This window comes from Arvicanthis niloticus, chromosome X (assembly GCF_011762505.2).
Source record: "Arvicanthis niloticus isolate mArvNil1 chromosome X, mArvNil1.pat.X, whole genome shotgun sequence".
Lineage (NCBI taxonomy): Eukaryota > Metazoa > Chordata > Mammalia > Rodentia > Muridae > Arvicanthis > Arvicanthis niloticus.
In genome coordinates, this window is record NC_047679.1 from 15580022 (window position 1) to 15714281 (window position 134260).

Here is a 134260-nt window from a genome sequence, read left to right on the forward strand (position 1 = left end):
AGACAAGGACTTTCTAGAAATAACTCCTAGAGAACAGGAAATAACTCCCCAAGATTGACAGATGGGATTGTATAAAATTAAAAAGTTTCTGCGCAGCAAAGGAGACCATCAGCAGGGACAGCCCACAGAATGACAACCTTTGCTAAGTATATATCTGACAGTGCATGTAAGAAATTCTCAAAAAAAATAATGAAAAGATTTTTGAAGAAATAGCACTTGGCAATATTGTTTTTAATGTTCATCATCCTTAGCCAACAGGGTTTCAAAATAGCCCCTTAAAACTGCTTTGAGAATCCATCTTATCCCAGTCAGAATGGCCATCACTAGGAAAATGAAGAAGAGATGCTGGTGAGGATGTGGGGAAAGAGAAACCATTAGGCACTGCTGTTCCAGAGGTCCAGAGTTTGGTTCCCGGCACCTATATCACAACCTGTAACCCCAGCTCCAAGGAATTTGATGTGTTCTGGCATCACAGGCATGCCCCACACATGTGGTGTTCACTCTCACACATATAAACCTTTAAAAAGTACAACTATCATACAAAACGACTATACTAATTCTTGAATATATACTTGAAGGAATCCAAGTCAGCAGAGCACAGGGGGAGCTGCACATTCATGTTTGTTGCTATACTGTTTACAAAAGACAAGCTAATGAACCAACCAAGATATCCATCAACAGGTGAATAATGTGTATGTGTATGCATGTATATATACATATGAGTGTGCACATGTGTACATGTGTATAATGTCAAAATGAAAACTAATGTTTTACACATGAATTTTCAAAGTTATGTTAGAAGGAAGAGAAATGGCTCAGCAGTTAAGATCACTTTGCTTTTGAAGAGGACCCAAGTTCAGCTCCCAGAAACCACATGGTGGCTCACAACCAACCATCTATAATTTCAATCCATGGGATCTGACATCTTTTCTGGCCTCTGTGGGCACCAAACCATGCACGTGTGTTGCAACCGGCTCTGCTCTACCTGGCTTGAGACAAAAGACTTAAAAAGCCTAGTTAGTTACTATATTGCGGCCTGCTCCGCTTTGCCTGGCTTCAAACTGCCACTCCCGTCTTCCGGTCAGGGTCTAGAGGGAGAGAGAGTGAGGATAAGGAGAAAAGATGCAAGGAATGGAGACAAGACAGAGGTTCTGATCAAGTCTCAAGTCTTTTTTATTGAAGGGAAATCTAGGGTATTTATACACTTTTGCCATACCCCTTGTAGGCGTGTGGATATGACATAAGCCTTGGAGGCGTGGCTAGCATGTGAATAGCTGCTTTCTAGCTGCTTTCTGCTAAAAGTCCCAACAGGATGATACGCTACCAAGGGATCCCCCAGAAATATCCTTCATCACACACTCTTTATTTTAAATTTTTTAACTTTGGATTCTGAAGGAAAATCCGCTGCAGATAGATTCTGGCAGGTCACCCTTTTTAATTATTTTTTTCAAAAGGGAAGGCTGGGAAAACTTACAGAAACTATGCCTGTCCTAGGTTGGAACAAAGGACCCCAGCCTCCCTTTCCCATCCTTGGATACTCAACAGCCATTGGTTGAGCTCCTGTCTTAGGATGGTGAGGCCTCCCTTCTTTTAGGGGCAAGGGTCTCAATATGTTCTCTTACCCGTCATTGACTATCCGGCTTAGGGCGAAAGTTAGGGGTTAATCCTCATCAGTCTTGATGACAGAGGTTTCAGAGTCCCCTACTTCCAGCCTATAATAATGGACCTGTATGGGTTTCATTTGAATAGCATCTATCTGTTGCCGTACAAAAGCCATCAGTCTGTTGAACAGCATAAAACTGAGACAAGAGACTTAATGCCTAAATAGTCAGTATAACAGCAACACTCTTTTTAAAGGGCAACACACAGAAATACAGAACTGATCATAGCTTTGATCTTAACAAAACAAGTAAGGAAATTCCCTGTCCCTGCTCAGTCAATCTCAAACCCCAAAAACAACTATAACAACTGTGGTAGTGGGTTTAAACAATGTACCCCACTAAATCATAAGTCAGAGAATCAAGAGTCCAATAGAGCCACCCTGGAGATTCAGGTGGTGATGTCTCTTCAGCATTGAGAACTTCCCAGGTCAGGTTTGCTTGTTGATCTGTTCCAGTTTGAAAGCAATTGTGAAGCATCTTCATGTTTCCTTCATATTTTCTGGAAAGAAAAAATAGCTTCTCAGGGGCTTTCTCTTCCCTGGATTTGTTATTATTGTCTATTTGTTTAATCAGTCTCTCTGGCAGCCAGTGTGCGGCATCTGCAGTTTGGGAATATATGCAAACAGAAGCTCTTCCCCAGATAAGCACTGGATCTGGCCCATTCCAGGTTCCAGTTAATGGGTCTTTCCAGAGGACTGTTGCAAAATTCTTTTTGGTATCAGGATGCCAAAATCCTCTTTTAGGATTTTTATATTTGTGATTAGTAAGGAACAATGGAAGTAACAATTGTTGAGCTATCCTCCTTCCTGTAGGAATAGTGACTATATTCTGAATTGCCTGGGCCATTACCTTAATCTCACCTTGATAATCATTGTCTATAACTCCAGGAAAAATTTGTAGTCCCTGCATAGTAGCACTGCTTCTTCCCACTATCAGGCCAAACACATTTGGATAGAGTGATCCAAACACTCCAGTGGGTAAGGCCTGAGGTCCCATTTCTGGGGTTAATACTGTGTGGGTGGCAGAACTGAGGTCCAGTCCTGCGCTTCCTGGTGTTGTTTGACTAAGTTCAGAAAGGGATTGGTGTTTGCTGGTATGACACTGACTGCTCCATAAGCCTGTTTTGGACCTACATTCACTAGCCCAATGCCTTCCACGTTTGCAACGTGGGCAGAGCCCAGGCTGTTTGCTGGGCTGTCTCTGGGTCAACTCATTTTCTGCTTTGCAATCTCTTGCAAGGTGTCTAGGCTTGCCACATTTAAAACATGCCTTTCAGTCTCTACTTGCCAAAAAATTTCTTACTGATTGTCCTTGCATAGCTAAGCCCTGTTAGTAGGAGGGACCTATGTCAGAACAGAGTCTGATATACCCTGTAAGATCTGTCTTTTTCCTGTAGGGTCTAATGGCCGCTTGGCAGGCAGAATTGGCATTTTCATATGCAAGTTGTTTCACATAGTCTATACCTGCCTCTGCATTACCAAAAATCCTCCCTGCTGTTGTCATTAATCAATGAGCAAAGTCAGAAAATCATTCATCAGGCCCTTGCCTGACTGTTGTTAAAGATGCACCAGGGTCTCCCTTTACCGGGAGTTTACGCCAAGCCTTCATGGCTGCATTTTGAATTTGAGCATATAAACCTGGATCATATTGCATCTGGTTATCACTAGAAGCAAATTGCCCTTCTCCTACTAAGGCATCAAAGGACTACCATTGCCTGCCTGAATGTTTCTCCTAGCTGTCTCTTTACAATTCTCATGATACTCTGATTTCCAAATAAGATAGTCTCCACCACTAAGAACTGCTCTCACTAACATATTCCAATCACTAGGAGTCAGCCACTCCTCTGTGGCAGACTCTAAAATTGCAAGAATAAAGGGAGCAGTGGCACCGTATTGAGATACGGCATTTTTTAATTCTTTAATAATTTGAAAATTAAACCTTGTGTGATGTCTCCAAGCAACCCCTTGAGCGTCTCTGGTCTCTGATACAGGGAAAGCCTTAGCATCTCCCTCCTTTGGCTGATCTGTAGCTGAACTAAGGCTAGAGGATAGGGACTGCCTTTGGACACTGGGTAGAGGAACATGAAAATCCGGGGAATTTTCGCAGTTGGCCTCTTGAGACCTCTTCCCTGTCCTTAATTTTTGTAGCTGATTAATTAAGTCTTGATACTCTTTTTCTAACTCTATTTGTTGTTTAAGAATAGAAACTTTATCCTGTAACTCCTTTCTGGGATCTACAACCACTGTCTCCACAATGGGAGCCTCTGGAAATGGAAGTGCACTGGGAGAGCGCCTTTCATGGTCATAATTATTTAACTGCCTCTTCTTCTAGGTCGGCACAATCTGGCTCTGACAAATTGTCATCAACCTTTGGTTGTTTTTTTGGATTCTAATTTCGGATATATACATTTCTTTTTATTTTGAACCTGAAAGACAGCATTTAAACAGTGAAACAAAAGCAGGTAATTAACACATGTGAGCAGCAAACAACAAAACAAGAACAGAGAGTTAAGTTCAGGCTGACTTATTTCTTGCCTCATTTTCATTATACCTTTCTCGACGCAGCAGATTCCTGCGGCAATCAGCAGATCCTTCTGACGTCCTAACTGGGTCTCTAGTTCCTAATGTCCTAACGTTCTCCTAACGTCCTTCACTGGGGTCTCTGGTTCCCTCTGCGCCACATTAGGCGCCAAAAATGTTGCAACCGGCTCCCCTCTACCTGGCTTGAGACAAAAGACTTAACAAGCCTGCATAGTTACTATGTTGCAGCCTGCTCTGCTCTGCCTGGCTTCAAACTGCCACTCTGGTCTTCAGGTCAGGGTCTAGAGAGAGAGAGAGTGAGGATAAGGAGAAAAGACGCAAGGAATGGAGACAAGACAGAGGTTCTGATCAAGTCTCTGATCAAGTCTCTTTATTTGAAGGGAAATCCAGGGTATTTATACACTTTTGCCACACCCCTTGTAGGTGCGTGGATATGACATAGGCCTTGGAGGCGTGGCTAGCATGTGGATAGCTGCTTCCTAGCCACTTTCTGCTAGGTCGGCTCCCAACACACGTGGTACACAGACACACATGCAGGCAAAGTAATATTTTTTAATGTACATTAAAAGAACAAAGAAGTTTAGCAGTTTCTTAGAATGTTAATTATATGCTTACCATACATTGCAGCAATCCAACTCTAGGTAGTAATGCCAAAGAAATGAAAACAGTCTCACACAAGGTTTTATAGCAGCTTTATTCACAACTTCCTCCTCAACTGTAAAGAATATCATCCAACTTGGGGTTGAATAAGCAGTAAGACATCCACACAATAGCATATGAAACAGAAGTCAAAACTATTGATATATCCAGTGATATGGATCTCGAATCTATAATTTATAACACATTATTCTCAAAAGTTACATACTATTAAATTCCACTTACAACTCTTTTCAAAAGACAAGCCATTAAGTGAAAGCACAAGTCAGTCACTGTCAGAGAGAGAACAAGATTTGACTATAAAATACCAGGAATGGTGAAGGGAGGCTAATAGAATTCTTCTGTCCTATGTTAACGATTACTCATCTTTATCCATTTATCAGAGCTTATACAACTGCATCTAACTTGAATGTAAGGTTTAAAAGGAAAAAGCTAAAAGCTTAATGCCATAAAATAAGTCCCTGTGTGACTTACAACATTCATACTAAGGAACAGGAAAAAGGTCTGTGCCTGCTAGGATCTAAGGATGGGGGCAGGACTATACTACAAGGGGACACAGTAAGTTTGGGGACAAAGTCACAAAAATTCTCTATCTTGATTATGGTGGCAGGCCACCCCTGTTAAAAGGTGTCCAAACTTACAGAACTTAAAATCATAATGGATGAAATTTATTGTATAAAAATGATTGTTTAAGGGAAGAGTAAACACCCAAGAAATTGTTTTAAAAATAAAGAAATAGCTAGGCATGATACACCTGCAATCCCAGCACTTGGGAAGCTAATCAGGGGGCTAAAAAGTTCAGGACCACACTGGGTTATATGGGGAAGACCCTCTCTGTGTGCATGCACACGCTACCCCCCACCTTGAGATACACTCAAGTTAGAATATCTAGAGTCCCACATTATTTTGTTTTGCTCTGCAGCCCAGGCTAGACTCAGCTTCACAGCCACCTCCCGCTTCAGCATCCTGATTGCTCAGAGTATTGGCATGAGCCACCCACCTGGTTTTAGTTCTATTTTAGTATGACATGATTATATTCCCAAGAATCTAGATGCTTTTATTTCTAATACATTATTGTCTATCAAAACTTGAGATCAGTGAATTAAGTTAGACATCACTTAAAGAGATTTACAAAGCATAATTTTTCATAAAATACTACCATTGTTTTAAAAACAGAATAGAGAAAATATATTTTAAACACATGCCAACAGAAAACACCAGAGTGGTGCTCCTTTGTTGAGAAGACAAAATAATTCAAACCAAAAGGCTAGCATAAGATCTGAATTAGACTCAAGGTTTAAACCTAGCACAGTACCACTTCATGTTGACATGAGCACATTCTGTCAGCTTTCTGAGCCTTATCCCCCTCCTGAAGGTTAAAGGCGGTAACTGGATTCTCAGAGTTTAGTAGTTTGTGCTCATGCCTAGCTGTCCAGAAACCAGGTATGGTCTACATTTCCTGAACATACTGCAGCCAATGGCTTCCCAACTTACTATGATAGGTATATCCCTTCTAGACTCTTCATCCTCTACCTTATTCCCAGACACTTCCAGAGACAGAAGACTCACCACTGTCCTCTACTCCTACACTACCCAGATGAGGACCTACCTATTGATTTGGATAATACATAGGCAAGACCCTTGGCACTGAGATCTTGTAGGGTGATAAAAACAAAGAGGCTCACTCATGCAGGGAGAACCACACCTCGGCCGCCACTGCCACCATCACCAGGTTTCTCAGCAGTCTAGCCTTTAGAGCATTTACCTGTCCGAGAGGTTAACCCTTTTCAGCCTAACTCACAGGGTAGGACACAGGAATTTAGAGTGCAAGGTACACTGTCCACAATTAGACTCTGCTTATTTGCTTTTTTAATAATTACAAATTCTTTTTGTTGTTTTATTGTTCGCTTTTTGAGGCAAGGTTTCTCTATGCAGCCCTGGCTGTCCTGGAACTTCCTCAGTAGAGCAGGCTGGCCTCAAACTCATGAGATTCACCTACCTCTGCCTCAAGAGTGCTAGGATTAAAGGTATATGCCCAGCTGGACTCTTTGTTTTGGGATGTTTTGTTGAAAAGGGGTCTTGCCAGATAGTTCAGGCTGGCCCATAAATATAGTCCTCCTAGCTCCAGTCTCCTAAGTGTCAGGGTATGTTGCCACCATGCCAAGAGTCTACTGATTTTATTTACCTTGTAAAACACAGTGGGAGTCGGGAATGCTGGCAAAAGCCTGTAATCCCAGTACTTGGGAGGCTGAGTAAGCAGACTCCCCAATGATAATGATGGATGGTGATGATGGTAATACTATAGCTTGGTACTAGAATGGTTGTCTAACATGTGTGAGGACCTATTAGGTTCAATTCCTGGCACCACGAAAACAAACACAAAGTCATTCCCAAAGACAGGAAGGATTAAGTAGAGGGTACTGGGGTTTGGCAGCTCCAGACTTTTGATAAGAATGGAGGGCACTATAGCAGAAGATACATGATATGGAGGTGTTCTAGTATGTAAGTACATCAGGGAGAATGGAAAGGCATCTGAATTCTCCCATCCCACAGGAAGCAGTACTTGCAGTATGAGGGGAAGGTCAGCTGCTCAGTCACCAGCACAGTCATCGGAGTTGCCAGAGAGGTCAAGCATAGACATCATGGAGTCAGACAACTTAGTGGCGATTTTATCTGTAAATGGAGAAATACAGGCATCTTTGGGTATCTGGCTTAGCCAACAGGCCTGCCACAGCTAGCTTATCACTAACTTGGCCCATACCAACCTCCCAACTGGCTCAGTTACACATCTAATCATTCAACAAAACAGATGGGCCATTAAACTTGTCACCTCACAGGGAGATCCATTCACCTATAAGTGATTACCCCAGCAGAGTTTCTTTCTCATGGTTTCAGACTCGAAGGATTCCAAGTATTTTTGTGTCTTCTCAGTACTAAACTAGTAGCTCTCTTCTACCGTGTGAACTTAGCACTGCTCCATTCCCCCAACCCACCCCTAAACAATCGCTCACAGTAAAGGACTGCACACTAGTACTAGCTTTGAACTTGAATGCTTACCACTCACAGTCTCATCTTCAAGATCCACTTGTTCCTCTGGGTTCCCTGAGATTTCTCCAGGAACCCTCTGCTGATCAGTCCTATCTCCAAGCTGGGCTAAGCTCCCTAGAAGTGCTTTTGTGTGTGTGCCCTCAGGGCGATTGTTCTACACTGCCACTGTTTGTTTTGTCTCCTCTCTACTCTCTAACAAGACTTGGAGTTTAAGGGCAAGTCACCTTTGGATTCCCAGGACTCACTGTAGAGCCAGAACAAGACAGCTATAAAATATGGCCTAGCTAAAAAGAACAGATGACAGAGTCAACCAACACTACCTACATTTTTCTATTGTAACCACGGATACTGAGGCATGAGAGTACCTACTTTTATTAATGCACTGAAAACTGTTTTGTTACTGCTCAGTAACCATGGAAGATAACAAAGCCATAGCTTTACTACAAATACTGTAGTAGCTTCATACAATTTACATACAACTTCCTGCATAACAAGATTCCTTACCATACCCAATATAATACAAATACTATGAAACAGGTGCTATATTGTCATTCAAGAAATAATGACAAGGAACATAGCCTGTACCCATTTAACTTTAAAACTGTATTTAGGCAGGTGTAGTGACACATGCCTTTAATCCTAGCACTCAGGAGGCAGAGGCAGGCAGATCTCTGTGAATTTGAGGCCAGCTTGATCTACACAGTGAGTTCTAGGACAGCCAAGGCTACATAGTTAGACCCTGTCTTGAAAAAAATTATTTTTATGTATATGTATGTGAACCACATGCTAAGTGTCTGCAGAGGTCAGAAGAAGAGTTGGATGTCCTAAAACTCGAGTTACAGATACTTTTGAGTCATGTGTGGGTACTAGTAACCAAACCTGAGTCCTCTGCAAGAACAACAAGTGCTCTTAACAATGGAGCCATTTTTCCAGCCCCTAAGAGATGTAATTTCTTCCAAATGTTTTATATTTCTGCTTAATTGAATCTGTAGTATAGAAGCCACAGATATGGAGATTACTATAAGTAACCTGAAACCCTCAAGCGGTCAACTACGCAAAGGACTGCAATGAATGCAAAGAGATGAAATTCTTTTGTATAGTGATGTGGAAATATTCCTAAGATACAAGATGGAGAAACTATGAAACAAAACCTGTATGCTCAGTGCCAAGCATTTGTGTGGAAAAGAAAACTCAGAGTGTATGACTTCTCCACATATCTGCTTAAGGGCAAGCTGCCTATGACAAAAAGCCTTAAGAGAATTTATCTTAAGGGTTTTGGAAGCACTGCCTATTTATAGAGTACAAATGATAGTATGCATTCTACCTAACAGACAGGAAGCTCCCAAGAAATGTGGAACCATGATACACAGACAAGGTCAGTGGTTCTACAAGTGTAGGCTCCAAAGTTCTGACTTAACAAACACTTCAGGTAACACTGATGCAAGCTAAAACTCTGAGAACCACTTGTCAGTCCGTGAGTTTCCTAACCCCATCTCTCCAACTCTTCCATGGAGATAGACATATGGAGATGCTAATTCAAAAGTCCTTAGTCCTAGCCCCAATCAGCCCCAAGTTTCCAGAATACAGGAATGGTCAGGTACCCCTACCTGAACGCTTCTGCAATTTTTTCTTATTCTTCAAGGCGGATGCCAGAGCTTGGCCTTGTTGAAGTGGATCTGTCTCCAGGATCCTCTGCAACATCGGGCGGCGGTCCACAGAGGTGACCTCTATTACATGGTTATTTTGGGGGCAATGGTGGTCCACATTGCGTTTAGGCCACCCCATCTGATTACGGTTTGGTTTGGTACAATATCCAGTGGTATTTCCAATCTGGGAAGAAAAATAATAATGGTAGGGTCTTGATCTCTAAACACTCCTACAGAGAAACCAAATATAGGGATAGGTAAGAAGGAATCTGGAGCCAATTATGGCTCCACCATATTCTAACTGATGCATAGTGAGCCCATTCGCCTCAGTTTGTTCATCTGTACAACAAGGTGACCAATGGATAGCTTGCAAGGCTTTTTGTTGCTTTTCAAGACAGTTTCTCTGCTTAACAGCCCTGATTGTCCTGGAACTCACTCTGTAGACTGGCCTTGAACTCACAGAGACAAGCCTGCCTCTGCCTCTGGCGTGCTGGAAAGGCTTAAAGGTGTATGCCACCACCACCTTGGCTACAAGGCTTTTACAAGAATTTGAAAGAGGAAAGGAAGCAGTGATGGTTTACACCTGTAATCTTAGTAGTCGAGAGGCTGAGGCAGGATTGACATAAGCATAAGGCCAGCCTGGAATAGATGGATGAGTTCTAGGTTAGCCTGAGCTACAGAGACTGCCTCCCCCAAAACAACAGAAAAAAAGTATTTACTTGATTAGTGACAACTGACAGTATAATGATACTTTGTTGAAGTAACCCTTCTAGGCCTTACTCAGGTAGGACTTTTAACACCTCCTTTGGGCCCAGCTATATGGGACAAACCTGGGAACAAAGAAATGTTAGACTTACTTCCACCTTCGGTAAAAAACTAGGCTAAACCTAACCCAAAGCATTTTGTCTACCCATCGGGCAGTCTGAAGGGATCTGTGTGGTGGGTTTATGTGAGTAGTAAAAGCAAATATTAACAGAGCATTTCCTATGTATCATGTACCAATCTGACATAAATATACACACACCTAAGGAAGTACACAGTCACATAAACATGATTCAGGCAACAATGGGTCACATATGTGACAGTGGCATCTTAGTTTATGGAAGTGCACTCTACATTATTTCCACAATGAAGATCCTGTCAAGGCAGGCAGGCAGGGTAGCATACTTGTACAGTATTTCTTGGGAGTTGTGTAATGGAGAGGTCTGTTGAGGGCCTTGGATAGAATCTGGAACTTGTAGCACAAAAATGGGAGACTACTGTCAGTTTCTAAGAAATATACTACATCCAGGGGTTTATAGCTCAGTGAAAAATATTATTTTGGAAGGAAGCCTTAAATAGACAGGTTTGTAGATTCTTTTAGGCATGGGAAACTTCTAGCACTACATGAAGATAGGAATTGTGTGATCCCTGCCACTACACACGTTCACACCTTACCTTCTACAACATACTGATTAGAGGTGAGTTTCCTCCCTGGCCAACCTAAACCCCTTTCTTTCCAAATGACAATTCTCATTCACTGGCATGGCAACAAGAGATGTTTGTTAAATATTTCCAGATATTATGTCACCATGAAAAATAAGAGGTCTTGAAGTAATCACTAAAAAAAATTGTAAGTGAACTAAGTAGAGAACAATGGGAAAAGCCTCCTCTATTTTAATTAAAATAGTTACTTGGGGCTGGATGTGGCTCAGTAGTAGAAGGCTTGCCTAGTATATAAGAGACCCTGGGTTCAATCCCCAGCACTGACAATAAAATTTATCTCAGCCTGGCATACAGCACACACACCTTTAATCCCAGCAGGTAGTGGCAGGTAGATATCTCTGTGAGTCTGAGGCCAACCTGGTCTACATAGTAAGTTCCAGAACAGCTAGGTCTACCCTGTCTCAAATTTAAAAAAATGGTTATTTCAAACTGGTGTGCGTGCGTATGTGCGTGCATGCGTGTGCGCGCGCGTGCGTGTGTGTGTGTATGAGTAAATGTGTGTAAATAAATACAAGATAGGTCTGAAAGGACATCCCAAAGTCTGATAATAGTGACTGTCTCCAAAGAGGGAACAGAGTGAGTGGGGGACAGAAATAAGAGACTTCATTGTGCAGCCTTCAGTCCATTCTCAATTTTAAGTAATAAGCATATGTTACCCAGTTAAGATGTTTTATTTCAATACGTAAAACTAGAGAGATTTGACCCAGAAATGAAAACAGGCAACCATTAATGCTTTTCTGTTCCCTTAAGGGTCAAATCAAACTTAAGGTATGCATCCTGTGCTGAGACTCCAGATTCATCGTTTTCAACCTCTACTCCAGTCACCTAGTTGCACTAGCAACTCCCTCCAAATACCACCTCTTTGAGCCCTGTTATGAGCCCAGAGAACTCAGCCTTCAAGATGGAGCTTAAGGGTTCCCTGACCAACAACTAAGAAGTAGTACAGTTTAGGGCAGGCACTTAAATACAGGCTTTTCTCATATTATTATTGCCCACCCATAATCACTCCCTCTATGTGTCTGAAATGAAAACTTTGGAGGAGCAGAGATGGGTGACTAAAAAAAAAAGATGTTGGAAAAACTCAGAGTGGCCCAGCAATGGAGGAACACACCTTTTGCAGAGAAAAAGAGAGGTGGATCTCTGTGAATCTGAGAACAGCCTGGTCTACATCAAAGCTGTTACACAGAGAAACCCTGTCTTGAAAAAGAAAATAACAACAACAGAACAGAATCACATGGTGCCGTGCAGGTGTTGCATAGCAAGCCATGGAAAGGTATTTAAGCAGGGGAACTGACAGGTTCAGACTAGAACCACAGAATAGCCAGGCATGATGATGCATACCTGTAATCTCAGCACTGAGGAGTTGGGAGGCAGGAGGATCAGGTGTTCAAAGCCAGTCTTGGCTACATGAGACCTGTCTCAAACAGCAACAAAAGAAACCATGGAGGGCATGTCTGGGTAAGTTGAGGCCTAGAAGCATACTCTAGGATTATAGGAATCATAGAGATGAGAAATTCTGACCATGTCTCAAGAAATACGGTAAGGAATAGCTATAGGATTTGGTGACTAACAGTGTATGGGATTCTGAATACTAGTCAATGGAAAGAGTCATCTGCTGACTGAATAACTGGGTGAGTAAGGTGGTGATGCCTGTGCTATGGACTGGAACCAGGGCTGGGAAATCTTGCTTGAAAGAGCTCCTTAGACATGTCACTGTCTGACCACAAAACACCAGGTCAAGCATCTACAAGTCTATAGGAAATATGTGAGCAACTCGTACCGACACCCCTAGGGAGATACACAGAAGAAACTGACTCCTTCCCAGAACCCTGTGCATGAGATAGCTGCCATGAATATGTGCAGAGATACCTTATACACGATAGATTTATTTTCAATAGCATCTGCTATTTTCACCAGTGGAGAATGGAGCCACCTGACCTCCATTTCTTTTGGGTCCATGTCACCCAACAGCTCATCGGATTCTCCCACGGCTAAGCCTGTAACACAAACACCACTGTTAGAATACTGGTTCCTCCTTGCTGGTAGCCCTCTGGTTAGGTCTCAGCAGAAAGGACGTGAGGGTGCCACCAGAGGCGTGAGGGTAGGTGAGGTTGTTTCTGCCTAGAGGTTACATAACAATTATTTAAAAGCATGACTAGTAAATCCAGGTGGTGCATACCTGTAATCTCAGCACTCAGGAGGGTAAAGCAGGAGGATCATGTGTTCAAGACCAGCCTGGGCTATATATAGGAAGACCCTATCTCAAAATAAAAACAAAACAAAGGCATGAATATTATAGGACACTTGCCTGCTGGAAGTTAGCCTTAAAGCTTCAGCTTGCTCATGTGAGAAACGGGAATTCCACAACTCTTATTCATAGGATTAAGAGAAAAACAGGCAGAAGGCATCTCCTGTACTCTGGCTAAAATGTGATAAAGACAGCCAGAAGGATTCCTTCCTAGAACCAGGCCTCTGTCCTCTTGCCCCTTGCCTAGAAGTGGCTTCTAGTACAACCCTCAGCCATCCCTATCGCATTGTGCCATACCACCCTCAGATCTCACCTCTACCAACTTTATCCCACCTACTTTACTGAATGTCTTCATTCCTGCTCCCTCTTCAAGATGGCACACTAGGACCAACTCCTTCAAATACTTTTTACCTATAACCTCTTTCCCACCCTCATCTTCTCTCTACAGTGATGACATTCCTCTTGCCCTTAAAAATCCAGGCTCAAGCACCAGCATTAAAACATAATTTCAAATCCCTCTCAACTGCCTGCCCACTTGACAGAATCAGAAATTAAAATTCAGCAAGCAGGCTAGTTTGACTCAAGCCACACATGGAATAAACTAGAAAGCAGGCAAGTTTTCTTGTCCTCATTTGTAATCCAGGATTTAGAGCACCCACAGAAGGAAATGACCAGCCTTCAACAGAAATAGGACTGCAGGTCAAAGAGTGCTTTCTCAACTGTTCCCAAACGTGTAACCAGAGAGTCCTGGGCAGAGTAGAGAATGAAGTAGGAGCCACGGGTGATGTGTCTATACAAATATAAAGATAAAGAAATAGGGGATATGTTCTGTGGGTGGTGTGGTAAGGTATGAGGGAAGGGGATGCCTCAGTGGGCCCATGCCAGAGGCATTCCTTCCCCATGAGGGACCAGCCACAGCCACATGACAGTATAGTATATTCAGGGCATGGGAAGGGAAGTTAAGAGGGTAATAGAGGCAGAGAGAGGTCATGAGCATGTGGAGAGAGTGGGAAGGGAAGAGAGAAAGGAGAAGGGGAGATGGGACAGAGGGAGATCAAGAAGGCAAGAGAGAAAGAGCAGGAGATCAAGAGAGAGAGGAGGGGGCAGGCAGCCCCTTTATAGTGGGCCAGGCCTACCAGGCTATTGCCAGGTAACTGTGGGGGTGGGGTTTAGACAGAATGCTAACAACAGGCATAGGCTAGGACTACAAATAGTAGTGTCTAAGAGCAGAAACCTATTCACCAGTTCTTGGGAAGTCACATCTCCACATCCCCCAGATAGCATCCACAGAGCACAGATGTACTACGCGCCAGGCTCTACTGTTGCATGCACTTTCCTCTTTTCTAGTGCTGAAGGTCCAAACAGGGCCTTGTGAATCCCAAGCATGAACTAGCCCACTGGCCCTCATTTACAAATTAGGTAAATCTACACAATACCTTTCTGGAACAGGTGCTACTAATCTTATTTTACAAATGGTATCACAGAGACAGGGTGAAGTGAACAGACTTGCTCAATATCATACAACTAATGAGAAACAAAATTTAAATGTATTTAAATGCATGTACTCCACACTTATAACCACCTCACTACTCTGCTGAGGAATTTAAGACAACAGAACAGGAGAGCTACCATCGTCTGTGTACCTTTCAGATGACTCTTTTTAACACGAGGTCTCACTATGAAGCTCTGGCTAGCTTGGAACTCACAGGGATGAGTTCTCTGCCACTGCCTCTCAGGTAGTGAGATTAAAAGGTATGTTTCACCACATCCAGTAAATAGAATCTTTTTTCACTAGGATATCTTACTAACCAATGGAGGTTAAAAACAAACAAACAAACAAAATCTAAGAAAGCTGAGAAGACCGTAGAGCAGCCAGGTACAGTGGCATAGACTCATAAGCCTGATGGGAGAGAATTATCTAAAGTCCAAAGTCAGCGTGGGCTGTACAGTGAGCACTAGGTCACTTAAAGCTACATACATAGTAAAACCCTGTCTAAAATGCCTACAACGCCTGTGAGTATAGCTCAGTTGTGGAGAACTTTAATAGTATACACAAGGCCCTAAGTTTGATCCTCAATATCATTTTTTCAAGCCTGGGGCAATAGGGGGGAGAATAGAGCGAAGGACCACTTAGTTGTTTGATTCAGTTGTTTGGCTGCAATTACAGGCCCATGTAAACATACACAACCATTTTTGAGCCTTTAATCCCAGCAGATGGGAGGCAGAGATAGTTTATGGCCAGCCTGGTCTACATACTGAGTCATAGGCCAGCCAAGAACTACATAGTGAGACTTGTCTCAAAAATCACACACACACACACACACACACACACACACACACACACGAGCTTTTTAAAGGGATGTTTCAACCCAAAAGAACTGGAGCCTCACTTTGAAAGAACCTAAAAGGGTTCCAGTTAGTCAGCCAATCTCCCAAAAGTTCACCACAACCACCACCCCTACCCATACCCTCACAGCCCAAACTAGAATTTTTTCCGTTGCAGGACAATGAATAAATCTCAATACCAAACCCCAAGTAGCCCTAGGGAAGGGGAGATCAAATGTGTGCTCTGACATTGGGTCTGGGCTCTATTAGGACAAAACAGGTACCCCACCCATCCACACTTACATTCCATGGTGTCTTCATTGGCGTGCTCAGTGTCTTCTATGTCAAAGACCTCAGTCATCTCCTTAACAATCTCAGCACTCAGATGGGTGGGCAGAGTATGAGTAGGCGGTGGTGGTGTATAGAAGCTGATCTTCCCACTGTGTTGGGAGATAAGGAGGGGTTGCTGGTGATGTCACTGAGAACAAATAACTTACCAAAAGAGGACGCAGGACAAGAAAGTCCAGACAACAGCATCTCAACAATGTGTTGAACTGCTGAATAACCACTAGGCACAGAATGCTGACCAAGGCATGACCAGTTCTTTGGCTGTTTCCTACCTTGGGACCCAGGAAATCAGGCTGTCCTACTAGCATCAATAACCACCACCTCCTACTCAAGCCCTTCCTCACCTCACCCAGTCAGCCAGCACAGCTTTGGCAGCCTGTTCTTGACTATATACACCTCCCTTCTTCTTCTTTCCCAAGCGATGGGCCACTGCAGTCAGAAAGTGCTCAGTCGTCTGGAATCCAGATACGCCATAATAGTTGGAAATCTAGCAAAATGAAGAAGAAAAGCCATGAGGAGGAGTGAAGGACCTGTGAAGTAGTAGGATAGGGCACGCATCCACTGAGGACCCTGCTCTATACCTCCTCCAGGTTGCAGCGCTGAAGGATGGTCTCCACTGGGGTCACAGGGTCTGCCAGCTTCTGCACATGGATGCAATTACGCAGGATGGTGCCCACCTCTGAATTGGGTCCTGGGACAATGCCTGGTGCATCCAGCAGCCTGATAAACTTGTCTAGGTAGACCTCCTGCATGAATCTAGAGAGAAAAGCAAGGCCCAGCTGTACATGATATCAAGTCACAAATATTGGGTCTAGGGGGAGGGAGAGTTGGAGGGAGATCAAAGAGGGGAGGGTATATAAGTCTGAGGTGAAGTAGAAAGATGTAGGGCCAGGGAGGGGGAATCTGAGGTGCTGTTACAGACCCAGGGCTAATTCTAAATTTACTCTCTTATACTGGGGACTTACCTGCAGGATCTCAGACAAGTTTCTAACTCTCTGAGTCTCTGCTGCTTCATCTAAGCAACAGAGCTATTTGTAGTTGTTAGGAGGGACCCAGCAAGACACCTGGGATGAGCCAGGTAAGTGAGGGATATTAGTAGGATTCCTAAACCCAGGGTATGAATCAGAGGATAGTCCACAATTAGGAAATGGGGCAGGGGCTGAAGGCATGTGAACCAGGATGGGATGATAATGTCAAGGCTTTCTGAAGTGGAGCAGTGAGCAGATCTTACTTTGTGACACCAGGAACAGCCCCCACACTACAGGCACGGCTGCGCTTCAGGCTATTGATCAGACTGCTTTTCCCCACATTGGGAAGGCCTGCAAAGTAGAAGCGGAATACTCAGGGCACAAAGTGTTTAAGAACAGGCATGGCAGAGGCAGTAACCAGGCCATGGATGAGCCCAAGTACACTCCGGTCTTCCCGCCCCAGACCCTGGCCAAGCCTCTAAAGGTCTTTCTAGTTCTATTTCATCAGCATTCTAGGCATACATGGCCCTCTCTCTAGATGTACAGTCACCTCCCACCACAACCAGCCCGGAGGGGCCCTCCACATGAGGCCTCACAGACATGACCTAACAGAAGGTGGATAGCAAGTGTTGAAACAGACCCACCTGTTCCAACTTGTAATTCCCTGGGAGAAGGGACTACTTTTGCCAGATGCCCCCCTCTCCGCACAGCTGTCTTCGCCTGTGGAATCTTTGTATCTGAGCACCCGTGCAGCACTTTCAGTCTGGGGCTGTCTTTGTTAGTCTCTGCCTCACTGGATATCATCCGCACTGTTCTCTAAGGGTACTGAAGTTTACCAGTATGCGCTACTCTCTTACATGTATGCCCAGGAAGATCTGTGGTAGGCACTTAGAAGTCTATACATCTCTATGTGTCTCCAGGTCCTCTTCATTTCAAATGTGAGCACTTTTCCCTTGTGTTGGACCTCTCAATAAGTCTACTGCTCTCACAGCTGTTTCTGAGGTTATCTAAAATGTTCTTTCTCATTCTGGACACTATCTTTTCTGATTCTCTCCACTCCATCCATTCCACTTCTGATCACATGGCCACTCTGTTCCTTCTCTCTGGAGTTTGTCTATAGATGTGTCCCCATTCGTGTTTCATTATGGCCTTGTTTTTTCTTTGTGTGCCTCCCTAACTATGTCTTTAATTCTCACTATGCAAACATTTCTGTCTTATCACAGGCATCTCTGTTTGCTTCTCCACGATTCTAGGTTGTATCAGAGAGTTACAGTGGATCTGGGCACATGTGGTATCCCTGTGGTTTCATTTGCTTTGGGTCAGCAGACAGTATTAGTGTGGCAGAACTTGGTCTACATGTTTTGCCTGAGTCTGTATGTGCCTGCAGATGTGTCCCTTAGGGGCCTGTACATGACACCATGCATGGGCATTTATGTGTTCTTCAAAATCTGTACGTGTGTGTAGACCTATGTTGTATGTTCCTGTGTCTGTATCTATTTCTTTCTTTCAAACTATCTACATTCCTGTATGTTCTTTTTTTGCACATGCATATCTACACAAGTACATACCCCAAGTGTCTCTTCTTCACCAACCCCTCTACGTATGTCTGTACACACTTTATGTATCTCCTGTTATTTTTAACACTGGGAACTGAACCCAGGGTGTCACAGATACTAGGGAAGTCCTCCACCACTGAGCAATACTCCAAGCTCTTTTACTTTTTTATGAAACAAGGTCTCACTAAGTTCTCTAAGGCTGGCCTTGAACTCAAACTTTTGGCCTTCTAAAGCAGCTAACACACAGGTCTGGGTCAGCAAGCCTGGACACATAATAGTTTTTAATGTCCCTTTTAGCATTTCTTTGGGGTGATATCTCCTTCATTCTCATTATGACTTCAACTTAAACTTGTCTTTTTCATTATCCACCAACTTCACAATCTGACCTTCTTGTTCTTTCTCGTCTTCTGTTGCCTATTCAAGAGTGGTGTGTCGGGCATTGGTGGCGCATGCCTTTAATCCCAGCACTTGGGAGGCAGAGGCAGGTGGATTTCTGAGTTTGAGACCAGCCTGGTCTACAGAGTGAGTTCCAGGACAGCCAGGGCTACACAGAGAAACCCTGTCTCAAAAAAGAGTGTGGTATATAGTTACAGTCTGTATGGTTCTCTTCAGTGTCTCAGGCTGAGACACTGCCCCTTTCTGATGATCTGTCTCTCCCTGCCTCTCAATTTTCCCACTCCCTTTCATCTCCTCCTACTTGGAGTACTTGGGTTTCAGAAAGACACAGGCTTAAGCCACAGCTCCGCCTTGTTTCCTTTTGTGGATCTCACTGTCTGGAAGAGGCAGGTGGATCACGCTTCCCTCCCACAGTTCTGACAGCCTGTAGTGTTTAGTACCAAGTATTTGGTTCTAACAGTGTTGAATCAGAATATGCCTTCCCAATATCCCACTAGCCAAATTGCAAATGCATAACCACTCTGGAACTCTTCCTGTCTTCCCCAAAGAAGCTTGACAAAATTCCAAACCCTTTCCCTCAGTGAAGTCACTGCCCAAGGAAGGAGCCTGGGCCCTGTGCCTAATTTACCCAGCCTTACCTACAACACCCACACGAATGTGGCCACGCACTTCCCCCAGGCGACAGTAGTTCCCCAGGACCCTCATGAGGTTTTCAGCTCCAAAGCAGGCTTTGCTTCTCAACAGTGCCTCAGAGGCCTGGTCCACTGGAACTGTACAGCGAGTCTGAAAATGGGGAATATTACAAAAATGTACATCAAGGAAGGAGGTGGAATCTGAGCTCAAATTTCCAGCCTGCAGTGGAATACTCAGAACCACCCTGGGATTGCTAAGCTTAGTTGCTCCTGCCCAGCTCTTCTTGGTTTCCAGTTGCTGTTGTCTGTATGTCTCCAACTTCCTCTGTCCCTGCTTCTAACTCAACATGCATGGCTTCTGACTCCCACAGCAGAGGCGTAAAGACATCCCGGCTTGAGGCAAAACAGGTTTCATTTCTCCCTCTCTCACAGGTCTATGAGGAAAAGTCTATTTTCCTTCCTGGGGCCTTAGTGTCTCATATGCACAGATGACCTCTCAAAGGTAAGGGGCTCAAAGCTCCCTTGACCCTTCACACAGGACAAGGCCATCCCAACTACTTTTAGTTTTGATGGTGGGGGAGCAGGGAACCACAAAACTGTAAGTGAGACAGCTTATATTGGCAAGAGTGTAGGAAAAGAGGTTCTCTTCACATACCCATCAACCAAAGTGGGAGGAGGATTAATTGGCTATCATAAAGAATAATTTGTCAGTGTCTAAGAAAGTATCAAAAGTGTAAGTCCAGTAAATGACCCAGTCACACAATTAGCCAGTACTTAGCCCACATTAACACCTGTCCATATTCCAAGGAGACACATGCTAGTGGATTAATAAAAATACTACTTAAATAATAATAAAAATTGAAAAATAGGGTCTCAATGGTAGAATATCAGAGCAAGATGCTCTGAGATCCATTCCCAACACTGCAAAAAAAAGAATAGTGCAAAACTGAAAAGCCTGGCCCCAGGAGCCAATTTACCTCCCCAGAAACAACCAATGCTACTATAATACTTTAATGTTTCACAAGTATTTCTATATTGATATCAATAGGAAGGTAGTATGCCTTGTTTGGAGTTTTGTTTTGTGTTTCTTTGTTTTTTAAGACAAGCTTTCTCTGTGTAGTCCTGGCTGACCCGTAACTTGCTCTGTACACCTTGCTAGCCTCAAACTCAGAGATCTACCTGACTCAGCCTCCAGATAGCTGGGATTAAAGGCATGAGCCACAACAACCTGGCTTTGGTGTGATATTTTTCAAGATTTATTTATTTATTAAAATTGTGATTGTGGCATACATCTTTAATCCCAGCACTCAGGATGCAGAGAAGAATCCTTAACTTTAAGGTCAGCCTGGTATAGCGAGTTCCAGGACAGCCAAGGCTACACAAGGACACCTGCCTCAGAAAAATAAAATAAAACAGAAAAGATTTATTATTTTTATGTTTATGAGCATTTTGCATGTATATATATCTGTGTGCCACATGCATGCCTATTATCGTCAAAAGAACTGGAACTGGAGTTACAGATGGTTGTGAGCACCATGTGGATGCTGGGTACTGAACCTGGGTCCTATGGAAGAACAGAGAGAACTCTTAACTACTGAGCCATCATCTCTCCAACCTCCTATGCCTTGTTTTAAGTGGGGGATGGATATTCTTTGAAGAGTTAAGAAGTAGTTAACTCTATTTTCCAGATCTCCTATAGATAGCATGCATTATTACATCCTCACAGGTGGAAAAAAGCATGCTTTCTGAAGGGCAAAAACACAAGAAGTTGAAATAAAAATTAACAAGTCACCCACTAGAGAAAATACCTCAAAGTTGGAAGCTCAATCCGAATCTTAACACCTACAACCATGGCCCCAAACCACAATGAAAGAGGCTAGACACCCTATCTCAAAGCTTACCAAGTTTTTAACCTGATGATGCTGGGTGCTGGCCTTGAAAGCCACAGTTGGCAGTTCATTGCGAAGGTATTCCAGCCACTTTTCCACAATCTCCTTGGGAACCAGGTCTTAGAAAATAAGAAACAGCCACAACTTGTAAGATGGTTACTTCAATGGCTTTCCCCAAGCCACACACCCATGTCTAGATCCACCTTCTACTAACGGATTTCTCTTCTTGCCCTAACCGACCCTGCCTAGTCCCCAGGATGGAATTACAAAGGACAATCTGATCCACAGGCCCAGTTGGCCATCCCTGAAATTTATTCTCTTTAAGAAAATATGTAGCCGGGCGATGGTGGCGCACGCCTTTAGTCCCAGCACTTGGGAGGCAGAGGCAGGCAGATTTCTGAGTTTGAGGCCAGCCTGGTCTACAGAGTGAGTTCCAGGACAGCCAGGGCTACACAGAGAAACCCTGTCTCGAAAAACAAAAAAAAAAAAAAAAAAAAAGAAGAAGATTTTGTCCCAGCCACCCCATTTCATGTCCAGGTGCACAAATATTTCATTCCCATTTCCTTTCCCAATCATTCTAGGCCAGACTAAGTGTCAAGAAAAGCCATTATCCAGAATGGCTATGATTTGGGACAAGTGGATTATACACCAAGCTCTGCATTCATTCTCACAGCAAAGCTATGAGACTGAGATGTCCATGGCCCTCTTTACTGTTTGAGAAATACAAGTTCTCGTGAGTGATGTGACCTGTCTGATATCCCAAAGAAAGTATCAACAGTATGATAAGACTAAACCTTCAATGAGTCCCAAGCCATGTGCTTGCCCCAATCTTTGAGTTCTAGTCTATGGGGACAGGTCTCTAAGAATGACCAGCCATTGAACTAGCTCAAAATTGCAAGGAAAGGGAGCTAAAAGGCAGACAGTTCCGACTCCATCCCCCCCAACCCTTGTTATATTCTGTGTATGTCTGGATGATATTTCTGGCTTTGGAAATTTGAACAATTCCTAGTATGAATGACTATTCTGGATGCCACTGAGTGTCTGGGTCTCAGAACCTAATGTGAACTAGCCTTAGCTTAACCTTTCCCTCCCTTACCCAATCCTTCCAAAACCCACCTATCTTATTCAAGACCAAGACCAGCTTCTTGTTGCCTTCTGCCCGAAGGACAGTCTCCTCCATCTGGAAACAACGGCAGCCCAATGGGTCTCTGGCATCTAGGACTTCCAAAATCACATCAGAGTACTCTACCACCTGCAGGACAGAGAATACAGGGGAAGAAGGTTGAGAATAGATGGGGTCATAGTCTCCATCTCAGGAAAAACACAGGAAGAAGAAATGGAAATAAACTGGGTCCTCACCAAAGGGCTTTAAGAAATGGATACTTGTTATACAACTCAAACATGTAATCCCAGCACTTGAAGAAGCAGGAGGATTGCAAGGAGTTCGACGACAGGTTGGGATCTAGTGAGTTCTAGGTTAGCCTAGGCTAAAGAATAAGATCTTATCTAAAAACAAAACAAAGAAAAAGGGAAAATGGATCCTCCTACCTTCCTGAATTCCTTGTAATAGGCCTTCCTTGTGGCCTCATCATCCAACTGAGGAAACATATTTAATTCCTGCAAAACTTCTTCCTGAAAAAGAAGAGAGAGAATAGCCTAGGGGAAACAGGGTCAAGTAGGGAGGGAGAAGAGAAGCGAAGATAAGGAAGGAGGGAGGATGCAACAGAACAAGGCTTCTGAAAACCATAGGAAGCTTGAGGATGCAGGCGAGTCCCTGACCACCTGAAAGCAGCACTGACTGCGCCAACCGGACGGCTCAGCTACTAAAGGCACTCACTGTGAAGTCTGATGATCTGAATTCAATCCCTGGCACCACAGTGAAAAGATAGAACTGACTCCATGTGAGCACCAGGCAGAAGCCTGCTTGGTCACAAGGGGGTTAGGTGGGAAACAATTAGAAAGTATGAAAAAATAATGCATGAGGGACATGGGACCAGGAAAGAAATCCTTTACTGCAAGCCATGGAGGGCCTGGGAGCTGCAAGTGCACGTTGTGTTTGCAAGATGACACATGCCAGAAAGGGAAAGACACCCACAAGGAGGGTGAGCCACTCCTTTGTCTCTCAATCCTCCCTTCCTATGCTCCCTCCTGCCACATCCCCTAGATATGCCTCTCCTGCTCCCTAGTCCCACTGCCATTCCATCTTTAGGCTCAAACTCAGGAAAGACATTCTCCACATCTGTGGGCATATCTGCTGCAAACGGCCCCCTCCCTCCCTCTTCCCTTACCTCTCTCTACCAGTTGTTTTCCTTCTCTGCACTCATCCCTTTCCTCTCCTGGCCTTTTTCCTCTCCTTTTTCTCTTTTTCCCTTCCTTGAGACAAAGTGTTACTATGTAGCTATTTCTTCCTTTATAGCAGAACAACAAATCCACTCCAATCCCAGCAACAACAACTGTTCTCTTACCTTTTGTTCAAACTCCTGCTGACGTTTCAGGACATCCTGACAATAGCTCTCCATGGTCCTGTATCTCTGTCTCTCTTGCTCCCGGGCAACCTGCTGCTTCTCCCTCATCTCCTCGACCTAACAAACAAGCACATACTGTGACTAGATCTGAGTAGGTCTGTAGGACATAGGAGGGAAGAAGTAGGGAGAGAGGGAAAAGGTCAGATAGGAGAGCAAAAATATTCAGGAAAAATGTAGAGACTAAGGGAAGGCGAGTGGCAGAGAAAAATTAAGAGCAGGGTGTAGTGGCACACAACTCAAATCCAGCAACTTGAAAGGTTGAGGCAGGAGAATTGCCATCATTAGATCAAGGCCAGCCAGGACCACATAGTGACTTCTAGGCTACCAGGCCAGACAACATACATAGCAAAACCCTATATCATTCAAGCGAGTCTAAAAATTAAAAGGGGGCGGAGGCTAGCAAGGTGGCTCCATGAGTACAAAGGCTTGCCATTCAAGCCTGACAATCTAAGTTCAATCCCTGGAATCTATACTGGAAGGAGAGAAGCAATTGCCATAGGTTGTACTCTGACCTCTACATATGGACCATGGCATGTTCAAGCTTGCATTTGCCCCCTCCCACCACCACCTCCACCACAAATTAAAAAAACAGTATGTTTTAAAAATTACTAAAAGTGCCGAGTGACTGTGGTGCACACCTTTAATCCCAGCTCTCAGGAAGCAGAGGCAGGTAGAGCTCGATGAGCACAAGACCACATTGGTCTATAGAGTGAGTTCCATGCCAGCCACGGCTGTTATACAAAGAAATTCAGTCTTGAAAAAATAATGATTAAAAAATAAAAATGACAAATGAATGAAAAATAAGAAGAGTACCTGCGAAGCAGAGAGAGAAGCACTCTGAGAGGACACTGAAGTCCAAACAAGGACAAGGTCATAGGACATATCGGGCAGAAAGAAGGAGCTGCCACACTGGCACACTACCTGTAGCCGCAGCTACCCATGGTTTGAGGTAGAAGGATTTCACACACCCAAGCATTCAAGACCAATTGAGCAACAAAGCAAGATCCTGCCTCAATAAAGGAAACAAGAAAAAAAAAGCAGCAAAAGACTGAAAAGGGCACAGAGGAAGGAGCCATGCAGACACTCAGAGGAGTGGGAAATGATGAAGACAACATGAGAGTGCTCTAAGGAATGCAGTAGTAAATGTGACACAGGAGGTACAGAGGAGAGGCCAGCAGCAGAGGTTTCAGTGGGACATTGGGAACATAAGACAGACAGCAATGAACTGGGAGGGCAGAACGAGGTGAGCAAATGAGAAAGTTAAAACCAGTCTCAGGGTGACCTGCCTCACTCTCCCCACCCCAACCACTAAGAGCAATTGCTCTTCTGCCCAATACTATGCAGATTTGAGATTCAAACCAGGCCATCACTCCCCATAGACAAAAGGCTCACCCTTTTCTTCTTTAGTTCAGCCTCGCGACTGGCATGGTCATTGCCATGAACAATCTGGGGAGCAGATGATGATCTGGAGGTTACTTTCTTCCCATTTTGCCTTGCGGGCTGGTTGCCAAGCAAGAAAAGAAAAATTAATCACAGTTAATGAATCCATGGAAACCGCCTCCCACCAGAGGAGCAGGGAAGATAATCTGGATGAGGGTTGAAATCTGCTGTCTGGCTAGGCTGAGGCCCTTCTCTACTAACCAGGCAGGAACTGAGAGGAAAGTGGGAGGGACAGGGGCAGCCAGGAAGGTTTCCCAAGGCCAAAGAGAAATCTTTCTTGACAAACAGCTCCCAAAATGAGTTCTTGGAACCCAGAACAACAAGCTCTAAGAACTGGTCAAATACAAATTTTGGGCTAAGGATGTGTGGCTCAGTGGTAGAACACTTGCCCAGTATGCTCAAGGCCCAGTATGGCTCAATGCCCACCACTACATAAGTACATAGGGATAGCAATAATCGCTTACAAGCAAACCAAGCACAAAGCAGCATATGGCTTCCACAAAAACTTCAGATATTCAGGTAACTCTCCCACAGCCATATAGAGTGGTAGAAAAGGCCTACTTACCTTCTTACAGCCTTTGGAACCTTTACCTGGTTTTTTGTTTTCTGCAAAAAAAAAAAAAAGAGAGAGAATTGCTATCACCCCCTACCCAATGTCTACTAATGCTTTAATCAGAAGGCCGGGCCAACTAGGAAATTTAGAAGCCTCAGATGCCATGTCTGTCTAGATCCAGCACAAGATAGAGCTGCAGATGGCGAAGACCATCACGTGTCAAGAGGAAGTAGCTAGGCACAATACTCGGAGAATTGTCTCAGTGTAAACTCCATAAATTCTTAATGAAATTCTCTTGAGTGACCTAAATGTGTGTTTGTTACTACCTCTCCTCACCATGCCCAAAGTCCTGCTTAGGGGACAACTGTGAAACACACCTTTGGGTGTGTCTCTAGGGGTGTCTCCAGAGAGGTTGAAACACGGGTAGAAGCATCATCCCATGGACTGAATGAGAAGGAGAAAAGACAGAAGGTGGCCGAGCACTGACATTCATCTGTCTCCACTCTCTAACCACAGTTGCCAGTGACCAGCTGCATCACGCGTTCCCCTCCATGACTTCCGGGCCCCAGTGGAATGTAACCCATCAAATAATGAGTCAAAATAAACCATTCACTAAGGACAGCAGCAATAACCAAATTGATAGGGCTAGAAGATCATGGGAGGAAGCGTATTTGGAATAAAAATCCAAAAAGAAAAGAAATTGTAAATGAGAACAAAACCGGAAAATGTAGAAACTAATCTTCAAAAACAGAATTCTTGAAAAAGAAAAGGTACAAATAGAGAATCAAGTATTTTTAATAACAGATGACCATTCTTTACCTTGAAGATAGGCTTAAGGTTTCAGATGGGAAAGGTACACATAGCACCAAGCTTAAAACATGGATATGAGTTGATATTCTAGTCAAATTGAGACAAGCTGGAGAAAAGGGAACTAAACCTGAGAAAATATCTCCATAAGACTGGCCCATGGGGCATTTTCTTAGTGATTGATGAGAGAGGGTACAACTCATTGTAGGTGGTGCCAACCCTAAGCTGATAGTCCAGAGTTCTATAGAAAGCAGGCTGGCACTCTAATGCCAGTGCCACCTTTCTGTCACAGAGCTCCAGCCAAAGAAGGAGGCTGAGTAAGGAGATGCCCATACCATGGCTCCTTCAAAGAAGACTGTGCTGCTCTATGAAATCAGATACTAACAAAAGTCACTGATCTTCTGTCTTCAGTGTCTGGTGAAAAAAAACTGCTCAGAACCTCAAAACAGAGTGTAGCTACCAGTGTTTTGCAAGAGGCAAGTGAGGTCTATCTGGTTGACTCTTTTTTTGTAAGTTCAAAATATCTCCTAGTAACTTTATTAAAAATATGAATGAAAATACATTCTGTAAAAAACAGTTGTATGAGAACAAACATTATGCAAAATGTATGCCATAAAATGTGGCAGATCTATTCTTCGGTGTCTGAGGAACCTTCAGGCTGACTTATAAATTGGCTATACCAGATCACATTCCTACCAGCAGGGAAGAAATGTTCACCTTTCCGCACATTAAAATACATAACCATTTTTTTAAAGCTGGGCGGTAGTGGTGCATGCCTTTAATCCCAGCACTCAGAAGGAGGCAGATCTCTGTAAATTCAAGGCCAGCTTTGTCTACAGAGTAAGTTCCAGAACAGCCAGAGGTGTTACACAGAAAAACTGTTTCAGAAAATAGAAAAGAAAGAAAGCAGGCTGAGCAAGCCCTAAGGAACAAGATAGTAAACAGCACTCCTCCATGGCTTCTCCTTAAGTTTTTGGCTCCAGGTTCCTGCCTTGAATTCCTGTCCTGACTTAACTTCCTTCAATGATGGACTAGGTGATTAGGACACATGTAAGCTGAAATAAACCCTTTCTTCCCAACATTGCTTTTTGGTAATGGTGTTTTATCACAGCAATAAAAAAATCTAAGACAGTGGGGTCTAGGAATGTGTTCAGTAATGGATTAAATTCTCAGCATACAATGACCTGGGTTCTATCCCCAGTAGTGCCAAAATAAAAAGTTTACCAACAACAAAATCCATCCTAGCATACCTGACAAAATTTCTGAACCCCAGGGATAAAGAGAAAAGTTTTAGGCTGAAAAAGATGGTATATGCCTTTAATCTTAGCACTCAGTAAGCAGAGGCTGGCAGAACTCATAGATCTCTGAGTTCAAGGCCAGCCTAGTATACACAGTGAGTTCTAGGACAACCAGGGCTACACAGAGAAACCCTGTCTCAAAAATAAAACAAGATCTGGGCAGTGGTGGCTTACGCCTTTAACTTTAATCCCAGCACTTGGTAGGCACAGGCAGGCGGATTTCTGAGTTCCAGGCCAGTCTGGTCTATAGAGTGAGTTCCAGGACAGCCAGGGCTACAGAGAGAAACCCTGTCTTGAAAAACCTAAAAAAAAAAAAAAAAAAAAAAAAAAAGAAGAAGAGGAAAAAGGAAAAGAAAACAAAAGAATGGTCAGGCAATGGTGGTACATGCCTTTAATCCCAGCACTCGAGAAGCAGCAGCAAAAGTATCTCCAAGTTCTGAGACCAGCCTGGGCTACAGAGTAAGTTCCAGGGTAGTCAGGGCTACACAGAGAAATCCTATCTTGAAAACAACAAAAAGAAAAAGGGGAGGAAAGAGGAAAGGAGAAGAGACAGAAAAGTTTTACAAGTGTCCAAATCAAAGTTCCCAACAAAAAAGAACCAGATTCTGAATAGTTAACAGCAAGGCCACTATGGTTGGGATATCTCTTATCCAAAACACTTTTCATCAGAAGTCTGTCAGATTTTGATTTTTCTAGTTAGGAATGTTTATATATAAACAATGGGCTATCAAAGGGAAGAGCTGGGGATATAATTCAGTTGATACAACACTTGCACAAAGCTCTGGATGAAGTGGAAATTCAAGGGCTCTTTGGAAAGTCAATTGTGTTAGATGGTGTTTAATTGTCAGATCTAATCTCTGTAAGTTTTGTTGGTAGCTGTATCTTTTCATTCCCTGTAGATATATAAGCATAACCACAACCCCATCTTAAAACTATTGCATGTTTCCATTCTAATGTCAACACGTCCTTATTGTATATTGGTTGGCCCAGTTCCTCAGTTTGTTTGGTTTTTTTTTTTTTTTTTTGATTACCCAGTGTCTCTCAGCTGCTGATGTTCCTTTTTCACCAACATTAAGAAAACTCAGAGGTAACACTGGGTTCTTTACCTAACACCACAAAAACCAGCATGGTGGTACACATCTGTTATATTGGCCCTCAGGAGGTGTAGGCAGGAGAACTACAAACTCATAGTAACTCCTTGGCTGTATTCAAGGCCATCCTGGGCTACTTAAAACACTGTCTCCAAAAGAACCAAAATAACAAAAAAAAAAAAAAAAAAAAAAAAAAAAAGAAAGAAAGAAAGAAATGTCTTGGGAGAAGAGAGCCAAGTTAAACTATAAAATTCATTTATGTTTCATACATACCTTAAACTTAGACTCTAAAGGTAATTTTCAATAATTCTGTGTACATGACAAAATTTCAGTGTGATTTTTTTTTTTTTTTTACCTGTGACATCATATGGGCACACAAAACATTTTAAGGTTAAAGCATTAAATTAAGAAGTTGAGTAAGACCTGAGGAAAGGGACTAATTATGTTCCAGCCAAATTCCACTATCTGATCACTTTTATGTTAAAAATATTTCCTTCCTTGCAAAACTACTGCCAAAAAATAAAAATTAAGGACTACAGTAGAAATGTAGTCAACATGTTCAAGGTCCAAGCTAGGGTGGGGTAAGAAGAAGAGGAAAACGGGAGGAATAGGAGATTAAAAAAAATTAAGTCTGAATAAAGGCTGCAAAGCAAACCAAACAAAATAGGGTTAAACAGAAAATTGATAAATTTTGATTGATTGGTGATGTGGCTGAGAACTGTAACTTAAAACCCAAGAAGAAAATCCTAAGGGGCTAGCTCAGAACTAAGACATCAATTTCTACAAACTCCAAGAATCAAGAGATGGCACCAGAAAAATCAACCACATAAAATGTGCTACGTCTCACTCTGAATGGACAGAAACAAAGAGCTACTATTTAACTGTGGTAACATGATTGCTATCAGCTTAGCAAAAAGTAGGGAGTTCGAGGAAACAATAAATATACAATGGTAGAAATCTGACTAGAACATTAGTTGCCATAGCAACACAGTCTCATTATGTAGCCCAGACTGGTCTTAAACTTGCAACAATCTTTCTGCCTTGGCCTCCCAAAAGCTAGGAACACAGGTATGAGCCAGCAAATCTGCAATGTCCCTGCTTGAAAACAACAATAAAATAGACCTCAAGTCTCTTTTACTCCCAAAGTACTTTGTTACAACAAAAAGGTAATAGCTAGAAAGAACTAGGTCTCAGTATTCTTTACGCAATTTCCAATACACCAGCCCCAATCTCAATCCCTACCCTCACTACCCATATTCTACCCTAAACCAGACCAACCCTAAGTCCAACTCCAACACATACACCTACTTCCCCTATACCTACCCCTAAACCTTCACTTACACCTACCCCTACCTGCATGCCTAACCTCAACCTGACCCTACCCCTCCCCATCCCTATTAACTTTACTCTTACCGCTACTGTTAACCATCTCCCTTCTACAACACCAATTCCAAACACAAAACTATCCCCTAATACTTTGCTTACACTTACCCTAACACTAACACTATGCATTTCCTTTTCCCTAACCCTAACCCTAACCCTAACCCTACCTAACTCTAATCCTTACCTTAACAATTACCCTTACCCTTACCCAACTATCGCCCAACCATCCATTCATGACTAGACTAAAGGGGGCACCAAGTGCAGTTCCCTGAACTTCTGAGTAGTCTCGGACACCTCTCTCCCATTGGCAATTCTATGTGTCTAGTCTCCTAGATACTCAAACCTTGTAGTCATTCTTTCCTCATCTAGCCACCTCCTTTCCCTCTGCTGCCCCACCAGGATACCTTTACTTGTGCTTATTAAGCAAGTACTCAGCAAACAGGCTGCCTCCAGATTATAAACGTCTGCCATCAACACTTGCAATTATGAGTTCTTGGGTTTGGGGATTTTTTTTTTTTGAGTTGTTTTTTTTTTTTTTTTCATACAGTGTCTCACTTTTTATCCCAGGCTTACCTGGAACCCACAGCAATTCTGATTCAGCACCTCAAGTGCTGAAATTATAGGTGTTAACTTCCACATCCAACTAATAACTTGCTTTTTAATTCTTCTTGTGAGTGTGGATATGCTGCATTGCTGCACATGTATGCTTGCATGTGAGAGACGTAAGTAGGTATGAAGGTACATATGCATGTATGTGGAGGCCCCAAGTTCACATCACATGTCTTCTTCAGTTGCTCTCCACTTTACTGGAGCAGTGTCTCTCAACTGAACCCAGAGCTAACCAATTTGGCTAGCATTACCTAGCCAGCTTACTCCCATGGAATCCTATCACTCTCTCTGAGGTACAGAGATAACAATAGGCTACCATGCCTGCCCAGCTTTTATGTGGGTTCTAAGGATTTGAATGCTAGTCCTCATGCTTACATGGAAGGCACTTTATCCACTAAGCTGGGTCCTCAACCTAGATTTTTTTTTTCTTTTTTGAGAAGTATCACAATACGAAACTCTGGTTGGCCTAAAACTTGCAGTGATCCTGCTTCTGTCTTAGCATGCTGGGATTAGAGGTGTGAATCACTGTGCCTGGTTACTGTAAACTTTGTAAATTAGAAAACACTCTCCCTTTTAAATAACCATTCAAGACTGTTCAACTAAAATTATCTGGGGATAAGGCTCAGTTAGAGACCACTTGCCTAGTTCACACAAGGTCCTGGATTTTGATACCCAGCACTACAGAAAATGTACCTAAATACTCTCTAAAACTCCCCTGGCAGGGTGTGGTGGCTCACACCTGTAATCTCAGCCCTTAGGAGGCAGAGGTAGGAAAATTGCTGCAAGTTTGAGGCTATTTACATAGTGTGTTGGGGCTGCCTGGGCTACAGAGTGAAATGCTACCTCAATAAAAACAAGAGAATTTTTAAAATGAGAAAAGAGACAAGTTCTGAAGGCTGAAAGAACAACAAATCATTCACTGGGTCTGATTTAGCTAAGAAATGTCTAACATTCAGAAATCAGACAATGGCTGGGCAGTGGTGGCACACGCCTTTGTTCCCAGCACTTGGAAGGCAGAGGTAGCAGGGAGGCAGAGGCAGCAGATTTCTGAGTTCGAGGCCAACCTGGTCTACAGAGTGAGTTCCAGGACTACACAGAGAAACCTAGTCTCAAAAAAAAAAAAAAAAAATCCCAGAAATCAGACAATGTGGTGGCAGTATCTTTTAGGGAGCTAAATTCCAAGAAGCAAGAGTCTAGATGTTGGCAGAGTATTTTAAAACAAGCTCTTGCTATATAATCTAAGATGGCTACAATTCCCTATGGTAGTTAAGACTTGAACTTGTAACAATTCTCCTACTTCTGTCTTCTGAGTGCTAGGATTATAAGTATGTATCATCATGCCCAGTGAAACTGGAGTGTCTCTCTCTCTCTCTCTCTCTCTCTCTCTCTCTCTCTCTCTCTCTCTCTCACTCTGTTTCTCTCTCTCTCTATGTATATACACATATAAAATGTATTATATTGTATATTATATATACATTATATTTTATATATACATTATATACTATGTATACATTGTATATTATGTATACATTAAATATTATGTATACACACACATATATATGTATATGTATAAATTTATATGTATAATATGTATATATATTTGTATTTTGAGACAAGGTTTCTCTCTATAGTCCTAGCTGTTCTGAAATTCCCTCTATAGACCAGGCTGGCTCAGAGAACTCAGAGATTTGCCTGGCTCTGGCTCTGGCTCCCAAGTGCTGGGATTAAAGGTGTGCACCGCTATGCCTGGCTCAATTTTTTTTATTCAAATACTTATAGCACAGTTAGCTCTACATATGGGTGATGCATTCATTGACTCAACTAACTGTGAAACAATAACTAGTCTAAGGGCCAGCAAGATGGCTCAGTACTTGCCACCAAACCTGACAATTTTAGTTCACTCCCTGGGGTCCCACACAGTGGAAGGAACTCACTCCTGAAACTTGTCCTCTGACGTAGCATGCACCTATACAAACAGACATTCATAAATGAATGTAATTAAAAAACTATCTTTACTGGATATTATTTGTCATCATTCCCTAAACATGTCTAACAACCATTCGCTTGTACTTTACATTGTATTAGATTATTACAAGGAACCTAGAAATGTTTTGAAATACAGGGGAAAATGTATGTAGGCTAGATAACAATACTATACTGTTTTACAGAGAGACTTGAATGCTCACTGATTTTCTATCTGCCAGAGATCTTGAAAAGAGTCTCCAATGGAAATGCAGAAACGACTGTAATTACAGAAAGTGCTTGCAAAGTGCTAGGCACTGTTCTAACCATTTTATCTGTTTACATTCATTACTTCATCATTCCAGATACTCAGGAGACTAGAGTGAAAGGATGGCTTGTGCTTAGCATTTGAGGGCCAGGCTGAGAAATAGTGTAAGGCACAATCTCAAAAAACTCTCCTGGGCCCAGAGAGATGGTTGAGTGGGTCAAAGGATGCTTGTTATCAAGCTTGACAACCTGAGTTCAATCCCCTTGGCCCCACACACACACACGGTAAAAGGATAGAACTGATTATTCCAAGTTGTCTCTGACCTCCCTGCATGTGCCAAGTGCACACATATACACATACACACACATACATAAATGAATACAGTTTTTAATCCAATACTGGGCATGGTTTCATAAGCCTGTAACCCTAGGACTAAGGAGATGGAAGCAGGAAGATCCATTTGTTCCAGGTCATCTTCAACTACACAGTGACTTCAAGGCCAGCTGAAACTACATGAGACATTGACTCAAAAAGAAATTCCTCTTGACAGGTGTGGTGCCTCTTGACACCTGTAAAGCCAGCAATTCAGGGATGAAGTCAGGCAGAAGGATGTCAAGTTCAAAGCTAGCACAGGCTACCTGGAAAGACCCTCTGTGGAAACCAACACAAACAACAAAATCTTCAAAATACAAATAGGTGGATAATTAATGACCTCTATGTTGTAAATAAGTAAAACAGAATTAAGAAGTTAAGTGACTTGGTCAGGGCTACACAGCTAATTTTAAAAAGAAGTGAGATGAAATCAATGTGGCCCCAGCATAGAACCAGTGCAACGTATGGAATCAACTGAGCTGTGTAAGTAATAAAGACAGATGTTAGGACCTACTATGCAGCATCACATGATATTAACCACTGTTTACCTCAGATTTAGTCACTTAATCTTGCTGAGTCTCCATTTTCCCATTTATAAACAAAGGATGGGAGAAAGAACTACCAGAAATCATGAGAATATCAAAGATATCACATGTAAAAGACCCAGACTGGGCCGGGCAGTGGTGGCTCATGCCTTTAATCCCAGCACTGGGGAGGCAGAGGCAGGAGGATTTCTGAATTGAAGGCCAGCCTGTTCTACAGAGTGAGTTCCAGGACAGGCAGGGCTACCCAGAGAAATGCAGTCTCAACAAAACAAAACAAAACTAAACTAAAGGGCCCAGACTGAGAGCAGGAACATACTGAGTAGTTTTGAAGTTGTGAGCTGAGCAGAGCAACACAGTCCTACAATCCCAATACTTGAGAGGCTGAAGTAGGATGCTAAGTGAGTTTGAGGCCACAATGGAGTACTTAAAAGAGCTCAAGGCTAGCCTCAAAAAAAAAGCAACCACATGTGGTAGAACATGCCTGTAATCCCAGCACTCAGGAGGCAGAGGCAAGTGGAGCTCTCTGATTTTGAGACCAGAGGAGCCTACATATTGTGTTCCAGGGCAGCTAGGGCCACAGAATGAAACTCTGTCTTGGGGAGAAAAAGAGTTCCAGCCTCAGCTACACAGCAAGTTCAAGGCCAACCTCCCATAAATAAATAAACAAGACAGCAAAGCTGTTGTGAAAAAACTACTATGACTATTAAATGTATAGGATTTGGAGAGGGTAGTAGGAGAAACTCACTGTGTCTAAGCTTCATCATGATGATCAGAGAAGCTGGAAATGAGAGATGTTCAAATCCTCCCGATTCTTCCTGTTGGAACAGAAGCAGGAATTTGAAGATAGACCTAGGAACCACAATTTTCCTTTTAAGCCCCCCAAAGGCAAAATAAAATGTCACAGAACATAATCAGGAAGCCCTAAACAATTGGGAAATTAGGAGAATGGGCCATTCTGGATCTAGGGCCTGCTATGGCTTACCAGATGCAAGGAAAGGACTATTATGTCATTCAAAGAGAGAAACAGATCAGAACCTCTCTTCCTGGATGGGGTCCACGCCTCCAATACAATTAATGGGTACTTGTAGTATCAGATCCCAGGTAAAGGACTGGTGCTAAACACCTTCACACTAGGAAGAGCAGATAACATGTTTCTTCATGAAGTGGAGTGATAGTGTGGAGTTTTTTGTAGGAGGCTTCCGGATGTCATCTACCCTTCGAGACAGGGAAGGGAACAAAGCCTAGGCGTCAACTCTGGAGAAATAGGTTCTCAGAATTTTTACTTATGGCTACATAGATTAAAGTCAATGCTCAATGTTAGGAGGTGGTAAGGGGTTATCTCACCTGCATATGTGGCTAGGGTCTGTACCCTGGCAAGAAGAGGAAGGATTTGTCATTTGTCCCTCTATTTGTGGGTCACTGACTAAAAAAAAAAAAACAGCACAGTGGTTGTGTCTCTACTACATGGGAGAATACTAGTCCAGGCAATTCTTAATTATTAGGGAAGGTGGCGCCTAGGTCTCTTGACTCATCTGTCAGTGAGGGGCAAGGATGTTATGCTTATTTCCATAATGAGGTAGTATGAAGGAAAGTGTGCAGGTTTGAACCAGTAGGGTCCACACACTTTTGCCTGATGGAAGATATTCTGAATCCTTCCATAGGTGGTGGACTGGAATGGTGTGTGTAGATTTCATGTGGGTTGAAGTCAACAGCACATTAGTATTGAAGAGAATAGGCCCTCTGGTTCTCTAGAAGAATAAGAAACGAGAAGGCATAAGGCCATGCAATTATAAACTCAATGAATTTGCTCCTCCCTTAGGAAGTGTGCATCTCTCATTTTACCTTAGGTGAGAAGAACTATGCCCAGCAGTTGTGATGCATACTTTTAATCCCAGCACTCAGGAGACAAAGGCTGGCAGATCTCTATGAGTCCGAGGCCAGCCACACACCCCACCAAAAAAAGAACAAAAATGACAACAACAACAATAAAAATTAAGGGGCTAGAGAGATGGCTCAGTGACTGCTCTTCCAGAGGTCCTGAGTTCAATTCCCAGCAACCACATGGTGGCTCACAGCCATCTGTAATGGGATCTGATGTTCTCTTCTGTCATGAAGGTGTACATGTAAATAAATAGAGTGTTCACATACATAAATAAATAAATTTTTAAAAAGGAGAGAAAATCTGAGCTCCTATACTATGGATAAGGAAAGCGTTCAAATACACTGCATTGTAGGATGATCAGTGATGTCACTGGCTAAATGGGGAGGGGACATCTGCATCTCTACTGCTCGGATGCACCTCTCTTGGTCACTGTGGTGATTATAAATCATAGGAGGGTGGGGTTCTGTGTCTACCTCAAAAGGGAAGAAAATAAACCTGAGTTTCTCTACCCTGAGGGCTCCTTGAGAAGCATAACGTTATCTTACTGGACTAAAATCTGTTCCCAGCTACTGTAAGCCAGTTTCGGTGGGCCTTTACTAAGTCAAAAAAAAAAAGAAAAAGAAAAAGAAACCACCAGCAATTCTATATGGGGTAGATATGGGGTCTAATTTTCCACAATGAAGAGTCTCCAGTGCAGGGGGAGGGGTAAATCTGTGTGGTCGCCCATAAGTCTCTGTCTCCGATGATTTTGAGGGGTGATGGTGTCGACTGGTTACTCTGCAAGAAGGGTAAACATGGGAAGGGCAGGTCTCTATATTAGGAGCTCTCTTCCTCTAGATATTACACATTTCTGAGCTCCCCTATAGCAATATGGAGATGGACAAGCCCCGTTGAAGACCTACACTTTAATAAGCCGGAAGCCTGCCTGCTCAGCCTTGTATTGGAAATTATTTTCTTATAGGGCAGGAATGATATCATCCAACACTTGATGGGTTGATACCTGTCTCCATTACGCAATGAAAATATAAACGTAATAGACCTTCTCTCACACATGGAATGGGGCGTCTGTCTACATGGGAGAAATGGCAGTAATGCGAAATGACGCCCAAATATCCTGAAAGGCGGAAGGCAACCGACATTTTGTCTCATACGCATGGTCAGTGCCTCTCTACATATCCAGGGTGCACCTTTAGAGCCTCTGAGGCCGCCAGAATGCAGTTCAGCGCATCGCCACGTGTGGAGCTATCTTTATCCCTCAGGCCCTTCTACCCACAGGCGATCCAGCTTTTTACCTCTCTAATCCAGGATGGCGAGCATCTCTGGTTTCACCTTAAAAAAAAAAAACAATCCTCACTGCACTGCTGGCCTGTTGAGCACTCACCATGAAAAAAAAAGAGAGTAGTCTCTTACCTACACTTCCGGCAGGGACCTCGGAGAGCAGCTAGAAGAACAACGTCGCCGGTCGAGGAGTGCACAGCTAGGCTCCGCCCAGACTTCCGGATCCCAGCCCAGCTCTTTGCTCCGCCTTAGTTGCGTAGTAAGCAAAGGTGGAGTTTCGAGATAATTGCGGCGTCGCGCAGTCCCACCCCCGCTCCCATGCTGGCCCCGCCTCCCGGCTGCCAGCGGGTAAAGAAATAGCGAAGAGGAGGGGTGGGAGCCTGGTGATGGGGAGGGTGGCGTTATGTATTTGTGTATACTAGTGTGGCCACCAAAGCTATTTGTAAGACGAACTCTTTTGTGCGGCCTCCTGGCTAGGGTTAAAGATGTATCTTCTCTAGTCTCAGTCACCAAAGGAATCACTGGCAGCATTAGATGAGGGTAGGGGGCAATGGTTTGTCCTCCTGGAAGATGGCGACAGACCGGGTTCGAGAAAATGGCCGCCAGGATCACGTGTCTATTTATTTCCCACCTGAAGTGAGTTAGCTGTTTTCAGCAGCCTTCCAGTCTCACAGGGTCCTAAAGCATAGCAAGGCTCAGTCGGGAGCAGGAACTGAAACTCTTTGGGATTGTCACTCACCTGTTTGCCCTCTTCTCCCTCATCTGTGATACCTGTGTCTACAGAAAATAAACCTATCTCTAAAGCGTGGGTAGGTAAAGGTGTCTTTAAAAACCATTTCAGGAAACTCCTGACTTGCCTGGGAAGTGAGATAACCGTCCTAAAAGCCTAACTATCAAGTTAAATCCTTCCTGATCATTTACTTCCAGTCCTTTCCCCCTCCTCAAGTCTAACCCTTAAGGGTGGGGTTGGGCTAGGTAAGGCAACAACCCAGAATGTGTGTTCTTCGCTTGCAACCCATCCCTCCTAAAAATAAGCCCTTTTGCTTTCCTTCCCCTTATAGTACAGGATTCGCTGCTACCTTTCTCTCTAGACACCAGATTCTTCTGGACCTCCAAAGTAGCCATATGTATTTACAGGTTCTATTTCCCTATTGTCGCTCTATGAAATTTCTAATACAATCATTTTTATGACTCCCAGTTGAGTAAGAATCACAGCATTCCTTGACTGTCTAGGGTTTATCACAATACTACACTGTAGTAATTTTTTTCTTAATTTTTTATAGATTCGTTCTAGTTTGTGTGTATGTTTTTCTCTTATGTATGTATGTGCACCACATACATGCTGATGCATGTGGAGATCAGAAGAATGCTTTGGATCCCCTGAATCTGGAGTTGCAGATGGTTGTGAGCCACCATGTGAAAGCTTGCAGTCCAACTCAGGTCCTCAGCAAGAGCAACAAGCACTCCTAACTACTGAGCCATCTCTCCAGTCTCTGTACAATGTAGTTTTTAAGGTGGCTTCATCACCACAGGAGAGAGGACTCCTCAGAGAAAGGACAATTCATCTTTGAACTCTCAATGAAAACCAGTACAACATTGGCTTCAAGCAAATTTGTTAACTGAAATCAAGAGCTGCACCACAAATCAATGGGGATTGAACAGTTTAGTAGATAGCATTGGGGAAATTGGATCAGGATAAAAAGAAATATAAATGCCAGGTATGGTAGTACATACCTGTCATCTCCAGACTACAGAGTCTAAGGTAGGAGGATCAGGAATTCAAGGTCAGCCTGGTTTGCACAGCCAGAGTGATTTAAAAAGGAAATTGATGATTTTGAGACAGAATGTCTCCCAGGATGGTCTCAGAATCTTTGTGTAGCAAGGATGACCTTGAACTTCCTGATCCTTCTCTGTGCAGCTCTGGAATGATAAGCTTATAAACATGTACCACCACACCCAATTTAAATTTATTTAAATTTATGCCCTGCAGTAGATCCAACCCAATGCCTCTTGCATGTTAAGCAAGCACTAGACCATCTGAGCTACAGACCCAATTTAATCCAGTATTTTAAATGATAGTCTCCAGGGGGAACAGGAAAGTACAGAGTACAGATGAAAGTGAGTTTATGATAAAACACAACCTGTAAAGTAATACAAGCTCATCAGGTGCATGAAAAACACAGAAACAGAAGGAGGATAAAATTTGCAAATAATTTCATTTTTTTCCAGTTAGTAGTTCTCAAAATGTGGTACTTGAACTACCAGAGGATGTGATCATTCAGGAACTTGGAAATACAAATTCATGCATCAAACCTAATTTTCTCAACTAAAACTCTGGCTGTAGACAGAGGTTATTTGATAAAGCATTCAGGAATCATCATTTTATACATAATTTATATATATTATAATACATATATAATAATAGTTATTATATCTTAAAGGATGTTAAACCACTTGGGCTGGCAATGCTTCCCACAAAAACTATAGCTTAACAAGAATCCTCCTTTCAAATGATTGGGTCAGGGTAGCCTAAGTGACTCTGAACAGTATAGATTATTGATGTCACTCTTGGTTGCCTCTCAGAGCTTGAGGGTAAGCCCCTGTTGGTGAAGACACTATACACTTAGGACAAACATATAATTTGAGCTGGATCTAGCCTGAAAGCCTGTTTCCTATAGTCTGGCTTCCATGCTTCCAAACAATACTATACAAGCTACCAAGGGAGGGAGGCCATTAAACATAAAGCTGAGTTCTACTCAGCTACAACACCTATGAGCCACTATAACTACCAGTATTTTAGTTATTTTATGTGTATGGGTGTTTTGCCTTTGTGTATGTCTGTGCACCATGTGCATGCCTGCTGCCTGGAGAGGCCAGACGAAGGTGTCAGATCCCCTGGATCTGGAGTTACAGTTGTGAGCCACCTTACAAGTGCTAGGAATAGAACCCCAATCCTAAAAAGCTATCAGTACTCTTAACTGGCAAGTTAAATCTGCAGCCCGTATGTTTGAATTTTGAGCTTAATATGTATTTACAAGCATTCTATCGCTGAGCCCAACTCACCCCTAATCCTGCAGTCAGAGCTATAGAATGAGTTTCAAGACCAGCCTGAGCAACTGAACAAAACCCTGTCTCAAATTTTAAAATGTCAAAAAGGAGGCTGATGATGTAGCTGAGCGAGAGAGCATTTGTCTAGCATGGGCAAGGCCTAGATGCCAATCCCTGAGACTACAGAAAACCACAATAATTTAATAATGCATTTAAATATGGTCTAGGGCTGGGGCTATAGCTCAATGGCAGAATACTTTCCTAGCATGCACGAGGCCCTGAATTCTATCCCCAATGCTGCCAAAAAGTTAATGCAAATTAATGTATATATCTAGTGCATGAATAGATCTTCTGTATACAAATATGTGCATGTCACATTCTCAAATTACCCAATTATCCTCAAAGTGTTTTAAAAGCTACTTCTATTTTTTGATCCCAGCGTCTCATCAACATGCATGCATCACACCCAACCTGTTTTAATGTACAAATGGACTCATACATTTTGTCAGGAGTTGTATGTTTTTCTTTTAATTTTTGTACCTCTTTTGTATTTTGTGAGCTTCAAATAATATTGATTGTTTTGTGAGACAAGATTTCATGGAGCCCAGACTGATTTCAAGCTGACTATGTATTGGAAGATGACCTTGAACTTCTGATGCTTCTGCCTCTACCTCCTAACTACTAGAATTACCGATGAGTGTCACCCTGCCCAGATACTGTTTGAATGTATTGATAGATTTGAAGAGTCTAGGCTACCTGACTTATAGAATGTCCCAAATTTGAAATGTATATTCTTGTTCTATATGATTATATTAAGATTGGGTGTTTTCAGCAGGATAGTACATAGGGCTGTATAGGGAATCTCTATCGCATCTAACTTGCTTTGGCTACTGGAGTGGGCCTTCACTGTGTTTCTTTGCAGATTTAGTTTGGGAATTTTATTTTTAAAGTAGTTGCAAAGAGATTCTTCCATTTTTCTGTTAACATGGTTTTAAGGGTTAATTTTAGATCTCCGTCTATCTAGGATCCACATTTTGTTTTGTTTTCTTTCCTTTTGTTTTGAGACAAGACCAGACAAGCCTGGAACTCACCAGATCTGCCTGCCTCTGCCTCCTCTGCTGGGATTAAAAGCCTGAGCTGCCATGCCTGGTATATTAGAATCCACACTTTTAAGCAGTAAGTAGAAATGCAGTTGTCTTTCTTTTCATGTAATGAGCCAGATTTCCTGCTAGCAAATACAAACTAATTTCTCTTTTTCCCCACTAACAACTTACCATGATAACTTTACACACACACATATATATATATATACTATGTTGCATATAGAGAGGTCTGTTTTGTTGTTGCAATAATGTTACTTTGATTGTAACATTTTGTAATGTAACTTAGTATCTGATAAGGCAGTTCCTTCTCTTTAGTTCTTTAAGGTGATTTTATATGCCTGGCGGTGGTGGCGCATGCCTTTAATCCCAGCACTTGGGAGGCAGAGGCAGGCGGATTTCTGAGTTCGAGGCCAGCCTGGTCTACAGAGTGAGTGCCAAGACTAAACAGAGAAACCCTGTCTCGAAAAACCAAAAAAAAAAAAAAAAAAAAAAAAAAGGTGATTTTATATATTATCACATACATTTCAAAAATTCTATTGGGACTTTTGGAAGAGTTTTGATGAATTTATGAATTATCTTAGAGGTTTGAGAGTTGAAGAAATGATTCTGTTGGTTTCTGTCTAAATATAAAGACCTGAATCCAGATCTCCAGTACCCATGTAAAATCTAAGGTGTGTCTATAAACTCTCTAGGGCCCACTGGCCAATAAGGCTAGCTGAATCTGTGAGCTCCAGATTCAGTCAGAGACCCTGTCTCAAAATAAGGTGTGGAACAATAAAAGAAGTCTTCTGATTAACCTCCATTGTGCTTACACAAGCACATGTGTGCGTGCACACGCACACAAAATAGTTGGTATCATTGTAACAACTCACTCCATCCAAGAACAGAGGTTATGAACTATTCAATTCACTTTTACCTAACTCTGTTCTTATTAAACTTTAACATTTTTTTCTTTTTATAAATTAGTCCAGTCACTAATTTATATGAAAATCAGTATGGAGTAGGGCATGGTGTTGCACGCCTTAGATCCCAGCCCTTGGGAAGCAAAGGCAGGTGAATCTAAGTTCAAGGCTAGCCTGATCTACAGAGTTCCAGGATAGCCAAGGCTACACAGAGATACTCTTTCTCAAAAGAAAGAAAGAAAAGAAGAGAAACAAGCAAACAAACAAAAAAAACGCAGAAAAGAACAAAAGAAAAATGGTATGGAGTATGTCAAAAAAACTAAGACTAAAATTCAACTATCAAAAAGTCCAGCTATACCATTCCTTGGAATGCCAATGGAATATAAGGTGGCACTGTACAGAGATACCTGCACATCCGTGTTTAGTTCAGCAATATTCAATACCGGGGCTTGGACCACAGACTGAAACCTTTCTCAGAAAGAAAAGGAACTGTTGTGTAAGATTTATAATTGAACTAGAATTTTCATCATAGTTGAATTCTGTTTTTTACTGTATAACACATATTTTGAACATCAAAGCTATTTTTAAATACACTTTAGGGAGAATCACTATGTGTTCAAGACCATCATGGGCTATATAGTGAGAATCAGGCCAGCTGGGGTTACACAGTGAGATCCTGCCTTAGAACACAACTAAACAAAAAAGAAACGTTGGACAAACACAAATTATGTTCTCTTCTTTATATGGCCTCTTTTTTCATTAATTGTTATTGTATGCATATATGTGTATGTATATATACATATATGTAATATGTGTGTGTATATATGTATGTATGTATGTATGTATGTATGTGTATGTATATAAAATCCTAAATACAACCTGCTCAGTCAGTATAATGTTACTTCTATGTATGTTTTCAGGGCTGACCATTTGGTATTGGACAACCAATTAGTGTGCTCTTCCCTGGGGAATTCTATTTCTCTCCCACTCTCAGTATCCCTTAATTGCATACAGTTTTGTGTGTGTGTGTGTGTGTAGGTTTGAAGGCATGGGGGGGGCTATTCCCTGTCCACTTTATCTATTGCTGTTATTCATTTTCACCTAATGCTTAGGCAGTCATGAATGTAATAAAAATTAATTTTTAAGATTTCATTACATTGGCCACTCTGGTCTTAAAGTGCAGGATTTGAGCAATGCCACATCAACCTCCAGGTTAGCTGGGACTACAGATGTGTGCCACTGAGCTTAGCTTTTATTATGAATTAATATTCATAATTTTAGTGGAAGCCCTTTAAAAGTATCAACTAGGGGCTGGTGAGATAGATTAGCAGCCATAGACACTTGCCTTAAACGCCTGGTGACTTGAGCAGTGTTCCCAGAACCCACATAAAGGTAGAAGGAAAGGAAAGGACTCCACAAAATTGTTCTCTGACTCCACACATCTATCTGCCTCACATTCCTGAACTTATACACACACAATAATAATAATAATAATAATAATAATAATAATAATAATAATAATAATAATATCATCATCCTTACCTTTAAAAAGAGAGAGATAACAATCTACCTTTCTCTTCAACTAGACAGCTAACCCTAAGTTCATACGGAAAACAAGAAAGTATAGGCAGGATAATTCCAAAAAGATTGACAGGCGATTCATTCCATAAAAGTGCTTTGTAAAAATCTAAAATAAGGGAAGGATAAATGACTCCGTGGTTAAGAAGGCATACTCTTATTGCAGAAGAGCTGACTTCCACTCCCAGTACTCATATGAGATGTCTCAACAACTGCCTATAACTCCAACCCCAGGGGACTCGATTCTTCTGGCCTCTTCAGGTCCCAACACTCATATGCACATACCCCCAAGCATGGACTCACACACATAACTAAAGATAAAAGGAAGAGCCAAGCAGTGAGCACTCAGGAGGCAAAGGCAGGTAGATCTCGAGTTTGAGGCCAGCCTGGTCTACAAAGCAAATTTCAAGACAGCCAGGGGTAGATACACAAAGAAATTTTGTCTCAAAAAACCAATCCAAATAAAATAAAATAAAAAGTAAAAGTAAGCTGAAATGAATATATTTATTTATTCTCTTTACATCCCAATATCAGCCTCCCCCACTGAAATGAATATTTATGTACCAAAACTTAGAGTCTTGGGTAGTGGGATGTTTCTATGATTTCGATCAGGCTCTGTTCATCTCAACTGGGCTATCTCATTTACCTGCACTCCACTGGGTTTGCTGGAGGTTGGGTGATGCAGTAACACAAAAGCTGGATGACTACACTGATTTCTACAGCCCAAGGTGGTCTAGCCTGGATATATTCTAACAGCTTTGGTTGATGTCCAAAAGAGGAAAGAAAGTATCCAAAAGTTTTTGAAATTTCCATTTATATTCTACTACTATGTTATTGGTATAGCAAAACAAGTGGCTAAACTCAGTCAGTGTGGGAGAGTATTACCAAGCATTTTGAATACACAGATACATGAAAAATGGGAGTCATTCATGTAAGCAGAAAAGAGGGTATTTTACTTTTCAATTGCTACGATAAAACACCTTGACCAAGGCAACTTATAAAAGAAAACATACAAAACAAAAAACATATAATTGTATAAGTTAGGGGCTTACAGTTTGAGAGAGTGAGTCCATAACTATCCCAGTAGGGAGCATGGCAGCAGGCAGGCATGGTGCTAGAGCAGTAGTCTGATCCACAAGCATGAGGCAGAGAGAGCCAACTGAGAATGATATGGGCTTCTTGAAACCTCAGAGCCACCCACCTCCCCAAGTGACTTACCTCTTGCAACAGTGCCACACCTCTTAATCCTTCCCTTACAGTTCTACTGAGAACCAAGTGTTCCATTGCTGAGCCTATAAGAGCCATTCTCATTCAAACCACCACAAAAGGCTATTGGGAAAAGGGAAGGAACTGGCAAGAAGTGGGCATGAAGATTGGGCAAGAAAAATCTTAAGGAAATTGATTTAAAACAATGCATGAAAATGCCATGATGTGCCGGGCATGATGGCACATGCCTTGAATCCCAGTACTCCAGAGGCAGAGGCAAGCAGATCTCTGTGAGCTCAAGGCCTGCCTGGTCTACAGAGGGAGTTCCAGGACAGCCTGGACTGTTACACAGAGTAAACCCTGTCTCAAAACACACAGACACACACACACACACCAAAAAGAAAGAAAGAAAGAAAGAAAGAGAGAGAGAGGGAGGGAGGGAGGGAGGGAGGGAGGGAGGGAGGGAGGGGAGGAGAGAGAGAGAGAAAGGGGGGGGAAGGGAGACTCCTCAGCCTTGGCGGTAGTGGTATAGCCTTTAATTCCAGTACTGGGGAGGCAGAGATTGGTGGATCTCTGAGTTTGAGGCAAGCATGGTGTACAGAGCAAATTCTAGTCAGCCAGGGCTACACAGAGAAAAAAAGAAAGAAAAGAAAAAAGAAACTAAAAGGACATAATGTAATCCATTACTTTGTATGTTAATTTTAAAATTAATAAACATAGGACACCTGCATTCATGTGCACATACACATACATACTAATACATACAATTTAAAATAAAATAAATCTGGGGCTAGAGAGACAGATGGCTCAGTAGTTTAGAGCATGTGTTATTCTTGCAGAGGACCAGGGTTCAATTCCCAGCACCTATATGGTAGCTCGCAACCATTCATAACTCCAGCTCCAGGGAAACCAATGTCTTCTGACCTCTGTGTGCACTAGGCATGCACATGGTACATATAAAATACACTCATATGCATAAAATAAATAAAAGTAAAAAAAAACAATCTGGGTCACCATGGCACACACTTTTACTCCCAGCACATGGGAGGCAAAGGCAGGTGGATCTCTGTGAGTTCAAGGCCAGTCTGGTCTCCAGATGTACCCTTCCCCCCACCATGAGCAGGACTGAGAGACCTTGTTTACCACAACAAGGTCAAGTGACAGGATCTAGGTGGAGTTACCCACCTTGGCTGCCCAGAACACAGAAGCAGAACTGCCCCTGGGCTTGCCTTGAGACATCTCTGGCCGTGACCTGGAACTGACTATGGATTGTCCCACCCATCTGAAACCAGGAGGGGTTGTGGGTTGGGTCTTCCCCTTTAAATTGAGAGCTGAACATTAAAGCTTGGGGCCTTGATCAGAGAACTTTATCCTGGCCTCATCTCTTCTCATCCTCCTTCCCCCTTCAATTCCCAGACCCCCTTTCAGGTGTACCCAGTTTACTTGTGGCCATGGGCGGCTACATCCAGAGCAAATTCTAGGACAGGCAGAGAAAGCCTGTCTTGAAAAAAAATTAAATTTTAAAAGTCTTAAGAAAATTGATTACAAACAGCCATTAGCAAACTTAAAAAAAAAATACTGGGCACCAATAAACATAGCATTTGGGATGTGGACTCGGGAGGGTGAGGAGTTCAAGGTCACCCCATAGCAAGTTCTAAACTAGCCTGAATACATAAAATTCTGCCTCAGGAAACTAACAACATCACTGATAAGGTTTATTTCTGGTCAGGCAGTAGTGGCACATGCCTTTAGTCTCTTTAGTCCCTCTGCTCTTGGGAGGCAGAGGCAGGTGGATTTCTGAGTTCGAGGCCAGCCTGGTCTACAGAGTGAGTTCCAGGACAGCCAGGGCTACACAGAGAAACCCTGTCTCGAAAATCCAAAAGAGGAAAAAAAAAAAGAGTTTTCTTTATAGGTATTCAACAAAGTTCTAGAAATAAAAGAAAAGCCAACAACAGGGGAAAAAGGAGAGAATATAGTAAGATAGTTCATTCATGGAAAAATACTGCTTGCTAGATTTTACTTTTTTTCTTTTTTTTTTTTCTTTTCTTTTCTTTCTTTTTTGGATGGCAGCACTGAGGTTTATTGGAGCATCCTAATACAGATGCTGGGATTGCTCTTGATATACAAAGCCCAAGCATTTTGCCAGTTTTTCTTGAGCAAGGACACCAAGAAATTGACAGCCAGGTGGATGTTGTAGAGCAGCAATCTTCAGTCATCTTCACGTGGCTGACAGCAACAGCCAGATACAGCACCTTCTTCATCTGAACTTGAATGTAGATTTTACCTTATCCACTTTGGTTTTCATTGTGTGTCAGCAGGAAGGGGAACTTGCTGGCCTTGTTTAGGCCTGGGCCCAGGATCCATGGGGTCTGCTTGATCAGAGCCTCAGAGGCCAAAAGGCATCTTACTTCTTGGCCAGCTTTTTGACCAACTTCTGGTTCTTATTAAGCTTCTTAAGTGCCTTGATGCCCATGTGGGGGATATCCAAGGCCTTGGCTTCATCACAATGCTGCTGGTCCCCCAGGACGCACACCGAGAACTTGGGGGGCAAGGGGTGGGCTTAAGCCTGAAGGTGCCCCAGAAGCTTTTGTCTTTCCGAGGGCGAGGGTCGTAGTTCTTCAGGCTGATCTGCAACTCCACGGTCTCCAGAAACTTGTGGCACTTGGGGCTGGTTCCCGTGCAGGACTTCCTGTACTGTCTTGTACAGGGTGTTGCTTGAGACTTTGCTGCTCATGGCTGCTCCTGCAGCAGAAACTGAAAAAGAAGCCGTTTTTTACATTTTCTTTTTATTAAAAGTTTTTTCATGCAATCTATGTTGATCATTTTCCTATCAACTAATTAAAAGGAGGGCTTGAAGGGGTAGAAATTATGTAATTATAATATCAAAAAGAAAACCCAAAAGTTAATTTGGAATTTTTATATTTGTGAGTCTTGCTGTCTAAGAACATGAGACATCTTTCTGTTTCTTCCTCTGGGGTTTTGTAAATGTTTCTCAGAAAAGTTTTGGGCATTTCTTTTTGAAATTGTTTCTAGGTATTTTATATTTCTATTGCCATAACAAATGGAGCCTTCTCAGCCACATGATGGTGATGCATGTCTTTTTGTTTAATTAGTTGATGAGTTTTTTTTTTTCAAGACAGGGTTTATCTGCATAGCCTAGGCTGTCCTGGAACTCGACCTCTAACCCAGGCTGGCCTCAAGCTCAGAATCCTTCCTAGTGCTGGGATTAAAGACATGTACCAACAAGACAGAGGCAGGCAACCTCTAAGTTTGAGGCCAGCCTGGTTTACAGACTGAGTTCTAGGATAGCCAGGGCTACACAGAAAAAAAACCATCTCAAAAACAAAACAAAAAACAAAAACAAATGAAAGTAAAAAAATTGTAGGAAAATGGGATGACTTGAAATGTATAATATTCAGCAAGGTTATACAGACTCAGAAAGAAAAATAAAGTGCATGTTTTCTTCTATATGCAAAGTTCAGCCAATAGTGTGACTGTGTGTGTGTGTGTGTGTGTGTGTGTAACAAAATGTACATGTGAGTACAATATAAAGAAGAAAGAGAAAAAATATTAAATAAATATTAGGGTATGAGGAAGGCCTGAATGCAGGCAATGGATGTGAGTTTTGAAAAAGAATATGAAGCTAACTATATTTCTAGTTCTAACTCTCCTATAGATTTTTTAGTGGTGCATTAGTGTATAAAATATATTTGCTGCTGAAAGTATACAATTTAATGTGACTCTCCACAGCTTCTATTTCAAATGCCTATCGTAACTGTACATAAGTTCACTGAGTTGGATAGACTTGGGGTCTGGTTAAGTTTGGTGTTTTATTTATTGGTAAGTTTTTAATAAAATTTTAAAAAGGATGAAACCCTATTCCTCTTTCATTGAAAAATTTAAAGACATTTATTTTTATTTGTATGTGTGTATGCCACATGAATGCCTGGTGCACATGGAGGGTGTCAGAATCTTGGGACCTGGAGTTAGAGATGTTTGTGAGCTACCACGAAGGTGCTGAGAACTGAACCCAGCTCCTCTTCTAGAGTAGCAAGGCTTTTTTAGCCACCTGTGAATCTCTCCAGCCCCTTTTGTTGAATTTATTATTGATTTTTTTGAGACAAGGCCTTAATACATAACTCGATCCTTCTTTAAAGTCACAGTCCACCATACTCGGCCTCCCAAGTGGTGGGATTATGTTTTGTTGTTGTTGTTTTTGTTGTTGTTTTTCAAATGGCTCTGTGTACTATATAGGCCATAATATAATTATTCTACTTAAACTTTAAATAACGTTGAATTTTATTAATAGATTTCCTAGTATTTAAATGATTCTTACATTCCTGGAATAAACCCCACACAATTATGAATTCTGTTATTTAGGATTCTGCATCACTAATCACAAGTGAGGCTTAGTCTACATGATTCTCTTTACTTGTGGTGTCTTTATCAGATCTTGGTAACAGTGGTATATTTACTTCATAAAACTTTAAAAGTGGGCTGGGCATGGTGGCACATGCCTTTAATCCCAGTGCTAGACATAAGAGTATCTTTGTGAGTTCAAGGCCAGCCTGGTCTACAAAGTGAGTTCCAGGACAGCCAGGGCTATACAGAGAAACCCTGTCTCAAAACAAAATTCAAAATACTTTAAAAGTGTTCTTTGGGTAATTGCTTCATGGCAAAGCATTTTCCCAACATGAACAAGGCCTCGGACTTGATCCCTTGCATAGAACAAAATCATTGGGACTATGTGCTTTTTGGTGTTAATGGGCCTCCCCATGTACAAAGATCTCGGACCAGTACTTGGGGGTGGTAGATAACTCCTTATAATGATTTCTATGTCTTCTAAAGACATTGTCCCATATGGAAGTTTTGTCTCTTTTTTTTTTTTTTTTTTTTTTTGGCTTTTCAAGACAGGGTTTCTCTGTGTAGCCCTGGCTGTCCTGGAACTCACTCTGTAGACCAGGCTGGCCTCGAACTCAGAGATCCACCTGCCTCTGCCTCCCAAGTGCTGGGATTAAAGGCATGTGCCACCACTGCCTGTCGAAGTTTTGTCTTTTTAGGGCCAGTTTGGTACACAATATTTTCCTATGACATTATCCATTTCTTCCTGGTCTTTAAAACCTTTTGCATGGAGTTACATAAAGGATTCATGGGTAGGCAAAATGCTACATTTCTGTAATCCCTACATTCAGGAATCTAAGGTTAGAAAGTCACAGCTTGTTCAAACCAGCTTAGAGTATATAGCAAGTCTGAGGTCAGCTACGGCAAGTTTGAGACCAGCCATAAGTCTGAGGTCAGTTATAGGAAGATTATCTCAAAAAACAGTTATGAAAAAATAAATAAAAGGGGTTCATAACTTTACTCAGTGCAGGGCAGTGGTGGCCCACGCCTTTAATTCCAGCACTTGGGAGGCAGAGGCAGGTGGATCTCTGAGTTTCGAGGCCAGTCTGATCTACAAAGTCAGTTCTAGGACACCCAAGGCTACACAGAGAAACTCTGTCTTGTAAAACCAAAAAATAAATAAAAAAGAAAACCCTTTATGATATTTAAACCAACCCCTTACTCTTGGGAGCCGATTTTTAGCAGAAAGCGGCTAGAAAGCAGCTATCCACATGGTAGCCACGCCTCCAAGGCTTATGTCATATCACGTGCCTACAAGGGGCATGGAAAAAGTGTATAAATACCCTGGATTTCCCTTCAATAAAAAAGACTTGAGACTTGATCAGAACCTCTGTCTTGTCTTGTCTCCATTCTGTGCGACTCTTCCCCTTATCCCCTCTCTCTCTCTCTCTCTCTCTCTCTCTCTCTCTCTCTCTAGACCCTGACCCAAAGACGGAGCAGCGGCAGTTTGAAGCCAGGCAGTGGTGGTGCAGGCATTTAATCCCAGCCCTTGAAAGGCCAAGCCAGGCAGAGCAGAGCAGGCTGCAACATAGTAACTATTCAGGCATTGTTAAGTCTTTTGTCTCAAGCCAGGTAGAGCGGAGCCGGTTGCAACACCTTACTACAGCTATATCCAGATTTTTCATTTCTTATTTTGTATTTTTGTGCTTTTGTACTTTTTCCTCTTCTTGAACATATAATCTATTTTATATAATAGCCTTTTAAAAACAGAATCAGTTCATTTATTTACTTATTTATTAGTACCATTGTTATCTAAAACTGTTTGTATCCTCTTAACTTTGTTGCCCAGTGCATTGGTACCTGCCCATAATCCCAGCACTTGGGAGGTGGGAGCAGGAGAATCCGAAATTGAAGGCCAACTGGACTACATAGTAAATTGGAAGTCACCCTGTGCTATATGAGATCCTACCTTAAAAATAATAAGAAAGAATTAAATAAACATCTGTCTTTCTTACTTCTTTGTTCCCCTTGAATTTTTTCCTGTAACTTTTCAAGTCTGATATGTTTTCACTGCAGTTTTCCTCTTTTTATTCAGTACTGAGCAAACACATTACTGTTAAGCTATATCACCAGCATTCTTTAATTTTCTTTATTTGTTTTGAAACAGGGTCTCACTAAGTTGCCCAGGCCGGAAACTTGAACTTGGAAAGTCCCTCATGCCTCAGCCTCCCAAGTGCTGGGAGTGTCTAGGCATGGCTTTCCTGGTTTTTAATTTAAGTGTATTTAAGCTATACATTTTTTCTTTAACTACTCCTTTAGCTAAATCTGATGTTAATAGTTGCATTAATTACTTTGCAGCAGCAGCAATATAACTCCATGACCAAGAAAACTTATAGAAGAAAGGGCTGATTTGGGCTTATAGTTCCAGAGGAATGAGTCCATCAGGGCACGGAACATGGCAGCAAGCAGCAGGCATGGCAGCAGAAGAAAGAGCTGAGAACTTACATCCTCTGCTTAAAGCAGAGGGAGCAAACCTGAAGTAGGGCTTAGAGAGGCTTTAAGCTCTCAAATCAATTCTTGGTGACAATTTCCCCCAGCAAAGCCACACCTCCTAAACCTTTCAAAACTGTGCCACCAACTGGGGACCAAGTATTCAAATACTGAAACCTATGGGAAGGTGTTTCTCATTCAACTTCCACAGCACTGCTTCCCTAGCACGGCAGTCTAGTAATTCAGATTTTTAATTGGATTTCTTCTTTGGCCCAAGAGTTGGGGGTTTTTGTGTATTCAAATGGAAGATTCGTTTAATATTGAGTGCTTGTCTTATTCAGTTGTAAGCAAAGAAAATTGTCTCCATGCTGCTTTTTGAAACTCGTTGACATTTTCTTATGGTTAATATTGATTTGTCGTTTAGGTTTTCTGTATTACTTATTGTTGGCTGGCGTGTGACATTTCCTGGAGACACATGAATAATATTTATTGAATAGCAGATAGAGCACCAACAAGAAACAAAGGAAACAGACTGGTGTTGATGGCACATATCTTTATTCCCAGAACCTGGGAGTCAGAAGCAGGTGGATCTCTGAGTTAGAGGGCAGCCTCCAGAACAGCCAGGTCTAGGCAGAGAAACTCTGCTCAAAAAACAGAAAGAGAACTGGTGAGATGGCTCAGCGGTTAAGAGCACTGACTGTTCTTCCTAGAGGTCATGAGTTCAAATCCCAGCAACCACATGGTGTCTTACAACCATCCACAATTAGATTTGATGCCCTCTTATGGGGTGTTTGAAGACAGCTACAGTGTACATTACATGTAATAAATAAATAAATAACCTTTTGGCTGGAGCAAGTGAGGCCGGAGCGAGAGGGAGAAGGGAAGGGGACAAAAACAGAAGGAAGGAAGGAAGGAAGGAAGGAAGGAAGGAAAGAAAGAAAGAATAGAGGGAGGAAGGGAGGGAGGGAGGGAGGGAGGGAGGGAGGGAGGGAGGGAGAATGAATTCCACTCAAGCCTAGCTTAGTAAACCAGTGAGTTTATCAAGGTTATTTACACTGAAAAACTTGTGCAGTAGCCATCCAAATGAGAACATATTGCTACCCCTCAGTGACAGGCATAGGTCTTTTGATGTCCACTTGCACAGAACAGGTTAATTTATGTGCCTGTCCCATCAGAGCCTCCATCTGTCAAGATTCTAATCAGGATATGTTGTATATCTGGAGTCTATCATGTCAGGAAAGGTATGACATAATATCAGGAACAGGAAGCTGGCCCATCATATTTTCATCTACACACAGGAAATGGCAGGGGGGCGGAGTTGGCTGAGACTCAGACTCTCAAAGGCTGCCCCCAAGTAATATATATGTACTTCCTGTAGCACAGGCTCATTCTTTCAAAGGTTCCATAGCCTCCTCAAAAAGCACCACAAACTGGGAATCAAGTATTTAAATACTGAGCCTATTCAGAACATTTCTCATCCAAACCACCACAGCAACCCAGGCTTGTTAGTGCCCTGACTTACGCCATCTATGTATGAGACAGGAATGTGTGATGTTCCTTCCAAAAATTATCACCCTTAGCTGTTGTTTTATTATTGGAGAGGACCCAGTGGCTTAAAATGACAATGATTCCAACCCAGTCTGCATGGCAATGATGCCTGGGCTCACAAACACTGCTCTAAGTCGTTATAAAAGTGTGTGTCACCTTTGCAGAGTCTAGTTCTGTGCCACCTGTCTTAAGGTTACTATTGCCTTGATGAAATACCAAAAAGCAATTTGGGGAGAAAATGGTTTATTTCACTCACAGTTCCATACGACTGTTCATCACTAAAGGAAGTCAGGACAGGAACTCAAACAGGTGCAAACCTGGAGACAGGAGCTGATACATGGCCATAGAAGAGTGCTGCTTACTGACTTTCTCTCCATGGCTTGCTCAGCCTGCTTACTTCTGGAACTCAGGATCACCAGTCCAGGGATGGCACTACCCACAAAGGGCTGAGCCCTCCCATTTCGATAACATTAAGAAAATGCCCTACAGGCTTGCCTACAGCTTGACCTTTTACAGAGGTGTTTTCTAAATTGAGGCCCCTCAACACTGATGACTCTAGCTTTTGTCAAGTTGACTGATTATCCATCACTACCCCAGAAAGAGGCTTGATTAGATGGCCTCCAATCCAACCTTTAATTGGGTGAGCTGATTTTACTGTTATGAAGTGGAACCAGTGAGGGATTCCACCTGCTGCAATTTTCATCTGCAGCTAGCAATTGCTGCTGTAAAGTTGTTAGCTGAGCTTCTGCTCATTTCCATAAATGGAACCAAAACCCTATTGGAACCATTTGTTCAGGTTGGTTTTTGTTTTGTTGTGTTTTGTTTTGAGATAAGATCTCATTATGTAACACTGGCTAATCTACAACTCACCCTGTATCCCCGAGATGTCTCCAACTCATAGGGATCCACCTGTTTCCACTCCTTAAGTGCTGGCTACATCAGTTCTGTGGCCCATATGCTCCCTCACTCACGTGCACACAGTATACACATACACCATACACACTCCTAGACATAAAATAATGAATTAAAAATATAGAATTGGCCAAAAGTATAGCACAGTTAGCCTAGTATTCATGTGGCCTGAGTTCAGAGTCTAGCATCATAGAAGAGGAGGAGAAAGAGGAGGAGGAGGAGGAGGAGGAGGAGGAGGAGGAGGAAGAGGAGGAGGAAGAAGAGGAAGAAGAGAAGGAGGAAGAGTAGAAAGAAGAGGAAGAAGGGGAGGAGGAAGAGGAGAAAGAAGAAGGAGAAGGAGAAGAAGAAGAGGTGGAAGAAGAGGAAGAACTTGTTTCCTGAGAGTCTAATGCAAGGCACCTGTAAAACCAACTAGTTCTGGGTTGATGGAGAAGGGAGGTTCCTGACTGCCAATACCAGATTTGATTTCTTCATATGGTCTCTCACACACCCTAGGTTGTCCTTAAACTTCCTATGTAGGCAAGGATGTCTTTGAACGTCTGACTCTCCTGCCTCTACCTCCCAGGCGCTAAGATCATAGGCATGAGTCACATAACTCAAAGTTTCAGACATGCTGGGTAAGCACTCTACCAATTGAGTTATATCCCCAGCTCATGAGTTACATTTCAATTTTGTCGATTCTTCTTGTTGTTGTTCTTTTGATTTGGTTTGACTTACTTTGGTTTGGTTTTTGTTTTTTGCTTTTTCTCAAGACAAGGTTTCTCTGTGTAGTCCTGGTTGTCCTGGAACTAGCTCTGTAGACCAGCGTGGCCTCGAACTCAGAGATCCATCTCCCTCTGCCTCCCAAGTGCTGGGATTAAAGGTGTGCACCACCCCCTCCCAGCTAATTTTGTTAATTCTTGTTGATCTGTTCAAGTTGTTTTTATAATACTTTATAACATTCTTGTTCTTTTATATTTCCCTCTCTTATCCAAGGTTCCAGATGATTTCTGTCTAGTTCCTAAAAGTCAGGATTCTGGCTGGAGTGCTTGGCAGTGCCTCCACAAAAGCAGGAGGAGGGCACCAGAGGGACAGCCTGCCTGTCATTTGGGGGCTGGTTCTCTTGCACTTCCAAAACTTGGCCATGTGTAATTCCCTGACTGAATATTTATGACTCCATAATTGTGTCCACTCATCTATGAATATGTGCGTTTATACGTGGTGCTCCGCTGTCCTCACAATTAGACAGCAACAGAAGACCGAGGGAGAAATTTTCAAAGGGAAGGAGTCAGTGGGATGACTCTGTGTAGCCACTCTGTACCAGTTTGCACAGATCTCTGAGCTGGAAGGGGCCATTCCACGGGTTTTGAATGTCCCTGTATATTCCTGCATCTCTGCCAGTGAGTGATGAATTCTGTATGCTTTTCCATGCCTAAGTATCTGCATCTGTGAAAGTTAGTGTTTCTGAGTATTGGTATGTCTCTTCTTGTGTGTGGGTTGCTAAGAATGGAGGGGGGGGGATGTTTCCGAGTGTACCCCTGAGTTTCACTGTAGATATATATGTAAAAAGTGCACCGCTACGTGGCAAGTTTAGACTCTCCCTGTCTGGAAGAAACATTACAACAGGAAATAGTCTAGATTCCGGCTTCCGGATGGAATTTCACTCTGAAAAATACCCCTTCCCGGTCCTCTCAATAAATGCAGCATTCTTTGTCTTTCTTCAAGAGGCTGAGTTGAGGGGGTGTATGCTAACCTTGACCTCAGAGGCCATGCCTTTCAGGAGGTTTTGGCAGAACCATGAAATTCCACACCCTGCCACTTGCCTCTTGCCAGGCCTACTTCTTCCTCCTGGACCCTTTTATAGCCTCACATTATCTACCAGACTAATTCCAGTCTAAACTGTTCAGAGTGGCCAGATGAAGAACAGGACGATGGGACAAATGAACAGCACCAGGTTTTTGGCTTTGTTCTAGTAAATAAGTTTATACAGGGGGACAAGGAACAGATACAAGATAGAGACCAAAAAATAAAGTTTTGAAAGAGTGGAGCAGACAGTCAGAAATGGAGAGCAAAGCAAGCAATAGGTGGAGAAAGATACAGAGATGAAGTTAAGTTTGTGCACAAAGAGGACATAGCTTAGATGAGACCAAATGTAAGAAGAGACATATTCAGCCAGGTGTGGTGGCTCATACCTTTAGCCCCAGCGCTCAGGAGGCAGAAGCAAGAGGATCTCTGAATTTGAGGCTAGCCTGGTGTACAAAGTGAGTTCCAGGACAGTCAGGGCTGCATAGGGAGACCCTGTCTTGAAAAACCAAGAAGAAAGAGGAGAAGGAGAAGGCATTAGGGTTCACCCCTGTAATCCCAGCACTTAGAGGGCTGAAGCAGGAGGACTAGGAGGTTTGAAGGCATCCTGGGCTACACAGTGAGACCCTATCAAAAAAAGCTAAATATGATTTTTTTATCTATAATCCCAACATTCAAGAGGCTGAGGCAGGATGATCATCATGAGGTCAACCTGGACTACATAGTGAGTTGTAGTACAGCCTGAGCTACAGTGTAAGGCCTTGTCTAAAAGAAATAAAAGAAGGCTGTAGAGATAGATGGCCTAGTGGTTAAGCACTTGCTGCTCTTGCAGAGGACCCAGATTTGTAACTCTAGTTCCAGGGTAATCTGGCATCCTCTACTGGGCCCTCTTGGGTACTGAATGCATGTGGTGCTCATGCGTATGTGCAGACAGAACATTCATACACATAAATAAAAATAAATCACTGCATCCAGGTGGTGGTGGCATACACCTTTAATCCCAGCACTCAGGAGGCAGATGCAGGTGGATCTTTGAGTTCGAGGCCAGCCTGGTCTACAGAGTGAGTTCTAGGACAGCCATGGCTGTCACACAGAGGAATTTTGTATTTTGTCTGAAAAACAATAAATAAATAAATAAATTCAAAGGAAAGAAATGTAGGTTGAGAGGGAGTATACGGAATTAGACAAAGATGTATATAGGCTGGTGACAATGGGCAGAACGGTATTGATGCTAAGCATTTGTTCTTTCAGAGGTATCATTCTCCCAGTTATCCATATGTTAACTCATTAGCCCTCAGAGACAAAAAAAAAGCTTGAGTACTGTTATCATTTGTCTTATTCTACAGATAAGGACACCACAGCAAGGCAGGCACCACCACTAAGATCTAATCCGAACAACCTAGCACAGGGAACATGCATTTCACTGTTCTGTCATATTCACTATATAAACATATTGATAGGGAAAAAGGATGTGTATGGGGGAAGATGGAGGTGACAACAGATATGGAAATTGAAAAAGAGAAGCTAGAATAGAGAAAGACAGTAGGAAATACATGGATAAATGGGACAACATAATTAGGAAGATGAGTTGGAGATAAGCAGAGAGAAGACAGATGAGAACACAGCGTAGAGACAGGATGCGAAAGAAGCCAAGGAACCAGTGGAAATTGGAAGAGAAATAAGACAGAAATTCTGCAAGAGCAGTGAAGTCTGTGTATAAGGATAAAGAGATAGACCTAGATGAAGACCATGTATTAAAGACATGTCATTGACAAGGTGGCCTAAAATATAGCTAAAGAAAGTAACAGAAAAAAAGAACAAGATGAAGAGAGACCCTTAGAAAAAGAGCAGGAGACCTGGCTTGGTGCTTAAGAGCACTGATTGCTCTTCTAGAGGACCAGGGTTCAATTCCCAGCACCCACATGGCAGCTCACAATAGTCTGTAACTCTAGTTACAGGGGATTTGATCCCTCTTTTGGCCTACAAGGGCAGCAAGCATGCATGTGGTGCAAAGATATTCATGTAGGCAAAACACCTACACACACACAATAAATCTAAACTTGAGAGAGAGAGAGAGAGAGAGAGAGAGAGAGAGAGAGAATATAAAAAGCAGGAGAGGGGGTGTGGCTTCTCTTCCAGAGGTCCTGAGTTCAATTCCCAGCAACCACACGATAGCTCACAACCAATTGTAATGGGATGTTGGGATGTGTGTGCATCTTCTGGTGTGTCTGAAGACAGCTACAGTGTACTTATATACATAAAATTAATAAATAAATCTTTTTTTAAAAACAAAAGCCAGATTCCAGTCAGACTGCTTCTAAGGCTATATATCTTTGACCAGGGCATTCTGCTTCAGTGAAGACTTGTTGGACACTGAAAGGCCTCCAGGACAAATGGTCTTGGTCCTCTGGACATTTTTTCATCTCCTGGTAGAGACAGACCTAGTTTTGTCAGAGTGGGAAAGTTCTATGAATTGCATAAATAACCTACTCTGGGAGAATGTTGGCCAAGAGAAGGCAAAGAAAGCTTCCTCAAGTAGAATAGTTGAGGGACAGATTTGCGTGAGAGTTGAAAATCTCTTGTTTCCATAGGTACTAACTTACCTTACTATAAGAAAAGTGAACTCTCAGCTGGTTGTGATAGCTCCTACATACCTGTAATCGCAGCACCTGGGTGGCTGAAGGAGCTCAAGTCCAGCCAGGGAGACCTGGCAAGCAAGACCCTGCCTCCAAAATAGATCAAAATACCCCCAAATTTTACACTTCATAGGTCAAAAAACAAAACAGGTTCAATCAAACTTGACACTAGTTTAAAACTACTAATGTTAAAAAACAAAACAAAACCAAATTTCTGGCCCAGTGGTGGTGGCACACGCCTTTAATAGCAATACTCACAAGGCAGAGGTAGGCAGATCTCTTGAGTTTAAGGCTAGCTGGGTCTACAGAGTTTCAGGATAGTCAGGGCTATATAGAGAAACCCTGTCTTGAAAAACCTATAGCCAGGCGGTGGTGGCACACACCTTTAATCCCAGCATTTGGGAGGCAGAGACAGGAAGATTTGAGTTCGAGGCCAGCCTGGTCTACAGAGTAAGTTCCAGGACAGCCAGTGCTACACAGAGAAACCCTGTCTCAAAAAACAAAAAGAAAGAAAAAAAGAAAAAGAAAAACCTATATATAAGTAAGTAAGTAAATAAATAAATAAATAAATAAATAAATAAGAAAAATAAATAAATGAGCACATTTTGGGGGCCAGTGAAGGGATTCAGTGGGTAACACACCAGCCACCAGATCTGAGGATCCAAGTTAGATCTCCAGGTCCAGTATAGTGGTAGGAAAGAACTGACTCCTGAAATTCATTCCCTGACCTCCAGTCATATATCATGGCACACACACACACACACACACACACACACACACACAGATACACACAGAGAGAGATACAAGCATGTGCGTGCATACACACACACAAAAAGAGAGAAAGAGACACACACATACCACACACAGTTTAAAAATAAATTTAAAAACAAATTTCTGTCAACCACAGTATTAAGGACTGAATACTATTTTTTATTTCCTCTGTAGAAGATGACATTATCATCTCATGCTTTGGTGGCAAAATAGAAGCCATCAGATCCTAAGAATTGTTACAAAGAGGGGCATTGTGACACTCCCCTTTTAATTTCAGCATTTGGGAATCAGAAACAGGCAGATCTCAATTCAAGATTTGTCTTGAAAACCAAGCCAACCAAACCAAACCAACCAACCAAACAGTTACAGCACCTTTGTCTTCTATTTGTTTGTTTGTTTTAAACTGTCTTCCTCACATTCATTGCTTGCTTTAAGTCTTTTTGTTCAAAGTGATGGATGCTCTTCATAAGAATACTCATCTCTTCCTCTTCACACCTGAAACTGATTTTCTGGGGTCCTCTCTGGATTCCAGTAACAAGTATTTTCTTGTGGCAGTATCTGTCAGTCCTAGGCTACGTTCCATGGGATCAAAAAACAATCAGAGTTGCCCAGAAGGAGAGGAAACAACAGTCCTATCTGAGAGGAAGAAAAGATGACCCTAGAGACAAAGTGCTCTGGGAATTTGGGGGCGAGGAAGTTGACTTGAGCATGCACCTTTAACTGCATGCTGGTGCCTTGAATTCTTTTGTATGGCCTTGACCTCCCTGCTGGAGGACAGCTACACCTCCCTCTACAAGCTATTCACCAGCTCCTTTGGGACAGGGCAGGAGGCGGCATAGGTGTGTGGCAGACTCTATGCTCCATGGGCTTCAGCATCCAGTTCCGGGCAGCTAGAGAGTCCAGGATAAAACCAGAGAGATTGGTTGGTAAGTGAGGGTCTGGTCTCTGTTTGCAAGCAGCATGCTCCCTTGAACACCAAATTATCCAGAGAAGATGAACAAGAGTTTTAGCATGGCAACATAGGGAAAGAGTAATAAGAACTTGGTTTTCTTCCTGGATCAGAAGAGCTCTACAGCTTCCCAAGGAGGAGGAAGGCAGAAAAACAGATAAAGAGACAGAGTTATTCTTTTGAAGCTGGAAGTCTGGGAAGCAGTCAGGCTCTAGGAGTCTGAGAGTTGCTGGATGGGTGGGGTGTCTCCAGAGAGTGAGAATGCAGTGTCTTGACAAGGAGAATTAGGACCTTTGTGGCTGTCTAAAGGGAGATAACAGATTTACAACTCAGAGCGCCTGCAAGCCCAGCAGTGAGTCTACCAGCACCTGCTAACTCCATTACTTTACACGCTTGTCCTTTTCTGGGATTATGGCAAGTAGGGTGAGACAGAGTGTGGTTCTTCTTTCTTGGGCCCAGTGCCCCAAATCCCAGCCTCCACCCTTTCTCCCATACCACCCTCAACATGGCGTCATGTCCTCTGGGCTGGTCTCAAGCTCCCTATATGGTTGAGTACAGCGCTGAATTTCTGATCCTCCTGTCACTACCTCCTTAGTACAGATTACAGACATGTGACACAGCACCCAGTTTCTGTAGTACTGGAGATCAAACCCAGAGCATTGTGCAAGCTAGACAAACACTCTCCCAAGTAAGCTATATCCCCAGCCCCATTTCTCTTTCTACCAGATCATTCCCAGCACAAAACAGTCTAGTATCTCTTATCTTTAAAAAGAAAACACTCTTGCTATGCATGATGGTTCATGCCTTTAATCCTAGCACTCGGAAGGCAGAAGCAGGCAGGCAGGGCAGGCAGGGCAGGCAGGGCAGACAGGGCAGGCAGAATCAAGTCTCCCATTGAGTTCCAGGCCAGATAAGGTTACATAGTGAGACCCTATCTCAAAAATAAACAAACAAACAAACAAACAGGAAGTGGTGGCACACACTTTTAATCCCAGCACTGGGGAGGCAGAAGCATTAGAATCTCTGAGGTCAAGGCCAACCTGGTTTACAGAGCAGTTTCCTGGATGGTCAGGGCTACATAGAGAAAGAAGAAGAGGAGGAGGAAGAGGAAGAGGGGGTAGAGGAAGGGGAGGAGGAAACATATAGATAGATAGATAGATAGATAGATAGATAGATAGATAGATAGATAGAACATGTTGGAACACTCAGAAGGCAGAGATTGGGGGGATTATGAAGTTAAAACTATCCTATATAGTGACACTCTGTCAGACACACACAAAAAATAATTATTTACCCTTCCCCTAATATAACCCTATTGCTTGACCTGTTTTCTTTCACAGCCAAGTTTTTCAGGGGGGTTGTGTACATAGCTAGCCCCACTTCAGTGAGGGGAGGAAAGGGGTTCTGTTTCTTTGACCTCAGTAAGAATCCTGTGGCAATCCTGTGCCAACAAGTACTCTAGTCCATCAATCCTGTTTGTTAAAGTATAAGGCATGTTAAACCGGGTGTGGTAGCATACACATACTCCCAGCATTTGGGAGGCAAAAGTAGACAGATCTCTATAAATACAAGGCCAGCCTTATCTACATAGTAAGTTCTAGGCCAGCCAAGGCTACACAGTGAGAACCCCCCTACCTGAAAAAAATATATCCTATATTTTTTTCATGACATGAATTATAAAGTTTAGAATATTATTATATGTACAATTTAAATACAGAATAAAATAATTACTTGTGTATCCTAACCACCCAGTTTCAAAAACAGATTATTTACTAATGACAAAACCTTTGGCCAGGTGGTGGTGGCATACGCCTTTAATCCCAGCACTTGGGAGGCAGAGGCAGGCAGATTTCTGAGTTCGAGGCCAACCTGGTCTACAGAGTGAGTTCCAGGACAGCCAAGAGTACACAGAGAAACCCTGTCTCGAAAAACAAAAAACAAAAACAAACAAACAAACAAAAAACCCTTTGGAACCTTTCCCAGTTGCATCTCTTTCTCCTATCTGAAAGGTAACCGCTTTTGCTGGAATTTTCCTTCTTCCTTCCTCTTTTGTGTGTGTTGAGAACATATTGCAGCATCCACATATGGTTTAATTTGCATGTATTTCTTTATATATGTTTTTGGTAACTTTTAAAATCAGCATTCAATTTCCAAATCTTGCCAATGTTGGTATATGTAGCTACACTTCATTATTTTTTTATTCCATTTCTGTGTTCTTTTTTTTGTTGTTGTTTTTGTTTTTTGTTTTTTGTTTTTCGAGACAGGGTTTCTCTGTGTAGCCTTGGCTGTCCTGGAACTCACTCTGTAAACCAGGCTGGCCTCGAACTCAGAAATCTGCCTGCCTCTGCCTCCCAAGTGCTGGGATTAAAGGCATGCGCCGCCGCCGCCACCACCCAGCCCATTTCTGTGTTCTAACATATAAAAGTGTCTTCCTGTATTTATTTCTTCTGTGTATGCTTGCATTTCCAGTTTCTTGCTGCTATAAACAGGCCTTTGTGAACCTTACTATGTATTCTCGGTACATGTATGCATGGAATACTCTAGGGGACCACTCTCAAACTCTTTGGTCCCATTTTTCAGACATGACTTTGCTCTGTTGCCCAAGCTGACCTGGAGCTCCTAGGATCAAGTGATGTGCCCATCTCTGGGTAGCTGGGACACTACTGTGTATGTAGCACCACACCTGTGTGCATTTTAAGAAGATTTGTATTTCTGTCTCTTTATTTGTTTGTATGTATGTGTGTGTGTGTGGTGTGTGTGTGTGTGTGTGTGTGTGTGTGTGTGTGCCACATGAGTGAGGATGCTCACGGATGCTAGCTATCAGATCTTCTGGCACTGGAATTGCTAGCAGTTGTGAGCTGTAGAACAGAGTTGAGAGCTGAGAACCCAACTCAGGGACCCTGGAAGAGCAGAAGCATTCCTAATTGTTGAGTCATCCCTCCAGCCTCCTGGTTTATGTTCTAAAAAAAGCACTGAGGACCCTAAAGAACTTTGGTTTCTGTGAGATATAGCAATTGATATTTGCCATATTAGAAATTAAAACAAAAGATTTAAATACATGTATATATAAATTTAAACCTAAATAATAAATATATTACATTTAACACAGCATGATTTTATGACCATTTGTTTCTTGGATTTTTGAGACAGTGAGAACTCACTCCACAATCCAATCTGGCTTTGAATGCACTGTTCAGCACAGCTGACCTTAAATTAGAAGTGGTCCTCCTGCCTCAACCTTCTCAATTCTGGGATTGCAGGTATGAGCCACTGTGTTCAGCAAATAACTACATTCCCAAAATAAACATGATTTAGTTAGTAAAACAGTATTATTTTAGATTTTTTTGTAAATCTCTTTATTTAGTGTATGACATAATAGAAGACAGATTCTCATATCTGCCTCTGAACTCCATTTCTTGGGATATCATGTCATCTAACCTCTCAAAGTTCTATCCAAATTCTTTAGAGAATGAAAGTTTTAAAATCGAATAGCTTCTTACTAGTATTCTGACTGCAGCATTCCTTGGGTCCATGGGCTCACTAGACAACACTATGAGAAACACTATAGTGAGAAGGATAGGTGCCTAGAGTATTGGGTCAGAATACTGCATCATTCAGTTTTACTAGAGAATGCCAAATATGCTTCTAGAGGTTGTATCAATTTACATCCTCATTCATGGGGTATCCATTCACTCTTGATCCATTTTGGTGTCCACCCTCTCCACTCCATATAAGGTCACCAATGCTATCCATGCTGCTGGTGCCAAGGAACCCTTCTCGTTCCTCTTCTTATTCCATTTCTCAGTGGTCTTGAGACATTCCAGACACACACCACATCAGGACTGTAGGTGTGTACCTCTGTTTCAGTCTCTTGCCTTTGATCCTTTATTGGAGCCCAATCATGAACACTATTCCATTTTCTTTCTCTTTTTTTCTTTGTTTTTAAGGTCAAGTTTCTCTGTATAGCAGCTCTGGCTGTTCTGGAACACACTCTGTAGACCAGGCTGGCATTAAACAGATAAAGATCCTCCTGTCTCTGCCTCTAGAGTACTGGGATAAAAGGCATGTGCCACCACTGTCTGGTTCTCTTTCTTTACTTTATCTCAGGCAAATTTTTTCTACTTCACCCTGTAGCTTTGTCTGAAAGTTTGAGGTCTGCCTATTCTGGCACCTGGGTGTTCGAATTAAAGGTATGTACCCCCACCAGCCCAATTCTTAGACTCTTATTGTCACTTCTGTGTTGATGACATCTGAAACCTATACCTCTCCTCTCCGATATACCACCACCTGTATGACTTCTCCACTTGCATGTTAAAAGGCTTAACATAGAAAACTGAACATTTTCTGTGACAGGGTCTTACTCTGTGCTCCAGGCTAGCCTCAAACTCTAGGCAATCTTCCTGCCTTGATCTCCTAACTTTTGGATTACAGGCATGAGCAACCACACCTAGTTTTTCTACAACGGAACCATTGATCTCCCCTTGAAAAACCTGTTTTTCTTTCTATTTAATTTCAAAGACTGAATAATATAATAATAACAACAATAACAACGGCAACATGCTAGGTGTCGCAGCACATGAGTTTAGTCTTAGCATGAGGGAGGCAGAGGCAAAATGGATCTATTTGAGTTCAACTCCAGCCTGGTCTACATAGTGAGTTCTAGGCCTGCCGGGGCTACATAGTGAAATCCTGTCTCAACAAAACTAAGTAATAAATGGAAGTAAATAGTAAAAAAAAAAAATCAATTTTTCAATAAAATTATGACACTCTACTTCATTTTCTTTGGGCTTTGTTTCTTGGTACTGAGGACTGAAGTCAGGGCCTTGGACATTCTAGGCAGGTATTACCTCCCAATTTTACTTTTTTTTTTTTTTTTTTTTTTTTTTTTTTTTTTTTTTTTTTTTTTTTTTTTTTTTGAGACAAGATTTTACTAAGTGGCTGGGCAGTGATGGCGAATGCCTATAGTCCCAGCACTTGGGAGGCAGAGGCAGGAGGATTTCTGAGTTCGAGGCCAGCCTAGTCTACAGAGTGAGTTCCAGGACAGCTAGGTGTACACAGAGAAACCCTGTTTCTTTTCTTTTCTTTTTTTTTTTTTCTTTTCTTTTTTCTTTTTTGGTTTTTCGAGACAGGGTTTCTCTGTGTAGTTCTGGCTGTCCTGGAACTCACTCTGTAGACCAGGCTGGCCTCGAACTTAGAAATCCGCCTGCCTCTGCCTCCCAAGTGCTGGGATTAAAGGCGTGTGCCACCACCGCCCGGCCAGAAACTCTGTTTCTAAAAAACAAAAAAAAACAAAACAAAAAAAAAAACAAAAACAAACAAACAAACAAAAAAGAATAGAATCCACTGTCGTTAGCATGCTCTAAAAGCCCTACATAATTCACTTCTGTCTACTTTGACCTCATATCCCAATACTCTCCATTTGACACCCTATGCTGTAGCCTTCCCAAAGCTCTTATTAAAACTGTCCATTGGGCTGGAGAGATGGCTCAGTGGTTAAGAACACTGACTGTTCTACTGCTCTTCCAGAGGTCCTGAGTTCAATTCCCAGCAACCACATGGTGGCACACAACCATCTGTAATAGGATCTGACACCCTCTTCTGGTGTGTCTGACACACCAGTGTACTTATAGACATACAACAAATAAAATCTATTGACAACCTTTGGAAATCGGTTACAAGACACCCGCCCAATGAATAACAAACTCTACAGATACTCAAGTCATCTATATAAAATGGCATAGCCTGTGTAATATAGTGAGACTCCATCACCAAAATGCAAAAACATTTGTAACTAAATTATACATAACATCCGTATGCCTTTTCCATCTCTAGAAGATTTACGATAGCCAATACAATGTAATACTCTACAAATACTTGTTATAGTGTGTGTTTAGAAAATGATGACAAGAAAAAAAATCTATGCATATTCATAACAGTGCTTTGGGGTTTTGTTTTTGAGAGACAGGGTTTCTCTGTATAGCTCTGGCTGTCCTGAAACTCACTTTGTAGACCAGGCTGGCCTTGAACTCAGAGATATATTTGTTTCTAACTTCCTAGTGCTAGAATTAAAGCCATGTGCCACCACACCCAGCCTTTTCCCAAGGTTTTTTGACTTGAGGTTGGTTGAATCTGTGGATGCCAGTTCTCCACAGGGTCTTCCTACTTACTGAGGCCTTTTCCTGGAATAAGTTCTTTCTTTCTTTCTTTTTTTTAAGGTTTACTTATTTATGTATGAGTTCACTGTTGCTCTCTTCAGACACACCAGAAGAGGGCATCAGATCCCATTAGAGATGGTTGTGAGCCACCATGTGGTTGCTGGGGGTTGAACTCAGGACTTTCGGAAGAGCAGTCAGTGCTCTTAACTGCTGAGCTATCTCTCCAGCCCTCCCTGGCATACTTTCATCTGCATTCTTCATTTTCTGATTCCCATTCTTTCAAGCTTTGCCAGACCCCTAAAGCTACACACTACCAACCCCCAAATTCTTTTTTTCTTCTCACTCTGTTCTGTTCATTCATAGCCTTATTTCATTCATAGCAATTTATAATTGTGCATGTTTCTGTGTTGTAATCTTCTGCACATTTATGTCACGTCATCTCAGTACTGGACCGGTCACTGTGAGAGTGGAGCGTGTTCAGCACTTTCCTGTTTGTGATCCTTATTGAGGCATGACTGGTGCCTCACATGGAGCCTAGACTACATACTCAAGAGACAGTCAACAGAGTCAGCTGAAGCTGAGGCAAGTCAAGTGGAATGAGGGAAAAGTGAAGAGGGCTCCATGCAACGGCAGTAAACGTGTGAAACCTCAGCCTTTACCTCAACACTCAGGAGCCTGAAGCAAGAGGACTCATTGCAGTCTAAGGTCAGCCTAGATTCCAGAGTAAGGTTCTGCCTCTAAAAAAAACCCCAGAGAAGCAAAAGAGAACAACAACCACAAACCTCCAGAGGTTATATACATGTATGAAATTGTCAAAGAATTTTCAAAGTTAAAGTTTAAAAAAAAAAAAAAACCTTCAGAGGCTAGATAGACCAAGGAACAGTCTTACAATTTTTCAACTTTGACTCAAACATTAGGTTTACAAAGGTTGATTGAGATCTTACCCGATCACAAAGAGCCTTGCCAAATCTCCAATGTTAAGGAAGGCAAATTTTCTTTCGAACCTTTGGGGACTAGAAAGATTCTAAACATGTGAATGATATTTGATTTTGAAAGATGTAGACTGGCCAGATATGGTGGCATATGGTGGCCTTTAATGTCAGCACTCAGGAGGCACCCACAGAGGGATCATGAGTTCAAGGCCTGCCTGGCCTACACAGTGAGAGCTTGTCTCAAAAGAATAATAATACAGACTGCCTACAGTATAGAGAATAGATTCCAGGACTCATCGAGCACTTGCCTATCTTGCCTGAGGCCCTGGGTTTGATACCTGGCTATGAAAAATAGTTAAGAATAGATTCCAGAGGACAAGACTGAAACAGGAGAGCTGTGAAGGTATAACAGATTGGAAACTGTGCTGGCCTACACCAGGGTGGCGACAATGGAAATGAAAAGACTGCATAAACCAATGATGGAGATAGTCCTGTAAATGACAGGAGAACTTGGTAATTGCATGGGGGGTGTAGGAGAGAGAGAGAGAGAGAGAGAGAGAGAGAGAGAGAGAGAGAGAGAGAGAGAGAGAGTCAGGGCATAGCTTGGGCCTCTACTTTGACCAAGACCCTTCACTTAGGTAAAGTATAACTCATTGAGAGGAGGATTTCTTGAGTTGAGGAAGAATGGAGATTCTATGTTTCTCTAGGATATTCAAGCAATGCTGTCTTCTAATCAGCTGAATGTCTGGGCCAGGAGAACTGTTTTGATTTGAAGTATTTTAGAATAATCATCAAAGAAGTAGTAATTGAAGCCATAGAAGCAAATGAGATATTGAAGGGAAGACCAGAGAGAGTGCAAGGGGAAGACAAGAGAGCTCAGGCCAAAGCTCCCAAGAACACTACTAAGATGAGGAGGAAACTGGAAAGGAAAAAGGAGAAAAATAAGCACGTATGTCATAGGGAAGTCATTTCAGGAGGAGGGAGAGGTCACCAGTGCTACCCACATGCTAGCAAAAAATCCAAGTAGGATGACCTCAAAAGAGATTCTTTTGGGTTTAGTAACGTAAGCTATGGAAGACCTTGATAAGAAAAACAGCTTGGAAGAAGTAGTAGAGGTGAGTTGTAGCAGGGTTAAAGATAAGTGGGAGGTAGGAAATGGGACACTTGACTATGAGCAAGTCTTGAGTCATCTGTAGAAAAAGAAGACAGATAACTTTTGGAGCTTGTTTTTTAGATGGGAGAAGATACCTGACTGTTTAAAGCCCAGAGCGAAGGGACACGGAACAAACTCAGAGGTCTGTTGCTAAGAATTCCAGACCTTTCTTCTGGCGGCTTCTGTTCACTCCATGTAAGTAAGACATGGGCTTATCTGCTAAGTACCGGGGGAGACGGGTGGGTGGGGGGCGAAAATCAAGATGTTGGGGAGACTAGATTTGATATGACCACCGTGGATGAGAGTTATCTAGGCAATGGGGGTAAATGGAAAAGAAAGTTGACTACTAGTAGGGCGACAGGTCAGTTCTGAGGCACTTGTAGAAGCTGGCAAATGAGGGTTTATCATGACACAAATGTGGAAAATCGTAGTATTATCCAGTAGTATTCAGCTGCTTGGGCACAAGCATGGAAAAAAAAGGCAAACAGTTGGACTGATTCAGGATTGGGTTGCTGCCAACCGGGTAACGGACAAAACAAGGGAGTGAGACAAAAAGAGTGGAAAAGTAAAGGACCATGAGATCTGGTCTGAGAAAATAAGTAGCAAAGGATCACCATGTGCCAAACCTAGCTTAACTCTGGAATATGTGGAAAGGCTTCTGGGAAAGAGAGTGATGGAGAGCGGAAGAAGACATGAGATGCGACGGAAGGGTCGATTTCGGAAATTGGGCCCAGAGACTCGCCTCTGTGGGACCAGGGAAGGATGGGAAGGAAAGCTGAAGGACCAGCAGAAGGAGGGCCTTAAGCTCCTAGCAGTTAGAGGTGAAACTGGCCCTAGCGAGGGGGCGTGGCCAAGCTCAAATCCCGACGAGGGGGCGGGACTCCAATAACTGGGTCTCAGCGCCGCGGTGGCTGCGGCTGTCTCAGCAACGGCTCGCGCCTCCCCATCCCCCAGTTCCCAGGGCTCTTCCCGCCTGCCGCGGTGGAGACCCAGGCCGAAGGCGGGGAAGCCCGGTCCAGCCCGTTCCTCTGCCCGCACGGCTGGAGCGTCGTTCCGGAGGACTGCCCGAAGGCAAGCCTCGCAGCCGGAGAGCGCGGCGCACACGCGCGCCTCCCGGCCGCGGCCGTCCTCTCTTCCCTCCTTCCTCTCCTCTCTCCCCTCCCCTCTCCTCCGCCCCCAGCCTCCGCTGCGGCGGGAGGAAGAACCCTTCCCGACTAGCCCAGAGAACCCAGGTCGATTCTCATTCCCGGAGAAAGAGACCCCCCTCGGTGGGATCCTGCTGGCCGCTCGGCCCCCCGGCCACGGAAGTGACTGGTCGTCTATCAGGAGAGCTCGCGCCCAGCGCAGCCCCCGACCCTCGCCCAACCGCAGCCGCATAGACAGCGCTCCCCAGCGGGCCCCCGGCCCCGCCGAGCCCACTCCCCGCTTGGGGCCAGGGCCGGCGATGCCTGGCGCGGCAACGGCGGTGGCCGCGGCTGCTGCTGCTGCTGCTGCTGCTGCCGCCACGGCTGCTGGCCGGAGCCCGGGTCGGGGGCTCGAGTCTCCGCAGTGGGGCTGAGCCCGCAGCCCCGCCCCCCGAGCCTGAGGCCGCTGCTCCGCCGGGCGCCGGGCCTTCTCCGCCCGCGCCTCCGCCCCAGGAACTGGAGCCAAGCGGGGAGCCCGGGCCCCGCGCCCAGGCCCGGACCATGCATGGCCACCGAGTCCCGGGGGGCCCTGGGCCTTCGGATCCCGAACGCTCAGCGGCAAATACCCCTGGCGCCGCTCCGCTGGCCTGTGCCGACTCGGACCCTGGAGCCTTGGAACCCGGACTGCCGGTGCGCAGGGGCTCAGGCTCGGCTCTTGGAGGCCCTTTGGATCCTCAGTTTGTTGGACCCTCGGACGCCAGCCTGGGAGCTCCTCTAAGCTCCCGGGTCTTGCCCTGCGGCCCTAGCCCTCAGCACCACCGGGCCCTGCGCTTCTCCTACCACCTGGAGGGCTCACAGCCTCGGCCTGGTGAGTGATCCAGACAGCATGGGAACCTGGGCCACGGCCCTGGTACTGGGAAAGGGTTCTTGTTCTAGGACTTGGGGCCGACATGCTCACCCTAGCCCCTTGGGTCCCCTCGACCCCTACCCACCCAACCCCCCCGCAGCCTTCGGTCCAGTCTTTTCAGCCTTTGCCCCTGGCTCTTCTCTGTTCCTTGCGCCCTCAAGCCTCAAGACTTGTTTCTCTTCTAAGTGCTGAGGCTAACAGGAGAGGAAGCACTCCAAGAAAAGGGGGCAGGATTTCAGGGCAGCAATGGGGATGTGGTTGGGGGAAATGGGAGAAAAGAAGTCTCCCCATTAGCTAAGTGCCTACATTTGTGCATGGCACCGAACTGGGTACTTTTACAAGGATTCTTGTTTCAGCTTCAGGAGCCATCTGTGAAGTGGATATCATCAGCCACATTTTTAGGGGTGCAGACTGAGGCTCTGAGAAGCAACTTGTCCAAGGTCACACTGTCATTATGGTGCCTGGATTCAAAACCAGATCAGAGTCCAAAATGTGTGGTCTTTCCGCTTCCCCAAACTGAAGCTGGAGAGTAATGCCAAGCTTTCTGCTTATGTGATTTCCCCTTATACTACTCAGTAGCCCTAAAGTATGAGCAAAAGAGAGAGGGAGGGGGGATGGTGGACTGATCCTAGATTGTGCTTCTGCTAGGTGTGTGTGGCCGCAGAACAGGGGAAGGAAGAGGTAGGAGGTACTGATGAGCCTGGAGGAAAGGGCTGAAGGTGCTGGTAGGTAGGAAGAGAACAGAGAGGTCAGAAGGGAGAGCTGCCGGTCCAGGAGATGATTGTTTGGAAAGATCATCAGGATGGTTGCTGGGGGTTGGGGTGGAACAATTCTAGGTCAGGCTGGGGCCACAGACCCAGATGGGCCCTTTTCATAGCCCTGAGTATCTGAGCAGCCTAGCAGAGCCTCTAGGATGTTCTCATGTGGGTCTGGGAGCCTTGAAGGAAGAACAGTGTATATATCTGCCCTATCTTCACTGGGACTGAAGGAGGTGGTGAGCCTCTGGCTGCTTCCAGGGCTCACATCTCACCTTCCACAGATCCCTAGGACTGTGGATCAGTACCAGGTAGTAGGAACAGTTGGTAAAGCATAAAACATGGGCAGAATATGCCTCTTGCTGCTGTCTGTTCTTTGGATAGTTATGGAATCTCTGGGAGATTTCAGGCGCTGCCCCCTTGTGAACTGGAGCTAGGCAGCTGACACTAATGCTCTGCCCTGCTTGTTGCTTCTGCTGGCTTCCCAAACTCCCCTGGACAGATGCTGTGTCGAGGGGCTACTCATACCGACTTGATCTTAGCTCCTCCCTTCAAATCCCCAAAAAGCCAGAGCAGCGCCTTTGCATTTGCTTTGCCTTCTGCCTGTTAGCTCTTCCCTCAGCCCTCCACCTGGCTTGCTCCTCATCTTTCTGGTCTCAGCTCAAATGTCCCCTCTGAGAGACCTTCCCTGACCACTTTAAGTAGGGCCTCTTGTGAATCTCCATCACAGCTGCCAGTGTGTTTCTCCCCTTACATTTAATACAGCCTGAAAGTACCCTCTTGTATGTGTCTACTTGTTTATTGCTTCCTGGATGTCACCAGAATGTGAGCTCTCTGAGGGCAAGGGGGTTGCTTTATATTGTATACTTAAGGGACTAATGCAGTGCCTAACACATGGGGCGGGTACTCAAAGTCTGAATAGATGGTAAGGGAACCTCTGTAACTATCGCCTAAGAGGACACTGAGTTCCCACCCAGCAAATACTCTTGGTCTGGGAGTCAAATCTAGGAAGGTCTTGACCCTTGGTCTCTGCCCTCTCTAGTCAACACGTGGTTGATAATGAGCATGCTTTTCTACTCTACCAGTTCTTCCAAATTCCAAAGCCGAGTACCCTCCCCAGGCCATCCCCCTCTTCTCCCCAAATCAATTGTTGTTTTCAAGATCCTGCCCTTGGCTCTGTCACAGCATGAGTGGTATCTTTTCTTTTACACCCCTCCCCCTTTTGTTTTTCAAAGTAGGATTTCTTTGTGTAGCCCTGGTGATTCTGCAACTCAGAAATCCACCTGCCTCTGCCTCCTGAGTGCTGGAATTAAAGGCGTGCTCCACCACTGCTCCAGCAGGAGTCTTTTAATCAAAAGTAAAGATTGGGGATTGAAAGGGAGAGACTTAGTCTTCCATCTAGCCATTCCTCACTGTGTGTCCCTGGATGAATGGCTTCAGTTCTCTGTGCCTCGGTTCCCCTCATCTAGAGAGTGATATCTAGGAATCTGTCAGAGTCTTTTTTGCAATGCTCTCAGCAGCTAAGGACTTAAAAAAATAAAATATGAGGAGAGAAAACCCTCCTGAAGAAGAGGCGGAAGAATTTCTCAAGTCCTGACAAGGCAGGCACTGGGCCATGTGATTCACAGTAGCATGGGCTGTGAGAGGCCCGCCTCCCCCTCTGCACAGCCAGCTCAGAGGTAGGCACAAGTGACTTGCTTCTCTCCACAGGACTTGCCTATAATTGGAGCAGAATGGGAAGGGGTGGTAGATGGAAGGTTTGTGTATAAAAGGGGAGAGCAAGAAAGACGGAGAGACAGACAGAAACCTGAGCTTCAGTTAAAGGTTAGAAACATTTTAGTCCACAGGTTTAGATATTCATTTATCTGCTGACTTTCTCCATCAGACTACTGAGACTTTTATTGAATCACCAGCCTTAGGTCCCAGTGGCACATCCCAGAGCAGCAGGGGGTGGGTGGTGTGGTGTGAAAATAATAATTATATCTTATCCATGTGAAGAGCTCTGAATTACCTCCAGGCCCATTCTTTTTGTTATTCTGTCTAGTTCCTGGTGGAGACTTCTTGTTCTAGGCTAATAAAGGCCAAGGCTTCCTTCCTTAGGTCCTTTCTTCCCAGTGAGATACCCCTGTCCCCAACACTTGGAGAGGTTTAGCAGAGGGCTTCTCAGTGTAGGTTTATGCACAGGGATTTGGGAGAATCCTACTTGTAGTCCTCAAGGCTAAGGCCTAGAATGCTTTCTCACATGCTGGACAGTTGGAGAAAGCTTGACCTGAACCTAGCTCAGCCAAAGGAGTTGGACTTGATGTTAGAGTCATTTTGTGGGGGAATGAGAGAAACAGCCAATCAAAGTAGTGGAAGGGACTGGTTCTCTCTTACTTGGTTACATATTCAGAGACTCAAAGATTTAAACTTAAGCTACAAAAGTCCCTAGACACTGGCTGCTTCTGGGTTTTCTAGCCTCAGTAAGCATCAGAATCCTTTGTTGACCTTGAAGAATAAGTGTCGGTCTCAGACTTCAACTCAGAGCTCCAGAGTCTTGGAGTTTCAATCCAGGAATCTAGTATCAGACAACAATTCCCAGACATGGGACAGGTGTAGTGGTGCACACCTTTAATGCCAGGCAGAGGCAAGAGGATATCTTGAGTTCCAGGCCAGCCAGGGCTATATAGTGAGAGCCTCACCCAACATCAAAGATTCCCAGCTGATTTTGATGCATAGCCTAGGGTAGAAGCCAGGCCTAATTTTTGCAGTTGAGTCAATGAAGACCCAGAGACAGTGATTCAGTCATGTTTCTATAGTGAGTGAACATCAGTTTCCCTCTCCAAAGTCTTCCCAGAATCATATATGAATCTCCCTCAACTCAACTTTTAGCCCAGAAGAGAAGCATGGGATGTGAGAAAGCAAGTTGATCCCTTGCCCCTATCCCCAACACTGGATGCCTCAGTTTAACTTTCTCCCCTGCTTTTGTGAATGCTACTGTTTGACTGTTTTAAGTTGGAAGGCAGTTGCAATTCTGGAACTCTAGGCCCCATCCCATCCCAAGTATGTCAACTAAGACTTAAGACCTAGAGAACGTGGAGGTCACTTCAGCTAGAAGGTCTGGTGTCAGCAAAGACATGCAAACACTGATTAGGGGCCTGGTATTGGGAAGGGTGGAAAAATAAGGCTAGCAAATAGACTTTGTCCTGAAGGCAAACAGGAACCATCAAGGGCTCATTCACAGGGAAAAGATGTGCTTAAATGCTAGAGTTTCAGAGCTCTCCTAGGTGCATATGGAGAATGGAAGGGATTAAATAGTCGAACTGAGTGGAGGGGACAAACATGAGGGTCAAATATATTTTGTGAGAGGTGATGGTAGCTCAGGTTAAAGTTGCAGCAATTGCCAACATAGACAAGCCTTAGTAAGTGCTGTAGAGGCCATGGAAGGAGGAAAAATCCAGGATGGTTTTGGGTGGTTTTCTGAAACCAACTAATAACAGTAACCTAGTGGATGATAGTGGAGCCATCTATACAAGAGAAGGAGACCTGCTTCTTTAGGGGAAGGTGATGAGTTGTGCTGAGATAGTAATGGTCACCAGACATTTTGGTTTAGAAATCTCCAGCAAGATTTCTGTGTGAGAGATGCTTGGAAGTGTTCACCGCCAACATGTACCATAGACCACAAGGTGGCTCTTATTCGTGATTCGTGTGCGCGCGTGTGTGTGTGTGCGCGCGCGCGCGCGTGTGCGTGCGTGCGTGCGTGCGTGTGTGTGTGTGTGTGTGTGTGTGTGTGTGTGTGCGCGCGCGAGCACGTGTGCGCGCGCGCTTCTGAGGAGCAGTTGCGTCCTTGAAGACATATGCTGAGGTCAGCAGAGTCAAATTCTTTTTTTTTTTTTTTTTTTTTTTTTTTTTTGGTTTTTCGAGACAGGGTTTCTCTGTGTAGCCCGGGCTGTCCTGGAACTCACTCTGTAGACCAGGCTGGCCTCGAACTCAGAAATCCGCCTGCCTCTGCCTCCCAAGTGCGTGCGCCACCACCGCCCGGCAGCAGAGTCAAATTCTGATAAGTCTCTTCATGTGTGTCAGCTTCAAACATTTGCAGGGGGATGAGGCCTATTCCACACACTGAGGATAGCTGGCTTTCGAAACGAACTCCTAAAAGGCAAATCAAACATTACCAAGTACTTGTGTGGCCCCTTCCTTGTTTTTCATGGTGAGGGTATTTGAGAGGCCCCAGAGGGTTTTTTCTTTTCAAGAAGTGTCTCTGGGATAGCAATAGTGGTGAGCTAAGTGGTCAGGTTTGCAGGATTTCAGTTGAGCCTGGTACATTTGGGAAACATCTCAGATATAGTTTCTAGTTAGCTGGAGCCATTCAGACACAATACAATGTAAAGGCTAGGTAGGGGGGAGCTAGGTGGTGAGTGGGTAGGTGAGCAAAGGGACTTCTCCAGATTAAAGGAATTGAAAGTTTCAAATGTAGATGCTTGGCACCTCCACTCAGCCCTTTCAGATGTCCTGTTCAAGGAGGGCCCAGCTAGGACTCCCTCCTCCCTCAACAGTGACTGACAGTTAACAGTACCCTACACAGACATAAGCAGTGGCTTTCTGCAGCCAGTTAGCTAAATGCCTTAGGCAGATGTGGTGCTGGCCAGACGCTGGCTGGGTGGGGCTAGGACCTGTCTGGAATGAGGGCAGAAAGCATAGCCTGTCATTGGCTAGCTACTTGGAGTTAAGTTCCTTAATGCAAAGAGAATGCAACGCGACACCCATGGAGTTGCAAATCCAGCCCTTCAGGGCTCTAGAGTCCGGCAGCTTGACCCTTGAAGGCAGTGTACCTCCAGAAGACTTGGAGACAAGGTTATAGGATATCCAGTGAAGGACCTTAGCACTCCTGGATCTGCCATTGATTCATTGTGTCCCTAGGCCTCATTGCCTCAGGGCTTCAATTTCCCCATTTCTAATATTGCATATCCCATTTGCCTGGCATATAATATGACAACCATAAATACTCTGTGAACCTGTAAGGTAGGGAAGGGAGGCTGTTTTCTTAACATGTCTATTGAGTGCCTACAGCGTGCTCAGCTCTGAGATTGCTGAGATATGGCCCTGTCTTCATAGAGATCACATCTACCAGGAAAGATACACCGCAGGTCATTGCCAGCACAGCCGTTGCAGGGGCACATGGAGAGGAGGCAGGTCAGACATTAATGTTCAGACCTGAAGCATAAATAGATGTCCAGAGGTGAGGAGATGTGGAAAAGCAGTTCATGTTGCAGGAACGACATGTGCCAAAGCCTCAGGCGGAAGAAAGCACTTTCGAGGAATAGACAAGAGGCCATTGTGGCTCAAGGATGGGTGTGGGGCAGTGTTCATGAGCTTAGGGCTTTCTTGTTCCTATTCGGAGTTCACCCCAAGGCTAGGGTAAGCCTGGCTGGGCTGTGGAGAGGGCCTCGGAGAGGGCCCTGAGGATGGAGGGAAGCAGTGAGAGACCGGAAGTGGATATTGTATGGATTCTAGAGCTACTGAAGAGCCCTGTCTGCAGGACTTGGGAGTTAGTTGATTGAGTTAAGGTTAAGAGGGCTGGTGGAGAAAGGCCAGTCTGACTTGGACAGCTTAGATGATTGGAGGTCCTTGCTACTCCTGGGGTTGGGAAAGCAAGAGGAGGAGTCAACTAAAGGCTGGCTAGGGTAGGGATGCTTGTTATTTTTAGGATATACTAAGTCTGAGGAGCCCCAACATAAGACATCTAGAATAGTGCACAACAGGCCCCAGCTGTGTTTTCCTGGGCCCCAGAGTAAGAACAGGATGGTGAGGTCACAGGTGTGTGGCCAGAGCTGCCCAGCCACAGCAGGCTCTCCTGTTGCCTTTCCCCTCTCTGTTGTCTGCTCCACTTCCTGTGTTATGCTTCACAGTGGCCCTGAAAGGGAATGGGTTAAGTCACTGAGCAAAAGGCGTCTCTGGAAAGTGGGAAAGGCGGGACTGGCAGGGCTGGCCCCTGGGAGCTGCAGCTGGCATAGAAGCCCTTCCGTTAGCCAGTAAGGCCAGCGCTGCTGCTGCAGCCGCCCACGCTGCCTCCTTTGCTTTGCCTTCACCTTCCCCACTCCCCTTCCAGCTTCTTCCTGGCTTCCCCAGTCTGGGCCTCCCTACCTAATACATTCCAGGTGTAGGTGCAGCCCCTCTCACTGCAGGGCAGCAAGGGAGGGGGCTAGGGAAGGTGGAAGTCTCTTTTGCTGTGTGTCTTTAGGGTGAGTTCCCTAATCTCCGGGACTGTTGCTCCCTGAAGATTTCCTTCATCGATCTTTCAGTCATGGCTCTCTGGCAATTATGGGGAGAGGCCTCTTCCCAGACCCCCGATTGCTACCTTGAAAAGTTTCATGTGGTATTGCTACTCACGCCTCGGTTTTCTTATCTCTAAAATGGCTTGTAATTCCTACCTCTTAGGACTATTGAAAGGATTAAATGTCACAGGCAAAGCCCAGAGGCCCATTGTAACCTTGCTCAACAGGTGGCCCCTGGCCTGCCATTTTGCGTCACCACCTGCATCCCTCTGTGACTTCTTTCTATGCCTCATGCTAACCCCCTTGTCTCTGTCTCCATTCAGACTTGTCCCACTTTCTGTTTTGTATTTCATATCTATCTGGATTTCTGAAGGTTTCCTGCTTTCTGATTCTTTATCTTTGTCCCAGAATCTTTCTTTATTAAGGATTGCTTGTTTCTTTTTAGACAGGGTTTCATGTACTCCAGGCTGACCTTAAACTCACTGTGTAATTGAGGCTGGCCTTGAACCCTTGGTCCTTCTGCTTCTGTTTCCCAAGTGCTACAGTTACTGCCATGTACCACCGTGTCTAGCTTTCTATAAGAAGTCCTTTCCTAATTCCTCTGTGTATGCAGTTTTCAGATTTGACTAGGCTTTTGTGGGGTAGGAGGGTGGATGCATGGGTCTAGGGGTAAACCCTGGGGTCAAGACATGGGCCAGAGGGATGATCCCTCTAGTGCCTTTGTCTTCCTTGGGAGGGTAATTCTAGCCAGCGTGGCAGCCCTAGCACTGGGTAATTACTGTCCCCAGTGCTCCCAGCTGCAGCTCCACTCCCTTCCCTTCCTGTCCTCTGAAGTCCCCAGCTCCTCCCAGGGGTGGAGCTACCACCCCCTGTCCTTTTCTGGACTCTGGTCCAGAGAAGACCAGCTGAAGTGGCCAGGCCTTCACAGCAATCAAGCAGATGAAAGTGGTTGGGTTGCTTGTGCTCTTAGGCAGCAGTGTGTGTGTGTGTGTGTGTGTGTGTGTGTGTGTGTGTGTGTGTGAGAGAGAGAGAGAGAGAGAGAGAGAGAGAGAGAGAGAATGAATTTGCCTGTGTGTCTGCATATATCCACATGTAGCTGCATATGTCAAATGTGTCCCTTTGCATCACTCTGTTATATGTTGTAAATTATGTCATTTGGCTCAGTCTTAGTCCTGGAAGTTTCTAGCTGCTTCTATATGTGGATCTACCTGTTTTATCTGTTTCTGTGTCTGTCACTATGTTCCCCATAAGTCAGTATTCTAGTAGTGGTGGCTGGGTGCCTTTTGGTATTTCCTGCCAGATCTTCCTATTCTGGAACTTTCTTACAAAGCCAGAACACTCGTTCCTTTAATCACATGCTTCATCTACACACCTTCTCAGGTATCCATAGTTTTGTCCACCTTTCTTTCCTTGACTGTGGGACCATCCTGAGTCTACCTGGGTATGAAATAAAAGCTCAATTTAAAACCACAACCCTCAGAAAGTTGTTTTATTCCTCCTTCCAAAGGAGATGTCTTCCTTAACTCAGCAAATTCACAAGAAACATGCTCTGTGCTACACATAGAAACACCTCAGATACATCCACAGCTCACTTAATCTAACTGTGTAGCATCAAGTCAGGTATTTTGCTGCTTTATGCCGCACTTTTCTTTCCTTTCTTTCCTCCTTCCCTCTTTCTTCCTTTTCTTTCTTTTTTTTAAAATTGAGACACAGCCTCACTGTGTAACCCTGGCTGGCTTGGAACTAGTTACAGTTGGAGACCAGGCTGGCCTCCAACTTACAGAGAGCCACCTTCCTCTGCCTCTTTGAGTGCTGGGATCAAAGGCCCGTGCCACACCTGTACCTGTTTCCTTTTTGTTGTTGTTTTTTGTTTGTTTGTTTTTCAAGACAGGGTTTCTCTGTGTAGTCCTGGCTGTCCTGGAACTCACTCTGTAAACCAGGCTGGCCTCGAACTCAGAAATCTGCCTGCCTCTGCCTCCCAAGTGCACCACCGCCCGGTGTACCTGTTTTTTTTTTTTTTTTTTTTTTTTTTTTTTTTTTTTTTAAATGTATAAAATGGCACTAATAACTCACAGAGCATGTCACAGGAAAGTGTCAACACAATGGCCGACCTAGAATAGATGTTTAATACGCAGTTGAATTTTCATACCTCATAACATCTATTAAAAAGTAACAGCTTAGTGTGTGGGGGTGTGTAGCTTCACCGGCAGCGTGTTTGCTTTCGATGCTTGATTAGCATGCACAAAGCCCTGGCTTGGATTCTCCACAACTACTGCAGAAACCACATACAGTGTGCATATCTGTATTCCCAGCAGTCTGCAGGTAGAGGCAAGAGAATCACTATGATTCCCAGACCAGCCTGTGCTACACAGTGAGTTCCAGGCTAGCCTAGGCTACAAAGTGCAACTTTACCAGAAGAACAGGAGGAGGAAGATGAAGAGGAGAAGGAAGAGGAGGCTGCTGCTGCTCAGTCAGGCATGTACTCTATATATGGAGACACAGAGATCATAAGTTCAAGGTCATCCTGGACTACATAGGGAGTTTGAGGCCAGTCTAGGCTAGAGACCCCTGTCTTTAAAAAAAAAAAAAAAGACAGCCTAAGTTCTAGAGAATTCTACATATTCTTTAGTCTTCAAAAGCAGATTTTAATTCAGAGACTGCCTGACAAATATTACATGAAATAACTTCCTTGACATGAAAGAACCAGGGCCCTTTCAAGGGGTGGGACAAGGGGCCTGCAAGGCTGCTGCCCAAGGGCCAGAACATTATCAATATAGGGTAAACAGCAGGACTGACAAGGTGTTATAGTAGGTAAAGACACTTATTACAAAAGCCTGTGAACCTGACTTCAATCCCCAGAGCCTATGTAAAGGTGGAAGGAGAGAACTGACTTCACAAAGTTCTTTCTCTCTTTTTTTGAGACAGGGTTTCTCTGTTGGTAGTATTAGCTGTTCTGAAACTCCTCTGTAGACCAGGCTGGCCTCGAACACAGATCTGCCTGTCTCTACCTCCCCAGTGCTGGGATTAAAGGGTGTGTGCCACCACTGTCTGGCTTGGCCTGCTCTCTCTTAAAATTAGGGTATTCCACTTGAAACCCTTGATGATTGGAAGATCTGAAATCAGGCACTATTCCTGCGAGGTAACAGCTGGATGGAGGGGATGGATTCTGTCTGTAGTGTAAGTGATGCATGTGTTCTGTGGTCTACCTGCTTTCCACTCTTCCTGTTACTTTAGTTTGTCTTAGTCTACAGAAAGCTCCCCACTTCACATGGGGGTGCATAGTTTACAGAAAGGTCCATCCCTTTACAAGAAAAAAATTTCTCTGTTTAATGGACAAGCTTTATCCTTTATCAGACCTTCATTTACTGACAGGCCATCTGCTTTACAATTGGTTTCTCTTCACTTACAGAATACCTGTAAAGAAATCTATTTTATAGAAATTCTTTTTTTCAGAGGAACCTTAAAACATCAAACAAACAAACAAAACCAAACAAGTAAGCAAACCCCAAGTAAGTGGAAACAGAAAGTTTGAGGCCAGCCTGGGCTACTGAGACCATGTTTCAAAAAAAAAAAAAAAAAAAAAAAAAAAAAAAAAGTTAAAGGAGGGCTGAGGTACACACCTTTAGAACCAGTGCTTGGAAGGCTGAGGCAGGGGAATTACCATGAATTTGAGGTCAGCCTGGGCTACAGAGTGAGTTCTAAACAAGCCTGGGCTATATTATGAGCCACTGTCTCATAAGAACAAAGCAAAGATAAAAATCAAAGAGACCTTTTTCAGAAACCTGTTTTGCAGGAGGACACAGTCCGTAGGAAGCTCCAGGTCTCAGTCCACCTTCAGGGTAAGACTGCATGCAGACCTGGCTTGCTCTAGCAGATGTTCCTTCTGAATCCAAGCACAAAGCTTGTGTTCAAAAATGTGTTCTTTACATGATCCTCAAGGGGAGCCCCAACCATTCTGTGTCTGATGTACACTCATGTTCTGACTCTAAGGGTTTGGCTCAGGAGGCAGGTAGGAAGAGTGGAGGCAGCTGTGGCCTTCAGCCCTTCCCTTCTCCTCCAGTCTGAGAGACTGTCCTCCTTCCCCTCAGACCTGGTTTCCCAAAAGCACTTTCCTTTTTGCTGTTGTTCTTTCTTTTCTCCACTCCCTCTGTTCTCTGTTGCCACCCAACTGCAACCTCAGAAATTCCAGCCGTCCCCAGGAAGTCCACTCTTAAGAGAAGGCTGCATCATCCTGGAGGAGACCTGACTGCTGGGGCTGTGGGTTGTTCCTCCCACCTCTCACTAGTTTCTCACAATGAACAGTACATGCATATGGCCCTCCCTCAATTAGCAAATGGGAAAATGAGTCTGGAGCAGTGGAGCTATTGGTCCCAGGTTATCAGAGAGTTAACAGCCAAGGCCCGTCTGCAGCTCTAATAGTTGTCTTGAGATTAAGCCAAGGCTACAGCTGGGAGAAGGGAGACAGGATGCTGCTGGCCAGGGAAGGAGGGAGAGCTGGCAGCTGAACTTTCCAGAACAAGATGCAGGAGAAGCAGGGTCAGGTTCCAGTGAGAATGGGCCAGAGGAGGAGTTTCTGTCCTCAAATTCAGCTAGAAGCTGAACCTGCTCTGCCATATAAACCCATAACCATGTCCTCTAGGTTTATATCTGCCAAACAGGCACATGCCAAAATCAGAAACAATTTTTTGAATAATTTTACTATTTTTTTCTGTTCTTTTCAAATTTCATACAATGTATTTTGATCATATTCATCCCTCTTCCCCAGACTTCTCCCAGATCCAGCCCCTTCCCTGCCAACCCTGCTTTGTGTCCATTTTTTAAACCCCACCAAGTGCACTTTGTGCTGCCAATATACTCTTAGTTAGATACATGGCCTTTCACCGGAGCATGGCTGATCAGCCAGTGAGTGACTATACTCTAAAACAAAACTGGCTCTTCCTCTCCCAGCAGCTACCAAATTGCCAATAGCTATTCATCTAGGGATGGGACCCGGGATGTGGTGCCCACCTCCCATCTTCACAATTTTGTCCGCCTTGACCTTGTGCAGGTCTTGTGTGTGTTGTCACAACTCCTATGACTTCATATGTATAAGTTTCCTTCTGTCTCGAGACAGTGTTTTCTTATCACTGTTTATTATCTCTGGCTCTAAGAAGATTTCTGCCCTTTCTGTTACAATGATCCCTGAGCCCTGGGAGTTAGGGCTATGATGTATGTGTATCATACCCATTCATCCCTCCCTTCCTGAGCATCCCACACACTCTTCCTTTCTGCACCTTAACCAGCTGTGGGTCTCTGTTAATCATCATCTACTAAAAGAAGTTTCTTTGATGAGCATCAATGAGCGGTAATCTGCAAGCACGTTCATAACGAATCAGGAGTCAGTTTAATACCAGGTCAAGTTATTCTCTCCTGTGTCTTGATGTTCCATGCCCAGTCCTAATCTAATCCTCTATCTTCCATTATTCCCATTTAACCCTTTATGTCACTTAGTTCTGTCTTCCATTGAAAGCTCCCTGCCATGGCCTCTTACTAATTTCCTGACCACTATGGTATTCTAAAAGGAACTCCCATACCTAAAGATTCAAAGCTAACATTCAAAAGTGAGAGAAAGCATTCAACATTTATCTTTCGGGTTCTGTATTATCTTACTCACAATAATTGTTTCTAGCTCCACTCAGTTACCTGAGAATTTCATAATCCCTTTTTTCTTTTTTGTTTTTTTTTTAAGACAGGGTTGTTTTTTTTTTTTTTTTTGTAGCCTTGGCTGTCCTTGAACTGACTATGTAACCAGGCTGTCCTCACAGATACATAGATTCATCTGCCTCTGCCTCCAAAGCATCAATTTCATTTTTCTTAATAGCTGAATAATATTCCATTGTGTAAAAGTACCACATGTGCTGTATCCATTCATCAGTTGATGGACATCTAGGCTGCTTCCATTTCCTGGCTATTGTGAATAAAGCAGCAATGAGCATGAAGCAGCAGGTACTTCTATAGTAAGATATAGACTCCTTTGGGTATATGTCTGAGAGTGATAAAGCTGGATCATGTGGTTGATCTAACTCTAGGTTTTTGAGGAACTTCCACACTGATTTCCATAGTGGCCTCACCAGTGTGAGGCCTCTCCTATCATCAGTGAATAAGTGTTCTCCTTTCCTCACATGTCAGCAAATAAGGATGCAGTTTCATTTTTCTATGTGTAGCTATCCATTTTGACTATTCTATCTTTTCTCCAGGGTTGCTAGCCTCTTTATAAGAAACTCAGGTAGCTATAGGAAGGTGGGTTTATATGTAGGTTCTCAATTCTATTCCAGTGATTAATGTGTCTGTTTGTATACAGTACCATGCTGTTCTCTGTACTATGCTTTTGGTAGTATATTGCTGTTTCTTGAGCTAGAGCTTAGTAGTAACGTTCTTGCCTAGTATGTGCTGGGTTACAGGACTAGAGCATGTGTACAAATACACTCTCATTCATATTCATTCTCTCTCTCTCTCTCTCTCTCTCTCTCTCTCTCTCTCTCTCTCTCTCTACACACACACACACACACACACACACCCCTTCCTTGAACCACCCAACCAAAAAATCCATTGCCCTTGTAGCCAGCTGAGGGCTTAGAGGTTGTAGAGGTAAAGTAAGTGGATATTCCACTTCCACATCTGCGCTTGGGAGTATCTGGGAAGTCCTAGGATGCTCAGGGTGGGCTTCCAGTCATTGCTCCGAGCTGTGGGAGTGCAGTAATGGTTGGGTTATGCATGTTGTGCTGAGCACACTGCATACTGATACAATACATGGGGTGGCTCTGTGGTTCTCTCTGGGTCTTTGAGGGCTGCACACAGTTGGCATGTGGTGTGGGGTGTTAGAAGATTTATGATGACTGTGTGAGAGAAACAGTGGGGACTCTGGTAGACCCAGAGGTGGAAGGAGCAGTGCTGGTAGCGAGCCTTCATAGGGGTTTGGGTGTGACATGTGTCAGCAAATGTTTTGATTATCAACCAGAAGAAAAATAGTCTGGAGCAGCCCAATTTAGGGTCTAGGTGGGTGGGATGGATGGGGAAATAGGAAGTACTGTGGGTTTTAGAAAGGAGGAAGTGGGCTCTACTCTAGTAGTTCCCCTGAGGGCAGGAACGAGGTTTTCTGTCTCTGCACAGTCTAGCAGCTGCGAAATATAGTTCGCTTACTTAACTGAGGGAAACCCAAGAGTTCAGCAGGGCTATAAAGGGCCACTGAGATCTAGTGAAGATGTTTATATTTTCCCATGGGTAGAAGGGAGTTATGGAAAGTTCCTATGCTGGTAAGTTGTGTGATCTGTCTATAAGAAGATTCCACCAAGAAAGAGCAAGCCCTGAGGCAAAGGGAGTCACTGAAGAAAACAGGAGACACTGGGGAGAAGGGGTCTACAGAAGCTTAAGGCAGGGGTCTTGGATCTTCCCCTCACTGGGACCTCATTTTGGCCATTTCCAAACTCCTGAAGTACATTTGTCCTGTGGGAAGGGTTGTGGGTATTCCTTTTACTAGTCACAGTTTTCCATGACACTAGGGTCCTCTCCTGTCCCTTGTGGCTTTCCTTTGGAAAGCAGGGTTTGGTTTAGTCTACCTGAGAGTCAGCTATTTCCCTGTTGTGTGACTGTGGGCTAGTCACCAAGTCTTCATCTCTTCACAAGAAAATGGACAGAGAATTCCTGCCCACCTCATCTGGGACTCCAGGGTATCCCTGAGTCTCAACTTCACTCAGCTAGCCTGTTCTCCAGGACTGCTTACAAGGAGACAGAGAATGGAGAGGTGACTTGTGAAGCTCCCATGGGAGGGTCAGGTGGGTAAGGAGAAGAGAGAATGGGCCAGGGTAGAGCCATGGAGAATGGTAGGCCACATCAGTCTGAGAAGCAGGGGAATAGAAGGGTAGAAGCTCCGCCTCCCCCCCCCCCCCCCCCCCAGCCCTGCCGCTTAGCTGCCAAGGGAGGACTTGCTCAGGACAGCTCATCTGCTTTGAGCTGTTACGGGTTGGAAAGCAGATAGAGAGCCTCTGGCACCATGGTACCTGTGTATGTCTATGAAGGGAAGGGAGCATGGCAATGTGTTTGGCTTTGTTTGGCCATCATTCTCTGGCCATGTGTCCTTGCAACCATGTCTGCACTTGTATCACCCTCCAGGTGATTCATCCTCCTCAATCCTTTGCCCAGAGAGAGGACAGGGCAGGGCTAGCCAAGATGTGCTGAGCTGGGCAGGATAAGCAGCTCTACTGGGCCAGAGGTGAGGAGAAGAATACCCTTGCTGTGCAGGCTGGGCTCTGCCTGCTCAGGTAGGAGGGCATGGGAGGAAACTTCACCCAAAGCCAGGTACAAGGTGGAAGAAAACCCACTGGGCCCAGGATCTAGAGCACATGTTCCCTCAGGCTGGGAAGGGTCTGTATCCAGGATCAGATCAGGAGTTCAGTGAAGCTGGTATAGAACCCCTGGATTCCCTCTAACACTAGGAGGGCACAAATCCCCTGTAACTCTTTCTGCTTGTGTCATCTGGTGAGCAAGGGTATGGATGTCTCTATGTGTAAAAACAGCATATGACAGCATTGTTTAGAGCAGGAAGAGACATGTGTCCTGTGTTTTGTATCTGTGTTTGTCTATATCCTTGAGCTAAGACCCTCAGATACCATGGACATGTTTGTTCAAGATTGTGATGTAATAAATTATGAAATGTGTGTGATTTGGGTCCATGTTTCTGGGTATGTAGTGGCTTATGACTTTTTTTTTTTGCTGTTGTATGTGTTGTTTTTTCATTATCTGGTATAATGGATCCTATGTGGCTGTGATCTTTATTTGTAACTATGCTCGTAGGCATTTAAAGGCATGTTAATGGTATATATGAAAGTCCATGATCCTGTAATGTAAATGGAAAAATACCTTTGTAACTTTGTGTGCTTGAGTAATATATAGTGGTATATAAACTTATATGGAGATATGTGGTTAAGTGATTTTGTGTAAGGTGATAGAACTGCCATTTGCGGTTTTTATATGTCTTTATGATTGTGTTTCACCTTATCTTTTTTTTTTTTTGAGACTGTGTAGTCCTGGCTGACCTGGAACTCACTCTGTAGACCAGGCTGGCCTCAGACTCACAGAGATCTGCCTGCCTCTGCCTGTCAATTAAAGGTGTGTGCCACCACTGACCTACTGTGCTTGACCTTATTATAGATGATTTCAATGCTGAGTAATCATATGTGGAATTGTATCTGCTGGTCTGTGAACTTGTATGTGCCCAGGCTTTCAGGAGGATGTAGACATGTGCTTGGAATTTGTGTGACCTGGAAGTTATATGAAGCACTATAAATTCTATGTGCTTTTGTGACTTAGGGGACCCATTTGTGACTGTACACTTATGAGACTGTGACATAAAGCAAAAGCCTTAAGATGAGGTGCCAGGCGGCTGTGGCACAGTGTAACACACCATATGCTAGTTGTAGCTGTGGGACCTCTTATTTGTTTGTTTATTTGTGCTCAGTTGGGTTTTAAGTATGTAGCCCAGGCTGGCCTTGAACTCATTGTCCTTGGGCTTCAGCTTCCCAAGTTCTGGACCCGTAGTGTTACTATGTTTGGAGTTCGTGACTAGTGCTCGTTCCCTTGTCCTCAGTCCTTTATTACATGCATCTCTCCCTACACAGTGCTTGTCATGGCCTCCTTCACTCAGAGAAGTTGAGCAGCTCTTCATTCTGGCATCCAAGACTTTCTCCTTCTTTTCTGGCCCTCCCTGAGTTCCCTCTTATCTCTGAGGCACATCCTACAGCTTCTTACCCAGCCACATGAATCCTGTGCTTGGATTCATTCGATTCATTCATTTCGATTGGGTCATATTGATTGTGTGTGTGTGTTGGGGGAGGGGGGTCAATCATTGTTTCCCCAGCTTCAATCTTTCCTTCTAAGTATAACCATCATATCCTCTAGAGCCCCAAAGAAGTGAGCTTAGGGCTCTATGGTAAGGAAGGAGAATGTTCAAAATGGATTCCCTTTTTCTGAATGTGCTACTTGCTGATTTACAGCTGTTCTTGTACTTGCATTCTGAATCCTGGGGGGGGGGGTGGGGAGGCATGAGGTGGATGTTGAAATAGAGGAAGGTAAACAAATTGGTAAGACACTGGGATTTTAAAAAGAAAAATGTTTGTTTATAAACTATAGTTTCTCCTGCGTGTATATGTGTGCACTTAGTAGGACTGGAACCTAGGCCTTACAAATACTAAACAAGTGCTCCATCAGGTTAACTTCTTAGTTCCCAGTTTCATTGTCATAAAAACACTTAGCTGTACAAAATTGTTGACAAGAAAGTTCAGATATTCTTAGGGCTTTAAGAAATGGGACAGGGCCGGGCAGTGGTGGCGCACGCCTTTAGTCCCAGCACTTGGGAGGCAGAGGCAGGCAGATTTCTGAGTTCAAGGCCAGCCTGGTCTACAGAGTGAGTTCCAGGACAGCCAGGGCTACACAGAGAAACCCTGTCTCGAAAAACCAAAAAAAAAAAAAAAAGAAAAGAAAAAAAGAAAAAAAAGAAAAGAAATGGGACAAAGAAAGAAATGGTAGTTTATGCCTATAATCCTGTCATTGGGGAGGCTGAAGCAAGATTGTCATGAATTTGAGTCTAGCCTGTGCTACACAGTAAGATCTTGTCTCAAAAAGCAAACAAAAGTAAAACGATTAATAGAATGAAGAATGGCTGTATAAACAACAGCTACAGGTATGTACATGAACCTTAGGGTATTCATGACTATCCTAACCTACTTAAATTCTAGAGTTTGCTTTAAATCCTTAATTATCTACTGACAGGCATGGAATCAATAGGATAATCACAGAGAATTATGACTTCTTGATGAAAATAGCCAGTCTACACCTTGGGCCTGGTTCTCTCTTTAAGGCCTGGGAGAAAGGCTTTCTGGCAAAACCATGTGGCTAGCTAGCACAGGACTCCGAGGAGCCTGGCTCAAGATGCCTGCTAAGATATGCTACTTCCTATTCTCCCTTGGGCTAAAATCAGTCAGTCACTTCATGTCTAGTCTCTCTTTCTACAGGACTTCACCAGGGGAACCGGATCCTGGTTAAAAGTTTGTCCCTTGACCCTGGCCAGAGCCTTGAGCCTCATCCAGAAGGTCCCCAACGGCTTCGCTCAGATCCAGGCCCTCCCACTGAAATCCCTGGCCCACGTCCTTCACCACTGAAGCGGGCACCAGGCCCAAAGCCACAGGGTAAGTACTTCTATTACGAGCAGAGAAATGGACCAGAGAGGTGTACAAAAGGAAAGGAGAAATGAGTGCATGGCAGAAGACTAGGGAAGTGCCCTTATCGCAAGGGGCAGTGAGTGATGCCTATCTAATGGGCAGAAAGGTGTTGCCTGTGGCTAATATATCCTACTGGGATTTCATGTCAGTCCTGCTCTGTGCCTACCTCAGGCCAAGAAAAAAAAAGCATGGCTATACTGCCAGCACTCAGGAGGTTGATACAAAGTGGTTGCTGTGACCTAAGGTCGGTCACAGCTATGGTATCATGAAATTAGGTATAGCCTGGTCATAACCACCTCAAAATCTCTCCTTTCTTCTCCATCCATCACTCCAGTTCCCCCAAAGCCTAGCTACCTGCAGATGCCCCGGGTGCTTCCTCCTCCTGAGCCCATTCCTCCGCCACCATCACGTCCTCTGCCTGCAGACCCTAGAGTAGCCAAGGGTCTTGCACCCAGAGCTGAGGCCAGCACTAGTTCTGCAGCAGTATCATCATTGATCGAGAAGTTTGAAAGGTGAGTCTTGTCCCTGTGGGACCCTGTGAGGGAAGGGTGGATCTGGGACAGAAAGGGATAATTGTAGGAGAGGCCTCTTGGCCAAGCTCATACCCTGCCTCCATGTGTGTCCATCACCCACCTCAGAGAGCCTGTGATTGTCGCCTCGGATAGGCCAGCCCCTGGCCCCTGCCCAGTTCCCCCAGAGCCAGCCATGTTGCCACAGCCACCCCCGCAGCCAACAGGGTCCCAGCTCCCTGAGGGTGAGGCTTCTCGCTGCCTGTTCCTGCTGGCTCCTGGGCCCCGGGATGGTGAGAAGGTGCCTAACCGGGACAGCGGCATTGACAGCATCAGCTCGCCATCCAACAGTGAAGAGACCTGCTTCGTCAGTGATGATGGGCCCCCCAGCCACAGCCTCTGTCCTGGGCCTCCTGCCCTGGCTAGTATGCCAGTGGCTTTGGCCGACCCCCACCGGCCTGCCTCCCAGGAGGTTGACAGTGACCTAGAAGAGGAAGAGGAAGAGGAAGAAGAGGAGGAAAAGGAAAGAGAAATTCCAGTGCCCCCGATGGAGAGACAGGAGTCTGTGGAGGTACTGACCTATTGGTTTGTTTTGTTTTGTTTTGTTTTTCGAGACAGGGTTTCTCTGTGTAGCCCTGGCTGTCCTGGAACTCACTCTGTAGACCAGGCTGGCCTCGAACTCAGAAATCCACCTGACTCTACCTCCCAAGTGCTGGGATTAAAGGCATGCACCACCACTGCCCGGCGGTACTGACCTATTGTTACCCAAGAGACAGGACCATGCAGAGAAAGCAGGAGCTTGTATTTTGTAGTTGGTTCTTTCCTCAGCTTGGTATTTCTCAAAACAGGCCATTGCTTCCACTTAGTCTACTCAGCACCTAGTGCGGGGCACCAGTAGCAAAAACCTGCTCCTCTCTCAAATGACTGTGAATGCCAAAATGGCCATTTCTTATTCTAAATGCCCATTAGGAAGATGGCTCTACTTTCTTCAGAGAACCACTGATGGACTTCAGTCTCTTCATGACCCAGTAGCTGTGTAACACTGAGGATGTCTCTTTCCTCTCCACTTCTCACTATAAGTCTCAGTTTCCTTGTTTGTATGACAGAGACTCTCACATGCCAGAGAGACTTCTCAGCAACTGGAGGAGGGGCACAGAGCCAGAGCCCCAAAGGGGCCTGAAGCGCTTGGTGGTTGGGAACTCTTTCCATGCTTTGTCTACCTAATGTTTCTTCAAAAGGAATCCTTGCACTCACGTAAGGTCTCAGCCAGGATACCTGCTTTGCCAGAACGAAGCACAGCTGTGGGGACTGGGGCCAGGGAGTTCCGAGATGAAATGACACTCAGCAAGTGTGTAGCCTGCAAACAAGAAAGTGAGCCAGCAGGCATATTCTTAGACATTTTTATACTTCTGTGCCTTTCTCACACCCCATGTACTCAGCAAGCCTTGCTGACAGCAAGCTCAATGATTGACTAAATTGCTGATATTTCGAGACTGTAATCTGCAGTCTGTTCTGTTTTTATTTATAGGAAATCATTTAGGGTTGGGAGTGTAGGCAAATGCTCTACATTTGCCTACCATGCATGAGGCCCCAAGTTTAATCCCCAACATTGCAAAAATTAAATGAATAAATGAAATTAAAATACATGAAATTGTCTCCATTACAAATGGACATAGGCCCTATTATTTGTCTTTATAATGGGGACTCTTAAATACAGAAATAATTAGGCAACTTATACATGGCTAGTGAATGGTAGGTAGACTAGGATTTGAATCCAGGAAGTTGAACTTCCTAGTTCCCATGTTTAGCCACCAAAGCATGCTCAATGAGTAGAGAAAGCAGACCAATGGGTATATGACTGCCTGTGGATCAGACCAGAGTTCTCTCAGGGTGGAAATAAGGTTAGAGCATCATGTGCACTTAGGGGAATCAGGCATGTTGATGTTGCCTGTAGTCCAGTCACTTCAGTCCAAGTGTTTGAGAGGACCCTGAGAAACATAGCAACACCCGATAAATGAGTGAGATGTGGGGAAGGGAGGGAAAGAAAAGTGTACAGAAGGAGCTGGGGTTAAGGTAGAGATGATGTATCAAGAGTCACTTCTTTACAGCTGACTGTGCAGCAGAAGGTGTTCCATATTGCCAACGAGCTCCTGCAAACCGAGAAGGCCTACGTTTCCAGGCTCCATCTCCTGGATCAGGTGAATGCCCCTCTGGGGTTTCCAGACCCTAGGATGTGGTAGGTAGGTTCCATAGAGGAAATGATAGTCCCTAAACCTAACTCCACCATTAGGACCAGAATCCAGAAGTGGTAAGGTCTCTGGCTGACCTTGAAGCCAGTTATGATAATGTTCACAAATTCAGTCCTCACTTCTAACTCTTAAACAGACATGAACCAGCCCTGAGATTGTGACTCTGATACTTCTGACTCTTGCCCCTATCTTGAATGTACCCTCTTCATGGACCTCATTCTAACCTTGACTCTTTTCTTCCCTCTGCATCCATTAGAATCCCTGAGGATAGGGATCTTTATTTGTCTTTTTCATTGTTCCATCCTAGCCTCTAGGACAATGCTTTATACACTAGACACATTCATAAACATTTGTTACAATAAAGGGATCTAATTCCAACCTTCTCTCTGAATCCACATCTGCTTCTGACCCTACTCCGATCCTAACTTGGCATCATCCCACTTCCTAACTCCAGGCCCTAATCTTGGTGACCTGCAATTCTCTCAATTCCTGTTCTCCTTGGTCTCAAGACCAGTACTAATTTCAGAGGTCCACAGAGGTGCCCACAAATAACTGCCCTTACCTGCAAGCTGCCCTTTCCCCAGCTAAGCTCTAGTTTCAATTGGGCTGAGCACTTGTGCCTTGCTCCACCAGGTATTCTGTGCCCGGCTGCTGGAAGAAGCTCGGAACCGCAGTTCCTTCCCGGCAGATGTTGTCCACGGCATCTTCTCTAACATCTGCTCGATCTATTGCTTCCACCAGCAGTTCCTGCTGCCTGAGCTAGAGAAGCGCATGGAGGAATGGTGAGGGGCCTCAGAGCCAGTCTGCCTTTTCCCCCATCAACTTACATTCTAAGCCCAGATGTATTCAGAGAATTTCATTCCTGGGCTGGAGATGTTGGAGATTTAGTTCAGTGACAGAATTCTTGCCAAGAATATGCAAGGCCCTGGATTCCATCCCCAATGTCATACAAATAAGTTCAATCTTACCTACCTTCTTCTCTTCTGAAAAACAAAACCAACCAAAAAATTCACCCCCCATAAAAAAAATCCACCCAACCTCTGCCCTCTTGGCCCTCCTGATCTATTGTGGAACACAAGTCAAACCTAGAATGCTACAGCAGAATAGCAGAACCCTTGAGAGTGTGAGAAAGCTCAGTTGGTAAAAGTGCTTGCTGCTGGCAACCTGAGTTCAAGCCCTGGAGCCCACATAAAAATGGAAGAAAAGAAATTGTTCTATAAAGTTGACCTTTGATGTCCACATCGCTGCTGTGTGCCCCGCCCCACCCCATGACGCCACCACCATCATCAAACTTAAGACAAAAAATGTTGAGATTTAGCTGTTACAGTTGGATGACTATAATCACATCAATAGGGACACTGGCAGATCAATGAATTTGAGGCCAGCCTAGACCTACATAGTGAGACTCTGTCTGTAAAAAAAAAAAGCCAGGTGGTGGTGGCTCAGGCCTTTAATCCCACTGCTTAGGAGGCAGAGGCAAGAGGATCTCTGAATTTGAGGCCAGCCTGGTCTACAGAGTGAGTTCTAGGATATCCAGGGCTACACAGAGAGACCCTGTGTTAAAAAACTGACCCCACCAAAATAAATAAAAAGAATAAGTTTAAGAGCTAAAAAATGAGGCAGGTGGGATAGCACATCCTTTAGTCCCAGCACTTGGGAGGCGGAGGCAGATAGATCTCTGCATTCAAGGCCAGCCTGGTCTATAGAGTGAGTTCTAGGACAGCCAGGGTTACATAGAAACCCTGCCTCAAACAAACAAAAGAAAAAGCTAAAATGGTTAGGTTCAAATTTTGCCTCTGCTACTTAGCTAAATTTAAGGAAATTTCTTACCTTGGCTTTATTTCCATCTTTATTCATACGTATATTTTTGTTTGGTTTTTTGTTGGTTTTTTTATATTGTTGTTTTTAAGGATTAAACCTAAGGCCTTGCACAAGCTAGGCAAATGCTTTACCACTGAGCTATACTCAAACCTCCCTTGTCTTTAAAATGAGGACAACAATAAGGGCCTACCTTGTAGAGTTATTCTAATAATTACATGTGTTAATACATGTTCAGAGCTTAAAACAGTTTCTAGCATGTAAGAATTTGAAGCTTATGAGCTGCTGTTGTTTTGTTTTGAGACAGTCTCACTCTGTAGACCAGGCTGGCCTAGACCTCACAAAGATCCACCTGCCTCTGTCTCCCAAGTGCTAGGATTAAAGGCATGCGCTATAAATGTGGTAGAGGTAAGAATGGGAAACTGGAGATGCAGACAAATGGACAAAGCCTAGCCTAAGAGTAAAGAAGAATGATTTGAGGAGAAGCAAATGCCCAAGGCAGGAGGGCAGGGTTTAGGGGCTGACTTTGGCTTTCAGGTTCTCCTCTTCTAATATAGCCTATAACATCTACACCACCTGTTTGAATAGTCTACCTAAATAACAACCAGTCCGTGGCATTACCTGCTTAAAATCAGCTCCATGTTCCCTACACTCACAGGATAAAGTATTCCTCTTTTGCAAAACTGTGGTTGCAAAGGGCTAGCATAAATCCTAGTTCCCACATCTCCTTTACCATCCTGTGACCTTAAGTCTGCTTTGTCTCTCATATCACACTGTAGCCAATGAAAGTTCAGCAAGACTTGGTTACTTTTCCTACACTACAAGAAGGTAAAGCTTTCAGGGATTGGCTGAGTATGGCTGAGTACTGTGTCTCTGGCACTACCCAGCATAAGGCTGGGCAAGAATCAATGAGCAGTGTATGAATGGCCCCCACAGTATAGCAAGAGTGGGTGCTCCAGGATGATAAAGTTTCTGGTACTTAAGCAGGACAGAGTTAGGCTAGGTGTTTCACAGTCTACAGCCTCAGCTCAAACTGAATCCCTCAGCCTAATTGGCCTACAGTATAAGTAGCATTTCCTAAAAAGGAAGCCAGTTGAAAAATGGTTTTCTTCCTGAGGCTGGAGATCATGTCAGCCCCTGCTTCTACTCTAGGGACCGCTACCCACGCATTGGTGACATCCTTCAGAAGTTGGCACCCTTCCTCAAGATGTATGGCGAGTATGTGAAAAACTTTGACCGGGCTGTAGAGCTGGTCAATACATGGACAGAGCGCTCTACCCAGTTTAAAGTCATCATCCATGAAGTACAGGTAAGAATTGAAACTGGATGAAAAAGGCTCCAGGAGGAAAGGTCTACAAGGACCTGGGGAGGCTGTTAGCTAGACCTGAGCTTTTCTGCTTCTGTCACAGAAGGAGGAAGCCTGTGGCAACCTGACCTTACAGCACCACATGCTGGAGCCCGTGCAGCGTATCCCCCGCTATGAGCTTCTTCTCAAGGACTATCTGTTAAAGCTGCCTCATGGCTCCCCGGACAGCAAGGATGCCCAGAGTGAGTGTATGCCTCTAGGCCCTCCCTACTTCCCCACACTGGTAGCTCTAGTCAGACTTCTGAGTCAGGACTCTAGATTTCATTCACAGGGTTGGTCTGCCAATGTTGAATGATTAAAATCTCCAAATAGGATCTGTGGTGAGATTTCAGGACGAACCTCCCAAGTTCATTACCCAGAAAGAACCCAGTTAGGAACTTCTGACTGGAACTGTACAGTCTAAGGGGTATGCTTAATCTGATTGTCTTTAGGAAACCATGCTTTTCTTAGTCTGAACCCAAGATTCATCTCTCAGTGTAGCTGAGAATCAAAGTGAGCCTAACCCTCTGGAGTCTGAGCCTTCAGACTCAGAGCCTAGCTTTAATCCTTCAGGCCAAGCCCATGTTTTTCATTCTCAATGGGTGAGCTCCCAAGTAGAAGCCCCATATAGTCAGACTTCTACTTTTCCACCCTCCAGAATTAGAGCTCTACTCCAGGCCCATTGGCTACTCCCAAGAATGAACCTCCTTAAAAGAATTCCAAGTGTGATAAGACTTGTTCCCATATTTTATGCCTCTCAGGTTTGGATCTGTAGGCTGAAATACCTCTTTCTCAGACTGATTCTTCATTTACTGAATGACTAGAAAAGTCGGTTTAGATTCCTCCCATATTTACTCCAACTGTATCAGGATAGGCTCCAGATGGAGCTCTTGAGTCTAGCTCACTTGCTCTTCCATGAACTTGTGTTTTCATTTATTCATCACTAATGTAACAGCTAAGTGCTTGTGCTAGGCACGGGGAATAGGGAGCTGAGCAAAATAGATGAGGTCCTTAACGCAGGGAGTGTGTGTTTTAGTTGGAGAGAGCCAATAAACAAGTGTGACAAATGCACTTATTTGCTGGGTGCTAAGTGTGACTTGGAGACATAGGGGAGTGATGTAAGGGCAACTGGACAGTCTACTTTCAGCCAGTGACTTCTATGCAGGGAAGATGGCTAAGCCAAAACCTGAATAACAAGTAAGTTGCCACAGGCCAATGGGAGGGGAATGTTCTAGGCAGCTACAGTAGTTAATGTAGAGTCCCCAAAGCAGGGGGAGATGGGAAAGCTGATAGAAGTAGATGTGACAACAAGAGGGCCCCTGTGACCTGAGCTTAACAAGGGAGGGCAGAATGAGCTAGAAAAGAGGTTAGAGGAGCAAAGCTTTGGAGGCTGAGATGAGGTGATTAGTTTATCCTGAGTGTAGTGGATAGTCACAGGAAGGTCATGGTTAGGATTGGCTGGAGAGTAAGAGGAGGAGTCAGGAGGTCTGGGGAAAGGGGCGGGGGCTTTTTGGTAATGCAGTAAAGTGTCAAAAGGTGGCTTGGATGAAAGCAGCAGAGGTGCCATTCTGGATAGTTTTCTATTTGAAAGTAACACTGAAACCCTAGGATACTGTGGTTGCTGAGATTGATGGCTCTTGGGGCTAGAGAGATATAGCTCTGGTTAAGAGCATATACTACTCTTTCAGAGAACCCATTCAGTTGCTAGCACTTACATCCAGACAGCTCACAACTACCTGTTGTGCTCCAGAGGGAACAGATGCCCTCTTCTGGGCTCCATGGGCACTTAAACATACGCACAAGGGAGCTGCCAGTTTAGATACTTAGATGAGTCTAGAATTGCAGGGAGGAATTTAAATGCCACTGGTGCACAGTTTAGTATCCAAAGCCATGGAACAAGTGGCATATACCAAAGGGAGTGAATCTAAATGGAACGGAAAATGGGAGGATCCAGTAAAAGCTCAGGAAGGTGGGATCAGCAAAGGAAATGAAGCAGCCCAAAAGAGGGGGAGGAACAGAGAAGGTGTACAAGCCACCGGAATGGGGAGCAAACAGTAGTGTCCTGTGCTGTGCACACTCCCCAAACCCTTTACCTAACCAGGTGAGGGCACTTTGCTCCCCAGCCTGGATCTCTGAAAAGAGCTAAACCTCCAGCAAAAATCTGCTAAGTAAGCTCTGTAGACAGACAGCTGCATGGTAAGTACCATGTTCCTCTCCCAAATGAGAGCCCCACTGAGGAGCCAGCGTAAGGCAGAAACCCTAAATCTGAAGAAAGTGCCTTCTAGGCCACGTACTGGGTCTGTAATCTTAACTACTCTGGAGGCCAAGGTAGGAGGATTGGCTACCTGGGCTACAAGTCAAATCCAAGGCCAGCTGGGCAAATTAATAAGGAAAAAAGTAGGGGTAGGTGTGTTAGCAGGAGAGCACTTGCCCAGCATGTGTGAAGCCCCAGGTTAAATCTCTAGTACTTCAAACAAAACAATCCTAAACCCAGCTGGGCATAGTGGCACACACCTTTGATCCCAGCACTTGGGAAGAAGAGGCAGGTGGATCTCAAGAGTTGGAGTCTAGCCTGATTTACATAGTGAGTTTTAGGATAGCCAAGGCTACATAGAGAAGCCCTGTGTTGGAAACCACAAAATGAGAAAAATTAAAAAACCCCAAAAAACCCAAAACAAACAATACAACATAAAACCATGAAACCACAAAACCAGAAAGCTGCCCAACTCCAGACTCGGTTTTCTTATAAGTTTACTAGAAATGATAATGTTGTAACTTCAATTAATGTTAATTGTTTGGAGACTAAATGAGATAATCCAGTTAAAACTTTTAGCAGAGTACCTGACACATGGCAAAGACTCAATAAACATTAGCTATTTTTGATGACTAAATGTTCTGGCTAATGCCATCCATACTGAGTTAGCCACCAGGTTGAATTTATTAACTTCAGTTTCCTGTTTTGTACTAGCCTCAACCGTATCTGAGTCTCTAGAACAGATCTCAGCATTCCCTATATTGATTCCAAAGGGAAACACCCCCACCCACACAAGTAAACTTCCTAAAATGGTTTCCTACCTCAGTCTTTGACTGAGGACCTCTGAATGAGAGCCAGCTAAGATCTGCCCACTGAGCTCCCCAGCTCAAGATCCTGTGCTGAGCTCCCTGTATTTTATGACTCAAAGTAAAATCCGTAAGCTGAGCAACACTGAATCATCTTTCTGGTTCTGCTGACTGACTCACCTACTTTTTGCTCCCAGACTAAGCTCCAGAGCCTGGACTCGGGTCCCAAACTGCCTTCTTGGGATTGCTTAGCCCAAGACTGAACTCTAGACTGAGACCCCAGACTGCCAAGCCCAGGCTAGGCCCCACTAAAGCTTCTAACTTTAGGCTAACATCCCCACAACAAACTCCCAAACAGAGTCTGGGATTCCCAGAAATGTCGGTCTGTTTCCTGCATAACTAGACAGGTCCTGACAGCAAGCCCAGCTTCCAGTCTGAGCCCAACCATGTATGCAGGCCTAAGTTTATGTGCCCCCAACTTGCCAATCTTCTTGTCCCTTTGGACTCTACTGGTGTGTGAAAGATGCAACATCTATGGGAGAAAAAGCATTGCCACCTTTATCCCAGGTAAATAACCACCTCTTTGGTTTTTTTTTTTTTTTTTTTTTTTTTTTGGCTTTTCAAGACAGGGTTTCTCTCTGTCCTAAACTAGCTCTGTAGAGCAGGCTGGCCTCGAACTCAGAGATCTGCCAGTCTCTGCCTCCCAAGTGCTGGGATTAAAGACATGTGCCACCACCACTTGGCAAATCTTAGCTTTCAACTTTGATAAACTTGTCTTCTAAGGTTGTGTTTATTAGAGCAGCTGACTTATACTAAGCATCTGTTGGGGATCTCCCAAGGAAGGTAGTGGGAACTGAGCCCCTTCCTCAGAGACTTGTGTACTAAGGGAGTCAGATGCAGTGAGTGGTGAGCATGCAGTATGACTAGTGAGGCAGAAGGAGCAAGGGCAGTGTCCTAACTCATCCTTGGAGCTTAGGGAAGGCTGCTAGACGGAAGCCAAATCCAGAAGACTGGATGGCAGTTGGCCAAACGAAGCAAGACAGGGCATGTTTAGGAAGGTGCATATGGAGGAAGCCACAGCGGTCAATTGAAGCCAGTCACCAAGAGCTTTGAATGCTAGACAAAAGAGCTGGGTCTTTGCTGTGCTGGCAGAGTGAAACATTGACAGATTTAAGCGGAGGAGAAACAGTAAGCTGTAAGCCAGAAAGCTCCTTCTGCCTGCCAGGGTTGAAGGGGAGTTGGAGAAAGGCCCAGCACCTGAAAGGCATATGGAGACCTGAGCTGGAGCAGTGACCATGGGATCTTTAGTACCAGAATGTGTTTGTCTTAGGAAACAGGACTTGCTTTGCCATCCATGTGGACACGTGCTTCTCCAGTACAGGCATAAATTCTGAGGAGGGACTCTACTGTGTAGAATGGGAACCTTGAAGCTGCAGCCAGACTGGAGGCAGAGGCAGAGGCAGAGGCAGAGGCAGGGATGGTTTAACAGGTGGAGGATTATGGAGATTTGTTTCATTTTTTTTTCCTGATATGTGGTCACCATAGGAAGTGTGGGAATGACAGAAAAGAAGACAGAAGTGTGGGGGGGTGGAGGTGGGGGGGTAAGAAACCACTTGTGACATGAGCCCCATGATAACTGTTTAAGCATACCTTTTTTAAGATGTGTGTGTTAGCAAGAATTAGGTCATTGTATATATTCAAATTTGTATCCTTTTCCTAAGACACTCTGAACATTTCCTATATTATCAAAAACCCTACATAAGTATCATTGTTAAAATTTTCTATTATATGAGTGTGCTGTAAATTCTATAACTGAGCTCCTATGGCTGACTATTTTTTTAGGTTTGATAGTATTATAAAAAAAACACTGCAATGAAAGTGTATTTATGCATAGAACCTGTGCCTATAGTCAGAACTAGGAAGACAAACAATAGAGTCTCTCCCTTCTTCCCACTCTTCTTCCCTTCCTGGTAAACTCAAATTGAATTCAGGGCCTCTAATGTACAAGGCAGATGCTCTACTAACAAGCCATATTCCCCCAACTCTTTGCTACTGCAGCTGCATCTGCCTTATCTTTTATCATCATTGTCTTCATCTTCGTGTGTGTGTGTGTGTGTGTGTGTGTGTGTGTGTGTGTGTGCGCGCGCGTGTGCGCGCGTGTGCGTGTGCGTGTGCGTGTGTGCGCGCGCACGCGCGTGTGCTCTCGAGCCCGTGTATGTGCATTTGAGATAGGGTCTTACCTATCGTAGGCTGACCTCAAACTGCCTGTGTATCTAAGGATTACCTTGAATTTCTGATCCTACCATCTACTTTCTGAGTGCTGGGGTTATAGGCACACATCACCACACCCAGTTTATGTGGTGCTAGTGATGGACCCTTACACATGTTAGACGGACACCCACCAACTGAGCATTCCCGGTCCTCTTTACTTTTAATCTTTTGTTGCTGCTGCTGCTGTTCTTTTGATTTGGTTTGAGCCCAGGATTTTGAGATAACCCAGGGGAATATCGAAAGATTCTGTCTCAAAATCAGAACAAAACAAACAACAACAAATAAACCCAAGAACTTATCCATAGTCCCACTAGCCAGAAACAACTGTCCAAACATGGCCATGTTTCCTGCCAGTTAATGGTCATAATCATTTTACCAGGCTTACATTTGATTGTCTTCCAGCTAACCCATATTTCTGCTACTGTGTTGTTAATCTGGGCAGTTTCTGATTTGAAACAATGTGGTTATGAACATCCTTTGAAGCTGGCATTTGCTGAGAGTCAGAGAGTATAGTTAGGCCAGGAGGAAATATTCATGGAGTAGAGATGTCCTGCAGAGCTTCCTCTCTGTTCATCTCCCATCTGATCTTACTTGTCTGTGCCATAGAGTCTTTGGAGCTGATAGCCACAGCAGCAGAACACTCTAATGCTGCCATCCGTAAAATGGTAAGTGGCTCTTCAAGCCCTGTACTTCCTGGGCCATCCCTTTGTGGTAGCTCTGTCCTGGGGCTGGTGGGGGCAGGGGGAGACTTGTGACTTGAGGACATTTAAGGGGAGGTGTTGCTCACCCCAAGCTTTACCTTTTACTCCCTGCCAGGAACGAATGCACAAGCTGCTGAAGGTCTATGAGCTACTAGGGGGTGAGGAGGACATTGTCAGCCCCACCAAAGAGCTCATAAAAGAAGGTCATATCCTTAAGCTGTCAGCAAAGAATGGGACCACTCAAGATCGATACCTCATATTAGTAAGTGTCAGGTGTGGGCTTGTGGGTGGGCAGGCCCTCAGTACATAGATAACCTGGTAGTCATTCAAGAACAGACCTCTCACCAGCTGGCGTTTCCTCCAGGCATTCCTTGTATTTTCACTATGTGAGCTAGAAATATTTTCGATTTTGTAGATTATGTAACTACAATTTAGATATGAGTTGGCCAAAGTTGCCAACTAGAAAGCGACTCCCATGACATCTCCTTGCTCTTTCCTCATTATTGTTGTATCCAGTTTGAAATAGCTTTTGTGTGTGTGTGTTTGTGTGTGTGTGTGTGTGTGTGTGTGTGTGTGTGTGTGTATGAGACAGGGTTTCTCTGAATAGTGGCTGTCTTGGAACTCACTCTGTAGACCAGGCTGGCCTCGAACTCAGAAATCCGCCTGCCTCTGCCTCCCAAGTGCTGGGATTAAAGGCGTGCATCACCACTGCCTGGCAATTTGATGTATCTTTCCTCCATTTATTGCTTTACATCCTTAGCAGTAGTATGAGGGTGAGGAGACTCACCATCCACACACTAAGCCCCTGTACATGCATCTCAAATCTTCTCCTTCCTAGTTCAACGACCGCCTCCTTTACTGCGTGCCCAGGCTGCGGCTCCTTGGACAGAAGTTTAGCGTGCGGGCACGCATTGATGTAGATGGCATGGAGGTGAGCACCGAGAAAATGGAAGTGTAGGGTGGGGCGTTGGGATTGGGAGGAAGGTGTTGCTTTGACCCCAGTCTATGTGTGCATATGTGCAGGGCCCTGTGGAGCTCTGTAGGCCTCACCATGATCCTTCCCTTCTCCTTTTAGTTAAAGGAGAGCTCCAACCTCAACATGCCTCGGACATTCCTGGTGTCAGGAAAGCAGCGCTCTCTCGAACTCCAGGCCAGGTACTTGTCCTTGCCTATGCCTTTCCTCCAACTCTTTACTTCAGATATGCTGAGGCATTCCAGGCCTAGAGATCTTTCCAGAGAAAGAATGAATACCTTTCCCCAAAAGATAGAGCCTTGCTCCTCAGCTATGAGTGTGTGTGTGTGTGTATGGGGGCGGGGGTTGATTCTGAAGATAACACGTTATATACATGGTGTGGGAAAAGGTGGTATGTCAGTCAGGAAAGCATTTTGGAGAATGAACAAACTTCAGAATGCATGAAGGTTACTTAACCTTATCATGAATAACATCACAGCTATCACCACACATGGCTACCATCAATCTATTTGAAAGCTGAAGAAATCGAGTTACCTTTCCTAGATCCAGCTAGCAGGATCAGAGCTGAAATTAGAGCTTAGGCCTCATCACTTTGGCACATGGGTTTCTAACCATTGTCCATACTACTTTCTGAGAGTCCAGGTAAAAGTGTCTAACAAGGTCCTCATCAGGGCCACAAAGTGAGTGCACATCAGTACATGACCTTTTCTGATAGGCTACTTGGAAGTGAGAGGTGACCAATGAGGATTGCATGGAGACAAAGGGGAGAAGAGTCAAGCAACCTAGTAGTTAGGCCAGGCAGTGGTGGCACATGCCTTTAATTCCCAGCACTTGGGAGGCAGAAGCAGGAGGATCTCTCTAAGTTTGAAGCCAGCCTGGTTGGTCTAGAGTGAGTTCCAGGATAGCTAAAGCTACATAGAGAAATCCTGCCTCAAAAAGACAAAACAACAAACAAAAAACAAACCTAGTGGTTAGGCCTTGAAGTTCTGGGAGACAAGAGAACCTCCCTGAGGCCTGCAGTGGTACAAGAAGCAGGAAGGATCAATAAGGATCAGTAGGCCCCACAAAACAGAAAACAGGACCATCTAGGGGGACACAAGCCACAAAGACATGGTATCTGCCTAGAGTTAGGAAGCATCAGAAGAGTGCTGGCTACCGACGGGCCCTCTAAGCAGTGTTTTATTTCTTCCTAGTCTCAATAGGATTACATGGAGAAATGACTTCATAATCATTGTAATTGTCTGTAATTAGTTCAGGTTGGCCTTGAACTCAAAATAATCCTCTTGGCTTAGTCTCACTAGTGTTCACTTTTTTTAATTATTTTTTTTTGTTTTATGTATGTGAATACACGGTAGCTGTCTTCAGACAAACCAGAAAAGGGCATCAGATCCCATTGCAGATGGTTGTGAGCCACCATGTGGTTGCTGGGAATTGAACTCAGGACCTCTGCAAGAGCAGTAAATGCTCTTAACTGCTGAGCCATCTCTCCAGCCCATAGTGTTCACTTTTTTAAAGGTTTATTTCAATTATTTTAAAATTATGTGTATGCATGTGTCTGTGCAGGGGTATGTGCATATGAGTATAGGTGGCTTTGGAGTGTGTAAGAAGCAACAGGTCCACTGGAGCTAGAATTATAGGCAGTTGTCAAGGGCAGGACATGGGTTGTGACAACTGAACTTGGGTCCCCTATATGAGCCATCTCCAGCCAATTACATTTTTTTCTTGAGGCAGGGTCTTTCTATGCAGCCCTGGCAGGCCTAGAACTTGCTTATGCAGAACAGGTTAGCCTCAAACTCACAGAGATCCACTTGCCTTTGCCTCCAGAGTGCTGGGATTAAAGGCACGTACCACCATACCTGACTCCACTAGTTGTTTTTAAAATTGTTTATTCATTAAATGTTTATAGGAGTCTTGCGTGCGTGTATGTCTGGTAATATGTACAGACAAGGTGCTTGAGGAGGCCAGAAGATGATGTCAGATACCCTGGAACTAGAGTTGGTTGTGAAGTGGGTGCAGGGAATTGAATCAGGGTCCTCTAGAAGAATATCAAGTGCTCTTAACTGCTGAGCTAGCTCTCTAGCCTCTTAAAAAACTTTAATGAAAAATTTCTGGTGTGGTGGTTTCTGCTTGTAATCCCACCATTTGAGAGGGTGGGGCAGGGAGTTTGCCAGAAAATTCAAGGCAAGACTGAGATAGAATGCGGGACCTTGTTTGAAAAAACAAAAACAAACAAAAAAAATCCAAGAGGGATGGATTAATTTTAAATATACAGAAAACAGAAACAAAAACCCAAACAGTATGATAAGCACCCATAATCTTTTGTTTGTTGTTGTTTTGTTTTTCGAGACAGGGTTTCTCTGCATATCTCTGGCTGTCCTGGAACTCACTCTGTAGACCAGGCTGGCCTCAAAAGCACCCATAATCTTAAATATAGCTTAGCTAGTTCTTATCTTGGCAATTTGTAGAATCAGCTGAGAACTTTAAAAATACTGATACCTGGGCTCCATCCCCAAAGATTCCAATTTAATTGGTTTGCAAGTATTCTCAACAAAGCTCCTCAAGTGAATTGATGTACATCAGGACTTAGAGCCATTGATTTAAGAGCCAATAACTATGGAAAGAAGCAGAGAACTCACCTAGCATGCATAAGGACCTGGGTCCCCTCGACAGAACTTCTCTTCTTCAGTGCACAAGACAGCTATTGACATTTTTTGGTTTGGTTTGGAACATTTTCCCCCAGGCCATCCTTGGAACTCCTGAGTTCAAATGGTCCTCCTGACTTATTCTCCTGAGTAACAAATATGAACTTCATCCTTATATACCTTATGAATGGCCACAAATTCTACCATAGTTCTTAAAAATCAAGAGCACCACTTGTTCACTGCCAAGAAATTACAAGTTGAAAAATATACAGAAGAAATCAGTTTTTATGAATATAGTCAGAACTAACCCCATCTCAGTGCTGGGCTTAATGGATGTTTGCTACAACTTCTAGCTTTTGTGTGGATATTAGGGTCTGAGCTCAGGTCTTCATGCTTGCATAACAAGCACTTTAATCACTGCCATTTCCCAGGACCTGCCGCCACGCTTTATTATGAACCTTTTCCAAAGTGCAGAACACTAGAAAGAATTACAGTGAGCACTAATACACTACCATTTAAGAGTCTCCAAGGGTTAACATGATGCTCTATTTATCACATATCTGTGATTTTAGCCACCCACCAATCCAATGGCTTTACGCTTTTTATTGGTATATGTCCATTGTATGTAATGATAGGTTGTTCGTTTGTTTGTTTTTGTTTCTTAAGACAAGGTTTCTCTGTGTAGCCCTGGCTGGCCTGGAACTCACTCTGTAGACCAGGCTGGCCTGGAACTCAGAAATCCACCTGCCTCTGACTACTGAGTCTTGGGATTAAAGGCATGTGCCACCAAACCTGGCAAGATATTTTTCATTGTACTTTGACCATACTTTCTATCCAGACCCTTCCTTTGCTTCTTCTCCTTAACAGTCTTGCTTCTACTTTGATATCATATATAAAAAGGATTTTGTGTGTATACATGTAAAATCTAGACTCCACAAATGAGATAAAACACATGATATGTGTTTTTCTGTATCTGGCTTGTTTTACTTAATATAATGATCTGTAGTTGCATTCATTTTCTGGCAAATGACATTTTATTCTTTATGGATTCATAAAAAGTCCATAATACACACATATACACATTCATACACATACACATTTTATCTAATTGCCATTTGACAACCCAGGGCTAATTATATAATGGCTATTGTGAATAGTGTTGCCATAAACATAGATGGTCATGTAATTTTTGTGGTATGCTGACTAATCTTTCATATATATACCTAGGAGCTGGATCAATATTTGAAGTATCATTATGCTTGATTTCAGTGTATACTATAGAGCCATGATAATTAAGTAACATGGTGCTGGCACAAAAACAGATATGTAGATTGATGGGATATAGAACCTAGAAATAAACACACACATAGCCAACTGATTTGTTTAGTTCTGGGGTAGCACTGGACAGCCTTGAACTCCTGATCCTGTCTCCACTTCCTAAGTGCCAGGTTTACAGATATGTCACCATGCTTTACTTAGCTACTTGATTTTCGATAAAGATGCTAAAATCATACATTGTAGAAAAGCTAGCTTCTTCAGCAGATGGTGCCGAGAAAACTGGATATCCAATGACATGTATGAGTGTGTATCTGTGTATTGGTTTGTGCAGTGCAGTTTCCCACAGAAATCAGAGGCATTGGATTACCTTGGAATTGGAGGTACAGGTTGTATGAGGTACATAGTGTGGATGTTAGGAACTGAACTCTGCAATATTACCTGCCCTTTACCACTGAGCCCTTTCAATGACTTTTAAATTTATTTATTCTCTGTATGTGAGTACACTGTAGCTGTCTTCAGACACACCAGAGGAGAGCATTGGATCTCATTACAGATGGTTGTGACCCACCATGTGGTTGCTGGGAATTGAATTCAGGACCTCTGGAAAAGCAGTCAGTGCTCTTAACCACTGAGCCATCTCTCCAGCTCCCTTCAATGACTTTTAAATACATTTCAAAATAAGTAAAGCCTTACCATACATACCCATCCTTTAGAGTCTGGCATTAGTAGGAAATCATTAACTATACTTTAGTACTTGTTTCAGTATCACTGCCACACCCTTTTCTTGGCAGATTCTGCATAGTGAAATGCATAGGTCTTAAGTATACCATGGATGAGGTTTGACAAACATTTGATTACAGTGAACATTCAAGTGAATATTCATTAGTGCATGTGCATGTATGTTGCAAATGCTGGAGGACCTTGCATGCTAGGTAAGCACTCAGCCACTAACTTGCATCCCTACATCCCTAAATAGCGACTGAACATCATAACTTGTTTTATGTCCTTACTTTTTCACACTAACAATCCTAACGATGCAGTTAGATGTAGAAGGAAAAAAAAGTAGATGTAGAGTCCAGACGGAGATAGAAAAGTAAGGGGTCTTATTCCTAGGGATGGTTGACAGGTTTGCACTAGGGCAGAGAGAGGCCTTGGAGAACACAAGGGTTCTAGAAGGGTTCTCTAGAAGAAGCAGAGACGGGCAAAAGGAAGTTAGAGTACAAATTGTAGCAGACATCATGCTGGGCACATTACATAATCCTCTTAGTGATGCTCAGGACATAGATAAGCACCATCTTCATGAAATAAAAAAAAAATACTGCCTCCTTTTGCAAAGTTGACGTGTTAGCGGTCGGATATAGTTTCATACATGTTCCATACTCTTACATACGCTTCACCTTTATCCCTTTGAGACCTAGCACCTCCCTTTGGAAACCTTTCTTAAAAGCCGCAAACATAGGCTGAGGTTGGTACCCTTCTCTGGACTCCTCAGTCTTCATTTTCCTGTAGAGTCAGCACTGATTCCCCTTGTTTGTCCCTGTCAGTCTCCTATAGTGCACCATGAGCTCCTTGATTGGAAGACATTGTTGAATAAATACAGGTTATATGACTTGTTTAAGGCTACATAAAGTGAACATGTGTAGTGATGCCTAGGTCCTGTAACTCTTAAAATACCATTCAGATTGCTTTTTATTGACCTGCCTAACTCAATGCCTTTCTTTTCTCCCCTGCAAGGACTGAGGAGGAGAAGAAAGACTGGGTCCAGGTAACACCCAAGGCTTTGTGGTAGGGGTCTAGAAGGGTATTAACAGGTCTCTTAGGGGCTGATAATAGTTAAAAATAAACAGAACAGGCCTGGACACCAGCCTTCCACAGATGCTATTCTCACCCTCTTACCGATAAGCAAGCCAAGTCCTGAGGTCAGATAGATAGGAAGTCAGCTCCTTTGATCCAAGCTTTGTAAAAGCTTGCACCTAGCCAGCAGCCAGGAAGGCCTTCTGAGGTTTTCCAGCCTCCACTCCCCTTCCCACATTTGATAATTACATAGACCTGGATTTAGGGAGGGATTTTCTCAATCATGTGTGGCAGGGACAGAGCTGGGCCTAGAAGTCCAGGTTAAGGCATAGGAAGGTGTGGTGAGGGCGGAGATAGGTTGTCATGGAGTGATCTGACCTCTCATTTCTCACATCTCTTCACCAGGCTATCAACTCCACCCTCCTGAAGCATGAACAGACCCTGGAGACTTTCAGACTGTTGAACTCAACAAACAGGGATGATGAAGATACTCCCCCTAATTCTCCAGTAAGAGTCCTACTCTTCTCCAATACTGGGATCCCCTTGAAGCTCCATGTTCCCACCTTTTTCTTGAGATGATCTTTTCCTTTTCCCAGGAAATAGCTAGAGAGGCAGTGCAGGCAGGCCCTCAGAAGCCTCTTCTGCCAGTAGGGCTGCAGATTACACCCCAGAAAGTGAAGTGACTTACCTCCAATAATAGTATGGTGGGGCAGAGCCAGACTTGTATGCGCACTCCCCAACCCCATGATGATTTAAGCCTCAGAGCCGGGACAAGGTGGGCTGGCTGGACTGTGCTGAGGAGCTGTCTCTGACCTGGGCCCTTACCCTCCCCCTAGAACGTTGATCTTGGGAAGAGGGCACCTACGCCTATCCGGGAAAAGGAAGTCACCATGTGCATGCGCTGCCAGGAGCCCTTCAATTCCATCACCAAACGCAGGCACCACTGCAAGGCCTGTGGGCATGTGAGTCTTGGGAGGCAGGGGCAGAGCTAAGGTGGGGACAGGCTGATAGCCCAAAGGCCCACTTCTGATGGGGTACCCTCCAAGGAGGAGGCTGCAAGTTGGCTGTGGTAGTTGATACACTGAAGAGAAAAGCCAAAGGCAATCAAGCTGTTCGTGCCCACTTGCTGCCCCAGGTGGTTTGTGGGAAATGCTCTGAGTTCCGAGCCCGACTCATCTATGACAACAATCGTTCCAACCGTGTGTGCACTGATTGCTATGTGGCCTTGCATGGAGCACCCGGGAGCAGTCCAGCCTGTAGCCAGCATACACCCCAGCGCAGGAGGTCCATCCTAGAGGTAAGAGCTAGGTTCCTAACCACAGGCCCCAAAGTGCCCTAGTTACTGACCCAGGGTAAGCACGCATTAATCAGGTGGTCCAGACTTGAGACAAGGAAAATGAGTGGAAGGGTTAAAAGGATAATCTTTATTAAGGAACTTTATACACTTAACTCTAACAGTAACTCATCAGCCCATACCCTTATCGTTAGTTTACATATGAGGAAACTAAAGCCAGAGAGGATATTTGACGAAGTTGCACAACCAGAAAAACACTTCTAGGTATCATTTTATCTGAGACAAAGTCTCACTGCATAGCCTAGGCTGGCCTATATGTTTTTTTTTTTTAATGAACCAAGTGCATTTTTAAAATTATGAAATAGGATAAGAACATAAGACATTCCTTTACCCAGAAGTTGCCACTGTTAATATTGATCCTATCTTTTTAGGACCACAAATATACACATATTTGGGGTGGTTGTTATTTTAAATAAAACCAAGGTATCCCAAATGTAAGGGAGCTTACTCTGTACCAGAACTATTTTAAATGCCTTGTTTATGCTAATTTCAATCTCATAAACACCCTCTGTGCTTTTTTTCACAAGTCCTGCATTTTCATCTATTGTTAGGACTCTGAAACAGATGGTGTTAACCACCCACTCATCCCATTAATCACAACGTTAGGACTTTCTCAGAGCAGGCAATGAGTATATAATGAAAGATGAAAAAAGGGTTAGCTGTGAGTGAAGAGCATCTGGCCAGCATTTCACTGTCCCCACTGAGATCTGCACAGCCCTTATACTAGTTGTTAGTCAGCAGCCAAGCCTCACTTTGCTTATCGCAGTGACAAAGGCTAAATCGTTTCAGCTATGATTTGCATAGCTTGGCTACCTTTGTTTGAGACATAGTTCATACGCTATGGGGCTGTTTAAGCCAAGAGCAAAGCCTTCCATCAACATTGATGTACCCTGTCCTGTGTCTCTGATTACAGAAACAGGCCTCCGTGGCTGCTGAGAACAGTGTCATCTGCAGCTTCCTGCACTACATGGAGAAGGGTGGGAAAGGATGGCACAAGGCATGGTTTGTGGTTCCTGAGAATGAACCCTTGGTGCTGTACATCTATGGAGCCCCTCAGGTGTGCATCCCACTCCTTCAGGTTTTTCTAGCCACCTAATAAAGCTGGGCTGCCCCTCTCCAGTATGCCTTGTCCTTCAAGGACAGGGTGAGCCTACTAGCAAAGGGGAAAATTAAAACCCCTATCCTTATGTGACAGAGTAGGTAGGTAGAAGAGTTTGGGGGCCAAGGTATGGGGAAAATGAGGGTGAGGTGGGAAGTCTGGCTTTCTGGAGAAAACAAGAGTAGAAACAGGCATCTCTAGGTCTGACACTAAGTAGAACAGAATAGGCAGACAGAGGAACTAGCCAAAGGACTGAATCTATAATAGTAAAAACTAGCAGTTGATTTGGGCATGGGAGGAGATAGCCATGTAAACTAGCCTGCCTTCTATTCCCAGTTCAGACATCTTCCTGTTCATTACAGTGAAGGCAGTGTTCTTCAGCAGAGGGAAACAGCAGAACAGAACAAATTTGTTTGACTAGGCAGAGGATACTGTCTAGCCCCTAGATGACACTAGCTCTCTGTCCCCTCTCTCCAGGATGTGAAAGCCCAGCGCAGCCTGCCCCTCATTGGCTTTGAGGTGGGGCCTCCTGAGGCAGGGGAGCGGCCAGACAGAAGGCATGTCTTCAAGATCACACAAAGCCACCTAAGCTGGTACTTCAGCCCAGAGACAGAAGAACTCCAGCGGCGCTGGATGGCTGTGCTTGGCAGGGCGGGCCGTGGGGACACATTCTGCCCAGGGCCCACACTGTCTGAGGACAAGGAGATGGAGGAGACATCAGTGGCAGCCTCAGGAGCCACTGCTGAACCCCCTGAAGCCTCCCAGACCCGAGACAAGACCTAGAGGGTTTGGGGGTAACTGGGAGTTCCTGCCCCACACTCCAGCTGCCCATGTCCAATTGGGGGCTCCAGCCCACTCCCAATGCAGTCAATACTTGAATTCCCATCAAGGGCACTTTCAATCCCGAATGCTGGGTCTTGGGTTTTTTAATTCATCTTTTCACAAAATGTGGGCTTTTTAAAAAAAATTATTCCTACATTGATGTTAATTTTTAAATCCCTGTTCCCAGGGAGGGCAGGAGCTAATTGCTAGACTCACTTGAATTAGTGTGTTTCCTCCAAGTACCCCTACAGCTCCTACATCCACCCAATTCCCCACAAAAGTACCAGAGGCAGAAGACCTGGATTCAAGTGCCAGTTCTGCTACTGACCCTGGGACCCCTGCCCCCACTTTCCTCTTCAGCCAGTGTCTTCACATGTATGACTTTACATGGGGTGGTGACTAGACCCTTCTTGCCTTTCCCATGGCTTATAGCTTCTACCTAGCCCCAAAGCAATCCAGTATTTTATCGTCCAGATCCATGGCAGGGCCACTGGGCAGGACGGGAATGGGGGAGGGGGGAGGACAATGGATACTGTTTTTTAAAGAAAAATACAGTTTATTTCAGGCGTACAGTAACTTTCAGAGCACTGCTATGGTCCGTCCGTTTGTCCAAAGTCCCAGGCTACTAAGGGAGATGGAAAGATGCAGAAACTACTCTTAACGAATTTTGAAGCTCAGCTCTTGGAAAGCTGACTCCAAGGCTAAATCACGGATTAAACAAGAAAGTGTTATGTAATTAAGGTCTTAAGCCTCATCCCTGGACTTTTAAACAGCCCAACTTTCCCAAGTTCACCACTTAGTTGAATCCTTCAAACTCTCAAGGGTATTCAAGTGGGGAACATTCCCAGGAGTATGCAAATTCTGGCCAGGGTGAGGGTTGCTCTGTGGGAGGCTAGGGTGGGGACATTGGGGAATGTAGAGATGACTACAATATCCCTCTCTCTTCCAACTGTATGTTTATCTCATGATTGCCAATCCAGCCAGCCTACCACTGTGGAATTCCAGTCCTTTCAACAAATGTACCTGCCTACTTTCCACAAGCCTGGTCTCCAACCACATCCACACTTATGACCCATCTTCACATTCACTGCACTATGCTGGGAAACCTGCTCTCATCTCTCATGTGGTACCTTTAAAATTCAAGGGACTGGAATAGGTCCCATAAACCCCATAACCAAGGACTCTAGGGCTTTTCTTCCCCTGAAGGGAAGGGCAGGGGAACAAAGAAGGGATACAGTTTCCAGAACAAAGGTGTATAGCCCCCCTCCACAAAACAGCTCCTATAAGTCTCTCGTAACACCTAACAAACAAGGGCCCAAAACATGTACTGCCCTGCTCATTTCTTTCTCCGGACAATGGTCCAACCGTCTTCAACTATATCCTCTTCCTTAATAGTCTGGGGGTCTGGATCAGAGGGTTGAGGCTGGGGGCAGACCTCATCAGTTGTGGCCCCATCATTAGTAGCTGTCACCTGGAAGGAAAATACAAGAGAAATCACTAAGTACATTACCCAGGCTCTACTCCCAAGTTTTCCATGACTATGTGAGCTATCCTTGAAAATACCACCACCATCTACAACCCTGTGAATCTAGCCACTCTTCCAGAAAATTAAAAACATTTGGGAATCCCCCCCTCCCCCCAGTACAGGCACCTCTTTTACCTCCATTTCTTCCACACTGTCCACATCATCTTCAGCCACATCAGTTTCTGTGGCTGTCTTAACTGGGGTAGCCGCAACTTTGCACTTTTGTTGGTTGATGTGAGAAGTCATCTCCTGAAGAGCAGCCTCATCACCCTTCTGGAAGTGGTGGAACATGGTCTGTAGCTGCTGGCTTACCTACCAAGGAAATATAAAACCAGCTTAGATTTTTCAGACAATCTACCATAAACCAGCCTGTTTACAGCAGAGTAAGGGGTGGGGGTTGGAATTTACAGGACTCTTTTTTTCCCCTAAGAAGTTCATCCAAGCAGCTGGGCACAGTAGTGGATGCAGATAAATGAGACACCTCATAGGCAGGAGAATTTTGAGGTCAGCTTGGCCTCATAGTAACAAACTGTCAATGAAACAACAGCTGAGAGTGCTGATGCATCTTTAATCCCAGCACTCAGTAGGCAGAGGCAAGCAGATCTCTGAGATGAAGGCCAGGCCTGGTCTACATGACAAGTTCTAGGACAGCCAAGGATATATAATAAAACCCTGTCTCAAGAAAAAAACAACAAAATTCAATTAAACAACCACAATTCAAGGGCTTGGGTGAGGGTGTGAAGCCTTGAATGAGGGCCTCCCGGAAGAGAAGGTACTAGAATTGACTATGTGGCACACAGCTGCAATCCCAGTACTTGGGAGGCCGAGGCATACTGATGCTATGAATTTGAGGTTGGCTGGGCTACACAGTACATTTCAGGCTAGCCATGCTGGAGAGTAAAACACTGTCCCAAAAAAATAAAGGGACTGAAGATGCAGAATGAAAGATGATCTCACCAGGGTGACCAGTGTTAATCAGAATAGGATTGAATTTTTGATCCAACTCTGCTTGTGGGCTATGGGGAAAATACCTGGTTGAGAATGATCTAAAGAGAGAAATATAAAGGTAATGTTTGAAAATGCAATAGGGAATGTTGTCTACACCTCAAGAAAAGAATGACCACAAAAATCTTGTCCTGAACAGACAGTAAGGAGAAAGCAGGCTGGCAGCTGTCTCCTTAAGCTCACCTGGGGCAGACTCCCATCTTCCACAACTGTATCAAACTCAGTGGTCATCAGCTCCCCAAGAAAATCTTCTATCTCTTCCAGCTCCAAGTCAGCTAAATAGGAAAGGACAGAACACTTTAGCCAAAGGCCAACTTTGCCAGCCCTGACCATTCAATACCTGCCTGCTATATCTGGTTGGTAGGTAAAGGTCCAGTAACCCTTTATTCACTAAAACATCCTTTTACTTGTCTTGTCTAACTGGCCTCAGCTCGAGGCGACCTTGAGCAAGCTGCTTCTCTCAGATCCTCCAATTTCTTATTTGTAAAGAGAGGCTAATGGAGCCTGCAGGGGGGATCTGTTGGGAGGCCTCATTTAACAATGCATGGCACAAGGGACATGAGATCCCTATTATTAATTTGCACCACTTTACAGCTGAAGTATTGAAATAATGGAGGCCCTTCACAACTGTGGTTCCACTAATACAGGAGTCCAGAGACTCAAGGGCAATGGGTAAGAAGAAATGGACATGGGACTTCATTGCTTTTTGGTGCCAGGGATCAACCCCAGGGTCAAGCACATGCTGGGCAAACAACCACTGAGCTATACCCTCAACTGGATGCACTACTTTCAAAAGGGAAATCATAACCTCAATACTGCCTTCAGACTTTGGAGCTCAGTTATCTTATGGGCCCATGGTCTGTCTTTACTAAATAAAAGATTAGCTTTCTTTTCCCTATATGCCTTCTCCCAGACATAACTCTTCCACACTTCTACTTTTACCTGCTGTTCAAATCTTACAGCCTCAAAATTTATCTTCCACTCAGGTTAATTATGGTCCAGATGTTAGACAGGTGCTTCAAGTCCCCATATCCAAAGCCAGGTTTATTATCCTGCCTTCCAAAGCTGCATCTCATCCTCCAAGGTTCCTCTATCCAATGACAGGCCACCATCATAAATCTCTTTTCCAAACCCCTTCTATGGACAAATCCTCTTTTCCCTGACCTTATTTTCTACACCAACTACTTTCTGAATTTTCTAGCTAGCAAACACCATCCTGTTACTTACCTTAGAATCTGCTCATGAATTTTATCACCTATTGTGAAATTTGCCTTTGGGAAATATTTTGCTGCGTTTCAAGGGTTGTTTTGTTTTTATAACAAGTATATAGCCCAGACTAGCATCAAACTCACCTTATAGTACAGGGTTAGCCTAGAATTCCTCCTGGTGATTGATGATCCTCCTGCCTTTACCTCCCTAGTGCTAAGATTACAGTCATGAATCACCATGCCTGGTTAAGGTGGCTCTAGGGGGGTTGAACCCAGGATCTCTTACGTTAGATAACTCTACCAGTTGCGTCAGATTCCCAGCTCAATTTTGCCGAGTTTTACAGGAGGATCTTCATAAAAAGCTAATGGAAAACAGAGTCAGGACGGATGGTACACACCTGTAACCCTGCACTCAGGAAAATGAGGGATGAGAAACAAATTCCATGGCAGCCTAGGCAATAGAAGGAGATACTGTCTTCAATTACTACTATTTCTTCTCCTTCTCCTTCTCCTTCTCCTTCTGGTACTACTACTACTACTACTACTGATAAAACAGCAGCTGGAGGAAAAAAGCTTATGTAATTTGACTGGAGAAACTTTTTCTTTATTGAACATCTAATGAGACAAGTCTTTTATAGCATGAATTTTACAGACACTGGCCTTGTATCTCTATAAGCAATGTCACAGAAGGCCTTTTATCTTTTACCCTTTACAGTTAGAGTATCTCTGCATACGCATACACACACACACACACACACACACACACACACACACCATTCTCTACTCTTCTATTCCCTTACTATAATGCACTTAACTCCTTGAGTGTGGGCTTTCTCATCTCTGCCTAGCTCCCCCTTTTCATTCCTTAAGCCTCACCCTAATCACCACTCTTAAGAAGGTTTCTTACTGGCCAGTGGTGGCACGCACACCTTTAATCCCAGCACTAGGGTGGCAGAGACAGGTAGATCTCTGAGTGTAAGGCCAGCCTAGTCAACAGAGAGAAGAGTTCTAGAACAGTCGGGGCTACACAGAGAAACCCTGTCTCAAAAAGGAAAAAAAAAAAACAAAACAAAAATGCTTCTAGTCAGGCTCAGATAACTGAAGAATTTTGAGCTCCTCTTTATCGTAAATTTGAGCTATTCATTTACTTACCTGAAATCACTCATTAAATTGTAAATGTTGAGCTGGAACTCTGCCTAATACAATCCACAAAACTAGGATGAAGAGGTTTTTTTTTTGTTGTTGTTGTTTTTTAAAAGCATGCAATACTCCTACTAAGTCCTCTTGTTCTCTTATACCCCACAAACACAAAATGGAGGTGTAGAACTTTGCTGTAGAAGTAGCCATATGTGGGTTACTGACACAGGCACTTAGAATGTGGCTGATCACAATTAAGTCATGCTAAGATGGGCTGGAGAGATGGATCAGAGGTTAAGACTGAGTTCAATTCCCAGCCACCACACGATGGTTCACAACCATCTGTAATGGGCTCCCTCTTCTGGGTTGTCTGAAGACAGTGTACCCACATACATGAAATAAATAAATCTTAAAAAAAGAAGAGGCTGGTCCTCTTTTAAAAAAGACAAATTTAGACTTTAAAATTACAGATTGTGAAAATTTAATACTAAAAGTGTGAAAAATGCTTAATTCTTATGACACACTTGGAAGAGGATTTTTGTTCTATTTATTTCATGTGTATGTTTTGCTTGCATGGATATCTGTGTACTATGTGTGTGTCTGGAGCCCAGAGAGGTCAGAAGATGCTATCAGATCCCTTGGAACTGGAGTCATAGATAGCTATGAGACACCATGTGGGTGCTGGGAACCAAACCCAGGTCCTCTGCAAGAATAAATGTTCTTAACTGCTGAGCCGTCATTCCAGCCCTAATTTACTTACTTGTTAATTACATGTATATGCACGTGTGTGCAGCCGAGGACCACTTTGGATCCTCTGGAGCTTGAGTTACAGGTGGTTGTGAGCTGCCAGACATGCATACTGGGAATCCAACTCAGGTCCTCTGGAAGAGCAAGAGGCACTTTTAATAGCTGAATATCTCTCCAGCCCCCTCTTTTATCATAAGGACAATTTTTGGGTATGAAGCTTGAGACTCTGAGCAATTCCCCTGTCTCAGTCTCCCTGGTGCTAGAATTACAAATATGACCCATATGCTAGGCCTTGGATACGAATTTAATAACACTATAATATCTGCTTCTTTCATTCATGTGTTCATTTGTGGTAGTGTGGGCAGTGTAGAGGGTCACATGTAGTAAGCAAGCACTTCCACTGAGCTATATCTCCAAGTCTTTATTTATTTATTTATTTATTTTATTATGAGACAAGGTCGTGGTGAAATTGTTCAGGCTAGTTTTGAACTCGAGGTCCCTTTGCTTCAGGAAAAAAATAATTATTTTATCAGAGGTACTGCTTTTAGTTTTGGTGGAGCCAGGGTTGGAAACCAGGGACATGAGCCGACTAGGAAAGTGCTCTACCACTGGGCTACACTCCTCACCCAATAATTTTAAAATTATATTTACTTGTGTAGGGAGAGCCAGAGGACACCTTAAGTGAGTCAGGTCTCTCCTTCCATGTGGTCCCAGCTACCCAATTAGGATCATTACGCTTGTCCGCCTTTGTCCAAAGAGCTGTCCGGCCCCGCCCCCCCCGCCCCCCCCCTCCCGCATCCAGCAAGATATGACTCAAATAATTCTTTTCGTCGGATCTTCCCAAAACCATTTTAGAAACTAGGAAAATGACTCTCTGGAACGCAAAATGTGTCCTCAATAACAGCATATTGAGCGTCATTGCCTCCAAAGCAGTCTAAAAACACAATTCTGATTCCCAAAGTCATGATTCATTCATCAAACGCGGGCTCTCTAGGCCGAGGATCGGCCACTCCACACTGCGACAGACAGACAGACAGCAACATCTCACACTCACCATTGGCGATGAAGTAATCCTCCACTGCACCCCCCAGCCACTCGGCCTTCTCCTGGCTGTGTACGCCCCCGAAGCCATTCTCCACAGCGATCTGTGAACACAGGCCCAAGCCAACCATGACAGCATGGAAACCAGAATGGCGTGGCCTGGCCTGGGAGTCTGTCGCGCTTACGCCGCCCAGCCATGGCTCTGGCGCCTCGCCTGGCCAGTTTCTATTTTGTCCCAGTCCTAATAGTGACCCCCGCCATGACCTCACTTACCTGTAAAGCTGGCCAAGCTTCCAGAGCAGCGCGTATGCCAGCTCCGAAGAGCACACGCAGGTCTTCCGCGGCGCCCGCCATCATCCGTTTAGATCACGTGACTCCCAGGAAGCCCAATCGCACGGCCGACCTTGCCAGGCAAAAGGAGCCAAAAGCCTATTCTCAAAAAAACCCGCAGTTTCGTTTTCTAATGATCTGGCAGCAAGACCTGAACAGTGGAAAATGCTGTCAGTGGTAGATGTTACCACTTGCCACAGTAAATCCTAATAATTAAAGGAGAACCTGGAGCAGAGTACTTAGGAAGCATAGCTGAAATAAAGAGGAAAGGAGAATAGAATAGAGAGAAGCGGGAAAAAAAACTATATTTGCGAGGCTCAGCAAGTAAAGTCAATTGCCTTCAAGCCTGAAGAACTGAGTTCAGTCCGTGAGTCCCACAGGATGGAACTGGAGGACTGACTTCTTTCTTTCTTTCTTTCTTTCTTTCTTTCTTTCATTTTTTTCTGTTTTATTTATTTATTTATTTATTTATTATTGGATATTTTATTTATTTACATTTCAGATGCCATCCCTGTCCCCATTTCCCTCCCTAGAAACCCCCTACCCCATCCCCCCTCCTCCTTTTTGCTTTTATACCATTTTAATTAGATGCAAGTATTAAAGTCAGTTCTAGGTTGAGGGTCTAGCAATACAAATGATGCAAAGAGTCAAGGAACAAGCAAGACAATAAACACAAATAGTCAAAGAACAAGCAAAGTAAACAAAGTTCCATGAACACACCTGTGATCACTGTTTCTAAGGGCTTATCAGGATGACCAAAATATCTGAGCCAACTTCCCTGTCCTAGCCCAGAGAACCAATTTCTCCAATTTTCCCTCACCTCCATATGTGTCATGGACATGCGCTAGCACAGACAATAAATAAGTAACTTAAAAAATTTAAAACTACATTTCAGATGGGCATTGGTGGCACATGTCTTTGATCCTAGCACTTGGGAGGCAAAGGCAGGAGGAGCTCTGTGAGTTTGAGGCCAGCCTGGTCTACAATGAGTTCTAGGACAGCCAGGACAGTTACTACAGAAAAATTCTGTCTCAAAAGACAAACAAGGAGGAGGAGGAGGAAGAGGAGGAGGAAGAAGAAGGAGAGGAAGATTTAAAATGCATTTTAAACAGCATCATAACAGCTATATAGAACACTACAGTCAACAGCAGCAGAATACACATTTTACTGTCATTAGTACAGTATTTGTTTTCTCTCTCACACCCTGAAACAACTGCTTTCTACAGACTTCCTGAGGAGGTACAGGTAAAGGAACTATTGATTCCTCCGATGGGAGGAGAAAGACCACTGACCCAAATCATCATGGCCAAATTAAATAAAGCAAGCAATTAATGAAAACAAGTCTTTAAATTCTTGTACACAGTCTGCCTCCCCCTAAAGTGGGGCTCAAGAGGTCAGCATTGCATGTGAGAAAATCAAGGTGTTTATAGTTCAGGGGTAAGGGGTTTCCAAATGGGGGAAAATAGGAAAGGTTACAGGAGCATAACATACAAAAGTATAACAAGTTAATCATAACAACCTCCTTGAACAAAGGACATGATTGTAAGGTAGTCATAAGGTAAGCGTAATAACAGGTGCTCAGAACAATGGTTTGAAAACAAAGGTAGGGTTGCAAGATGGTTACAAACAACTTTTGAAACAAAGGCATGGTTGCCATGTCCTGGAACAGGCAGTACAGAGCCATGCACCATGCCTGCCTGGATGCTGCCATGTTCCCATCTTGATGATAATGGACTGAACCTCTGAACTTGTAAGCCAGCCCTAATTAAATGTTGTCCTTTATAAGACGTGGTCATACGTCTGTTCACAGCAGAAAAACCCTAACTAAGACAGGTACCAAAGGGTAAAAAAGTCCCATAGCTTCTGAGAAGGCAAAGCCCAGAATGGAAGAAAATTGAGTGACTAGGAGTTAGACAGATTTCTGATACGCAGACAGGGAGGAAGAGATTCCATGACAGGGTAACAAAGATGATGAACTTCCAAGACAGAAGCTTGCTTCTTCGCCTTCATGGCTGGTTTCCTCCCCACCCTCCTGACCTGAGACAAAGGCCTGACAGCTAAGACCTTGTGGACTTTTTCTCCTGCCAGTAAGGTACCTGCTGATGGACTGGCTCAGCAAGTTCAAGGCCAAATAAGGACCTGTTGCTCAACAGTTGTGGGTCAATCAGCCATCTTTTCTTTCTTCAAACTGACCAACTCTAAATTAAGGGAAGAAAACTCTTCATGTCTCTGTCTCTGTCTCTCTCTCCTTATCCCTTATTCCCACCCCACACTCTTTCTGCTCTCTGGTGATTATGAACCACTCAGCAGGAATGCTGGGAACTCAGGTCCTCTGGAAGTGCAGCAAGTACTCTTAACCACTGAGTCAGCTCTGTGGCTCCTCATTTATTTTTAATTTTAAAAAATTCATTTATTTATTTTTGTATGCATGTTGTGGATGTATGTGTGGTGGTCTGAGGGTGGGGAGGGGATAGTGGAGTCTGATATCTTGTTATCTCCTTTGACCCTGTGGGTTCTCAAGATCAAACTCCTGTCATCAGGCTTATCAAGTGTCTTCACTTGTTGAGCTGGCTCACCAGGTCCCCCTTTTCCCCCTATAGACTATTGGATTCATCATTCTTCTCAGTCTAAAAAATTGTTTCTCCTATCTTATGGAGATCTGGCTTAGTGTACATAAACTCTTAAGCCTGTTTTTATTTTCTAATCATGGAAAGCCCCCCCCCCCACACACTTCAATTATGTTAGTTTTGCTGAGAATAGTCGCAAGGATTGGCAGCTGTGATCCTTCAGAACTTGACACACACCATCCCAAGTCCTACTGGCTTTTACATTTCTATGGAGAAATCAGCTATTGTTCTTTCTGATGAGTCTGTCTCTCTGTATAACATAGTATTTCTCCCTTGCATCTTTCAACCAATATACTATGCTTGTTTAATATAGCTAGTGTTTAAAATTATAATATGATGAGGACGTTTCTTTCTAGTCCTGTTTGTCTGTTTAGTATTCTGGACAGACATCTCTTTACCTAGATTTGTTTGTTTAAGGCAGGGTCTCACTTTAATCCAGAATGACCTGGAACTCATTCTGTAGCTTAACCTATCTTTGAACTGCCAGTGATTCTCTTGGACTTAGACCTCCCGAGTGCTGAAGTTATGCACATGACCCACCATAGCCAACTTCTTTCTCCATATTTGAAAATTTTCTGTTAAGATTGTATTGAAAACATTTTGACATTTGCTTTTTCATCAGTATTTCTCTTTTAAAAAGATTTACTTTTACTTTATGTGTATGATCGTTTCCCTGTGTGTATATACATACACATGTATACTGCCCTGCCAGAGGTCCTGAGTTCAATTCCCAGCAACCACATGGTGGCTCACAACCATCTGTAATGGGATCTGATGCTCTCTTCTGGGGTGCACGAAGACAGATTGCTCATATGCATAAAAATAAATAAATGATAAATATTTTTTTTACAAAATCTTTGTGTACACTTTTGTCAAATTCCCTATCATTGTGGGCCATGACTGTGGTTTGTAACTATTGGAGAGACCTCTTTCTCTTTAGCTTTTATCCTTGTGTTGAGGCTTGCATATTTGAAGTTAGATTGCTGGTTGTTTTTTGTTTTGGGGTTTTGGGTGGTATTTTGTTTGTTTTTCTTATTTAAGTCACATTTTGTTGTTCAGTGGAAATGTTTTTGTTATTCATGAAGGACTGGGTTGTAGTAGGGTTAAGGTGTAATTTTCCTCTTATACTGGTGTTGTTTAGCACACCAGGCTCTTATCTCCCCCGATCCAGAGATAGTGGAATACTATCTCTGACAACAGTTACTATCCAGGGATAGACCCACTACAAAAAGAGAGGAATAGTCAACTACAAAACAGACACCCTTTAAGTGTTATTCGTTTTAGGGACTAAGAGACACTGATGGCACTGTGTGTTCTAATATAGTACTTATCTTATTGTGGGTAAGATTCAAAAAAATATAAAAAGAAGACAATACGACAAGTGATTAGTATTGAGTTGATAAGAGTAAAAAGGAATGTTAGCCGGGCGGTGGTGGTGCACGCCTTTAATCCCAGCACTTGGGAGGCAGAGGCAGGCGGATTTCTGAGTTCGAGGCCAGCCTGGTCTACAGAGTGAGTTCCAGGACAGCCAGGGCTACACAGAGAAACCCTGTCTCGAAAAAAAAAAAAAAAACAAAAACAAAAACAAAAAAAAACAAAACAAAACAAAAAAAAGGAATGTTGAAGGGAGAATTATAGGGGGAAAGGGGACAAGGGATAAGAATGGTTTGCCTAAAAGTAAACTGAAAGAGACAGCTAAAGATACGTCATCAGACAATGTAGTACTGTCCCATTTCTCAGGAGGCTGAACCACGAAGATCCTGCAAACCATGCCCATCTTTGTTCTTTGGGAGAGAAAAGAGGAGAGAGAAATATTAAGAAGAGGGAAAAAGAAGAAACATTGGGCAAAACCAGAGCAGGACTACGCTGGTGTGTTGACACTGAGTTAAATAATATGTGTGAGGGTTGCAGAGAGCTACATGGATGCATAGGACATAAAAACTGACTGGCCTGCTGGGCAGTGGTGGTGTATGCTTTTAATCCTAGCATTAAGGAAGCAGAGGCAGGTGAATCTATAAGTCCAAGACCAGTCTGGTCCATATAGTGAGTTCCAGGGCAGCCAGGGCTATACAGAAAAAACAGAAACCTTGTCTTGAAAAACCAAACCAACCAACCAAAACAAACAAACAAAACGATAAAACCAGACTGGCCTGATTACTGGATTCTGTCTGTGTCTCCTGGGTTCCTTTCCTTGTTCCTAGAATCCTGTCTTACTGTTCTGAGCTCCTCTGCAATGGGCAGGCCTGTTTTCCTCTCTAAATCTTGGTTTGGATGATTGGATTATCAGTGCTGTTCCAGTCATAGGCAGTGCTCTGCAGGCAAAATTTCACAGGATGGTGACACCTCTGCAAGTCCCACCATGGTCCTGGTGGCAAATGCTGGCACCACACCATGCAGTTTTCCCAGTGTCCCATGAACCGATTGGACTCTGCAACAGTTCTGCTGTAGTCTTTTGTTCCCACCAAGTTTGCAGCTCACTGGGTGCTACGTGGATCTGATGTCTTTTTCACAGCCCCATGATGGTGCTCTGATTTTCCCAGGAGTGTGGTTCACAGAAGGTCTTGGGCTGCTGAGCTACCATCACAGCAGACGTCTTTTTGAAATGGCATCTTGTTTCTCTCTGTCAGTTGCTTAGAGCCAGACACCCAGTGCCAAGGGAAGCAGTCCTTCTGCCTCAGTGTCTCCTTGTGCTATTGCTGCTGCTGCCCTGGGATTGGCCATTTATCCAGCTACAAAGTGTCCATTACTCTCATGATAGCTATTCTTTTCAGCCTTCCTCAGATTATTCCATGGGGATTCTGGCAGACCATGCCTGAGTATTTCAGTATTTTTCTTTCTCTCTCTTTTTTTATTCAGTCTCAATTCCAAGCCCACGGAATGATGCTCTCCACATTTAAGGTATGTCTTTATACCTCAATTCACCTGATCTAGAGAATTCCTCATAGACCCACCAAAAGGTCTGTCTCCCAATGATTCTATCCACTGACAAGCTGACAATATTATTTATCACAAGGTCACCACTTGTCAATTTGACACCCAAACATATTGGTTTTAGCCTACAACCTCCCACCCTTTTGTTCCCTATATACTCATGGCCATCTCTTGTGCAAAATGCATTCAATCTAACCTCAGAAGTTTGCATTCATTAAGGGTTTTAGGACTATTCACAAGTGCAAATGTGGGATTTCTTTTAAGATTCAGGCAGCCTCTTAACTGTGAGTCCCTACAGCATTAATGGAGTCCTTGTCTTGCACACAAGACCTGAGTTTGGTCTCAAGAGCCCATAATAAAAACCAACCAACCAAAAGCCAAACCCAGGTGTAGTGGTTTATGCTTGTACTCCTGGCTCTCGGGAGGCAGATCCTTGGGACTCTCTGATTAGCTAGCCTTGTTTACTTGGAGAGTTTCAGACCAACATGAAGCCTTGTTTCAAGAAAAGCAGGTAGCTTCTAAGGAAAGACACCCAAGGCTGACCTTTGAGCATAAGCATACACACACACACACACACACACACACACACACACACACACACACACTTTCTCTGGTGCACACACACCAAGTCACATATTTTCAACATATGATGACAGAGAGTAAACGTTACCCTTCCAAACAGAAGAAATTAGTGTAGATTAAGGAAATATAAAACTACAGTAAGACAAAATGCAGCAGAGAAGACACTAAGTCCTGGAGCTCCACGTTGGGCATCTTGTGCTGGTGCTGGATGTATCTGGTCTACTTAAGGGCTTTGGGAGCGTTGCACAATTCAGCCCTGCTGCCTTCGGCCTCTCCCTTGAGCCAGCTCCACTGTGAGCCTGCAGGTTTTCTCAGCAGATGTTCCACAGTCCTGGCATCTCAAATATTCAGTGGTCTCCATGGAAACCTAGACTTCACCTTCACAATTTTACACAATGGCCACTAAGGACCTCTTTGAAGGAAATCTAATCACAGTTACAGCAGCCTCTAGGATGATGGTGGGCAATACTTTCCTATGTGGTTATTTTCTACCAGGGAACCCCCTTGACAGCATTTGCTATTCAAATTTCACAGGAGTTTCATAAGATGGAGCTTCAGGGCATCCTTTCTTCTGTCTCTGTCTCTGTCTCTGTCTCTGTCTCTGTCTCTGTCTCTGTCTCTGTCTCTGTCTCTCTCTGTGTGTGTCTCTCTCTCCCGGGGTTTACAAGACAGGGCTTCTCTTTGTAGCCCTGGCTGTCCTGGCACTCTGTAGACCAGGCTAGCCTCAACCTCACAGAGATACTCCTGCCTCTGCCTCCCAAGTGCTGGGATCAAAGGCGTGCATTGTCATCACCTGGTGGCCATCTTTCTTATTATCCTGGAGCAGAGCAAGTCTTTCTCTCTCTTTCTGCTTCTCTCACTTTCTGCCTTTTCCACCCTTGTGTGTGTCTCTCTCTGTTTGTATTTGTATGATGTGTGTATGTGTGTGCAGGCACATGAGTGCAGGTGTTTGTGGAGTACAAAAGAAGTTTCATTCCTTGCAGCTGGAGTTACAAGTGCTTGTGAGCCAGCTGACATGGGTGCTGATACCGAACTCTCATACTTCGCAAGAGCAATATTCACCCTTAACCACTGACTTATTTATGCATCCTCTCTCTCTCTCTCTCTCTCTCTCTCTCTCTCTCTCTCTCTCTCTCATAGATTCTCATTTTCTTCAGTTTTTTGTTTTGTTTTAAATTTAAATGTTTATTTTTGAGATTATAGTATACTTACAATATTTATCCTTTGTCTCTCTCCTGCCAAACTCTTGTACCCCTCCCTACTCTTCTTCAAAATTCATGGCCTCTTTTTTTTTCACTAATTGTTATTGCATACATAGATTTTTTGTGTGTACATATCCTGTTCAGTCCATATGTTACTTGTATGTATATTTTCAGGGGTGACCATTTGCTAATCTCTTTAGCAGTTACAAGGTACTTTCTTAGGACCCATCTTGTCTGCAGCTTTAAACATTCACTTTTCCTCACCAAGCATCACATTTTCCTATCTTTTTGCTCCACCTGTCACTCTGACTCTACGGGGGCTAGCTAGGCAGTGACAATGTTACAACTCAAATACTCCTGTCCAGATCTCCACTAAACACATTAGTCTATTACTTTTGAACTCAGCTTAACTCCACTTCTCAGGATGCATGTAGCAGGAAACCAGATTCTTTGCTCAAATACAACTCAAATGACGTCCAGCCTGGTCCGTGGTAGAGTTCTTATTCCCTTCTAAAACATCATGAGCTGGGCCTGTCCTGTCTTTTTTCAGCATTCTTGTTTTCAAACTTCCCTTCAATGTCCCATTGACTCTGCTTATAGCGCTCTCTGGTCCCAAATTCCCAACTTTTTCATATTTCATTCACAAACCAGTTCCAAAGGTCTCAGAACTATAATAAAGACATTGTCCAAGTTTCTTTTTCTATTGCTGGGATGAAGACCATGACCAAAAGCAATTTAGGAAAGAAAGGATTTATTTGGATTACAGTCTCATGTCACAGTCCATCTTGAAGACAGGGCAGAAACTCAAGGAGAGAACGTGAAGGCAGAACCTGAAGCAGAAGCCATAGAGCAGTGGTTCTTACCCTTCCTAATGCTGTGACCCCCTTAATACAGTTCCTCATGCTGTGTTGAATTCCAACCATAAAATTATTTTTGTTGCTACTTCATAACTCTTTATTTTTCTTCAGTAATGAATCACAATGTAAATATCTGATATGCAGATGGTCTGAGGCAAGACCCCTGTCAAGGGGCTCTTTGGTCCACAAAGGGGTCACACAACTCACAGGTTGAGAACCGCTGCCATAGAGGACCACTGCTGTACTCCAATCCTTTCTGTGGTTGCTCAGGCTCATTTTTATAGCATCCAGGACCATTAGTGAAGGCGTGGCATTGCCCACAGTGGGTTGGGTAGACCCTCCCACATCAATGATTACTCAAGAAAATTTATTATTTAAATTGCCTATAGGACAACCTGATGGAGGAATTTTCTCAACTTAGAACCTCTCTTCCCAGCTGACATTAGTTTGTTTTAAGTTGACAATGATTCAGTAAGTCCAGTCAGGTTTTCTCACAGCAACGCCCCCCTCCCATCTTGGTACCAGTTTTCTATATTAGTTCCTTTTTTTGTTGTTGTTGCTATGACAAAATACTTGATAAGAGCAACTCAGGAAAGAAAGCTTTTGGGAGAAGGACTTACATTTTGAAGGTACAATCTATCATGACAGGGAAGTCATGGTGGTGACAAGACCAGGAATTCACTGGTCATGTTGCATCCGCACTCAGGAAGAAGACAAATGAAAGCTGGTACTCAGCTTGTCTCTCATTTTCATTCGGTCTGGGACCCCAGTTCATGAAATGGGGTCTTCCCACTATGGGATAACCCAAATCTATAAACTCACTCAGACAAGCCAAGAGGGTGTTCTTCTAGGAGATTCTACATCTCATTGAGTTGACAATTCTATTAACAATCATGAATATCTAGCACCAATAATAAATAATGAAGTTTAGCCATCCAAGTGCTTAGGAGAATCCTGAGTTATCCAGTTTGGTCGACACAATGAGATCCCACCCGAGCAACACCACAACAAAGTTCAGGCATAGACTAGCTAGGTCCTTTGTGAAGGATTTTACTGATCACAATCTTATATATGGCCCAGGGTACAATCTTGTATGGCTTGTGAATCCTCTGTCAAGCTCACATAATTGTTAATAGGGTTTGGTGATTTGTGGTTGTAGAGATAACACCCTCAAATCCTGGGAGCTGTCTTTCTTTTCTCTTCCTTTTTTCTTTTCTTTTTCAAAGATAGCATCTCTCTGTCTCTCTATAGACCAGGCTGGCCTTGACTTCAAATCAACCTGCCTCTGCCTCCCAAATTCTGGGATTAAACCTGTGCAGAACTGCTGCCTGGACTGGAAGCTGACCATCATATCACTCTCTCCAGGAGGAAATGTGACTTAAACAAGACATTCTTTTATCATAGAACAGGTAAGTCAACTAGAGGAGTAGGAAATGATGATTACAGAGTGGTATGCTTGGACTTGAAATTTGAGAAAATGGTCCGTTTTGCTGAGAATGAGAGCTCAGAAGTTGCCACAACAGAGAGGGGCCAACATAGAAGGAAGGAAAGTTTGCATATGAGGAAGGTGAGTCTAAGAGTGCAGGATGGTGTATGACCTAAGGCTTAAACATCCAGAAGAGTCCTGTAAACTCTCAACTGGAGCTCTCACACAGATCCTCAGCTAACAGCTCCACAGATCAAGTCCCAAAATAAACTTAGAAGAAAGTGCACATACCCCAAGTAAACTCCCAGGAAAAGGCTATAACACACAACTATCAGAGTTCTTTTCTTTTTTTTTTTAAATTTTTTCCCAATCTGCTTTTATACCATCTTAATTACATGCAAGTATTAAGGTCAGTTCTAGGTTGAGGAACTAACAATACAATAGATGCAAATAGTCAAGGAACAAGCAAGGCAATAAACACAAATAGTCAAAGGACAAGCAAGGCAATAAACGAAGTCCCGTGACCACTCCCTTGATTGCTGTTTCTAAGGTCTTATCAGGATGACCAAAATATCTGAGCCTTCTTCCCTGTCCTAGCCCAAAGTCTTTTTCATGCCTGAAGCCTACTTCTTTGTTCTACTCTAAGATTTAGATTCCTGCCTGAAATTACTTTTTTGTTCTAGCCTAAGATTTAGATTCTTGCCTCAGATTACTTTTTGTTTTAGTCTAAAGTCAGATTCCTGCCTGAAGCCCATTTCCTTGTCCTTGACCAGTGTCAAATTCCTGCCAAGCAGCTCCCAAAGCTCTCCACATTTCCCCCCTTTTTATTTCATAAACAAGACTGAGCCTGTCTGTCTGACAAGAATGCCTGCTTTGCTCCTTGTGGAATATGCATTATCAAAAGCAATGCACTTATGTCTTAGGTTGGTAAGACTCTTACCCATCCTTGGCTTGCCAGCCTATTAAATTAATAACTCTGTCTGGGGGTCCATTTTCAGGTTCAAGCCATATACTTTGGCTGCCAACATGTTGATGTTGTTAAAGACAAGCTTTAACACAATGGGAAGGAATAAAAATATTCCCAGGACAAAAAGGGCTAGCATGATCAAGCTATATATGCCATTCTTGAAGTTTGACCAAAATAGAAATACTGACCTCAGGCCATGGGTAATTTTGTCTGCAGTATCAACTGCATCAAGGCTCAGTTGAGCACCATTCCTGAAATTCATAAGTGTATTATGCAAAGTTAAAACACCCAGAGAGGTGCTAGAATTATGCCAAATACCCTGCAAGTGTCTTTAAACTTTTTCCTAATTATAATAACTATCATTGTAAATTTTAGAAGTAATACAAATCCATTGGTATTTGGCATGACACTTGAGATGGCTCCTTACCCTTAAATTCTGAACCTCCTTGCAATAATTTGAATAGGATAAAGAGCATTAAACTGTTGTTGCAAATGCCTAACTCAATCCTCTTGGTTTTTTTTTTTGTTTGTTTGTTTGTTTCTTGGAGAAGGCTTTTTTTCACTTGTTCCATGAAGATTTCTTTATTTCTTTTTTTTTTGCCCTTTTATTTTTTTATTTTTTTTTCTTATTTTATTTTATTTACATTTAAGATGCCATCCACTTTCCTCATTTTCCCTCCCTAGAAAACCCCTGTCCCATGCCCCCCCTTTCCTTTTTGCTTTTATACAATTTTTTAAAAATGTTAATCAAAGGATTTATAAGTTTGGTAATGCTCAATCAGAAGCGTAACCCAATACCCAACCTAGATATAAAAACTATCTTTGACTGGTGGAGACCTGTGAACATCTGCCTCCATGCCCCCTCTCTCTTTCTCTCTCTCATCACCTAGCTTCTCCTCTCCTTCATCTTCTCTCCTTAATCCATCTCTTCCTCTCAATCAATCCTCTTGTATATTCAACACATTAGTAATATTTTTTGCTAAGTAATTAACAAAAGTAGCTGTCTTAACTTCTTGTGTCAAAGCAATTGCAGAAGCAGTGGTGCTAGCAATTAATGTAATTAAAGCTGTTATACCAGCAATAATCAAGCCCACTACCCTGTTGCTTCTGCTTAAAGCCTGACTCACTTCTTCTAGTACTTGCAAGCTTTTTTCAGAATACCAAGGTCCTGTAAAACTCAGGGCAATAAAACAAAAGCTTGTTGATAGACCCCCGTAACAGATATGCCAGGTTTTAACACACTAACACAATTAGAAAGTATATAATCAATACAAGCTTCATTCAATACTGTAGAAGAAACAAAATTAATTTTAACATGACAGTTAGAGGAGCCTTAACACATGAACTAACACTTGTTTGAAATCCAGTTCCTGTCTGAACTTTATCTCTTGGTAGCATAACATCATAGAAAACTGTAGCTAACTTCTATATGTCTCTGAAAATGTCCAGAACCAGCCTTCCAAATGAAGACTTATTTCCAATATTGGAATGATTTGTAGACCAGTCCATAATTGAGTCAGAATAACTGGTCACATTTAAGAAAAATACAAGAGTCATTATAACTTTTCTATTTTCTTTTCGTTTTTAGTTTAGTTTATGTAGAAGGGTACACAGTGGCTGTATTCCAGACATGCCAAAAGAGGGCATCAGATCCCATTACATATGGTTGTGAGTCACCATATGGTGGCTGGGAATTAAACTCAGGACTTCTGGGAGAGCAGTCAGTGCTCTTAACCACCGAACCATCTTTCTAGCCTAGAGTTCTTTTCCCTATAAAATTTCATGAGCTGAGTACCCATCTGGGCTCCCATCACACTTTAACTTGAGAGCAGCCTGAGCTTTTTAGTGAGACACTATCTCAAAAAGCAGGGCACTTTTCTTCTGAGTATATCCTAGATTGTGCTTTGAGCACAACAGCCTCTGGTTTGAGCACCCTTATGTTATGCATAAACCATACAGCCATACACAACATCCATGACAGCATACATTGTATAAACGATCACTATAAGGTAAATCTCTGCCATCTCCCAGCTTAATAACTCCTAGGGACCAGTATCTCTCTTCTTCTATGAGTCCCAGCTTTCCCAATGGACAATCAGGGGACATTCACACAAATATTACAGGATTGCTGTGAGGATTAACCAAGGAATTCTGATGAAAAGCAACAGTTATAAGTATGGTATTGAGGATGGGCTAAACTTCTGTCAATCTTGACAGAGTGATTTTTGAGGGGACACTTTCCCAGATTAACATTTGAAATTCTAATGAATGAAGTATCAGCAATTCAATCCCCCTTTTAAAAATGTATGAGTGGGCCCTATTAAGTTATGACAAGATATGGAATAATAAGCCTATTGTAAACTAACATTTGACATACTATTTGATATCAGGAAATATATGGAGCCTTGGAGACAAAGCCATGTAAATAAAATGTTGACCACTCTATGAACAATGGAGATATACAAAGTTCATCTTTGGAAGCTACTTCTTTCTTCGCCTCTAGAAATTGACCCAGATGCAAACCCCAAAAGAACAATAACTCTTACCTAGGAGAAGCCAAAGCTTAAAAGTTCCTGGAATTTCTAACTGTTGGGTCTTATCTATAATGATATCCAAGAACTATGAACCTCAGATGAGGGTTTTAATCAAAGATTAATACTTACAGAGATAAATGTGTTTCATTTTTATTTATTGAAATAAGAACTTTCTGAAAAAATCATATCAATGGGAGCAATCTGCTGCAGCCTGATATTTTGGAGTTAGAAGATTTATTTTATGACAAGAGTTTGGGACAAAAAACTCTTATCACCTTTTAAATCTCTCTGTCTGTCTGTCTATCTGTCTGTCTTTCTCTCTTGCATGAGTGCCGCTTTAATAAACTAGTGTGTTTTTAATGTGAAATGTTTTGAACATGGCATTTCAGTAACTTAAACAATAATGGGAATACTGCTAATTGTTCTTTTGTTTTGTTTTGTTTTGTTTTTTGTTTTTCGAGACAAGGTTTCTCTGTGTAGTCCTAGCTGTCCTGGAACTCACTCTGTAGACCAGGCTGGCCTCAAACTCAGAAATCCGCCTGCCTCTGCCTCCCAAGTGCTGGGATTAAAGGTGTGCGCCACCACCGCCCGGCTTTATTTGTTCATTTTTAAGGCAGGGTCTTATTGTAGCCCATTTGCTATGTAGCCAAGGATAGCCTTGAGTCCCTGATCTTCCTGCCTCTATCTGTTGATTATTGGGAGGTATGTGCAATCAAGTTATCAAGTGGGTTGGGTTTTTTTGGTCATTGTTATTTTGTTTTGTTTGTTTCTCGAGACATGGTTTCTGCTTCCCAAGACAGGGTCTCACTCTGTAGCCCAGGTTGGTCTGAAACTGATTACTAGACCAGGTAGGCCTTGAACTCCCAGAAATCCTGCCACCAACTCCCACGTAGTTGGATTACAAGTGTGAGCCACTAAACATGGCTATTTGCTGTTTTGGGACAGATAGACACCCAGATGTGTGCACACAAGGGTGTAAACACACACGCACACACACATGCACACACACAAGCACACAATCACAAACACACATATACACACACCATGCTGGGCATTAAACCCAGAACCTCAGGTACAATAGGCAAGTGCGATACCATGGAGCCACCTGAGGGGCATAATTTTATTATAGTAAATTATCTTTTATTCAAACCAACAAAATGTTTTGTTTCTTGCCACCAAAGGAAAGAGAGAGCTTAGGAGAAATGGGAGGGAGCAGTGCTCAGCATGCCATTTGTGTGTGGATGTGCACATGCACACATGCATGTGTGAGCGTGTACGTGTGTGCGTGTTCTCATGCGCGCGCGCGCATGTGTGTGTGTGTGTGTGTGTGTGTGTGTGTGTTAAAGGGAAATCACCCCTCCCCTTTTCTCTCAGAATGGGGAATGAAAGGGAAGACTGTAGACTGTGGTTTTCAGGTTGTTGTGGTTGGATGAAGGTACACTAGCTATTGTTCACCCCCGTTTTAGTCAAAGCATAATCTGTTGGTCAGCAGCAGTAATATCACCTGGGAGTTTTGTAGGACCAAAGGCTCTCAAGCCCTACTGACTTAGAACTAGGTTATAGTAAAACCCCAAGGTGATTTGTATAGTCATTAGAATTTGGAGATGCACTACCTTAATCTAAATTGAGCTGGCTTGGGGCCTGTGTCCATTTTTTTTTTTTTTTTTTTTTTTTGACTAGAGGGCATCCCATTTGTTGGGCTGATAGTCCCAACAAATCATATCCAATGGGAACACATTATCATTCGTATATCCCAAATAAGGTCTGGGTGTAGATCAGTGGTACAGCACCTGCCTATCATGCTCAAGGCCCTGGAGTCCATCCCCAGCACCAGGGAATAAAACGATCTTCCAACAGAGATGGGGATTTGCACACACAATCCCAGAACTCAAGGGGGGTAGGGGCAGGAGGACCTCTGGTTCCAGGCCAGCCTGTGGTAGAATCCTGTCAAAAAAAAAAAAAAAAAAAAAAACCAACCTAAATTACCCCCAACATGATTCTGTTATCAAAAGAATAGTTAATGAATGCTGAGTGGCCAGGTAGCAAGTAAATGTCCACTAGAGTCTGGGTCTTCTTTGGGAAAATGAGGTTGCAAGATTTTTTTTTTTTGAATGAAGAATTTAAAACAGCAACAATAGCTGGGCAGTGGTGGCGCACGCCTTTAATCCCAGCACTTGGGAGGCAGAGGCAGGTGGATTTCTGAGTTCCAGGCCAGCCTGGTCTACAGAGGCAGTTCCAGGACAGCCAGGGCTATACAGAAAAATCCTGTCTCGAAAAACAACAACAACAACAACAACAACAACAAAAACCCAGCAACAATAACAGAAATTTGTTATGCATCCAGTACGGACTCTCATTGGATGGAACCAAATTCTTTTCTCCAAGAAGAGGAATTTCAGGATTTGAAAGAGAATGCCCTTCAACTCCGGCAGTGTATTGTGGGGAAAGGAGAGAATGAGAATTTATGACAGGCAAAACCCCGCCTCAGTCTGAATCTAGGGCCCCAGACCAAGTACTGTCTTTGAGGAGTATTTAAGTGTATAGTAAGAAAGGTGGCCAGATCGACCAGCAGCGGCAGATGGAAGCTGACTAGTGGTCAATAGCGACACATTGTGGCAATGGCATACACTGACAGTCATGGGAGTAGGACATCCATCAGTCCCCACCCCTTCGTATCTGAGCAGCCTCCTTTGCTGTGTGTAAAAACTGCTGGCTAAGCTAGAGGAAGCATATGTCCAAGAGCACAGTAATGTACAACTTGCCGGTGAATAAAAGGCCATATCTGCTGTCAGCTTTCATTTAATTGGAGAAATACAAAACCATGAATACTTTCTCTTCAAAAGTTAAAGAACTGTTCATATACTCACATATCCATGCTATTGTTAGTTGTCTTTTCCTAACCAGAATAAACAGAAAGGACAGGGACTCAGTTTGTCTTATTTCTGCCTGCCATCCCAGGACATAGTGCATGGTAGATGTTCAATAAATGCTTTGATTTTGCTTGCTTTTTAAAATT

General features: G+C 43.7%; 3 protein-coding genes and 1 pseudogene across 5 annotated transcripts; 1 reads left to right on the top strand and 3 right to left on the bottom strand.

Moving 5' to 3' along the window:
* Positions 1-4876: 4876 nt before the first annotated feature.
* On the bottom strand, positions 4877-37646 carry Gnl3l (G protein nucleolar 3 like). 2 transcript variants are annotated; one of them, XM_076918558.1, is made up of 17 exons: positions 37545-37616; positions 37427-37463; positions 34998-35067; positions 25930-25970; positions 25317-25424; positions 23865-23981; positions 22948-23031; positions 22516-22651; positions 21412-21518; positions 19517-19661; positions 17190-17277; positions 16540-16714; positions 16303-16445; positions 15914-16050; positions 12907-13034; positions 9514-9736; positions 4877-7531 (listed from the first exon to the last, which is right to left on the bottom strand). In XM_076918558.1, the coding sequence occupies exons 3-17, from the start codon at positions 35014-35016 to the stop codon at positions 7449-7451; spliced, it is 1734 nt and encodes a 577-aa protein (XP_076774673.1). In that variant the 5' UTR covers positions 35017-35067; positions 37427-37463; positions 37545-37616; the 3' UTR covers positions 4877-7448. The 2 variants fall into 2 exon arrangements, with proteins under 2 accessions (XP_076774673.1, XP_034341216.1); XM_034485325.2 differs by lacking the exon at positions 37427-37463 and having other exon boundaries at positions 37545-37646.
* A 9682-nt stretch (positions 37647-47328) lies between these two features.
* LOC117694276 (large ribosomal subunit protein uL1 pseudogene) lies at positions 47329-47983 on the bottom strand (annotated as a pseudogene).
* Positions 47984-69890: 21907 nt separating this feature from the next.
* On the top strand, positions 69891-111701 carry Fgd1 (FYVE, RhoGEF and PH domain containing 1). Its single transcript, XM_034484904.2, has 18 exons — positions 69891-70910; positions 89004-89177; positions 89545-89722; positions 89849-90290; positions 91828-91917; positions 92602-92750; positions 94939-95095; positions 95196-95334; positions 101069-101127; positions 101279-101425; positions 102002-102094; positions 102239-102318; positions 107791-107821; positions 108256-108357; positions 108687-108812; positions 108986-109147; positions 110118-110261; positions 110781-111701. Exons 1-18 carry the CDS (start codon positions 70604-70606, stop codon positions 111084-111086), a joined length of 2886 nt encoding a protein of 961 aa, XP_034340795.1. The 5' UTR covers positions 69891-70603; the 3' UTR covers positions 111087-111701.
* Tsr2 (TSR2 ribosome maturation factor) lies at positions 109260-118197 on the bottom strand. 2 transcript variants are annotated; one of them, XM_034484905.2, is made up of 5 exons: positions 118062-118197; positions 117802-117892; positions 113839-113930; positions 112786-112962; positions 109260-112596 (listed from the first exon to the last, which is right to left on the bottom strand). In XM_034484905.2, the coding sequence occupies exons 1-5, from the start codon at positions 118143-118145 to the stop codon at positions 112462-112464; spliced, it is 579 nt and encodes a 192-aa protein (XP_034340796.1). In that variant the 5' UTR covers positions 118146-118197; the 3' UTR covers positions 109260-112461. The 2 variants fall into 2 exon arrangements, with proteins under 2 accessions (XP_034340796.1, XP_076774577.1); XM_076918462.1 differs by lacking the exon at positions 117802-117892 and having other exon boundaries at positions 118062-118176.
* Between the last annotated feature and the right edge of the window lie 16063 nt (positions 118198-134260).

Excerpts from the sequence above, each read along its gene's own strand:
- Gnl3l (XM_034485325.2), bottom strand. Across the intron at positions 21,519-22,515 it reads CTTGGTCTTGAATAAGATAG|ACCTGGTTCCCAAGGAGATT; the intron begins GTGGGTTTTGGA and ends TTATTTTCTAAG. Across the intron at positions 7,532-9,513 it reads AAAATTGCAGAAGCGTTCAG|ATAAAATCGCCACTAAGTTG; the intron begins GTAGGGGTACCT and ends CTCCATTTACAG.
- Tsr2 (XM_034484905.2), bottom strand. The coding sequence starts at position 118,145 with ATGATGGCGGGCGCCGCGGAAGACCTGCGTGTGCTCTTCGGAGCTGGC. Across the intron at positions 117,893-118,061 it reads AAGCTTGGCCAGCTTTACAG|ATCGCTGTGGAGAATGGCTT; the intron begins GTAAGTGAGGTC and ends CTGTGTTCACAG. Across the intron at positions 113,931-117,801 it reads GGATTACTTCATCGCCAATG|CTGACTTGGAGCTGGAAGAG; the intron begins GTGAGTGTGAGA and ends TTTCCTATTTAG.
- Fgd1 (XM_034484904.2), top strand. The coding sequence starts at position 70,604 with ATGCATGGCCACCGAGTCCCGGGGGGCCCTGGGCCTTCGGATCCCGAA. Across the intron at positions 89,723-89,848 it reads TTGATCGAGAAGTTTGAAAG|AGAGCCTGTGATTGTCGCCT; the intron begins GTGAGTCTTGTC and ends CACCCACCTCAG. Across the intron at positions 90,291-91,827 it reads AGAGACAGGAGTCTGTGGAG|CTGACTGTGCAGCAGAAGGT; the intron begins GTACTGACCTAT and ends ACTTCTTTACAG.